The following is a 144,179-nucleotide window of genomic DNA, read 5'->3' as shown; positions in this document are numbered from 1 at the left end:
ACCAGAAGACTTTAGAATCATGGGAAGATTGTTAGAACAATAGCACTCTAAGGTCAGGGAGACTACTGCTATATTTCCCCTAGAAGCTATACTCTATCATCTCTTGTGCTTCTTTAAGGTTTATTTGTGGGTTTTCTTTTTTGTTAATGCATGTTTGTGGGGATAAGATATTTCCTGTGAAGACAGCTTTATCTGTGGTCTAGAAACGTTCATCATTACCAATTTTTTTCATCATTACCATTTTCTTTCATATAATTATTGCTTTCATGATTTTCCTTTGACTTGTTCATTATTTAGGATTTAATAGTTAAGTCTCCATTTAAGTCTTTCTTTTGTTTGTGATTCCTGAACCAATTACTATTTTTATTGTGTTATATTATATAAAGGATGTATTTACTATTTGTGTCTTAACATTTTTTGTGATATCTTTATGCCTTAATATAAGTAATTACAAAAAAAAACATTGTGTATGACACTGAGAAATAAATATATTCTTTTGTCATCCCATTTAGAAAATCTCATACATAGTTAATTTCTAATTTTTTACATATTGGTTCAGTTTTGTATTTCCCCTTTTCTATAACTTTTTCATAGACTTATTTAAAACAGAGAAGGAAATTGAAATCTTTAGTCAATATTAGGTTATTAAGTATTCTTATAGCTCAATTAAAATTTCCTATATGAATTTAAATTGTAAGATATTTAGATTGTTTCATACATTGTCTCTGGTTCCTTTAAGTATAATGTAGATTCCTTATTTTTCCCTTTGTTTTTGTTTTGTCAGACAGCATGATTGCAGCTCCTGATTTTCTGGATTCATTTTGATGTATAGTAGATTTTTCCAGTTCATTTCTATTCTGTACATGTGTTTGTATTTTCAATCCCTCTCTTTACGTCCTTACCCATTTTCCTATAGGTTCTCTTTATCCTGAGAAGCTACGGAAGTGATTTCCCTTTTGTTATTAGCCTTTGACTTGATTCAGGCACATTACATATTTCCTTCTATTTTCTTCCTTCCCTCCCTCTTTCATGCACCCTCCTATTTTGTAAGTTTTTGTTGCCCAGCCATTTTTTAGTCATGTCCAGCTCTTCATGACCCCATTTGGAGTTTTCTTGGCACAGACACTGGAGTGATTTGCTATCTCCTTCTCTAGCTCATTTTACAAATGAAGAAACTGAGGCAGGGTAAGCAACTTGCCCAAATCACACAGCTAGGGTCTGAGGCCCGAGCTGAACTCAGGAATTCCTGACTACAGGCCCAGCATAAACTCAGTCTACCACACCAAGTAACCACATCTTCCCTCCATTTTATAATTTAGTCCCACCAAAAAAAAAAACCCCAAAACAAAAAAACATTAATTCACTTGTAGATAGGGTATTATAAGTTTTAGTCCATGATGTTTGAGGTTTGTTTCTCCACCATCATTTCTATTTGACTTCTGCTTTCATCCTTGGCTCCTTACGTTTCAGAAACAAGCATCTTGATTGTCTTTCTGATTATTATGTTTTTGCTTTCTTTGCTGTGTTCGTTTACCTTCCAATATCTCAGTTGTCTGAGGTAGTTGAGAGGCAAATAATCTCTTCAAGTCTTTTTTTTTTTAAATATAAGAATGTTTTGAATGCCTCTTTATTATTGAATTTCCATCTTTTTTTATTTATGGTTATGCTCAGCTTGGCAGGGTAGATCACCCCAGGTTGTATCTTGAGCTCCATTATTCTTCAAAACACAGACCAGTCCCTCCAGTTTTCTGGTGAGCACAGAATAGTCTTGTATTATTCAAATTTCTTTTCCTTTTGTGTTTGAAGGTCTTTTTCCAGGTAGTTTGCAGAATTTGTTGTTCCTTAATGGAATTTTTAAAATGGAACCACTGTATGACTTGGAGTTTGTACGCTTGGGCTTTTTTTTTTTCCTGGAGATATTTAATGCTTAGGTTATCTCTAAATGCATTCTGTCTTTGTGATCAATATATTTTGTGTGCATGGAGAGTGTGCTTTAAAAATGTTGTTGCTTTTGGTTTCTCTTCTTTCAGATTCTCCTTCCATTCTTTATGCTTGCCTTTCCAATCAGTTGTTTGGACTCGCTTTTGTTTCTTTGGTAATATTTGCCACAATGGACTCAAATTTTTCTATTTTACCAATTATTTCTGCTATAAAGGCCATACATTCTATTCTTACAATTCTCCTTTTTCTTTTAGACTACTTAAGAACATTATGTTGTCATTCCATGTACTCTTCAGAATCCACAGGATTCTCTGCCTTATCAGTTGTTGAACCATTTCCCTTTGTTTTGCAGTACTTATCCATAGATGTCTGAACTCCTTTACTGGATCTGGAGGCCTTATTTCCTTCTGCTATTAACATCTTCCAGGTTGATTTATCTGTCTATATTCAAGATCTTTGTGTTTTCTTCCCCCTACTACCTTTGATAATTACAGCATTCCCCACCCCCTTATTTTCCCCTGTTGCCCACTTTCTGATGCCTCTTTGATGGTGGCTTCCTTGGGGCTAGATCTCAAAACATCTCAGCTTCTTCTTATGCTGAGCATTTGTTCAGCAGCCTAAAGGTATTTGCCTCCAGAGACTTCTTGGGAGTAGGGGACAGAATTGAATTTAGCTGGATACTGGACTTTTTCCCTCAGGCTTAGTGGAGTGAAACATAGCTCCCCATCCATAGTGTCCTGACCTCCCTCTCTTCTGTAGCCCAGTATCCAGAGTACTGTCATGTTCCTGTTATCACAGCCTGGGCAAAATGATGTCATCTGGAGTTTGGATCTTTATGGCACTTGGAGTAAAGAGGGGGTTCATGGTGTGGGGTTCTATTCTGTTGCAAGTATGTGGGTTGGGTCAGCTTGTGCAACCTCATTGCCAGGAACATGCTTGAAAAGGGTGATCTGAGTGAATGCAAGTTAAGTTTTCATTGGTGGAGTTTTTACCTTCTTGGTTTCTCGGTGTTGGGGTTCAAGGGAGGCCCCCAAAAGATTGGGGTTCCAGTCTGATGTTGCAAAATATCTCAAAAGAATTTGCAGGATCAGACCTATCTCCGATTCAAGGGCAAAGTTTATTATACTGTAACATCACTTGAAGTGGGCTAAATTCCAACAGAATTCGGCAAGAACGAGGAGCAAGAAGAAAAATTTATAGGAAAAAGAAAGGTCAATGGTATGCTAATTTTATGGCTAAGAGGTAGAATTGAGGAGTGGTCTTAGGGGTGGAGTTGAGGAGTATTGAATTCTATGGCTTAGATCCTCTCAGAAACTCTGGTATTACCGACCAACAGATTGTTATCTAATAGCCAGCAATGTTTGTGGAACTATGGTAGTCCCAAGGCCAGATGGCTACATCTTCCCTAGAAGCTATACTACATCACTGGCACCCTAGACTATTGAGACAACTGAGATTGTTCTATCTCCAGTGCATAATAACTTCTATCTGGAAGAGGCTGGGATGATCAGAGAACATGTTGAGTCGTCCGTCTTGTTGATCATGTGGCCAAGATCCAATAGTGATTCAAAGCTGATGAAGATGTTCATGGTATACTAGTCTTATAGTCAGGAGGCTGAAGTTTATGTCTGAAAACTTGTGCTTGGTAGCATGTGACATTGAGTCACATCACTGTCTCAGATTTTTCTTCTGGAATTTAAAAAAGGGGGGCATTATGACATATATACTTCATACAGCTTAAGCTATAATCTAAATTTTAATTGCTATTATTATTTTCATCATCACCTTATACTTCTTGTCTTTAACAAGAAGGTTCAGATAGAAATTGTTCCTGTTAAAGTTTTATGGATTAATATTATATTTGGGCAATTATAGCCTACAATTTGGCCTGTTGTGATTGTCTAATTCCAGAATAGTTTATTGGTTGATCTCTGTGTGAAATTTTGAGGTCTATCTTTGAAGTACTGAGATTTAGCTTCTGTCAGACCCTAAAAGGTTATATTATAACAGTTATAAAACTGTTATATTTAGTAGGTGCTAAGTTATGAAAGCTTTCATTCCATGAAAGCTCCATTTCCTTGCATTGTACACTGACCTAAGTCTATGCTCCTTATATGTTATGTGGCAGTAAAGACTTGGTCCTGAATTCTCATCATACCCTGCCCAACCCACCCACCCACCCTCCGCCATTTACACAGGCATTTACATGATGAAGCCATTTGCTTAATGCTTCTTTCAAATATTTTGCTAGCTGAGCTCATGAAGATATCACCCACCGAGGGCCTTTTGGTTCCATTCTTGAATCTTAGGTGTTTTAAAGACTCTATCCAACAATAATCCACTTTCAGTTACATTAAATAAGTCCAGTGATATATACCTGTTATTATATTTTATTATTGATTCATCAAATGATAGTCCCTTTCTCTAAAAGCATTTCAAAGGGTTTCGAGCTGTTCATCGTGTGTTCTAAGAATATCTTCTTCCGTTTTGGCGAAGTGTTAGCTATATTGTAGCTGCCTGAGGACGGTAGTTCCTATATTTTGTTGTTTCTGAGGTAGATTCTATTCCCAATCTCTTATGGTTAATTTTCAAGTTCTGAAAGTGTACATTAACTTTGGCATTGCAGGGGTCTTAATTGTTTTAAACATAGTTTGATTTCGGGGCCCCTTTATAAACTAAAAATTATCAAGGTACCCCAAAGAGATTTTATTTATGTAAGCTTTATGGATATTTATCAAACAAAAAAGTAAAATGCTTTAGTATTACTGTGAAAATATTTTTGACCTCATGGACCCTTGAAAGGGTCTTGGGGACCTCCAGAGGTCCCCAAACCACATTTTGAGAACAGGTACCTTAAGTTATTCAACCATAGCATAGAATTTATATTCAATATGTCTTGCCTGGAGGAGCTCAGAGTATCTGAAGGGATCATCATCTCTTTATTGTAATTTCTAGATATGAGCTTGAATCCTTATCAGTATTCTTTGAGATGAAAGTGTATTTAAAGGGTTTTTGGTGGAGCTATGTACTTTGATTAATAAGATATTTTGTTCCAACTTCCTCTTTAATTTACACACCATGCTTAGGTCTATTTAGGAGTGATGATAATGGATTAAAAGCTAGGCAGAACCATAATGAATTTAAATGGCCTCCCTGAAAAATGCCATGTTTTTGTATCAATTGTTCTTGACATTATTGGGTTGGTGGTATGTTTTAAATAGAGAACAGTTTTTCCATGTGTATATCAGAATCGCCAGCATTTTCACTATATAAGGATCTATGTTGTGTATTTGCAGTACATGAATAAGTCATGAGTGTAGAACTGAGTCAAAGGCTTTGTGACCATCAACAAAAGCAGTGTAAATGTTACAGTACTTTTGGGCAGTGTGTTTAATAATTACCAAATCGATAACAAGTTTGTTTGTTCAACTCTCGAGACTTTTTAGCATATGCTTTTTTCTCCTAAGCCAATATATTATTTTCTTGTGGTTAAAGGTGTATTTTTACAAGCTGTGAATATTTTGTATGAAGAGCATTAAGTACATAATTGGTCTGTTTTGAAGGGTCACTGGTGCTCTCAACTTTTAGGAGTAGATATGTGATACCATTTGCTTAAAAAGGTGGCTCTAGGTTTGTATTTGGAAGCAAGTTGTAAAGTGCATCACTATTTATTATGCCTCATTGTGAAGCATCTGAGGCAATAATTATGAATCTTGCCTGACCCCATCACTTTACAGATTTTAGACAGGAGCTAGAGTTTTCTGACTTTTCCATTGATATAACATTTGTTGGGGGTTTTTTGTTTTTGTTTTTGCTAAGGCAATTGGGGTTAAATGACTTGCCCAGGGTCACACAGCTAGGAAGTGTTAAGTGTCTAAGGCCAGATTTGAACTCGGATCCTCCTGACTTCAGGGCTGGTGCTCTATCCACTGCAATCATTCATTATGTGAATGGTGCTCAAACGTTGTTTCAAGGGTGACCCAACTTGTTTTTTCTTGTGTTGGATTTTTGTGATCATATGAGGTTTAGTTCCATGATTTCATTGATTTAGGTAATTTTCTGATGAGAAAACTTTCTCCAACAAGGCAGGTTGGCACTCTCTCACCGTCAGATTCTTAGGGTATTGCCTAGAGTCCCACACTCAGTATATGTTTGAGGTGGGACTTCAACCCAAGTCTTCCTGAATCTATCTACTCTGCTATGCTGCTTCAAATATTATAATATTTCACATTATGATTCTTTGAAAGTTGTCAAGCCTCAGGAATACTTCATATTATACATTTAACAGAATATGGTATAAACCTAATCTTTATATGCATCAGAAAACCCCAAAATTTGTGTGAGTCCCTTTCTTACACTTTTCGTTTTATGGCAGTGGTCTGTAACTAAACCCATGATATCTCTGAAGTACGCCTGCAATTGTTTTGGTTGATGGTGAATTATTTATTTTGTTCCTTGCATGGTCTTGCCTCCCTGTATCACCTTTATCTTTTGATTCTTGCTTTTGATTGCTGCTTAAAAGAATCCAGAATTTCTGTTATCCTTTTGTTTCTAGAGTCCTTTCTGTATGTTTCTTTTGTTGTTGCCTTTAATTGGATGATGGGTTGTTCAGGTTTTCTATCATATCTGCTAGCTAGAAATTGATGTAGCCTTTCTGTAGATCTCCCATGCTGCTTCTGCCATGGTGTTTGATGCCTATCCCTAAGGGCACTCGTTGATAGTGCCACCTTTCCTCTTGTCATTCCTACTGAGGCACTGGCTGCCACATGTACTACCATGTGCAGGTCCCGACTTTTTATATATTTTCTGTCAAATATCATGGAAGAATGTGTTTGTTCATGCTGGTTAGAGCAGATACCAGTTTTTAAAATGTATTTTGTTTTGGCATCATTGCTCTGCTAAGTTGGAGCTGTGCTGTCAAATTCAAACAGGGCTTTTTGGAAGTCTAGTCCATATCTATCTACTTTTCAAAATTATTTAAGATATTGAAATTGTTTTTGTTTTCTCTCGTCCATTTTATTGCTAGGTAGAATTTGCATTAAATGAAGATTTTCCAAGACCTCGGTGTCAACCTTTCTCTTTTCATTAACAACTCTTAGCTTCTGTCAAGACTGAGGACAAATCCTAACTTCTACAGGTAGCTCTTCCTAGTCCCACTGGATATCTGTGTCTTTCTTCTGAAATAGTCTTCCACTTATATTTTATATATCTTGTATATAGACAATTATTTGCATGTTGTCTCCTTCATTAGGATGTGTCCTCCCTGAGGGAAAGAATAGCTTTTGACCTCCTTTACATCTTTAGAACTTAGTACAGTTCCTGGTACATAGCCATTAAGAAATGCTTATTTCTATCAGCCTCTTTCAATTGCATCACTTATTTCATTTAATCCAGGGCTAGAGATGTGGTTATTCTTTCATGCTTGCCCTTTACTGGTTGGTGACAGAGTGTATTTATGATTTGGAGATAGGGTAAGCATTAGTACGAAGCAGTATGGAGTGTTTCCTATAACTGATATAATTTATTTCCCATTTTGTTATCCTATTGGTCCATAATGTGAGTATTTGTGCCATTAGACCCTTTTATGTGCACTCATGGTTTGCCTGCTTTCTTGGTCAACATTATCTGCCCTAAAGCATTCCCATGACATGGGGTATTGGTACTGGATTTATTTCAAGGTCTCTCTCCTTTTTGTGATAGTACTCCCTCTGCTGTCCTCCACGTCAAGCTGATCATTACAATGAGTTTGAGTCGGTCAAGGCTATGGTCTTATATCTCTTTTGTAGATGCAAAGGACCAGTTAGCACACTCAACTTATGGAATTGCCTGGTCCCAATTGTCCAGAGTCTCAAGGCTCTTGTCAGACCTTCCCAGCTCCCCTAGTGGTCTTAGGTCACCTTCTCCTTCATTGCCTCCACTTTACATGGAGGATGGGCTGGATATCAAAGATATTGTCCTCATTATCTGCCCTGCAGAATTGATGTCAAAGTCAAATAATAATTTATGGAACATCCCAGAACGAAAGAGAAAGGCCAGTCATGACTGAGAGTTTAGAAAGGCAGGAATAGGGGGGCAGCTAGGGGGCGCAGTGGATGGAACACCAGCCTTGAATTCAGGAGGACCGAGTTCAAATCTGGCCTCAGACACTTAACACTTCCTAGCTGTGTGACCCTGGGCAAGTCACTTAACCCCAGCCTCAGGGGGGGAAAAAAGGGCAGGAATGACGTGAAAGACACAGGTCAAAGCCAATCTTAGAATTCTGTCATTGTCCAAGGGCTATATCATCAAAGTTCTACAATCAGAATTTTAAAGTAGGGATGGGCATCATAACATTAGAATATAAAGTAGAAAATATCAGAACTCGAAGGGATTCTAGAGACCATCGAATTAGCCAATAGACAGTCTTTATTAAGTGTTTATTATATGGCAGGCATTGTGTCAAGTGCTGGGGATACAAATTCAAAATGGAAAAAAAATCCCCTCCATTCAAGGAACTGCATCTGAGCCCAGGAGGTTTCCTCTTTTAGGCAGCACCTCTGCAAAGAATTGGCAGAGAACAGTTCCCCCCCAATAGCAGTAAGCCAAGAATGGAGCTATGACTATTGCTTCCTTGTTTTTAGCAGAGGATATCAGGCCCCAGCTCATATTTAATATGAAGGTATGAGGCTGCTGACCTGTCGTTGCTTGCTGATCTGGCCATAAGTTTCATTCTCATGGGCCTGCAAGAGATTCGATAATGAGTTCCTCATGATCTATGAAGCACTACTTGCCTTGTGGTGCAGTCACTTTTCAGTCATGTCTCACTCTTTGTGACCCATTTGCTATTTTCTTGGCAAAGATACTGGACTGCCTTGCCATTTCCTTCTCTAGCCCATTTTACAAAGGAGGCAACCAGGATTCAATGTCTAAGGCCAAATTTGACCTCAGGAACATGAATCTTCTTGACTCTGGGCCAGGCAAACTATCCACTGTGTCACTAGCTGCTTAACTATTTGTCTAATATCTCATAAATGAACAAAACAAAATCCCTAGCCCCAGCTTTATGGCTTGGCTTTAGGACAAAGCTCTTCTCTCTATGCTGTGTGGAGTTCCCTGAACCAACTGGGGATGACAAAATGGAAAGCCTTAGCCTCTGATGGTAGCTCTCTGCTCTGCAGGACCGAAACCTATCAAGGCTAAGACAATAGCTGTTCAGGTTTTGGAAGAGAATGAAATATATGTATGAAATCAGGCTGCGGGTGCTCATAATCAGCAGCAGCTTCCAACTTACCCTTCTGGGCACGCCATGCAGCTGTCTATCATGACTACCATCAGAAGCAACTGTGTCTATTACTTTGTACTGCTCGCTCTCCTGGGCCACTGCGAGAGCTTCAGAGCCTTATCCTTAATGCCGCACATAAGCAGTCAACAAAACCACAATCTAGTAAAGCCTAATCCCACTCTGGCTAGTGACTGGTCCATTTTCAAAGTCAAGGCTATCTGTAATCTTTCTAATTTCCTCTGTATCCTTTGAGAATATTGGATTTTCTTCATTTCCAGGATTCCCCACTTGTATATATTTCTCTATAGAGGAGGGACATGGGAATGGCTTTTGGATGAAACAGTCTGACAGCGGGGCCTGTGATGCTGATAAGTAAGATGCTAGCCATTTTCCAGGTTCATGCATGAATTTTATGTTTCTGAGTCCGAATCTGCATCTACCATTGGAAGTGTTTCCCAGGTGTCTGTCCCTGGAAAACTGTTCCCAGTCAGCACAGCTTTTTACCACCAGTGTCTCACTTAAGACCTATGGACTTTAAAAAAAATGGCTATCCTGAGGTTAGAAGCGTGTACTGAACAGAATCAGCTATTTTCACCAGTATTTGGTTTCAGGGAAGGGAATGGAAGGGGATAGAGCTGTCCATGGTAGAGAGAATAGATTCCAGTCTGCAGACTAGATTGGGATGGGAAGGGCTGCTTTAGAAAGCAGGGCAATACTAAGCAGTGCCAGTAATGTGAAGTCCCAGTGATATGATGCTTGTCCCCTCTGGGCTATACTGCATTGCAATTTCCATACTATTCTCTAATACTTTCTGAAAACTAGCTTCCATTTCTTCCAGGCCAGGGCTAGAGAAAGTGGGAGATGATCCTTTTCTTAATAAGCATCAAAAATGAAGCAGTGCCCTCCTGGATCGAGTGCGGTTATATGAGCAGTTACAAGTCCCTATTGGACAGCTCGTCACCATCCCCAGGCTGACAGTTTCATGTAACTGGTTCAAGGAAGTTATTAAAAATCCGAGGATGGCAGGACACCTCTTCGAGGAGACAAACTGACACAGTAGGATTATTGCTTTGCTTGGGCTGTTTTCTGAGAGAAACTTTTGGAGAATTGGCCTAGGTTGCCCCCCGCCTTTATCTGCAAGGGTAGATCCAAGAAGTGAGGGGACAGAAACTCTACGGACCTTTCTGTATTTGAGACATAGCATGGTATAAAAGAAAAAAACACTGGACTCGGAACAGAAGAGTTAGAAGTAGCAACTGAGCCACTGGGAGATCTTGAGCTACCCAATTCACTTTTCTGGGCCTCAGTTTCCCCATCTGTTAAGGTAATGATGCTTATCAACACAATGCCTCTCTTATACAAACTGATTATTCTAATAACCTAAATTGTCTTTTTTTTTCCCTCTATACTTTCCCATCTCAATCATTCTTCCCACTGTTGTTTACATCATCTCCTAGAGGACTTTGTTGATGCTATTCTTCTACTCAAGAATCTTCTTTAGCTCTCCATTGCCTATGGAATAAAGCACTCAAGACCACTACAACCCATCTGACTCTAGTGTTTACCGCCTTATCTCCAACCACTCTGCTTCATACATTCTTTATCCCAATCAGGAAAAGCAGCACTCAACCACTATTCGGACCCTACACTTGGCTGCCATCCCCTAAACATAGAGTAGACTCTCTCTACTGCATCCTCTATTTCTGTCGGCTGAAGTCGCTCCCTTCCCTTGTGCCTAAACTGAAGTGCCGCCTCTTCCAGCAGGCCTCCCTCAAACCTTGAGAACAAAGCAGGTACCCAGTGATCCATCATTGTATACCAAGTGCTGATCACAGTGCCTTTCACCTGGGTAGGTTCCTAATAAATGCTTGTGGAATTCAATTAAATAAAACTGAATCAAATTGAAAGTGCTCTGTAACCATAAAACGCTGTACATATGTAAGGTCTTCTTGTTCCATCATTTTGCCCAGGCAGTTGAAAAGAGAAAGCTTAAGAGACTGTCTAGGGGAGAGATTACTCTCCTATCACCACCTCTAATGGGATGCAATTGCAATTCTCCCAGCCCCACTTCAGGACTTGCTACTTCCACTGCAATTTCGACTTTCAGCAAACAAATAAATAGCAAGGCGAACTGGGCTGTGCCCTCATGCAATATTTATCAATGCCTCACTAATAGTTTTCTGGTAAATACCTTCTAAGCTAAGGCACTTGACAACAGGGGACATCGGCATGTATATTCAATGGCTCGAGAAGCTTTGGAAATTTCGAACTAGAGTCGAGCTTTTTTTTGCCCGTTATTAATATTTTCCCTGTGTTTGTGAGTCTTTGTTGCAGAGGGAGGGCGTTTGGGGGATGGGTTTCCAAAAATCGATGCTTTAATAATCTGTAGGAGATATTTCCATTATTCAGTGCAAATATGAATAAACCATGACAATGAGGATAATAATGCTGATAGAAGAAAGCCCGAACCGATGGGAAGACAGTAGTTATTAGTGACTTAATAGTAAGAGGAAATTACTTGAATCCAAAAGCCCCAGCCTAGACTTAGAGATCCAAGTAATGTGGGGGAATTCCATAGTGTCCTTATCAGAGAATTGGAAAGAGAATATGCTCCATTTGCTGTAAATGTTAGTAAATTCTACTAATAATAACTCCCATCTCTCTAGTGCTTTATAGTTTACAAAGCACATTCATCCCTGTAAGGTAGGCAGTGTATGTATCAGTAGCCCCAAATTATGATAAAGAAACTGAAGCTCAGAAAAATGAAATGACTTGTCTAAGATCTCACAGAACCAGGATGTAAACTTGAGTGGTTTTTTTTTTTTAATTCTAAGTCCAATATTATTTTTACTAGGCCATACTGGTTCCCAAATAGGTGGACATTTCAATAGTTAGAAATGAGAAAAAGAATTTTTTCTGCTTTAGGGGAAGAATATATGCAAAGGGATGGGGACAGGAGAAGGCAGAATGAGGAAAGGGAATAGCAATGAATTTCATTGTTAGCTACATAGAAAAGATTATTATTTGGAGACAAGGTTCTAGAAGCCAATCATGACAAATTTTGGAAGGCCTGGAATGGCAGGAGCAGAATAAAGATTCCAAATATAGATGCCCTTTTCCGGAGAAAAGGACAGGCTTTGTGGTCAAGTCTTAGGAAAAGCTTTCTTGGAGGCTCCAAGAAAGAGTTGTTCCCTCCAATTGAGAGGAACAGCAGAACCCCCTAGATTCTCTGGGTGACCAGAATCCCACTGAGTTATTTGTAATAAGTTGATGAGCTGTGTTGCCAGCTAATTCTTTCAAATGCCTTCTTTTCCAAGATGTTTATTATCTTAGACTTGCAGAAATCGGCTTCTTGGGGAGATGAGGGAAGTTGAGGATTTTTCTCCTTTGTAATGGTGCCAAATACCAGAAATGCTGCTTGGGCCTTAGACACAGCTGGTGTCAGTCACTTTATCAGCTTCCTGTTTTGTGTCTAACTCCTCTCTCCTGTCAATAGGCTCCCACCACAGAAGGGCTTGCATATACCACTTTCATACAATTACCAGCTACTAGTGAGAGATAGACAGCTCTCCCCCCACACACACATCAAAATCTGTCAGTTCACTTATTTTAATCAAACTTAACCTTGGATTTTCCTGTAGTATAAAATCTGTCCTTCAAAACTGGACTCCTTTTTTGACCTTAAACTTGTAATCTATTTTTGACCTTGGAACTTGTAGTGGAAAACTAGTATTCCCTCTTGTGTGATACAGTGCTAACAATTCATAACCAATGTTTGCTGAATTGAATGATCAGATCCTTCCTCGACCTTAAAAGTTCAACATCTTCCTTCCCATCTATCAACATCCTACATCTCCCTCAGGCAGGCCAAATCTGGGAAATAAGCAGGGCCAGTGGGAGTAGGGGTAGACAATACATATCCAAAAAAGCAATAACTAGAATAACCAGTTATTATAGATAGAATGAGTTATGAGCCCCCCTCCCCAAGCAAAAAAAAAAAGTCTTCATATCTAACCTATGTGTCCAAACCTTAGAAAATAAATAAGGTACGTGATAGTCCAAATCAACCAATTAGGCTGGCAGCCAAGAGAATTGGACCAGATAGGAAGTTACCAATGGAAATGCTGAACAAATCCATAAGATACAAGGTGCATACTGGGTAGGCAGAGAACAAAGGCTTCATAGGGAACTCAAGAATGGCATATTCAAGTTGGTAAAGCTAAGGGAGTTTGCATATAGCACTGTGGCTTCTAGGGCAAGGTCTGTATTGGCCCTCTGGTCTGATTCGAAACATCCTTCTTATTGGGTGCTAGCACAGGGGCTAGGAAACACACTGAAATTAGTAGCAAATAAATTGTATAGCTAATAATTGCCCCACCATTATTAGAATAAAGAGATAGGGAGAAGAGCAATGACTGATAGCGGTGGACTTTTAGATGGGGTTTTCCTTTTGGACATAGTTGACTCTTTGCTGAATGAAGATCCAAGTAAGTCTTTGAGGTTCAGGAAGTGTATGGCGCATTCTATGCCTTTTCCAGGAAATTTCCCTAAGGTGACTGTGTGTTACGGTCCCCGAATATCAGTGTCATAGTAGGTCAGCTTTCTGATGACAACTGAGTCTGTGATAATAAGGATATTCAGCTATATCCCTGGCTGTCTCAGTGATCTAATCTCTCCAAGGCAATATAGGGGAAAGTGAAGGGAGGTGAAGATTGTTAGAAGGTATCTGGGATTGAAGATGATAGAGCAGACCTTAGTGCTAGCCTGAGTGAGCTTCCCAGAGGAAAAACTTCTCAAGGACTTATTGTCCATCATTTCACATCAGGTTCACAGGCAAAAACTTCTAGTGACCAAGTAACGAATCGAGTCGATAGTTCTGTCTCCCTTTGGTATCTATCCCAGATGCATAAGAAGGCCCTACAAGTTATGGAATTGCACTTTGTGGCCAAAATGTTGGAAATCTTTGAACTTGGGCAAAATGAGTTTGAGGGAGGATGTCCTAGAACAACTCTTTGGTCTCCTGTATTGTAGTCAGCTCCTTTCTTTTCTGCCTCCTTTTTTATTTAGTTACTTTACCTTTTTCAAACTCCTATGCAAAGCTTTGCTCCCTGGGAAGCCAAGTTCAAGAATGTAAAGGATCTTTGTTCTAAAACCCCTGGCACAAGTAGTTCACAGAAAACCTTTCTCTACATTGATATGGGTCTACCTCAAAATCTCACTGAGGTAGAGGGAATAGGCATTTATTAAGTGCCTAATATGAGCCAGGTACTTTATCGATATCATTTTATTTCATTTTTTGGATGATCCTGCGGGGTAGATATTATTATTATCCCTGGTTTACAGTTGAGGAAACTGAGGCAATCAAAAGTTAAGTGACTTACCCAGAGTTACACAAAAAGGTATTCTGGGAAATTGGGCTAGTTGGCAGCCTCTGAAAATGGGGAATAAAAATTCTCTTATAGTTACTAATATAAGTATCAAGTAACAATATAAATCCCTGTCTAGCATCATACGAAGCTTGGAATGGGGAAGGATGAAGTGGGCAGTTGTTTAACTTTTCTATAAGGAATGAAAATTGCTATTTTTTTGATCGTCTTTGCTTGGAGATACTAAGCTTGCCTCCCAACGCTCACCAATTGAAATGATTCCAAACCACCATCTTGCTTTATTTGTTTTCTATGATTTCAAGCTTTGTCCTTAACAGGTAGCTCTGTGGTGAGAGTAGAGGTCTGGAGTCACAAGACCTAAGTTTAAATCTAATCGCAGATGCTACCTGTGTAACTCTGGTAAAATAACCTGTTTGCCTCAGTTTCCTCAACTGTAAAATGGGAATAAGTAGCAGCTAGCACTTGATATACAAGGTTGTTGTGAGGATCAAAATAGATATTTATAAATTTTTAAAAATGCTTTATAAATACTTATTCCCTTCTTCTTTGGGGTTTTCTTTGAATTTCTCTTGAATTTCTACTGTTCCCTTAGAGGGGAGGGAGGTAGATCCTATTATTATCATCTCCATTTTACAGATGAGAAAACTGAGGTTGTGATTTTCCCAGGACCACACAGCTAGTGAGTATCTGAGGCTATATTTGAACTAGATCTTCCTGATTCCAGGTCCAGTGAACTACGCATTGCACTTCACTGTTTACCAGGAGCACACACACTGTCACGTAAAGTTATCTTCCTAAGGAACCCCGACATTTGTACTCTGCTCTTCCTTAAACACAAAGACTTACTTGGCTCTCATTTAGTAGATAGCCAAAGTATTGGACGAAGGCAATGATTAACTCTTCCCAACCTTGAGTGTTATCCTGGGGAGCTGTGGAAACACCATGTCTCCATGTTCAAAAGTCTAGTGCATTACACTGTTCTCCCATCTAGGTTAAAACCATGAAGGCCTGAGTCTTCTGTTGTATTTGTCTCATCTGCAAGCCCCAGCACAATTTAGACACACAGTAGATGCTAAAAGTAAACTGAGATGCCCAGTATATAAGCTCTATATTAAAGTCAAAGACACTTGTATGAAATGGGTATGAGACAACTTGGAATCATCATCAAACTCAGAGGATTCAGAGACATAAGAAATCTGGTCAATGAACTAGCCCTATCCTGTTTTCCATTGTCCCAAGGAGGAAACTGAGGCTCAAAGAGCATAAAATGTAACCATATTGAACCAGAATCTTGTTATAGTGAATCTACTGTCATTTCTCTTCACTATGCCGTCGAAAGTTGTTCATTTCTGAGGATTTTTTTCCTGGAAATTCTATCCCAGAGACATCCATCAGGGATGCGTTCTCCCTTCCAAAATGGTACAGAATACAAGAAATAGGTGTATTCTCTATCACTTTCATTAGCTGTGATCATCCTTTAGGATTATTGACTCAGTAGCAGCCTGGATGCTTTCACTCAAGCTTGATGCATCACACTTGGCCCCCTAATGCTCAAAGAAACTGAACTGAGATTCAGAATTGAAAATATCTGCTTTCATACAATTGTCTATAGCTGATGGGGTTCAAGAATGAAAATAACCATTTTCATTTAACTGTAATGGTTAAGAAATGGAGTCTTTGGAGGTCAATACTCTTGTTTAAAAAATGGTAGAACGGTGTGATTAAAAAAAAAAAACCCCGAAGCATTTCATCAAATCTGAACTCTACTTGTGTGACTCGGGGTATATATATCACTTTCCCTTTAGAGTCTCACATTTTCCACCTGTAAAATGAGGGATTTCAATGAAGCAACTTTCCAGCTCTAAATCATCTAAGTAGCTCCATATGCTACATTGTAGATCACCCCTATTCAAAGAATGAAAAAAAAATATTAAAACACTGAGGCAGCTAGGTGATAGAGTGAATAATGTCCTGGGCCTCAAGTCAAGAAGGTCTGAGTTCAAATCCAGCTTTAGACCTTTCTTACTTGAGTGACCCTGAGCAAATCATTTAACCTGTATGTGCCTCAGTTTCCTCAACTGTGAAATGGGGACAAATATAACACCTACTCCTTAGAGTTCTTAGCATCAAATGAGATATATTTGCATATCATTTACCTACTATAATGCCAGGCATAGTGCTATCAGTGGAATCCTTATTTCCTTCCTTCCTGAAACTTGTGTCCTTCCTTTGAAGAGTCAGAAGGCACTCTGAGATCTTGCAGGGCTATCGTTGTACAGTAGGTGAATAGAAATGATGTGATTAGTGTATTCCCATCAAGAAAAATGCTAAGTGACAGAGTGATTTTGTATTCCTTATTTTATTTATATAGATATAGATGCATGTGTACATATAAAATAAGGAATACAAAGTCACTCTGTCACTTATAGATATAGATCTATATAGATATATGTATATGTATACATATGTGTGTATGTATATATAGACAGATAAGTCTATATATACATCTATATATATATATATATATATGTGGTATATATATATAAATATATACATATTTACACACACATATATGTATAGATGTATATATACACATATACACACACATATACACTCCTTACATCTATCTGGGGCTGTTTAGCTCAGTGGGTTAGAGACTAGATTAGAGACTAGTTAGAGACTAGAGACTAGTGCTATCAAGGTGATAGCTTCCTGTCCTGTGGCTTCCCCCAGCCCATTTCAGAGAATTCATCCACTTCTGTCTTTTACCACAAGCTGAAGAAGATACATACATACATACATACATTCATACATACATACTTGAGCACATACACAGTCACATAAAGTTATCTTCCTAAGGAACCTCAACTGAGCTGAAGAAGATACACAATTGACAGCAGCCTGTTCCTACACTGGAGAAAAAACTCCAAGTGTAGACTCTACTGATGTAGAATTAGTTCTATTCCATCCCTCCCCAAAGGCCAACACAGACATTATTTTGACTCTCCTTTCTCCCAACAGCTCTTACTATATTTTCTCTTAAATTTAGCCTCTTAGTAAATATGTTTGGCCCAATCCCCAAACAGAGCTCATTACCACACAACCACATTCCCATTGGGAAGTCATTGATCCCAAACTGAAATGTGGAAAAACTAAAAAAAAAAAATCACGACAGACTTTGGTCATAGCCCTAAGTTTGATCACAGGAAGAGATCTAGAAAGCACTTTGTAAGCCAAAATTTTCATTTTACTGATGAGGAAACTGAGGTCAAGGTCAATGTCATACATATTAGAAGGAATCTTTGAGATCAAGTTAGAGCATCAGAACCAATAGGCAACTCTGAGGCCATCTACCCCAACCGCCTATTTTTACAAAGGAGAAAACTAAGGTTAAGTGACCAAAGACAATCCTACCGTTGGTGGATGGAAAGGATGTGGCAAAAGACGGAGGCCGACAAACGCGAATTCTACCTCCTTCACAACCGTTGTGATGGGCGTGTCTTCCCGGTCTCTGATACTGCTTGGGGTTCGCTTCATAGAGACTGGCATAGATAGCAGCTAATTCTTCATATGGAAGAGGAAAGGCATTAAGCCTCTGTCAAACCTAGAGAGTAGGAAACAGAGTCATCAGGCCAAAGATGAAGCAGGAACTTACATAAGGCATCCAGTGTTGGGATATGTTGTATTTATTGTTGTTCTTCCTTTGTTCTCCAAGAGGACCAATGACATCAGGAGGGTGATGGCTTGACGTGTAAGTGAATTGAATTTAAATGAGGCAAGGCTGTGTGGAGTCCAGTGATAAGATATAGGTCAGAATGCCTGGAGATGGGCCCTGGGTTGACATATAGGATCCAAAAGAAATAGGGTCAGGAAACTAGAATTTTTAGACACAACCCAGGGTTATAAATGTCAGAGCATGGCAAGAGCTATTCAAAGTCCCTAGGAGGATGCCAGTTTGCCACGTTCAGCCCTTGTTTCAATGGGACACACTTTGACAAACAAGTCACATACAAGTCACGCTACTTTTTTATGCCTTGAAGGGCTTCTCAAAAGCTCAGCTGTAGACAGTAATGCTGTTCTATCAATGTAACAGAAGATATGTGTGTGTGTGTGTATATATAAATATGTATATATATGTATATATATATATATATATATATATATATATATATATATATATATATATATATATATACAGATGTACATCTATAGATAAATGTATCTATCATCTTTCTATCTAAGCTCTTGGAAGGCCCTACAGGCAGGAATTGTGAACTATTTTAATGTCCTGGGCCCCTTTGGGTTCCTTTTGGGAGATGGACCCCTCTCAGAATCATGCTTATAAATACATAAATGTCATATTGAAATACAGTTATCAAAATACTTTTTTAAATGTTTACAGACCCCAGGTTAAGAAGTTGTGGCCTACATGGCCACAAACATAGTAAATCAAGACACAGATAGATTCATCCTAAGGGACAGAACAGGGATGATCACTACAGAATATGCTGCATGGCTATGTAGACTACATTTATATACTTCTGCCATATTACAAAAATAGATCTTGAGCTCCATTTCCAGGAAAATTGTAAAGGGCATGAATTCTGTGGCTACCATATGTAGATATTTTCCACTTAAGTGAGGATTCGGTACAGAACAACCACCCTAATATACCCATCCCTTTCCATAAGTAAAAAAAAAAAAAAAGCCATTCTGAGAAAACCAGTCATCAGATGAACTGATGATGAAGTCTATTTCTATTCATTCAAATAGGGAAAATTATTAACCATTATTAATTATTCCTTTCAAGTCAACCTTTTCCCCCACACAACAAACACCTAAATAACTGAGTAGTTAATAGCACTAACTAAAAAGAGAAAAAAGATGGCATGTGGGTGGTGAAGTGAATATATCTTGGTTAAGGAAGATATAAAGACAGAGAAGACTGTGGAAAACTACCCAGCTGGTGAACTTTCATAAAATCATGGAAGTAAAAACCAAACAAATAAAAATCAGAAGGCCTAAAGGAGACAGACCAGTGACTAGGCAGAAGGGGCACTTGGTAAATATGTCTTCCACTTAAGTTCTGTAGTATATTCCTTAGTGTTTGTGCTTGTTCTATGACTATTGTGCAAAGGCATCCCCAGCAGCAGAAAGTAGTCAGTCATGCAATGACAGGATGTGAGTTGAAAGGGCTTCCTCTAGTCCAACCTGAATCTGAATAGGAATCTCCATTCCAATATGCCCCAACAAGTGGTCCTCCAACAAGGGGGCATCTGATTATATCCTAGGGCAGTTTATCTCACTTATGGCTATGACAACTCTTTAAATACTTGGCCACAATTATTATCCCTCTGATCCTTCTCTAAGTTAAACAAGCTCATCTCCTCCATCATCCTACTTGCTGATCTCTGGACACTGGACAGGTTATCTATGGTCTGAGCAGAGGACAGTATTTGGATAACCTTTGTTCCTGGAAGCCTCTTCTTTCTTAATGTAGCTCCAAGGCATCATTAGTTTTTTTTTTTTGTTTTTTTTTGTTTTTTTTTTTTTTTTAATGCATATCCCACTTTGTTTTGTTGTTCAGTTGTCTGACTCTTCACTGACCCTTTAGGGGCTTTCTTGGCAAAGATACTGAAGTAGGTTGCCATTTCCTTCTCCAGTTCATTTTCCAAATGAGGAAACTAAAGCAAACAGGGTGAAGTGACTTGTCCAGGGTCACAAAGCTAGTAAGTATCTGAGGCTAGATTTGAACTCAGGAAGATGAGTCTTCCTGACTCTAGACACAGTGCTCTACCTACCGCAGTACCACCTAGCACCTAGCTGAATTCATAGGCTACCACAGGCACTAGTTTTTATTATTATATATTTTTTTCAAACAAATGTCTCCCTCTAATACTTCTGAAGTTGATTTTTTTTTAATCCAAGTGTTAAATTTTACATTTGTTCCAACTGAATCTTATCTTATTCCATTCCACCCTATAGTGGTTAAGCCTTTTCCCAGTATATCGAGATCTACTGGGGTTCTGATTTTGGTCCAGTGTGCTAGCTTTGCATCACTATTGAGCTTGCCCTCTATGCCTTTATCCAAGTTATTGGCAAAAATGAGAAATAGCACTCACTTCACTGGGCCCTCTCTTCTGGGTTACCACAGAACCCCTAGTCCCTCTTCTGATTCCAGCCATTCAACCAGTTCTGAATTCATCTAATTATATGATGGGCAAATTTACATTTCTCCACAAGAATAGTAAGACATCTTATTGAATGCTTTGCTCATCTGTAGGTAAACTGTATATATAGCATTTTCCTCACTTCCCAGTTTGCTTAACTGTCTCTACAGTTAAAATCAGGGATAAATCACTATTGTCTATTAAGGCAAAACCATGTAAAGGGGCACTGTGTATAGTGACAGATGAGTATACTACTATTAATAATAAGAGCTGCTATTTCTATAAAGCCCTAAGGTTTGCAAAGTGCTTTAGTGCCATTATCTCATTTGATCAAATGTAGAACTCCCTGAAGCTAAAAGTTCCTTTCTCCCTTCCCCCTCTCTTCTGCTTCCTTTTATCTTGTTTTTCTCTCAGTTTAACTTTACCAAGATGTGGTGAATTGAAAATGAAATCTAAGTTCCATCTCTCTGCCTCTGAGCACAGTTACAAGCCATTTTGTGCTTCTTCCTCCTGGGTTATGGGCTCAGAGGAGGGAGGCCCTGCAGCCCAGATATGCTGCAAGATGCACGGGCTGGAGGAATGGCCAGAAACAAGCTGCAGCCTGGTACCCTGAGGGAACAGACTCAGTCATGTGGAATATGCAGTGCTCTGGCCAGGGCCAACTCAGTTACCAAGGGGACAGGAAGTAGACCCAAGAGTCAGCTGTGGCACCAGATTCTAGCTATGGTGCAGAGGGAGGGAGAAAAGGGAGAAGAGGAGAACAGAGGAGAGAGAAGAAAGGAAAGGTATCTGGTTCCTTAGAGGCAGATGTCTAAAAGTCTTGATAAAAATTGGAAATTCTGATCCATCCTACAGATGTGTGATCCATACTAATAAATTCCCCAATTTTGCTGCCTACCAAACCCTTCTGCTCCTTATAGCATCCATCTTACCCTGTGTCACTTTACAGAGAGCTCCATCCTGAGAGGAAGGGGAAGAGTGATGCTCCTTCCCCCAGCAAGGGAGCTCAGAATTTGTGGATTCACACAAGGAACAAAAACACAAATATGGCATTGTGCTAGCCAATGTCCTATGGTGTGCAAATGGCCATTGAACATGGAGTTGGAGAACCTGGGTTTGGGATCTAGTTCTGCCATTTCCTAGCTGTGTGACCTTGGCCAACATTTTCTGAACCCCAGCTTCCTCATCTGTAAACACCCACTAGGATACTCTTGGTGAAGCTGTGAATTGATCCTGGAAAGCAGTTTGGAATGATGTCATTAGTGACTAAAACACTCATATTCTTCCACCCAGAAATTCTGCTGAGAGCCAAATCCCCCAAGGAGAGCAATGATAGTGAGGGAGGCCCTATAGATACTCTAAAATATTTGTAGGTGTGCTTTTTTTTTGTCATAGCAACGAATCAGAAATAAAGTAAACCCATTGATTGGAGGATAGCTAAGGAAGTTAGGGTACTGTGTTGTAGGGAAAAAAATGAATATGATGAATACAGAGAACCAGGGGAAAGACAAAGTAATCTGTAAAGAGTAAGGTAAGCAGAATGAGGAAGACTATATATATGTTCATATATATTATTTATGTATAAATATATACATATTTATATATCTATTTTTGTTTATATATAAATATATATCAAATATATAAATGCTTATATATATGTTTGTATAGATTATTTATATATAAATATGTACACATTGATATATATTTTGTTTATATATAAATATATATATCAAATATACAAATGCTTATATATATGTTCACATAGATTATTTATATATAAATATGTACATATTTATATATTTTTGTTTATGTATAAATATATATATCAAATATATAAATGCTTATATATATGTTTGTATAGATTATTTATATATAAATATGTACATATTTATATATATTTTTGTTTATGTGTAAATATATATATCAAATATATAAATGCTTATATATATGTTTGTATAGATTATTTATATATAAATATGTACATATTTATATATTTTTGTTTATGTATAAATATATATATCAAATATATAAATGCTTATATATATGTTTGTATAGATTATTTATATATAAATATGTACATATTTATATATTTTTGTTTATGTGTAAATATATATATCAAATATATAAATGCTTTTATTTATATATATATATATATATATATATATATATATATATATATATATATATATATATATATATATATATAAAATGCCTATAACAACTTAAGCACAAAGAACAATGACAAAAACACTCAGAGCTCTGTAATTATGGAATTAAAATGACCACAGTTTGGTCCCAAAGAAGAGATAGGGGAATATGAGTACAGAACAGTGTATATGCTGTCAGATCCAATTGATGGTTTGTTTTGTTTTGTGGAACAGTGTCTTCTTTCTGATTCTTTGGTACAGAGAATGGCTCTCTGGGGAAGGTGAGGGGTGGGACATATATGAAAATGAAAGTGATTGAAAAAGAAGAGCTCTCACTAACAATTTTTTTTTTTTTTTTAAAGAAACATAGCCAACACTTAGAATAATTCCATGCAAAAGGAGAATGGTCCAAAGAAAATCTGGTTCCTTGGAAGGCACCTGACTTGGAAGAATATATCAGACCTGTTCCCCAACTGAATCCATGATAACTCTAGAGGAAGATTCAAAGCTGGCTGGCCTTAAAGCAAATCCTTACCCCTATGGGCTTGGTCTCATCATCTATAAGGTGAAGGGGTTGGCTTGTCTTCTCTTTCTGACCCCTTCCAGTTCTCCCATTCTGTGTTCTAATTTCCCTTTCAGATGTCACATAGTCCAGGGGAAGGCCCCTCCAAATTCTGAGAAGGATCTGTTCATTACTCTGTGGTATCCTTCTTCAATAGTAGCACTCGAACACGAACCTGCTTGCATGGGACCCTCTCTAGACCAGGATCCCAAGGGCTGTAATCCAACAGCCCGTGGAGTTGCACCCCAACCCAATCCACTCTTCACTGCTGCAGATCGCTTGACCCAATTGAGTTCTCCCTGCTTTTCCTCAGCTCTAGTGTTATAGGACATGGCCAGGAAACAGTTCAGCAAAGAACTGAGCTAACTGGAACTTTCCCCATCCTTTGAATCTCACTTACAAGGATTAATGAGCAGGAGAGGGAAGCTTTTGTTGGAGGAATGCAGGAAGTCTTGGAGCCTTTATAACAACTATTTGTTGATTTAGTGGAAATTGTGTTCCACTAGCAGGGTCATTCATCAGCGGGAGGCAGTAGCAGTGCGGCATGTAGGAAAATCAATTTTGCAGACGACTCAGAGCTTACCAGAAATCTCATGCTTTGAAGCTGAAGATTTTGTTTGGTTGCTGAGGATTCGAAAGGAAGAACAAAACTGGGCAGCTGAGATCCATGCTCACGTCACTCATGAGTGCCAGAGCTATTTAATGGCCTCCAGCGGGGCCTGACAAGGTGCAAGGAGATGGGATTCTAGAGTGGCTGGAACACCCAGGACTTTCAGCTCCTAAAGATAAGGATTGATGACTATTTGCAGTAGCCATTCCTAATACCATCGTTATTTTTTGCTATTATTATTATTATTATTATTATTATTATTATTATTATTATTAGACCTAGATGGATGTAATCTCAAGATTGTGGTGGAGAAGAAAGGGTCTTTTCATTTCAGTTGGGTGTTTACTGAATTCTGTCTGTGGCCAGAACTTTTTTCATACCCATTTTCCAGAGTGAGTCCAAGGTTTAGATACTGCAGATAACCAGAACACAGCCATTGCAGTCCCAGGACTCCAACTGAAAAGTTTGAGGATTAATTCAGTGATAACATTATAGATAAAGGCCGTGGAGTTCCGGATTTATTGTGGGCATTCTGCATATCTTGGGAGCAGTACCTTTGCATTTATTGGGATGACAGAGATCCTAGATAGTAATAATAGGTATGGAATTTGATTTTACACATATATATGTTTGTGTGGATAGCTAACATTTAGTTTAAAGGTTTGAAAAACATTTTACAAAGATTACTGCATTTGATCCTCACAACAACCCTAGAAAAGCAGGAGTTATTAGCATTCCCATTTTATGCATGAGAAAACCAAGGTAAAGAGAGTTGAGTGAAGGCCTAGAGAATGAAGGAAAGGAGGGGAGAAAGTCCATTCCCATTTTATGTATGAGAAAACCAAGGTAAAGAGAGTTGAAGTGAAGGCCTAGGGAATGAAGGAAAGGAGGGGAGAAAGTCTAGTCCCATTTTATGCATGAGAAAGCCAAGGTAAAGAGAGTTGAAATGAAGGCCTAGAGAATGAAGGAAAGGAGGGGAGAAAGTCCATTCCCATTTTATGTATGAGAAAACCAAGGTAAAGAGAGTTGAAGTGAAGGCCTAGGGAATGAAGGAAAGGAGGGGAGAAAGTCTAGTCCCATTTTATGCATGAGAAAGCCAAGGTAAAGAGAGTTGAAATGAAGGCCTAGAGAATGAAGGAAAGGAGGGGAGAAAGTCCATTCCCATTTTATGCATGAGAAAACCAAGGTAAAGAGAGTTGAGTGAAGGCCTAGGGAATGAAGGAAAGGAGGGGAGAAAGTCCATTCCCATTTTATGTATGAGAAAACTAAGGTAAAGAGAGTTGAGTGAAAGCCTAGAGAATGAAGGAAAGGAGGGGAGAAAGTCCATTCCCATTTTATGCATGAGAAAACTAAGGTAAAGAGAGTTGAGTGAAGGCCTAGGGAATGAAGGAAAGGAGGGGAGAAAGTCCATTCCCATTTTATGTATGAGAAAACTAAGGTAAAGAGAGTTGAGTGAAAGCCTAGAGAATGAAGGAAAGGAGGGGAGAAAGTCCATTCCCATTTTATGCATGAGAAAACTAAGGTAAAGAGAGTTGAAGTGAAGGCCTAGAGAATGAAGGAAAGGAGGGGAGAAAGTCCATTCCCATTTTATGCATGAGAAAACTAAGGTAAAGAGAGTTGAAGTGAAGGCCTAGGGAATGAAGGAAAGGAGGGGAGAAAGTCCCTATTTAGTACCCTAAGGACAGCTAAGTCTCTATTTACTAATAGAGTACCAGGTCTGGACTCAAGAAGACCCGAGTTCAAATTTCACTTGACCTTGTTTGCCTCAGTTCCCTCACTTGTAAAATGAGGAAATGGCAAACCACTCTAGAATCTTTGTCAAGAAAACCCCAAATGGGGACACAAAGAATTCGACCTGACTGAACAACAGTATGCTAAATCCCTTTAGAAATATTATCTTATCTCATCCTCACAAGAACCCTAGGAGAATCTTATTATTTTTATTTTACAGTTGGAGAAACTGAGGCAAATAGCCATTAAATGGCTTGCCCATGGTGGCACAAACTAAGAAGTGGGAGAGTTGGAACTTGAGCCTAAGCAGGTCTTTTTCCTAATGTTAGTAAAGTTTTGCAGCAGTGAACACTTTCTGGGGGCATATGAGATGGAGGAAGCCAGGGGGGGGGGTCTTCGTTTGACTTTGGGGAGAAGAGAGAAGAGTCTGCTGCATCCATTTTACAGATGTAAGGATGTGTTACAAGACTCTTTTCAGGCCTTAGATGGCTTCATTTGCATATGAAAGGACCGGGAAAAGGCTGAGCAGATGGAGGAGACAAAGACCTTACTCCCAGGGCTGGGCATTGTCTCCACCAACTATTCCCCACCCACTCAACTACTTGAGAGAACCAGAGACAAAGGATTTTTTTTTTAAAGGAGAAAGTGAATGCTAGATTGGTTTGTTAGTGGTTGGACAAATAACCTTTCCCTGGTTTACCAATTGGTCTCCAGAGATTAAAATTGGGGGGAGGAGGAAGGTTGCTCATAGAATTTTTACCTTGAGCTAAAACAAGATTGCCCATGGAGATCCCAAAGCCTGGGACCTGGAAGGCTAATCCAAAGGAAAGTTTAAGCCCGAGGCACAAGCTAGCTTTCTCTTTGTTTTAAAGAGATTAGAGCCCCAGGCTGAGAACCCCCTGCCTAGGAGATGAGAGGCTTTGTAGCCAAGACAAGAGAACCCAAGGAATTTTCTATTATTTTTTTTTAATTCTTTGGTAAAAGTTTCTGCCTTTTTCTCCCCCCACAAACTGTTACAAGAAAACTACTGAAAACTTTAAGCTGAAAGAATATGGAAACAAACCTCTCTTCTCCAGGGACCCAGATAGACTGGGCAAACAACAAACAGCCAGTGGAGCTCCTATGAGCAGCATCCCATGCAGATTCAGGAGCATTTATTAAGCACCTACTATGTGTCAGAAATTGTGCTAAATGCTTTCTCTATTGCTGTTCCTTCCTTCTCAAAGAGGGGTAGTAATTACTTGTGAGTGGGGCTCATAGGTGAGTGATTACAAAGTAAGACAGTAATCACTTGGGAGTGATTTGGATTTGAGTGGGGCCCACACCCCACTCCCTGAGTTGAGAGGATCAAATAAGATAATGTACTTTACATATATTATCTCTTTTGATCCTGGCAAGCCTGGAAGGTAGGTGGTATTCTTTTGACCATTTCACACTTGAGGAAACTGAGGCAGAGCTTAAGTAACCTGAATAAGGTCACACAGTAAGTGATATTAGGATTCAGGTCTTGATTACAAGCTTTGGGTTCCATCCACTGCCCCATCTCACAAAGTAGCAAACGAGGAGATCAAGGGAAGAGGTATCTTGGGAGTTGTGTAATGGCATCACAGGAAGACATCAGGAGTCTTGCAATGTCAGGGGTTGCATCTTTATGACTTTGGGAGCAAATGCAAGATTCATAGGAGAAATGATGCTTTTCTTAATCTGTACAAAAATATGTTTTTGCTTTGAGTTGTATCTTCTGGTGGACTCTTAGTGATAAACACTTTATTGTGAGCTATGGTTTTAGGAAATGGGGGTGCTGGGAGTATGTTGAAGCTAAGTTTTTTTTTTTTTTTTTTAATCACTTGACTGGCCAGAAGCCAATCACTCAATTGGTATCTTCCTCAGTTTCCTCATTTATAAAATGGAGAGGGTAGGACTAGAAGGCTTCTGAAGTCCTTACCAACCAAGGGGGGCTGCTCTGTTAGTGGAGGAAGCTACATAGATGTGGCTTCTCAAATCTGGTTCCATGTCACATAAGCTAGTAGTGGTGAGATGATTTCGAGCTCCTATTGCAGTGTTCTTTTGGCTTATAGAATGTCTCTCACTCTTGGAATCTAATTTCTTCTTACCTTTGTCTCTCACTTGTGGTTCCAAGAAACTGTAGCATGTGCAGCAGCCACACTTGGGTAAAACCATCTTAGCAGAGCAGCTAAACCAAGTTGGAGGTAATCAACAGGCCTTCAGTTAGGGAGTATGTCTACTACCCCAAGCATGTAAAGACTTCCCCTAGTGAAATGGGCAGATGAGAACAATTTGTTCCAACGATCACGAAGGTGGCTGAAGGAAGCATTGTGGAAATCTTAGAGCTTGAGCCAGTTTCAAAGACCCCAAGATTATCTTCTGTATCCCAGGCCATTTCCAATCATCTTGACTTTTGTCTTGATTTTGATGACCTTGGAAGAGAAAGTGAGTCTAATGAATATAAACTCTGTTTCACTTAAGACCTCTTCAAAGTCAAGGCAAAAGTGAGTCTAATGACTATAAACTCTGTCTCACTTAAGACCTCTTCAAAGTCAAGGCAATATATTCCATGATGGCCCCGGTCACTTTAAAAATGAAGGACAAACACCATTTTGCCTCTCAGAATCTCCAGTTTCTTTTAAAACTCAATGCAGGTCTCATCTTCTAAATTCTCTAGCTCTTAGTGCCTTGTCCCTATCCCAACCCCCAATTCCCTTGAATTCTTTTGCACAATTTTATTCATAACTTCTCCTCTGATAGAATACAAACCCCTTGAGGGCAAAGGATATTTCTGTTTGAATTTCATATGGGAGCTTAATAAATAGATTGATTGATAGAGAATTGTAATATGGAGAATGAGAGTTTAAAACTTTGTTTCTTCACAACAAAATGTTTCACAAACTCAGAGTGATCTGGGAGCATTTCATAATTAGAAAATGCGTGTGATGCCATAATAAGATGAATCATTTACTCAAAGAAATGGGTGGGTTTTTTTGTTTGTTTTTTTTATAACAAAAAGTTTTTATGTTCAGTAGCAAAATATTCCCTGAGATATGATATGTTGGCTGCACAGGGGAAAAGAAAGGAAATGAAGATTGATTCTTATTTTCCTCAAATCCCTTTGAAAACACATTCCACTGGGGAAATAGCCATTCATTTTATGGAATTATGAGATATTTACACTTCATGATTTATTCAGAACCAAGCACAGAGATACAATAAGGAATGTGTGCTCATTTATGAAAAGGGGTCTTCGGGGGGCACTTTTCTATTCAACTTTCTTCTGTATGGATGTGGATACTTGTGTTCTGGCCAGAAAGATTTGCTAAAGCCTGCGATAACACATGGGACATGGCTTTCTTCAGTGAGGAAGAACTCACACCTTGATTAATTTCAATGGGATTGTTTAGATGTAGAGTCAAAACTATGAATCATCAAACAATCAGCTCAGAACAGGCAATGATTTTATGCCGTGGTATTTTGATTAAATTAACTTGGCACTGAGTGCAGCCAGACTAATCCACCCTCTCTATGTCTGTCTCAGAGCTGGTAAGGACTTCAGAAGCCATCTAGTCCTACCCCCTCTATTTTATAAATGAGGAAACTGAGGAAGATACCAATTGAGTGACTGGCTCCCGGCCAGTCAAGTGATTAAAAAAAGTGTCAAAGGTAGTATCTTCCAACTTCAAATTCCTCACTCAGTTCATCATCTTTTTCTTTTTTTTTTACACATGCACACAAATGGATCCCCTCTGAATGAGATTGTAACACACTCGGCAAAAGCAGAGTCAACTAGTGTTTACGTGTTGTCTCAGTCATTGTGGGATTCAAATTTTTAGTCCAGGTCACTACACAACAGAGGGAAAAATGTCCCCCACTTTTCCCCATCTATCTTTTAGCTCATTTGTCAATGATTTCTGAAACATGACATCCGTCCATGTTCAGGAACTATGCATGATTCCTCTGTCTGGCATTCAAAGCCCTTTATAATTTGGTCACCCCTGACTTTCCAGCTTCCATGTTACATAGTCAGTGAATTCCTTGGGACCATCTTTGACTGTCTCTGTAGCCACAGTGCCTGGCACTGAGTAGCTGCTTAATAAGTACTTTCTACCAGATTTTACTTGGTTATACCTGCTGCTAAGCAACTAAATGTAAAGGACATGTCATCACTGCCCAGATTTCTTCTCAGGATCCTGGCTATACAGACATGTCTATGTCACACTAGTTTCTAGCTGCCTTGGGTGGATTCACGATAGCCACAGCTATATGCAACAAAACACGGAGAACTCCGCATCGCCATAGAGACTTCCCTGCCACTCATCCCACAATTCTCTCTTATAGGACATTGGGAAATTACCAAAGGGTGGAGTCGGACAAAGGCAGACTTCTGAAATCAGTACAAATCTTATGTAACTAGCAAGAGCCCTTGAAGTTAATCTGAGTGAGACTCATGTCCCCAGCACTCTAAGCTGTACTCCAGGGGAACATTCCCACTGCTTCCCTACTTGGATTGCCGAAATATGGGCTACCAAGCCACTCCTCATTCAGAATCAAATTGGTGTTCAAATCTTATCTCAGACACTTCCTAGCTGTGTGAGCCTGGGCAAATTCTTTAATCCTGTTGGCCTCCATTTCCTCATCTGTAAAATGAGCTAGAAAGGGAAATGCCAACCATTCTAGTATCTTTGCCAAGAAAACACCAAATGAGGTCTCAGAGAGTCAGGCACAACTGAGATGACTGAACAACAACAAAAATGGGAATAATAATAACGCCTTCCTCACAAAGTTATTGTGAGGATCAAATGAAATGCAATTGTAAAGCACTTAGAACAGTGCCTGGACATACTAATACAAAGCGCTATTAAGTGTTGGCTGTTATTATCCAGTCTAAAATGCCCATTTACATAGTTGATGGAATTGAAGTCAAGAGAGCTTAGGGGATTTGCCCATGGTAAGGGTGATTTTCCAGGAAACTGACTCTGAGTTCTTCCAACTCAAAATCCAGAGCTATCCCCACTGACCTGCACAGCCTCTCTCATCCCCTCCTCCCAGAAATCAACTGAGGCTACTGTTGTGCTTGGCAGGAGGGGAAACGATCCCACTGAGACAGCACTTTCTCTGTTCCTTGTAAAATTTGCTTGAAATGCTTTGATGAGGGCCTTGGACAAAGTGACAGTGATGGGCCCTTCCAATGCTAATATTCTACCATCCCAGGCTCTGTTGTTTGTATGGGTCCCAGGTTATGTATGCAATGGCTTGCCTAGCTCCTGACAGTGCCCGCCTTGATAAAGAAAGTGATATACTTGACTCCCAGGCAGCCAATCCTAATGTAAACACTCCCTTTACATCATGTTGTCAATTCCTAAAGCAGATAAACTAGGACAGCAGATGGTGGACGATATCACCTTTGCAAACTAATCAGCCAAACGATGCTGTTGGGAAGCCCCCAGGAGAAGATCTTAGCTGCTACTTCCACCAGCAGCTCCAAATGATGTCCTATAAATAGAGACTTGTTCAGCCAGGGATAGAATTTGTGTCTGACAGACTTTCCGCTTCAGAGTCACTGAATTGCAGCAGCTTAGACTCAGAAGGTACCTCTGAGAACCAGTGATACAGCAGGCACCTGCACAAGCATCCCCTCTCCCACATAGCTGACATCTAGCCTTTCGCCGGAGACCCCCGATAAGAGGGAATCATCACCTAGTGAGGGAGTCTGCCTTACTTTGGGCTAGCTCTACTTGTTTTCAGCAAGCTTTAGTTGTCTAATACTTCTGCTTCATCCTTCAAATTCTGCCTCCTACAGCCAAGAAAAAAATCCAGTCTTTCTATATGTCATTTCAGATACTTGAAAGACAGACATCACGACTCCCCGAAGCCTTCTCTTCTCCAAACTGAAACATCTTTAGCTCTTTCAGCTGAATTTCGTATAGCATTAACTCAAATACCATCACCATTTGGGAGGGGGGTTCTCTAGTTCAGTGGTGACAAACTCCAATAAACCATATTTAGGGCCGGCTAGGTGGCACATTGGATAGAGTACATCTATCTGAGTTCAAATTTGGCCTCAGGTTCTTACTAGCTATGTGACCTTGGGCATGTTGCCTCAGTTTCCTCATCTGTAAAATGAGCTGGGGGATGGAAATAGCAAACTACTCCAGTATCTCTGCCAAGAAAACTCCAAATGAGGTCAGGAAGAGTCAGACATAACTGAAATAATTCAACAATAACAAAAACTTCACATAAGTATTCCTTTTGGCCACAAATTGACTTAGTTTTCAAATGGAATATGTAACCCATATTTTCTTTTCTTTTTCTTTTGCTAAATTGTTCCCAATTACATTTTAATTGTGTTTGGACTTAGCGCCTCTGCTCTAGTTTATCAATATCTCTTGTAAAAGTTGGGCTCTAGAACTGGAGAAAAATACTCCAGTTATGGTTTGACCATGGAAAACTATTCTTTGTCCTAGATGCATACTCCTCTCCTAAGATCATATTAGTTGTTGATTTCTATTGAACATGAAATATACTTAAATCCCCAAATCTTTTTTCAGACAAACTGCTACATCGTTATCTGCTCATCTCGTACATGTAAAATTGATTTTTGGAACCCAAGGGTAAAGCTTTACATTTATTCCTTTTAAATTTCACTTGGGGGATTTCTAAGAAATGAAGGACTTATTAAAACTCTACTAGAAAACAAGATATTTCAGATTAAGAAATAGATAGCATATAAGACCAAGTGCGGATCCTTCCTGGAATCAAAATTCTGCTTTGAAACAGCTTAATACGTAAATCCCTTACCACAAGGCATTTGTAGAACTTGCCATGGTCTGGATGGGAGAGAATAAATAGCTGTGAACAGGAACAGGATGTATCAGTGTTACCTTCTAGAGCAGGGAAGGTAAGAAGGTCTATCATAAGGGGATCATAGGAAATAAAACTTATTACCAAAACATGACTAATAATAGTACGAATTTTAAGGTTTGCAAAGAACTTTAAAGCATTATCTCCATTGTACAGATGAGGAAACTGTCAAGTAATTTGCCCAGGATCACAGAGCCAGTAGGTGTCTTAGGCTGGATTATAATTCTGTTCATTCTGAGTCCAGATCCACTGTTCTACCCACTGTACCACATAGCTGATCAAAATGGAAAAGAAGCCAGTACTATGACTATTATAGAGTGAAGGCACTAGACACAAGAGCATCCAAGGAATTGTTACAATAAATTCTACAAGGCTTCCAGGAATGATAATGGAGAACACACAGAATGGTTCATGAAACCAATACAAATATCAAAATAAGACATAGGGGTAGAAATTCAGAACACAGGATTCTCAAAAAGTAAATCAATATAATAAATACCCCCCAAAAGAAGATAGAACAAATGAAAGTGAAACCCTCTTAAACAACAGATTCTCTGAAAATGAGATCTATGGACTTCACAAAAATGAGGAGGCAGAAGAAAAATCAATAGGAAAAAAAAAAGAAAATAAGATTGTCATATTACCAAAGAGAGATTTTACAGAGTTAGACAAAATAATAACCAAATTCACTTGGAGGAACAAGATATCTAGAATATAAAGGCAAATATAAAGGGGGAATAGCACTTCCAGACCTCTATTAAAAAGCAGTAATCATCAAAACCATTTGGTACTGGTTATAAATAGAAAGGTAGGCCAAGGGAAAGTAGGTCAGAAAGGTAGGTGATGTAAAAAAAACAAAAGATATGAATCTTTTTTTTAAGACAATAAGATTGGAAAAACATGTGACAGCTCTATAGTCCAGGAAAAAGAACCTGAAATTTCCTCAAGGTGATGAGAAAAAAATTAAGAGTTATGGATCCCAGAAGAACATTAAAAAAAAAAAAAAAAAAAAAAACTTAAAACAATTCAAGAAAATTCTTCAGAAAATAATACAGGAAAACCCTTCAGAAGAATTGATAAGATAGAGCAATAGATGTTGACAAAGAGAAGTCCTACATATAACTCACCAAGAAATGGCACAACCAAATATCTGAATCTCCACACTAAAGAGCAAATATAGGAAAGCATAAGAAATCTCTTCCCTGTATTGAAAAAAAAAATCAGTCACTCAGGAATAATAATAATCGTTTGTGAGAAATCAAAGGAATAATTAGAATGTGGTATTCTGAAATGAGATGGAGATGGATTTGCATCCTGAAACAACAAATTATACCAAGCTGATAAATTTAGCAAAGGACATATTCAGTTTGTTTTCTTTTTTTTAAAGAAACCAAAAGAGATCATGCATTTGATAGGCAGACTTAAAGAAACACAAAAAAAGGTAAAATGTTGAGGTAAGGAATGAATGAAAAGGCAATTCAGGGAGCTAACATTCTATTTAGAAAGACAACATAGGGAGGTGGTAGTCAGAGTGTGGTGTACAGCAACTACTGGTGAAGTTTTCAGGGTGCTGAGAGAGCTATTGGGGAGCAGCTTGACACATTCTATCTAGGAGCTATGGCAGGAGTTGACTTGGTTCTGACTCAAGAAAGAAAGGCAGGAAAGGAAAGGAGACACACTAAAATCAATGTTTAATTCTTCTAATAATAAGGATTTTTTTTTAAATTCCCTGAAAACTTCAACATTATTTGAGAGCTACTGACAGAAGTTATGTGTGGACAAAGTGGAAGGGAATTAAAGGGGACCCAAAAGCAGGAAAAATAATTGAATTAATGTTTTCTGAATCATAGTGCCTCATTAGTAAATCAATATTTTGGGTAACAGACTAGAGAAGAAAGACTTTGGATGGCAGACACAAGGGCCTAGAAATGAGAATGTGTATTTTCTTTTTCTTTTTGATCTCCCATCCTGTCTTTTGTGCATCGCAACAGTGAGAGATAAATCCTTGGAAGTGGGTAATTCTAAAGAGAGAATACTTTGGGGTCAAAATGGCACATTCCTCCAAAGGGTAGGAATTGATGATAGAAACCTTGCAATGGGTACTGTTCCTAGGGAAAATGAAGGATCTGAATCACTTGGATTGTCCTGCTCCAAGAAAGGGCAGATGAGCTAGTGAAGGATCGGTCCAGAGAAAACATACCCTGACATCAATATTTCCAAAGAATAAACATTTGGGAGTTATGCACCTAGGACCCTGAAAGGAATTATACAAATACAATTAGAAAACATTCTTATAAAGAAATGAAAAATCCAAAATAAATTAATTCCTTACTCATAGGCTATACCAGGACACTTTTAAAAAATGATAATATTACCTAAATCAATTTCTAGATTTAGTGCTATGCTAACTAAGCTACCAGGAAGTTGCTTCATAGAAAAAATTATGAAAATTCATTTGCAGGAATGGGCCAATCAGTTCAAAGGAAATAATAAAAATAGGAATGAAGGAGATTTTAAATTTACCAGATTTCAAACTATAGTATAAAGTAGTAATTATAACCATTTGGGGGTTGAAAAATAGAAAAGTAGATCAGTGGAACGTATTAGATAAGTAAGACCTAGAAGCAAAGGAAGAGAGCCAACCAGCGTTAAATAAATCCAAGAATACAAACTACTGGAGGAAACAACTTCTTATTCAACTAGAACTAATGGGAAAACTATGAGGCATTGTGGCAGAAAGTAAGTTGAGACCCTAATTTACAGTAGATACTATGGTAAGTTCCAAAAATGAGTAAGAAATCTAAGTCTAGAAGAACACATTTGAAAACATAGAGGAGAATAAAAGAAGGCTTCTTTTCAGATCTATAGGTACAGGAAGAATTGAAAATTAGATAAAGGTTAGGGTTGATTTCAAAAGAATAAATAGGCAATTTTGATCATTTAAAACTAAAAAACTTTTTTTTATAAACAAAATCAATGCAGCTACAGTCGATTGACTAAGGAAGTTATTAGTAAGGAAAAAAAAATCTTTGTATTTAATATCACTGATTAACATTGAAATATCTAAGATACAAAAGGGAACTGTCCTAAATATATGACTAAACTATTCTTATTCATTGGCCATTGTCTGTTGTTAGGAACAAATAATTTTTTTAAAAGATGAAATCAATTAGCAACCTTATAAAATGCTCTATTAAGTGAAATGTGCAAATTCAAACAACTCCAAGGTCTGACCACACACACAATCAAATGATAAAGATGATAAAAGACTAATGGAGCAATATGTTGCAGGAGCTGGAAGAAGACAGGAACTCTAATTCTATTTTTTTTTTCTTTCTTTTTTTTTCTGAGGCTGGGGTTAAGTGACAGCTAGGATCTGAGACCCAGATTTGAACTCGGGTCCTCCTGAATTCAAGGCTGGTGGTCTATCCACTGCGCCACCTAGCTGCCCCGGAACTGTAATTCTAATGTAGCATCAGTAGAGCTGTAAAATGATCTGATTGTTTTGAAAGACAATAATTGTATGAGAAAAGTCATTGTAAAGCAGGTATAATGGGAGCTTGATGCATGCTCAGATCTCCTAACTTGGAAATAATCTCTTTCTGGGAGGAGGCATCCTATATCTTGCATGGGAGCATTACACTTATAATCAATTCGATTGTAAACTACTTGAGGCCAGGGACACCACTTTATCTACTTAGGTATCCCCAGCCCAATGTCTGGCACTTGTTGGATTTGAACTTTTGAACTTTTCTCCACTCCAGATCTGGTGCTCTGTTCACTGCACCACCTGGTTTTTGAGAATGACGGACAGATAACAACAACAAACCTAGCATCTAGTAGAGGTTTAAGAAATGTAGACTGACAGGAGGACCTGAGTTCAAATCTGATCTCAGACACTTAATACTTCCTGGGCAAGTCACTTAACCCCAATTGCCTCAGCCAAAATAAATGAAGATGGAGTAGCCTTAATTGATTAGCTGAACAGCTGGAAGCGATTGTGTCTATAAGATTGATAGATTAGGATTGTCACTCCTTTTCCTGCTGTGCCCAAAGGGTAAAGTTTATCTACAAGGTAGGTGCCATGAACTGATCTGATGAAAAGGAGACCTCATCCTCTTCTCTCCTTTTAAGCTTTACAGCTGTTTTATTTGTTTTTCTTCATTTCAGATGCAAGCAGTAATCTTCACTGAACTGGGAGTTCAAGCCATAGCAACCTTGAGGCTGAGATTGCATTTGGGCCGTTGAATCCGGCCAGCCAGCTGAGAAGCCCCGGAAATCCAGGGTGCCTGGGATTCAAGCCCAAGCGAGGTTTTGGACTCCGAACTTAAGACTTCACACTGAGCTAAAGGGGTAAGCTAATCCCCTCCATTTACCCAGGGACTGATCTGATTGAATATTTATTATTATACCTTTGAAGTAAATAGCCCTTTATAAAAACTCATTGGACTGGTGTTAGCAGTTAAACAGAACTGGTAAGAGACCAACCCTTCTGACCAGCTGTAAATGACTCTGCTATTCTCAGTAGGACAGTGATCCATGACTACTACTCCGAAGGACTTAGGAGGAAACATCTTACCCATACCCAGAGAAGGGACTGACTGTGTCGGAATATAGACTGAAGTATTTTCTCTTTTAAAAATGTGCCTTAAAATCGGAAAAATAGAGAGAGACACACGCACACAGAGACACAGAGACAGAGAGGCAGAGACAGAGACACACACAGAGACAGAGAGACCAAGAGAGACAGAGACAGAGAGAGAAAGACATACACACACAGACACAGAGAGATACCAGACACACACAGAGGCAGAGAGACATATACAGACACACACACACACACACACACACACACACACACACATACACAGACCAAGAGAGACAGACAGAGAGAGAGAGAGAGAGACAAAGACAGAGAGAGACACACACACACACAAACACGCAGAGAGACACACAAGAGAGACAGAGAGAGACATATACATAGGAAGACAGAGACACACACACACACCACCCGAGAGAAACAGAGAGACAGAGACAGAGAGAGACACACACACACACCTAGAAAGACAGAGACAGAGAGACAGAAAGAGACAGAGACACACACAGAGACACACAGACACACACAGAGACACAGAGAGAGACTGAGAGAGACAGAGACATACACACAGAGACACAGAGAGACATAAGACACACACAGGGACAGAGAGACACACACACACATACACACAGACACAGAGACACACACGCACACAGACACAGAGAGACAAGACACACACAAACACACACACACACACACACACACACACACACACACACAGATACAGAGAGAGCAGAGAGACACTGACACCCTCGTTCTTTGGGAAGCAGCTAATTGATTAGCTCAGTTTAGCCTGGAATTGAGAAGACCTGGATTCAAATCTGGTCTCAATTCCCAGCTGTATGGTCCTGGGAAAGTAGCTTAATTTGTTTGCCTTAATCTACTGGAGAAAGAAATGGCAAACCATCCCAGTATCCTTGCCAAGAAAACCCCATAGACAGTAAGGTCCAAGGGGTCACAAAGAGTCAGACATCATTGAACCACAAGTAACAAAAACTTAGACTTTAAGGAGGAACTGGATTTATTGACACCAGCCTAGATGCTCAAGATAGAGGATGAAATGCAACCTGCCTTTCTGAGTGTTGGGTAATTAGTGTTCCCCAAGTACAACCTTTGATTCAGCAATCCTACTAACTTGGCATATACTTGAAGGAAAATCAGAGACAGAAAGCAAGATCACACATATTCCAAAATTTTTCATAGCAGCCCTTTTGTGGCATCCTAAAAAAGGAAGCAAAGTAGGGGCCTAGTGGTTATGGCGTGATTAGGTAAATTGTGTCCCCTGCATAGCAATATCTGCCAGTCATCGCTGTATATCACATGGTAGGCTGTATTGAAAGGTCCTACGAAAATAAAAGACACTCTTCTTGTCCTCCAAGAGCTTATGGTCTACTAGGGAAGGAAGTTAGGAATACATGGTATCCTAGATCCAGTGCTGAAGAGGTGGTACAGATACTAGGTGTTAGAGCAATTCCCAGGCGGGAGTCGGCTGGGCTCGGTGATTTGGGCAAACTTCACGAAAGCTTGATTTGGAGCCCCTTTGAAGGATGGAGAAGACTCCGAGAGAAGCAGAGATGGCATTGGTCATTTGGGGAAACCGAACAAAGGTGAGTGCCGCCTCCAAGCCACGTGGCATGTTTCCGGGGCACTGGGTGAAGACGTCTGACTGAGGAAAGGGTCAGACTCTATGCAGAGGAACAGCTAGAGAGGAGGTGGAAAAACTAGGCTGGCAGGTGGTAGAACAAAACTAGATATATAAAGCTATTCTGCACAGCTCTCGAGGCTGGTATCCTCTGGTTAGCACAGCTAAGGAATTAGGACTTTATCCTGTAGCCAGTGGGGAGCTTTGCAGGTATCCTGCCTCTGAACAGCACCAGGTAGGCAATACATTTTGGAAACAGGGAACTTTGCTTTTATCAACTGTAGAGTAATTACTCTATTTAAAAGCTTATCTTCTTCCTAAATGTGTTTTACAAGCTTTGTCCTGGCGTAGCTTGGATTTGTAACTCTAGACTCTTTAACGGAAAACAGCATGTATTGGCGAGCAGGGGTATTTGCACTTGTGAGTGATAGTTGTTGAGGGATCATTTGGTGCAAATTAATCAGTAAATACTTAAGAGATAGATACTTGATGGAAGCAGGAGGCTGTCTACTTTCTCAAAGGCAAAATTGCTCCCTTCTGATTAGGAAAAAAAAAGGGCTGGGAATTCACATGAAGTGCAAGCACACGGTGTGGCCATTCTCAGCACCATCAATTCCACACCATTGTAACCAGCATTCCAAAACTGGATTAAACTGAATCTGGCATCTACCGAGCCCTAGGAAGAGGAAAAGCAGAGGGGTGCTGGCAATCCTAAGAGAATTCTCAAAAATAAAGAATTTCGTTCTGTACAAGTCTGGAAACTTTAACAGCAAATCAAATAGATCATTTCAGAGCGTTCGCCCCCAAGTACAAGAATACACGCGCTCTAATGTAACTGGATGAGAATCGGGGGGCTCTACCTATACTTAGAAGAAGACTAGGTATTTAAGCCAATTTTGCATTGTTTTTAATGGTGGTGTACCCTGATTGAATCGGAAAGTCATCTGAGAGTAACAAAAACAAAACACTTGGCTGGGGATTCTTTTCCTCCTGCCTCAAGTTCCGTACATGGTCCTAGTTGCTGACCCTTCGGAGAGGGCAATTGATCAAGAACTCATATGGTATATCTACGCCCCTAGAGTCCACATTTAAGTCTTGTGCTTCTTGAAAGTCAAAGAGATGACATAAAAATATGACATTTCTCCTCAGAGGCACAAATCTGATTTTTCAGTAGTAAGCTCGATTCCTACTTACGGTAAGAAAAAAAAAAAATGTCCAGTGGTGGACAGGCTCTGTCACTGGAAAAAAATAACAGAGATGATATCAACTTTTAAAAACTAAGAAACAAAACAGTAGGTAACTAGCTCTCTTGGATGTTAAGGAGAGTATTTATTGGCAAAGGGAAAAAATGCCTCTTGTAAGGGCTTTTGTTGTTGTCAAGCTGTCCTAATGTTCTGTATAAGCCCCTCCCCCAGAATGATATTAATAATAATAATAATAATAATAGCATTTAGATAAGATCTTAAGGTTTACAGAGAACTTGACAAATATTCTCTTATTACATCATAACAGACTTGAAAAGGCTGTAGATGAGAAACCTGAAATACAGTAAGAATGAGAGACTTGCCTAGATCACCCAACTAATAAGTGACTCATGTAGGATTCAAACTCGGACCCTGGTTTCAAATGAGGTGCTCTATCCCAGTGCATGAAGTCACTACCTCTAAGGTGACTCTTAAGTGAAACTGTCCAGGATAAATTCATTTTATCTGAGCCTAGGATCACAGACTCTACTGTTCTGGATCCCCTAGATATTTACTGCCCCCTAGATATTCTCTATATTTCTTCAAGAGTCTAGAAAGCTTTAAATGCATTGGCTCAGATAAATCTGCCTCAGGCCACAAAATGTGATCACTCCCTAAGGATCTACGCTAGGACCCAGATCTAGAACTCCCTCCTTGGAGACTTAACACAGAAGAGATCCCAAGGGCCCTTGCTGGAGGATGCCCAGATTGATGCCATCTAGACAAGAGTGCTTCTAGAGGTCACTAGCTCAAGGCGCTCTCTCTCTCTCTCTCTCTCTCTCTCTCTCTCTCTCTCTGTAGTAGTAGTAGTAGTAGTAGTAGTAGTAGTAGTAGTAGTAGTAGTAGTAGTAGTAGTAGTAGTAACAGAAATAATTGTTATACTAGTAATTGTAATGGTGCTTTTCATAGAAGAAAAAGTAGCAATAATAACAGTAAAAGGAAAAAGGAGGAGGAGATGGAGTTTAAAAAGAAGTCACTGCTAGGCTCTCGAATTAGTGTTACAATGATGGACACCTAACACTGCAAAGGTGGAAAATAAGCATTTAGTAAGCAGTAGTAGTAGTAGTAGTAGTAGTAGTAGTAGTAGTAGTAGTAGTAGTAGTAGTAGTAGTAGTAGTAGTAGTAGTAGTAATCACTGTGGCTACAAAGAAAACAAAAAGACTCACTCTCAAGGTACTTATGTTCTAACGGGGGAGGAAGCATCTAAATAACTAGTTCTTATGCAGAACAGATGTAAGGTAATCTCAGAAGGGTAGGCATTAGCAACTGGGAAGGCCTCACAGAAAGTGGTATCTTATAGGCAAAGGAGGAAAGTCTAGTCTTTCTTTTTTTTAAATTTTTTTTAAAATGTTATTTATAAAATTTTTTGACAGTATATATGCATGAGTAATTTTTTTATAACATTATCCCTTGTATTCATTTTTCCAAATTATCCCCTCCCTCCCTCTACTCCCTCCCCTTGATGACAGGCAATCCCATATGAAAGTACAGTCTTTCAAGATGATGGCCTTGGAAAGGACTGAGGATGGGAAGGAATGGAGAAACACAGTGAGAACAAAGAACAGGCTTAGGAGTCAGAGGATATAGGGGAGAGTGACATGATAAATCTAATGGAGTGTTTGAATTGAAGAACATTCAAATAAAACACTTGTATGTGACGGCAAGAAGAAAGTATGATTGCTAAGGGAGAGTGAACATTGGAATTAAATCAATTGATTAACTGAGGTAATTGAAAGGTATTTGAAGAAGCATTAGAATGGATGTTGAAATCTCCCTAGTGTGAAAGCAAGAGTTGAGATAGAAAAAGAATGAATGAGTCACTGGATCCATTGAAGAGGGAAGGAGAATTTCTTGGGCAGGGAAAATCAATGGATGATGGCCATTAGGATCCGGATTTTGTGATAACATTTCAAAAGAGGAGAGGTGGCTCAGTGAAGGTGGTAAAGGAAAAATCTGGAAATGGCAATGAGTCAGGAATATTCTGACTCCCATATCGTAATCAATGAGTCAAGAGTATGTTGCCAATACTGGATAGGGTGGCAAGTGGAAGTAGTGTCATCAGGAAGGAACCAGGTCTCAGTAAGTGTGCTATTAGAACATGGAAGAAAAAAGAAAGATATTAAAAAAAAAATCAAACAGTTGCTACATTTGCCATTGTGCAAGTCACTGTACTGTAGAAGCACAAAAATAAACATTATATATAAAACCACTGACTTGAAGAAAGTGACATGTTTTTTGAGAGGGGAGAGAAGAGGTACAAAATACACATGCAGAAAAAAAGCATGATATAAAAAGGTAGCAAAGGGGACAAAGGAGAGATCTAGACAAAGTTTCCTAGGAATAATTGATGAGGGAGAAAATATTAAAAATTCAGAGGATCAGGAAAGGCTATATATCAGAAATGGCACTTAAGCAGAATCTTAAAGACCAAAAAAAAAATGGAAGGATTAAATTATTTTATATTATTTAATTAAGAATCATGAACAAACACAAATATTCCAGTAAACAAAGAACAAAAAAGGGATTATATATGAAACCATAACCTTTTGTTGTGTATAGTTTTTTTTTAATTGATAAATTCAGTACAGCAGGAAGAAAACTGCCCTATTTATTGGTGCACATAACTTTTTTTTTGTTTGTTTTCCTATCTCTATTTTAATGTTCTGTTGATGCTCATTTCTTTCTTTTTCTTTTTACATCTCCAACAGCTTCCACCAACTCAGCCCTTCTCTTCTAACTAGATGACCTCCTACATAACAAATAAGTGTAATCAAGCCAGTCAAAACACCATACAAGATAATATTTTCCTTGTGATACAATTCCATCCCATCATCTCTTTGCCAAGAAGCAGGAGGGATGCTTCATATTCAGTCTTCTGAAGCCATGATTAGTTTAGGATTGTGAAACAGGAATGAATAGGGAGTACATTGCTGGAGTGGACGAAAACCCACGCAAAGGTACAGAGGGGAGAAATGGCATGTTGAGTTCCAGAGTCAGTTTAGCCAAAATAAAGGAAAATAACATGAAAAAAGGAAGGTCTATAAATGACAGCTTAAAAAATCTGTATTTGCTCTATGGACAAATAGGAGGGAAGTGACACGGACAGAAGATTATTATAGCAAACATGACTTGATTGGAGTGGAGAGAAAATGGAAGGAGCATAGTCAATTAGAATGTTGTCTAGGCAAGAAGTGATAAGAATCTGAACTAAACTAGTAGCAATATGAGTAGGAAGAAGAAAGTGGATATAAAAGGTATGAGAAGGTTGAATCCAAAAAATTTGACAACTGATTAGATGTAGCAAGAGGAAAATGAAATATGATTGGAAGATTTTAAACCTGGATGACTGAGAAATTGGTGATACCTCCAGAAAATTAAGAAAGTTTGGAGGAGTGTTTAATGGGAAAGATGAGTTTAATTTGTGATTTATACTAATGGAAGGACTACTCATGTCTGTCAAGTTTTCAATTCCTGAAGTACTGGATTAGTGAATTTTTAAAATAAATAGTTGGAATATTTTGTTTGTTTAGGGATGCCTTGGGCAAAAAAGCATCAAATCGAAAGCTCTGACTGGAACTTTCTTGGACAGAAGTCACAGTCTTTTGTGAGACTATACAGGTAACATTTCTGGCTTGGTAAGCACCGATTAGTTCTCCAATTTCATAATGCTGGAATTGCAAACTTGGGACATCTTTATGACAATGGAGCATTAGAATAACTATTTATAGAGTCCTTCTTGCTTTTCTACCGTGGTGGTAAAGTGGATGAAAAGTGAACAGAGGTTGCTAAAAGAATTACACAATTTCTATACCCTTTATAAACATTAATTTAACCATTAGAATGCTAAAAGGGAAATCCTTATCTGTCCGATGACCAGTGAGTTGAGAATGAAATGAAAATATTGACATTTAGAATAAAACCAGATGAAATAAGGAAATTGCAAGTAAATTGAGGCATACATTACATGTTCCTCTTGGAGAGATGTTTACATCCTCCTTTAGGAGTTATTTTGTTTTGTCTTCAAAGCCAATGTCATATCTTGGGACACTTGGTCCTCTTGCCTTTAAATGTTAAAGATTAAGGCAAAAATGTTCTACCAAGGAGATGATGGCAGCTTACACACCTATCAATAACAGATGATGAAAAAGTAGAAAAGTAAATAATCTAACTGGGTCCTCTAAACCACATGGGCAAATACTTTTTACACTTCTTTGTGTTTAAATCATTTCAGTTACCTCTGACTCTGTGACCCTATTTGGGGTTTTCTTGACAAAGACACTAGAAGGTTTGCCATTTCCTTCTCCCACTCATTTTATATATGAGGAAACTGAAGTCAACAGCGTTGAGTGAGTTGTCCAAGATCACACAATTTAGATAAGTGTCTGAGGCCACATTTGAACTCGGGAATATGAGTCTTCCTGATTCCAATGTATACGAGATGATTTTTATTCATAGGGCATCAGGGAGGATAAGGAAACCAGGTTGTAAAACATGGTTCAATATTAAGAAATGAAAGAACAAACAAACAAACAAAAAAAAAACTCACACCTGTCTATCTTAAGATACAGGAAAAGACTAAAGCAGCAACATGTGTGAAGAAGTCAGATCATTCAGTAATAATGAAAAAAAATTAAATCAACACTAAATCAGGAGAAAGGAAAAGGATCATGTTTTCAAGATTTTGCAACTTTACAATTGAATAGCTTCAATATGACCTATTCAGATCTATTTATGGTTTTCTCCACAAGGGAAAGAATAAATAAAAGGGTGCGAAATACAATTATCTTCATTTTTTACAGAAATATGAAAATGCATCAATAACCACATTGAAGAAGCTGAAATACATCATAAACTGTCTCAACAAGCACATGATGTCCTGGTCAAACAGAGAAACATGCCAGCCAAAGGTAACACTAGTTCAGAATATAACTGATTTGCAAAATGTTACAGAGTAGTTAACACCTCACTAAACAGCAGTGGTTGAAAATTAATCTGTAGAAAGATTAGCCTGAAATCTAATTTTTTTTTTCCTTTAAACTAGTAGCCTGTTTTTCTACATACTTCCCCGCCTATTTCTCCTCTTTTTTTAACAGTGTTAGATGTATAATTTAAAATCCTACTCCCATTTTCTGATTTTTGATTAAATCCTTTTCTGAGAAGTTTTTCTTTATTTTGTCCTTTTTTCCCTCTCATCTTCTAGTTTGTTCTTAATTTCTATTCTCACATTTATGAGGAGTTAACTTTCCATATCTTATTCCATTATCGGTTCTTTCTTAATTCTCTCTGAGTCCTTCAAGGAGGTAGACTTTTCTGAGTCCAAATTTTAGTTTTGGATTCCCTCTTCTCCCATTTTCATGATATTGAATTTGTATATCTGACCTAGTCTTCATTTCCCCGCCTCTTTGCCTCAGTCTTAGAAAGATCGATTCATGAAGAAAGTGTTGTTTAATGGTCACAATATCACTTGACAAGAATCATGGTCTAAGTCAAAAACATGGTCTTAAACCCTTCCTCAACTATGACTATTCACCATTTCTAAGGTCCTATCATCCAATCTCTATTTCTATGTGCTTTCTGTCACTGTAGATCTGGACCTCCCTTGGGGAAATCATATACCTCCATTTATAAGGCAGGACCGGGTTCTAGGACATAGAAACCTTTCTCATAGAAACTAGTCTCCTAATATGCAAATTCCTATCAACCCAGACAAAATCTTTTACAAATCTCCCATCTCTTAACCATAGGAATTTCTCCCATTCCATTATAATATCTATTAGTGGCAGCTTTTATTTTCCTCTTTAAGGAGCGAGACCAAATTTCTGTTATCTGTCTTCTTTCATTGCTATTTTTCTCTTCTCCCAAACCCACCGTTATGTTTGAGAAAATATCAAAATTATTATTTCTATTCTGTTCATTGTGGCACCAAGGCGCAGGGTACATCTCCAGTTCTTTCCTATCTGTGTATGTATTCATCCCCAAAAGATGTGGTTTCATTAATAAACCCATTACAGGATTTAATCCATAAAATATTACTTTAGCTTTTCCTCCTTTCTTCTTCAAGTCTTTACGTTCCCTTTAAAAATTTTAGCCCCTAAAATGCCCTCCTTAACCCTGAGATTCCAAAGCTAGACATAAATCCCAAGCTACTAGAAAAAGAAAAGCTCCATTTACACCAAATATTTATAGCAGCACTTTTTTTGTGATCACAAAGAACCCAAAAGTCCATGGAATGGCTAAACAATTATGGAATATGATGTAATACAATAAGAAATATAGTGCTATAAGAAATGATAAATATGATACAGAGTAGCATGAAAAGGCATACATAAACTAATGGAGAATGAAGTAATCAAAATCAGAAAAACAACCTAAACAATGACCACAGTAATGTAAATGGAAAGAACAATAATCACTAAACAAGTGAAGTGCATGTTGTGAAATTATATAAAATAAGTGTGGTTCCAAAGAAAAAAAATGCGATTAGAAAAACCATCTGCAAACATCTTTGTGAGATAAGCAGGTCCATGGATGTGGAGTGTGATATATAATGTCAATTTAAATATATATATATATGTATATGTATATGTATATGTATATATATATTGGTTGAACTGGATTTTCTTTCTTTTTTTTTTTCCCCCTGAGGCTGGGGTTAAGTGACTTGCCCAGGGTCACACAGCTAGGAAGTGTTAAGTGTCTGAGACCAGATTTGAACTCGGGTCCTCCTGAATTCAAGGCTGGTGCTCTGTCCACTGCGCCACCCAGCTACCCCAAACTGGATTTTTTTCAATCCTCTTTTTTCTTCTTTAAAAACATCTTTGTCACAAGGGATGATTTTCTGCATGGGAAAGATAGAAGAAAATCAAGGGAATTTAAAATAAAGATCTAACAAAAATCTATTTAAAAAATTTTTAGACCTACCTTTAGTCAAAGCAGTGGAAAAATACAAAAGATGAGAAAATAAAATCAATAAAATTACAAATGAACAAGGTGAAATTACAGCAGACTCCAAACTCAGAAAAGGTTATTTGAACTGTCTGTAAAGAAATTACTGAACCTGGGAAGAGGGGGAGAAGAGGGACTGAAGAGGCAAGGGAAAAATCTTAGCATTCTCCTGTTAATTTACAAATACTATCAATTAAAAAATAATTGATTTTTTTTTTTTTTTGCTTTTACATTGCTTAAATTTCTCTGTTTAGGGGAGAGAGACAAAGAATAATTTTTTAAATACAAATGAGGGAAAAGTATAGGAAAAGTATGAAAATTTGTCATGTTCCACATGTGCAGACCTCCCATCTCTGCCAAATGGAGGTAAGGAGAGAATCTTCTCATATCTCTTTTTTGGGGTCATGTTTGTTTTATATAATTCTGCAAAATTCACTTTTGGTTGTTTTTGTGCTTCTTGTTCTTTCTGTATATACCACTGCAGTCTTTGTGGATATTGCATGATCTGTTTTCTTTTGGTTTTCCTTATTCCACATTGCATCAATTCATCTAAGTTTTTCTGCTTCTTTGTATTCCTTATGTTCATGATTTCTTGTATATTCACGTACGATAACTTTGTTTCCAATGCTTTGCTATCATTATTTTAGTGTATAAAGGGACTCTCAGATAGATAGATGCCATTCTAGCATGTGCTAGTCTCCTTGCTCTGGCTCTTCCTACTTACAGGAACAGAGGAAATAGGCCATTCCACCATGCTCTCACTGCATAGCTTCTTCTCTGGTATCTACTGACAGAAACACCATTCTATTGTTCCCTGTACTAGTCCACTTATGGAGGCCTCTACCTAGAAATGATGAAAACTTGTCTGAATGCATTTCTACCAAGTCACCACCTTCTCGTGCTGATTCTTCTAAACCCGCAAATGCAATTATCTAAACTTTCTTTCCCCTACTGTCTGACTTTTAATTCCCATTCTTCTCAACCCAATTCCTCCAATGTCCCTCTCCAAAACTATCCATCCCCTACCATACTACCCTGTTCGATAGGTGACAACTTGCTTTTATCTTAAATTTTTTCTTCTCCACTTATTTCATCTTTCCGTGATAACTGGCACCCTTCTGATGGCACAGTCTTCCTGGCTGCCCTTTCCAACCCTGGCTGTACTTTGAGCCATACCCTCTGACTCACTGGTCAGTGTCAGAGTTGGGATATATCTTGTTTTCCATTGCTACTTCCAAGCTCTTTTCCTATCACTACTCAGTAGTCACTACTTAGTAACCTTTTCTCCTTAAAAGTTCACTTCCAGGCAGCTAGGTGGCGTAGTGGATAAAGCACTAGCCTTGAATTCAGGAGGACTTGAGTTCAAATGTGGTCTCAGACACTTAACACTTCCTAGCTGTGTGACCCTGGGCAAATCACTTAACCCCAGCCTCAAAAAAAAAAAAAAAAAAAAGTTCACTTCCTCTATTTCTACCATCCAATTAGAATTATGGTAGTTCTTTTCTGCTGACTTTTAGGATACTCCCCTTCTTTACTCAGTGACTCTAGTTCTTAGATCACAGCCTTTCCTCCTTTTGAGAGAATTCAACAGTTATAGTGATGAACTCTGAAACACTCTAACATTAGAGTTACTAACATAATAATAACACTTATAAAGTACTTACTATTTGCCAGACATTGCACTAAACACTTTATAGTTATCTCATTTGATCCTCACAACAAGTCTGGGAGATAACTGCTATTATCTCTATTTTTACAGATGGAGAAACTGAAGCAAATAGAGATTAAAAAAAAATAAGTGACTTGGCTAGGATCACACAGCTAATAAGAATCTGATGCTAAATTTGAACTTCATGACTCCTGGACTCCTGACTCATGCTACTTATTTGTGTCTTCTTAGCTTCCTTTGCTAGAATCTTCATCCATGTCATTCTTGTTAACTGTGGATAAGCCACAAGGTTCTATCCTGGATTCTCTTGTCTTCTTCCTCTATATTATTTTCCTTGGTGGTCTAAATAGCTCCCATGAACTTAATTATCTCTAGGCTGATAATTCTCAATTCTACTTATCCACTACTAATCTTTCTTCTGTCCCCCAGTCTCATATCACTAAATACATTGAACATCTTAAACTCAAATGTCCAAAGCTGAATTCATTAATTTCTCCCCCAAATCTCCTGTCTCATAAGTTTCCCTATCACTTTCTAGGATATCACAATCTTCCCACTCACCGAGGCTAACAATTTAGGAGTGAACACTACTTTGATTTCTCTTCATCCCGTAGTTAATCTTTCAACAAGTTGTGTTAATTTTACATTTTTAACATCTCTTGCATTTTTTATCTCCTTTCCTCAAACCCAGTTACCACTCAAGTGCAGGCCCTCAATAACTTTAGTTTTGGGTTTTTTTTTTAATAATAGTTTTTTTTATCTTCACAATATATGTAAAGATAGTCTTCAACACTCACCCCTAAAAATCTTGTGTCTCAAATTTTTTCTTCCTCTCTTCCCTCCAGTACCTTCCCCCCAGTTAGCAAGTGATCCAATATGTTAAACATGCACATTTCTTCTATACATATTTCCACATTTATCATGCTGCACAAGAAAAATCAGATCAATGAGAAAGAAAACAATAACAAAAGGGTGAAAATACAGTTCCCACAGTTCTCTTTCTGGATGCAGATGGCTCTTTCCATCACCAGTCTATTAGAATTGACCTGAATCATCTCAATGTTGAAAATTTATCGGATTTGATAATTGCATAATTTTGCTGTTGCTGTGTACAATATTCTCTTAGTTTTTACTCACTTAGCATCAGTTCCTGTAAGTCTATCCAGGCCTCTCTGAAATCACCCTCCTGATCGTTTCTTATAGAATAATAATATTCCATAACATTCATATACTATAACTTATTTGGCCATTCCCCATCTGATGGGCATCTCTCAATAGTTTCAATAGTTTCTAGTTCCTTGCCCCTTAGCTGCTATAAATATTTTTGCTCATAGGGGGTCCTTTTCCCTTCTTTATGATATCTTTGGGATACAGGCCCAGTAGAGACACTGCTGGATCAAAGGGTATGCACAGTTTGGCATAGTTACAAATTGCTCTCCAGAATGGCTGGATAAGTGGAGTAGTGAACTTGTAAGTCCACAACTTCACCAACAATGTATTAGTGTCCCAGTTTCTCACATCCCCTCCAACATTTATCATTATCTTTTCCTGTCCTCTTAGCTAATCTGAGAGGTATATAGTGGTACCTCAGAGTTGTCTTAATTTGTATTTCTCTGATCAATTGTGCTTTAGAGCATTTCTTCATATGAGTAGAAAAGGTTTTAATTTCATCTGAAAATTGTTCATATCCTTTGACCATTTATCAATTGGAGAATGGCTTTTCTTATAAATTAGAGTCAGTTCTCTATATATTTTAGAAACGAGGCCTTTATCAGAACCTTTGAATGTAAAAATTTCCCCTAGTTTTCTGCTTCCCTTCTCATCTTGTCTGCATTGTTTTTCTGTACAAAAGTGTTTTAACTTAAGATAATAAAATATATCCATTTTGCATTTCATAATGTGCACTAGTAGTTCTTTAGCCATAAATTCTTTCCTTCTCCACAGAGAAGTAGACTATTATTTGTTCTTCTAATTTGCTTATCGTATCACCCTTTATGTATAAATCATGAATTTCAATCACTTTATACTAAAAAATATAGCAGTAGCCTAGTTCGTCTCCCTGCTTCATCTTTCTGTGTTTTATTCCACCCTCCACTTAATTGTCCAATGATCTTCCTAAAGCCCAGGTTTGAACATGTCACTATCCCCTTCTCTGATTCAATAAACTCCAGCAGCTTCCTATCATAGGATCAAATCTACAAGCTTCTTTTTGGCATTCAAAGTTAGTAATAACCTGGCTCCTATTTTTCCCAGTCTTCTTCCATATTTTTCTACAATCCACTGATACTCCCAGTCTTCTTCCATATTTTTCTGCAATCCACTGATACTGGGTACCTCGCTATCCTTTGTAAAGGACACTTATCCCACCCCTGGGAATTTTAACTAACTGTTTCCCCATGCCTGAAATTCTTTTCCTTCTCTTCTTCCTGATTTCCTTCAAGTCTCAATTCAAATTTAATCTCCAACAGAAAGCCTTTCCCAGTTTCCCTTAATTTTAGTGCCTTCCCTGCATTGACTATTGCCAAATGATCCCTTATATGCTTTCTTTGGATATAGTCATTTCTCTCATTAGATATAAGCTCCTTGACAGGAATGTCTTTTGGTTTTCTTTATATCTCAGTAATTTAGCTCAGTGTCTGGCACATTTTAGGGACTAAAAAGATTATTCTTGACCTAGTAACTCCTTCACATCTATGTATCAAATTTTAAAAGAAATTTATTCTGAAAAATTTGTGAAGAAAAGCAGTCTACTAAATGCCTTTTATGAGATAAATATAGTCATAATCCTTACACTAGAGAATGATAAAGCAAAGGAGGCAATCTTTTTATACCTTGCTAATTAACTCACCACAATGGCTCTTCCTAACCTTTTCATCCCTCCTCAAACCTCCTATGTCTCCTAATCACTCCATCCTTTCATCTGACCAATATAAACCAGTATAATTAATGAATACTAATTCAAAAACTTTTAAACACAATCTTGTCGAGCAGTCTACAGAAATTCACCCAAGAAATTATTTATCATGATCAAGTTGGATTTAAGTAGGGTTCAAAATTTAAAAACAGACATAATCAATTTTATATATTAAAACCAGAAACATACACAATCATATTACTATCTTTAATGGATGAGGGGGAAAGCCTTTGACAAAGCATAACATTCATTTGTGCTAAAACCTTATAAAGTATAAGCAAAGAGGGAAATTTCAATATAAGCATCTAGGCAGCAAATTAGTGCAGTCAATAGAGTGCTGGGCTCAGAGTAAGAAAGACCTGAATTCAAATTTGATTTCAGGCACTTATTAACTGTGTGACCCTGGGCCAGTCACTTAATCTCTGCTTGCCTCAGTTCCCCCAATTATAAAAATAGTTATAATATTACTTCACAAGATTGTTGATATTATCAAATGAAATAGTATTTATGAAGTGCTTAGGGCAGTACATGGCACATAGTTAGCAGTATGTAAATTCTTATTCCCTTCCCTATCCAAAACTATCAAACATCATATGTAATTAGATATGATAGAGGTTTTTCCTAATCAAAACAGGAGGAAAGAAAGGATCCCTCTTCTCCCCACTATTGTTGTATATAACTCTAGAAATGCTAGAAACTTTAGTAAAAAGAGAGAAATTAAAGGCATAAAAATAATCATAAAGGAGACAAAACTATTTCTATTTACTTAGAAAATCCTAGGGAATCAGCAAAATAATTAACTGAGGCAATTAATGAATTCATCAAAATTGTAGATTACAAAATAATCCCACAAAATTAAAAGCATTTCTATATAATAACAAAATCCAAAATGCATAAAATATTTGGCAGCCAGCCTGGTAAAACCACTTTCAATATAGTTAATATTTATTTACAGGTCTCTAGGACACTCCTTTACTTTCTTTAACTAGTTCAATGACTGGCTCACAGTCTCTCTCCTCTTCATACCAAGAGGCTCAAATACCCTAACCTTACAGTTCCTCAAATTTTCCATTTCAGGAGATCTACTTATCCTCCACCCCCACCTTAGTCACAAAGATGGTCATATCCCCAATCTTTCCATCTCTAAAATTCCCTTATCTGATCAAACTCTATTGTCATTTCACTTCTCCCTTTGTGTTGCAACCCTTAACCTTGTTCTTCAATTTCATCAACTCTTGTCTCTTGAGCACTCTATTCTCCCCCAGGTCATCACTGCTACTAGTATGTACTAGCTATGCTCTCTTCCCTTCCAGACTTGACTGGAAACCAATCCAATTCTATGCTGTCCTCTTTTCTTGACTCCCTTGCTCCTAGCATATTGTTAATCTTGTCCTGCTAAGCCTCAACCTGGGATCACCAGACCATCTGCTGTCTTTGCTTGTACACATCTGCTACTGAATGAAGCGGGAGAACATAATGAAATCATGCAGATCAAATGTACTACAAATTTATATTACCTAACCTTGACTATATCTTCACTGCTTCAAGGTAATCTTTTTAAATCTTCCTAAGTAACGCACTAACCTATTCACTACAAGGACTCTTCCAAACCTTTTCATGCCTCCTCAAACCTCCTAGCTCTCCTCTTCATCCCCATCCTCTCAGCTGAGCACTTTTTACTGAACAATTTGGAATCATTAGCTGAGAGTTCCCTTCTTTTTATTCTTTATCTCTCGTTACTCAGATGCCATCTGTGACTATCTCCTCCTTCACTACTATCTTACCTGAAGAGGAAGCCAGGGCAAACATCTCTATATACCCATTTGTTTTTCTATCAGCCCAATTCTCTCATTTAGCGTCAGTCTTATTCCACTGGCTGCTTCCCTACATTCCTTGTTCACCATCAAAAAACTCACACGTTAGCCATCCATTCCCTCTAGCTATCATCTAATCTCTCTTCATGTTCCATAGATTCAATTATCATTTCCATCTTGATTATTCTCAAAATCTACTTATCAAACCCTAACCTCTCATCTCAAACCGTCTATTAGACATAGCAAAGCAGATCTTCTGTAAGCATTTTAATCCCAACATATCCGACACTAAACTCTTTCTATTTTGCCCCAAACCTTCCTGTCCTTAATGTCTCCATTATTGTCTCAGACTCCACTATCCTCCCAGTAACCTAAGCTTTCAACCTACATATCATCCTTGACTTCTCACTTACCACCACCCCTATACCCATCTACTGCCAGAGCCTATACTGATTTCACCTTTTTAACATCTCTTGCATCCTTTCCCTTCTCTCCTCTGACAGCGTCACAAATCTACTGCAGGTCCTCAACACCTCATACCTGGACAATTGCAATAGATAATAGTTGTTATGTGGCCGCACATTTCTTTTCATTCTTGTCTATCAAAGGCATAGATCTAGTCAACTCAGTTCCCTACACTGAGTTTAATTCCCAGAATTAAATATACAATCATCTGTTTGGCATTCAATGCTCTTTATAACTTGCCTCCCCATAAGACTGAAAAGTCTTATTACACATGACTCCCACCCCCAACATACAGAGATACATACAGTGTACATTCTAGTAACTCTGAACCACTTGCTTTTCTTCATACAAGACTCTCCCATCTCCCCATTCTAGATACTTTCACCAGCATGCAATTCACTTCTGCTTTCCCTCAAGTCCCAGGTAAAATTCTATCTTCTATAGAAGGCTTTTTCCTGACTGTCCTTAATTGTAGTGACTTTCCTCTTGATTATTTCCAATTTCTCCTGTATATAGCTTGTTTGCACCAACTTGTTTACATTTTGTTTCTTCCCATTAGACTGTAAGCTCCTTTAGAACAGGATCTTTTGCTTTTGCTTAGCATAGTGCCTGGTATATAGTAGAAGCTTACTAAGTTTCATTGCCTGACTTGTGATAACAAAATCGGTTTTGAAGATATTAAGAACAATTTCTGCAGCCAGAATAATAGTCAGTGCTCCTCAACAGGCCATGACAATATAATAAAGCTCACAATGCTGACAAAAATTAATTTAGAGATTTGATGGTATACCAATCAAACTATGAAAGGGATAATTTACAGAACTAGATCAAATAAAAATGAAATTTGTTTGAGGGCGAAAATCTAGATTATCAATGGGCATAATAAAGAAATGGAGGAAAGAAGAGGTAATAACACTTCCAGCCCTCCAACTACAGTGTAAAGTAGTAATCATCCAAACAATTTGGGACTGATTTTGCAAAAATAGAAGAAGTATATCAATGGAACAGACTATACTAGAGAAAAGCAGAAATAATATCACTCTACAACAATGCTCAATGAACCCCAAAATATAAATTACCTAACACAGAATTCCCTATTTGATGAGCTATAGGATTTCATGGCATGGAGGTAGGGTGGAAACAAATTTCAGGCATCTATTTAACTTAATTTTTTTTTCTTCCTTGTCAAGAAACCACGTACGATGCTGCAACAAATCAAACCAACCCAGCTTATCACTACTTTGATCACCAACTCCATTCACTTCCTGAGACAGACAGCCCTGGACCCTGAACTCAAGAGCCTTGGGAATAGCAATATTTCCCAAAGCACCAGATCTTCTTCCCGTCCAGGAATTATCATTGCGGAGAGAAGTCCCACCTTCACACACTAACAATAACTGTCCCACCTTCACACACTAACAATAACTAACAATAACCAATTGTCAAAGGCAGTGAAATAAGCAGAAAAGCCCTGGGGGTAGCAGCATCTCCCCAGCAACTGATCCTATTTCCAGCCCAATCCTCATCAAAATAATTCAAGAAAACAACTACTCTGGAGAAGGGGCCAGCCATCCAAACCACCTGCCACATACAGGCCAGGCAAACCAACCTAGTTAAAGCATCCTCTGAGGGGAGAGACAGGAAACAGCAAGTACCAGGCAAGGCAATCCACTATCACCTTGACATCTATCTCTGTGATGAAAACAGTTCTAGTTCAGGGGCCCTGAACCCAAGGGCTTGGAGAACAACAGTGTTTCTAGCCCACTGCCCTTGGCCATCATCCTGGGAAGTTACCTTTGTTAGATGCAGCCTAGCCTCTGACACTTCAGGTGCTACATTTATGGCTAAGAGACTCTGAAAAGAAAATTCTTACCATAAAATTCTTTGACCCTATCAAATCAGAAATTGATACTATTTTATCTAGTAGAAATTATATTAAAGAAGCATTAACATCTGCCTTGCTACCATACTCGAAGACCTTGGCACGTTTCCATATAACTGGCAACTTATACTTTACATATAGATTATTCCATGTTTTGTCCATAATGTTTACTAAAAGTTTTATTAATTTGTTCATTCATATGTTGGGAAAACTGGAGAGCCGTCTGGTAGAAATTAGTCTTAAACCAACATCTTATACTGTATGACTCAACTAAAAATGGATATAAGTATTGAATATTAAAGATCATATAAAAATAGAAGAAAAACACATTGTGTACTTTTCACAGTTATAAGTGTGGAATTAATTTTAGCCAAATAAGCAATGGAGATAAATACCAAAGATAAATAGGTAATTTTGAATATGTGGCATTAAAAACCTTTTGTACAAATTTAACACATCTAACATCAGAAGGGAAATAGGTAAAAGATAAAAATTGTCTATCTCAAATTATTTCATATAAATAACTTTGATGAAGATTTGACATCTAAGATATATAGAAATATGTAAGAATAAAGGCCATTTCCCAGGTAGCAAAAGTATTTTAACAGTTTTCAAAAAGAATTACAAACTATTGATAACATTTAAAAGAATGTTCTAAATCACCAAAAATAAAAAATATGCAGATCAAAACAACTATTAGGTTTTATACGCATACCTAGAAATTGGCAAAGATGGGAATAGTTAATGATGGAAGGGGTTGTGAAAATGATAGGGAAACTGATGCATTGTTGAAGTTGTGTGTTAGTACAACCATTTTGGAAAGCAATTTAGAATTATGCAAATAAAGTAGCTAAAATTTCCATACTCCGAGATTTCACTGCTAAGTATATACTCCAAAAAGCATCCTAGTATCCCAAAATATTTATAGCAGGACTTTCTGCCATAGCAAAGAACTAGAAATAACATAGATAAACATAGATTGGTGAATGGCTAAACAAATTGTGGTACACAAATGCAATGGAATACTACTATGATAAAGGAAATGTTAAATATAATGCATACATTGAAGTATAGAAAGACCTTCATATTCCAATCAAGAGTGAAGCAAGCAGAACCAAGAAAACAATATATACAAAACCACAAGAATATCAATTAAAAGAACAACCACAAAGTAATTGAAATGATTGTTGTAAAACTATAAATAACAAGTTTGGCCCCAAAGAAGATATCTTCCCCCGATCCTTGCATGTATGGTGGTGGGAGTGGAAGAGGAAGATTGGTTCTTGTATGCAAAAGACTGCATATTACTGAGGAAAGAATAAGTTTAATGATAACAAATATGAATTCACCATCATAAAGGGAAAAAAATAGCATTTTGCCAAATGTTTTCTACTAGGCAAATTAGGTCCCAATACTCATACCAGGGATATGAAAAGTAGAGAAAGAAAATTACAAAGCATTATCATGAAAAATATTGTTTTGAATATATTTTAAAGGTTAGTAGGATATATTCAAAAATTATTTATTCTTACCATGTATTATTTATGTGAAGAATAGGAAAAATAAACATAACTACATTTTTTTATTTTTATTTTTTTTAAACATAACTACATTAATAAAAACAATGAAAGTAACAATTATATCACTTAATGTAGAAAACATCTTGACAAAATATATGTAAAAAGTTTCATAGGAAAATTTCCCCCAATATGATCAAAAGTATCTATGTAAAACAACAGTATTTGAAATGTGTTTATCTCAATACTTTTTAATTAAGATAAATGTTAATCAAAAATGACTACTGTCTCTACAATGATTTGGCAGCACTAGAGATGCCAGTTATATCAATACAACAAGAAAAATAAAGTGAGGAATTAAGAATAACTAGAGAATAGGCAAAGTTATCTCTATCTGTAGATGATCTAAGGCTTTATTTATAGTATCTATGGAGAATCAACACAATTAACTGAGGCAGTTAATAATTTTAGATGCTGAGAGCATAAAATAGAGGATGGAGAGTTAGTCATAGTTAGGAAGACTTAGGCTCAATTCCTTCCTTTGACAATTATTATTGGTATTAGCCTGTATCACTTAGCCACTCTGTGAACTGGGAAACTCTCATTATAGAAGTCAAATAATATTTGTTGGTCTGGGACAGGGAGTTTCTTTACTTATAATTTCCAACATAAACAAAATTCCCAACAAATTGAAATCTTCAAACTATATCTACCACTCCCCTCCTCACCATCTCTCAAAAATTGGCTTAGTAAAGTAGTAGGACCAGAAAATAAAGCCACAAAATCATCCTTTTTTCCTGTAGATTACTAATAAAACCCAAGAGTAAGAAAAATCCTACTAAATATAACAATAAAAAGAGATTAAATATCTGGGAATTAATTTAGCAAGCTCATATAAAACTTCTATTAATATAGCTACAAAACAATGTTTACATAAAAAGGATATATAATTAGAGGGAGAAGTAATGTTCATTCAAACGTGCCATTGTAATAAAAAGGATACTATTGAAATTACTTTACAGATTTTTGTTTCATGTCAATAGAATTACCACAGAGATGCTTTATAGAATTAGGCAAAATAATAATAAAATTAATTTGGAGAAATTGAAGTTCAAAAATATCGAGGGATATAATAAAAAAGTAGGAAGGGAGGGAAAGATGGCACTATTAGACCTAAGACTCTACTACAAAGCAATAATAATCAAAACTAAATGGTACTGGATAGAACCCCCCCAAATACATTAGCAAAATAGCCTAGATAAATAATACCTCATTTTTAAGAGCCCAAGATTCCATGCTATTGTGGAAGGGATTCTATTCAATGAGAACTCCTAGGAAGGAGGGATTGAAAAGTATTTTTAGGGAAAACATCATTTTAAGTTAGCATATTGTGAGACTTCCAGGAGCCAAGATGGCAGAGTAAGCGGTAAATCACCATAATTCTCCCATATTCACCTCCAAACAACCATAAAATAGTGTCCCCACACAGATCCTGGAACAGTAGAGCCAGCAAAAGGATGGGGTTGACAATCTTTGAGACCAAGACACTTAGAATATCAGCAGGAAAGATCTGCTTCACTTAGGTAAAGGGGGAGCTCAGTCAATCCAGGACAGAAAGCATCCTAGCAAACCAACAGCAAGGCTCACCTCAATAAACCAGAGGGAGACTCTGAGCCCCAATGTGGTAGAGCAGGCAAGCACCAATACCAGGATCCCCAATATGCCTCAGCATAGCCAACAGAATAGGCACTCTCCAGCTCTGAGAACTGCCACATGTTTCATTCAGCACAGACCTGAACGAACAGGGAACTTTTAGTAGACAGATTGCCACATGCTTCCAGTATCCCCAGGAAAGGGCAGAAAAGCCAATGGGCCTCAGCACATGCCAGTCACTACTACTAAGATCCCCAGTTCAGCACTAGGTAAGCTACCAGATCCCTATAGCTTCCAGAAGCACCAGCCATTCCTCCACACTACACCTTCAGCACAGAACCAGACATGAGGATTCCCCATGGCCCTTAGGGCAGCATCATATCAACACCAAGTAAGCAGTCAAGGTCTATAGTTGTCAGCTTAAGAAGCTTGAGACAGTATTCTTTCTACCCTGGGAGCATAGTTCAAATTTATAAGAAAGGACAAAAGCAAAAAAAAGTTGGGGGGATGAGCAAAAAACAGGGGAAAGGAATTTGACTATAGAAATTTATTATGGTGACAGGAATAACAAAGACACAAACTAGGAATAGGATAACAATGTCAAAACACCTATTTGCAAAACCTCAAAGAAAAATAGGAAATGGTCTTGAGCCCCAAAAGAACTCATGGAAGACCTCAAAAATGAGAGAAAAAAAATCATATATATATATATATATATATATATATATATGAGAGAGATAGAGAGAAATTAGAGAAAGAAAGGAGAGTGATGCAAGAGAATTATGAAAAAAAAATCAATAGCTAGGAAAAGTGCCTAATAAGTAGAATTGGCCCAATGGAAAAAGAAATACAAAAATCCACTGAAGGAAACAACTCCTTAAAGAGTACAGTTGGACAAATAGAAAAGAAAGTACAAAAGCTAGAATTGAGCAAGTGGAAGCTAATGAATCTCTGAGACATCAAAAATCAATTAAGCAAATTCAAAAGAATGAAATAAATGGAAGAAAATGTAAAATACTTCATGAGAAAAGTAACTGACCTAGAAAATAGATCCAGGAGAAACATCAGTATCATTAGAGTACCTAAAATTCATTATCAAAAGGAGGACATGGACAGCATCTTTCAAGAAATTGTCAAGAAAACCTCCCTGATATCCTGGAACCAGAGAGCAAATTAGGGATTGAAAGAATCCACCTATGACCTCAGGAAAAAGATCCTAAAATAAAAGCTCCAAGGGAAATTATAGCCAAATTTCAGAACTATCAGGTCAAGAAAAATATACTACAAGTGGACAGAAAGAAACTACGCAAATATCAGGGAGTCACGATCAGGATTATACATAACTTTGGCAGCTGAAAAATTAAAGGACCAGAGGTCAGATAACATCATATTTAAGAAGATAAAGAAGCTAAAACTATAACCAAGAATCACATATGTGACAAAATTAAGCATAATATATCAAGGGGGAAAATGGTCATTCAACAAAAGAAATGACTTAAACTTTCATAAAGGGAAGACCAGAATTAAACAAACAAAAAAATGACATTCAATACCAAAACCTAAGAAAAACAGAAGAAAAGAGAAAAAGGGGAAATAAATCAAGGGAGTATTCAATAGAGTAAACTGTTTACTTTTGTATATGACAAGATACTTGTAATTCTTTTGTTTTTGATACTTACAATTCTTAAAAATTGTAACACTCAGTTGGTGGGTTTAGAAAAACATGGAAAGTCCGAATACAATTCTTCCTTTGCAACAACAACAACAAAATTCGGTTCTGCAATATATATATTGTACCTAGGATATACTATAAGATATTTAATATATATGGGAATGCCTACCATCTAGGGGAGGGGGTGGAGGGAAGGAGGGGAAAAATTTGGAACAGAAGGGAGTACAAGGGATAATGTTGTAAAAAAAATAATTACCTATGCATATGTACTGTCAAAAAATGTTATAATTATAAAAATTAATAAAAAAAGAAAAATATGGAAAGATGTTATCTACCTTCAGAGAAACAGAGGAAAAACGTGCATAATCTTGCATAGATGTATATGAATATATGTAAACATAAATGTATCATAGATATCTATGTCTATGTGTATGTATGTATATATGAATATATGTACTTTTATAAGTATATGAATGTGCATATGTGTGTATGTATCTGTGCTTAATTGAAGCATTCTTGGGAAGGGGAAAGGAAGAAAGGAAGAAAAAAAGAATAAAGTAAAAAGTACACAGCAGAGAACAAAAGAAAACTTACAAGGAAGCAAAGAAAAGGTGGACAGCATTAAACACAATATGTAATATTTATTATACAGACTCTTTAAAAAATACCTTTTTGTTTTCAAAATATGTGCAGAGATAGTTGTCAGTGTTTACCCCCTGCAGGATCCTTGTGTTCCAAATTTCTTTTCTCTCCCCAGAACAGCAGGCAGTCTAATATATACTAAACATGTGCAATTCCTTATAGACTTAAAATAGAAATTTATAACTTTATATTTTGAATTCTTTTATGTTCTTCTGTGCACTTTTTTTCTTTTCCTATTTTGTATTTAAGTTTAAAATATGTAATTAAAAACAAAAAAACTTCTATCACTAACAGTACAGCTAGAAGGAATACACATAGATAAAGTGTATGGCTATAAAGTGAATTTGAAGCAATGACATAAAAAAAATCCTAAGAGATGAGAAAGAAAGTGGGTGCAGAAAGAAAGAAGTAGAATGGTGTAAATTATTTCACATGAAGAGACATGAGTGATCTATTTCAGTAGAGGGAATGATGGGAAGTTAAATAATGAACCTTACTCTCATCAGTATTGGCTCAAAGAGGAAATAATGTACATAATCAGTTGAAATCTATATTACCCAACAGGGAAGTAGAAGGGGAGATCTAGTAAAGGGGTCTGACAGAAGGGAGGGCAGATCACAGGAGGTAGTAGACTAAAGCAAAACACCAATGAGGAGGGAACGGATGAAAGGAGAGAGAGGACAAATAGGAGGAGAAATAGAAGAGACAGATGCAGGCAGTAATCAAAACTATGAATGCAAATGGGAGGAACTATCCCATAGAAGAGTAGATAAAAGCCCAGAATCCTACAATATGTTGTTTACAATAAATGCACTTTAAGCAAAGAGATACACAGGTAAAGGGATAGAGTAGAATCCAGGGTTAGAAACCTAAAAGAATTAGAAACAGGCTCTATTTCAGTTGAAGTAAAAAAAAAAAAAAAAAAAAAAAAAAAAAAGTAAACTGGGTTTACTAACCCTGATCTCACACAAAATAAAAGCAAGCATAGATCTAATTAAAAGAGATAAGGAAGAAAAAAACCATATCTTGTTAAAAGGTATCAGACAATGAAGCAATATCAATACTCAACATATGCACCAAATGGTATAGCATTCAAATTCTTAAAAAAGTTAAGTGAGTTACAGAAAGAAATAGACAGCAAAATTATACCAGTGGGGATTGAGAGGGGACAGTTTCCTTGGAACTGCTGAAGAGAAACAGGTCCATCATAGATGATCATCGAATAATCTTGCTGTTGATGTGTACAATGCTTTTTATATGGTGTTACTTGTTTCACTCAGCATTAAGTCACGTAAATATTTCTAGGCCTTTTAAAAAATCACCCTGTTCATCATTTTTATAGAACAATAGTATTCAATTACTTTCATATACCAGACCTTATTCAGCCATTCCCCAATTGATGGGCATCTACTCATTTTTTAATTCTTTGACACCACAAAAAGAGCTGCTACAATATTTTTGCACATATGGGTCCTTTCCTTCCATTAAAATTAAAAAGCTCTCTGTAGGTATATGAAGAAGTGCTCTAAATCACTTTTGATTAGAGAAATGCAGATTAAAACAAGTCTGACATATTAACTCATACCTCTCAGACTGACTAATATGGCAAAAAAGAAAGTGATAAATGTTGGAGAGGATGTGGGAAAATTGGAATACGAATGCATTGTTGGTAGAGTTGTGAGCTGATCCAACCATTCTGGAGAGCAATTTGGAATTATGGCAGAAACAGGTACATCAACCTGGTTCAGCAATATTACTAGTAGGTCTGTATCCCAAAGAGATCGTAAAACAAAAATATTTATAGCAGCCCTTTTCATGGTGGCAAAATATTAGAAACTGAGAGAATTCTCATAAATGGAAAATTGACTAAAGAAGCCGTGGTATATGAATGCTGTGTGATGAACAGGCAGACTTCAGAAAAACCTGGAAAGATATGTATACACTGATGCAAGGTGAAATGAGCCAAAGCAGGAAAACATTGTACAAAATATCAGCAAAACTCTGTTATGATCAACTATGAATGATTCAGATATTCTCTGGGACAAAATAATCCAAGGCATGTACAAAGGACTCATGAATGAAATACTATCCACTTACAGATAAAAAAAACAAAAAACTGATGGACCAAATGCAGATGGAATATACTTTTTTACTTCATCCTTTTCATAGTCTTCTTTCTCTTTTGATCTGTTTCTTCTTTCACAACTGTGACTAATATGGAGATGTTTCACATGATAGCACATGTATAACCTATATCAAATTGCCTACCATTTTATGAAGAAGACAGACAAGAGAGAAGGGAGAGAGATAATTTTGGAACTCAGTCTTGTAAAATTGAATGCTAAAAGTTGTCTTTACATGTAATTGGGAGGAAATACTATTTTCAAAAGATATCACAACATAGTCTATATTACAATAAATTAAAAATGGATTAATGACTCCTTCCCATTCACAACTTAGATTACTATTTCCTCTCCATCCCATTTTCTTCTGTTTCTTCTCTTTTTATATTGTCTCTCCTCAATTCTATTTTGCTTCTAACCACTACCTCCTATAATCTGTCCTCCCTTCAATCACCCTTCCCTTTTTATCCCTTTCCCTTCTTAGTATTCTATTTTATAGGTTATATTTCTATACACAAACTGATTTTTGTGCTGCTTTTTTTATAACTAATTTTGGGGACTGCAAATTTTCAGTGCTTACAAAGTGGTGTTATCCCAGGAGTAGTCACTGTTCTCCTTGTCTACACTCTAATCCTTACCCAGAAAGTGCCCCTGTTCCCCTGCAGTTGTAAGTCTAGTACTCCTCTTGGTCCTAGAAATGTGACTAGGGCCCCTGCTCTCTTGTGACCAATCACGAGTGCTCTCTCCACTGGAACAGTGACCTAGAACTGCTTATGGGCAATAGAGCCCATGTGAGCACCAGTTGTGCCTAGTTCTAGCAAAGGGTCCCCTACAATCTCTTCTGACTAGTTGTCTAACCCTCTTACTTTCTCTGGGTTGAAAGCTCTCAACGCAGCTATTTCTAGTATTGCTGCTGCTGTCACAGCTTTCTCCAAGGCCTGCCACTGTTCTCTCACCCTACTTTAGGCCTGCCCCCATCCCAGTGTTCAGAGTTCTCCTGTGGACCTCCTAAATTGTCTTAGTTTGGATAAATGCCTCCCTCTAACATTTTGTTGGTTCTGCCACTCAAAAATTTCATTTGAGGCATAATTTTAAAATTGTTTGGAAGGTGATATTAGGAGAATTCAGCCAAGTCCCAGAGAAGAATTATAAACTATCCACAACCATCTGAAAAATGTTTGGTATCAATGATAATCAGAGAAAGGCAAATGTACCCAAATTGTATTACAGTGAGCTTCTTTGAGCAATAAGAGATCATGGCATGTTAAAATTGGGAGAGACATGAAGGCATAGAATGTCAGAGCAGGGAAAAGTCTCGGAAGAGAAAAGATCTTAGAACACAGAATATCAGATTGGGAGGGATCATATAATAAAGACCATTAGGACTTGGAGGAACCTTAGAACATAAACTGTTAGAGCTAAGTGGGAATTTTAGAACATAGAATGTCAGAGCTTAGAGAGAACTTAGAATAGAGAATGTCAGAACTCTAAAAAACGTCACCACAGCAGAGATTGGCAAATGGTACTTGGAGCAGAAAGAAAGGGCCTGGAAAGAGAAGAGCTAGAATGTCAGAGCAAAGAGAGACCCTAAAACAGGCTTGATCATGTCTGAGCTTGGAAAGGCCTTAGATTAGAACACAGAGCAGGACATGTTAGATCTAGAAGGGATTTCAGAACTAAGAATGTTGAAGCTTGAAGAGAATTTAGGGATTCTATTATAGTAATACCCTTATTTTTCAGATGAGAAAACAGACTTGGAATAGAGAATAGGTCTATACAAGTGTCAAAACCTTGGACTTTCATTTTGTGTTCCATTTCAGACAGTGTCCTGGTTGGTGGGAGTTGCCATGAAAGTGTGCACCTTCTAAGACCCCTTGCCCTTAACTAATCTCAAATATATATATATATATATATATATATATATATATATATATATATATATATATATATATATATATATATATATATATATATATATATATATATATATATATTTTTTACCGCCTTTCCCCTTTTTTCTCTCATACTTGATATGACCTTTACCTCTTAGCATCCTTTGCTTTCCCTTGTCTACTCGTTTGGCCCTAATGCTTCAATTACCCTTTCCCCAGTGCTTTAGAAACTCAGTTTGACCCATCCATGATGCCTCTAGCTCATATAACAGACCATAAGACTTCATATTGGCCTTGGCCACTGCAGCTGGGTGATTGATCCTCAACTCATTCCCCCAATTTTGAGGGTGAATATCAAGGTTGCAAATGGAGCTTGGTTGGTACTGCTGTGAAGCTCAGATCCTCTGGAAGCCTGCTCCTTTCTGTACACAGAAGGGCATGCTTTGCCCTTGGATATTTGCCCAACAAAAGGCCAAGGAGAGAAACATTCATTATAAGCTACAGTGTGTACCCTGTTTGGAAGGATGGGTTCCAGTTTTTGTCACCCTTAGCTTCTCCAAATTGCACCCACTCTGGCATTTTTGGTAGAATAAGATGTTTTTTTTCTCCCCTCTACCAAAGTCTCTGTATATATTTTTGGAGTAGTGGCATCTATTACTCATCACATAGTTGCTATTATTATTATGCTGAAACACAGAAACGTTCCCCCTGGTGATGTTCTGCCACCCAAGTTCTGCATGGGGCGGCATCCTATTCACATATAGTCAGGATTTATTACAGAAAAGGAAACTGAGACTTGGAAAGAAGGGAACTTGCCCAGGGTCACAGAGTAAATGATCATGGTCATAATCAGAGGCTAGGCTGTCCGATTCCTAGGGCATATATGCCAAACCGATTTAAATGTCAGCTCTCTTTCTCGTGGCACCTTTGATGTTGGATAAATTGAAGAAACCAAACAGTGTAACCTTTAGAAAATAAATAGACCTGTTTCTCCATGGAGATGATCCTGTTCATCTTGGCATAGTAATGCACTTAAGCTTGTTGAATGACTGAAGCAGCAGCTTGAACACAACTTTTTTATATACAGCCCTTCCTGATATCCCCCAATTGCTCATGTGCTCTCTCCCTGACTATTTTGTATTTAACTACTTTGTATTTATTTCTGATTTTTCATAGGAAAATAGAGACTGGAATTTATCTTAGTGGTCGTATAATTCAACCCTCTTATATTATACGAGATAAAGAGATAAAATTACTTGCTCAGGGTCACACAGGGAGGAAGATAGAGACAGATTGGAGTCCAGTTCCAAAGTCAGGATTTTTGCTTTCCATACAATATTTCTCACATAAGTATTTAGGCACTTATTGTCTCTACCATTAGATTGTAAGTTCTCGAGTAAAGGATTATTTCATCCTTTGCATCCACAGGACCTAGGACTGTTTGACACATAGAAGAAACCTAATCCTGTTGGCTGATTGATCTATCAATAATCAGTATAGGTATTTAACTGCATAGCCTTCACAAATAATGAAGTCAAGTCTGTTAGAGCTGGTTAGCTCTAGTGACTGGTGATAATTGTCACAGCAAAAAACCTTTTCTAAACCAGACCCAACATCACTGATCTAAATGAAAAACTAGGATTTAGTGAGACTAGAAAATTGAATTATTCAGCACAGAGACATCCCAAAATGGCCCCCTCATAAAAAATGTCACCTTCCATAAATCTCAGTGATTCCCTAATTTGTGTAGGCGGGTCTGTGTTCAGGAAATGGCAGCTGCAGTCACGTTTGTCCTTCCCCATGGGATTCTAGATGGTAAAATTAAATACTTCCTCAGCTTAGTCCATTACTCATTTGGAAACTGTTCAGCATTCCAGTATTCATTTTGTTTATGGCTAGAATCACACAAGGTCTTCTATAATGGCCTCAGGTTGAGATCCTGTATTTGAAGGCATACACAACATCTTTGAGTTGTCACTTGGGACAGCTGAATGGCATGTCTCATTTTGAGAGGAAAATACAAAAGAAGTCTACTTTCTCATTCAAATTGAGTAAACCTCTTGGAATAAGTACAGATGAGGAGGCTTGCATATTCAAATAACTTACCATGATTCCATCCTAAGCCCATTATCCTGAAACATTTTTCAAGCTTTATTTGAAGCATGAAGTTGGCTCTGCAATAAATATTATTCATCATTTGGAATTGAATTACCGATTTACATCTTTAAAAATTGGGAAGATACAGGCATTAGGGTGTAGTTCATAATGAATTAGTAAAGCAAAAAGTTAGGGGGGGGGAAAGTTAGGCTGTTTCCTTCTTGGAGAGGAAAAACAAAACAAAACACATACCTTAATTATTGATAAATGTCAGATCAAAGCTCCCACTGACCATTTGGGAGGGGAAAGCACACCCACCATTCCTTACTGTGTCATTATCTTTGTGGTAGAGAATAGTATTTATTATCTAAGCAGCTATTTACGGGATAGATGTGGGAACAGAGCCAGCTACCATTGATAAGTTGCTGTCCAATGTTCTGAAAGCTGCCCACTATAAATCCTTTTGTTAGAACCACTGAATTACCGAATTTCCAAGTTGGAAAGGATTTCACAGACCATCTAGTTCATCCTCTACACAAAAAGATCCCGCAATAACATGCTCAACAAGTGGTTGTTCAATTTCTGCTTGAAGATCTCTAAGAAGGAAGAACCTATCTTCTCCTGAGGCACCTCATTCCACATTTGGACTGCTTAAATCGTTAGGAAGATTCTCATGACAATGAAACCTAGATATGGCTCTGCAACTTCCACTCATTACTCCTACTTCTTTCCTCTGGGACCAAACAGAACAAATTTAATTCTGACATGACATCCATTCAAATATTTAAAGACAATGAGCATGTTCCCTTTGAATCTTCTCTTCTCCAAGCTAAACATGCATAATTCTTTCAATTGATTTTCACATATAATGAATTGAATGCCTTTCATCATCCTATTTGTCCTCTTCTTGACATACACTAGGGTCCTTCTTAATGTCCTTAAGAATATCCTTCTTAAACTATGATGTCCATAATTGAACACAATCCTCCAGATAAGATCAGACAAAAGCAAAATAAGTGATACTACACAGCCCAAGATTACATTAGATTTTTTTCCTGCCACATTACACTGCTGATTCATATAGAGCTTACAGTCCACTAAAACCACCCAGACCCTTTCCAGAACAACTGCTATCTATCCATAACTTCACCTTCTTTTATTTGTGAAATCAGGGGTTTTGTACCAAAATTCAATACTTTACATTTTGCCCTCTTGAATTTCAATTTATTAATTTTGGCCTAATGCTTTATTTAGTCCAATATTCTTTTAGAATCCATTATCCAGTATGTTGGGTATCCATCCTAGCAAATTTTATGAGCATGCCATCTACTTCTTTATCCAAGTTATTGACAAAAAAAAAAAAAAAAAAAAGCTAAACCATGTGGGACAAAGCAAATTTTCTGAGGCACTCCACTACAGACCTCTTGCATATTGATTTTGAATCAGTTATTAACAACTAATTTTTCATTCAACTAGTTATGAATCCTTACTGAATTATCATCTAATCCACATTTCTTTATCTTCTACACAAGAATAGTGAGAGGTACTTTATCAAAAGCTTTACTAAAATCCAGGTAAACTATATCCACAGCATTTTCCTTATCTACTCTTTTGTTAATCCTGTTAAAAGAAGAAATAAGATTAGTCCCACATGATTTGTTCTTGATGAAGCCTTGCTGCTTCTTTGTAATTACTTCTTCCCTTTCTGAATGTTTTCCAGCTATCTCTTTAATAACTCCTTCTAGAATTTTTCCAACAAATTGATGTCAAGTTTTCTGGCCTATAGCTTATACACTCCATTCTCTTCCCCTTTATTTTTTTTTTAAATAAAAGCTTTTTTATTTTCAAAATATGTGCAAAGCACCAGCTCTGAAGTCAGGAGGATCTGAGTTCAAATGTGATCTCACAAATCACTATTGATCAGAGAAATGCAAATTAAGACAACTCTGAGATATCATTACACACCTGTCAGATTGGCTAAGATGACAGGAACAAATAACAATGAATGTTGGAAGGGCTGTGGGAAAACTGGGACACTGATGCATTGTTGGTGGAGTTGTGAAAGAATCCAACCATTCTGGAGAGCAATCTGGAATTATGCCCAAAAAGTTTTCAAACTATGCATACCCTTTCACTCAGCCAATATCCCAAGCTTATATCCCAAGAAAATACTAAAAAAGGGAAAGGGACCTGTATGTGTCAAAATGTTTGTGGCAGCCCTTTTCATAGTGGCTAGAAAGTGGAAAATGAATGGATATCCATCAATTGGAGAATGGTTGGGTAACCTATGGTATATGAATGTTATGGAATATTATTGTTCTGTAAGAAATGACCAACAGAAGGAATACAGAGAGACTTACATCAACTGATGCTGAGTGAAACGAGCAGAACTAGGGGATCATTATACACTTCAACAATGATACTCTATGAGGATGTATTCTGATGGAAGTGGATATCTTCAACATAGAGAAGAGCTAATCCATTTCCAATTGATCAATAATTGACAGAATCAGCTACATCCAGAAAAGGAACACTGGGAAATGAGTGTAAACAGTGAGCATTGTTTTTTTTTTTTGTTTGTTTGTTTTGTTTTGTTTCTCTTCCCAGATTATTTTTATCTTCCAAATACAATCCTTCCTTTGCAACAACAACAACAACAACAACAACAAAATTTGGTTCTGCACATATATATTGTACCTAGGATATACTATAAGATATTTAATATGTATGGGAATGCCTGCCATCTAGGGGAGGGGGTGGAGGGAAGGAGGGGAAAAACTTAGAACAGAAGGGAGTACAAGGGATAATGTTGTAAAAAAATTTTTTTTTACCTATGCATAGGTACTGTCAAATAAAATGTTATAATTATAAAAATTAATTAAAAAAAAATAAAAATAAATAAACAAAGGGGAAAAAATCTGATCTCAGACACTTAACACTTCCTAGCTGTGGGAAGCAAGTCACTTAACATGCCTCAGGAAAATATATACATACACACACACACATACACATATATACACATATGTATATGCAAAGGTTATTTTCAACATTCCCTTGTAAAACTTTGTGCTCCAAATTTTTCTCCCTCACTTCTCCCACTCCTTCCCCTAGACAGCAAGTAATCCATGTTAAACATGTGCAATTCTTCTCTACATATTAACATCTGTTGTGCTGCCCAAGAAAAAATAAGATCAAAATGGAAAAAATGAGAAGGAAAAAACAAGCAAGCAAACAACAAAACAAGTGAAAATGTTGAGATCCAATGCCTTCACCAAGGCCTCCTCATGCTTCTCTTATCAGGAATCAAAATTGACAAGAGATTATTTCAGTCCCCAGAGTCCTCTTTCTTCACCTTTATGAAAATTGAGACAATATTTGCCCTTTTCCAATCTTATGAGTAGCTTAGAAAACACAATTGCTAGCTCTTTTAGGACTTGAGTATGTAGTTCATCTGGACCAAGTAACTTGAATTCATCAATGGTAACTAAGCGTTCCATTATTTTTCCTTACTTGGCTTGGATATTAATTCCCTGTTGATCATTTTTCATCCTGTAATTTCAAGTACAAAGATCATTTTCCTTTGTATAGAAGGGAGAAACAAAATAAAAATCAAGCAGTTCTGCCATCTTCTTGTTTTCAGTTAGTATTGTCCCATCCATCTCAAGGAAAGATCTTAAACCTTCTTTTTTATTTTTCTCCCAAGAATACTAAAATAAACCACTTTGTTGTCCATTAGTTTTCCTTGTCAACATCTTATTCTGAAATTTAGCATTTCTAATACTATTTTGCTGGGTGGTATTGTGCTCTTACATTCATCTTTTGTTACCTTACCTTACTTCCATCTTATGTTCATTTTTCTTAAAAATCTAAGTTGTTTGAGTTCCTTGTGCCTCTATATTGGTCTCTATAGATAGATCCATTTCTTCCATTCACTGAAATTTTTTTCAGTGAATGTATTCTCAGAATTTGATTCATCTCCTATCCCTCCTGAGACAACTATCTAGTGTATTTTAGTCCATCACATCATATCTCTCTTTCCTCTGCACCTAGTGAAATCTCCTTTCCTGAAATCTAAAGTACATATCAAATTATATCCAAATTTTCTCTCCTTCTCTAAAATAAACACTAAAACACTTCCCCCCAAGATTCTCATAGGTTCTACACTAGGACCCAGTTCCCAACTCTTTGGAAGAGTCAGATCTATAATAGAATTTGCTCTTGTTGATTCCTCTGAAATTATCACTAAGGTATGTCAAGAGATTCCACAAAGGCATCCCATGAAATCTAAAACACAATTAAATGGTGAAATAAGGAGAATCACCTATACACTTTCTCACCCATCACCAGTACTGCAGGGACACTAAGATAGACAAATATGTTGAGTAAGTTGAAAGTATAGTATGAAATATTCTCTGGACAACTGGAGCATTTCAGCATGAATTGGAATTCAATGGTGCTACCTTTCCCACTGAACCTAGTGGCAGTAGAAGGGCTCTGGGCATGAATCATTTAAGGCCAACCCTGAAGAGACAGCATAACCTCTGAATCCCCTTGATGTGACCAGCATTCAGCAACCACATCAGCCTCAGCACCTAGAATCAGGGGAAAGCCTTAGGCAAAGCTTAATGACAGTTGGGTTGGTGGCCCAGGAGTTCTGTGGCAAGAGAAAAGCCTAGATAGAAACCAAATTCAGAATCCCTTAAAGGAGGGTCTAATATTCACCATGATACTCAAGATGAGAGACCATTCCATTCAAAACTTCAAGAAATGAGCCCAACTCAAACATAGCTCATTCATCCCAGATAATCAGCCTATTGTGAGAAAGGAAAAGAAAACAAGAAAATACCATGAAGAAAGTGACTCCACAAGTTTTATTAAAAACTCAGAGAAAATAATCCTGGATACGAAGAGTACAAGAGAACTTGGAATAGAGGAAATAGAATACATAGTGAAAAAGCTAGTAAGGGGAAAATAGCAAAGAAATGTCACTTATGTTATATAGATTGTGGAAAATTTCACTCAAGAAATGAATGCCCTGAAAATTAGAATTGGTCAAACAGAACATGACTCAATTAGAAAGTGCTATGTAAATATTAGCTATTATTATTAATTGGGAAATGTAACACATTAATGGGAGTTGAAAATCAAGTTGAGGGAGAGAGAAGGTACTTATTTAGGAACACAGTGGCAAAGTCTGGAGAAACAGAAACAGAGCTATTACTTTCTCAAAATGAGGTTGTAGAAGGAATTCACCAATTATAGAACTGGGAAGTAGGGTGGGGGTATTTTCTAGATTGAAAAGGGAACCAGGACAATCGTAAAGAGAGTCAGTAAGAATGTTAAGGATTGTAGGTCTGGATCCTTCCTCCAAAAGGAAGCTTCAAGATATTATAAATGTACATCATTAAGAATTCTTAGAAGTAGAGGACCAAGTAAAAATAGAATCTATTAGTCAAATCCTGCAAGAAATCCTCAAATTCAAACTCCCAGGAACATCATAGGGAAATTCAGAGTTCCTTTATTAAAGGAAAAAACTACAAACAGCCAAAAAGAAAGAGTTCAAATGAAAAGAGACACAGTAAAATTCACACAAGATTTGAGATCTGCCAAGTAAAGGAGAGGAGAGCTTGGAAATATATTCCAAAAAGCAATAGATCAAGATTTGTAAACAAGAAAAAATGGGAAAATTGACCTTAAAAAAAAGGTTTCTAAATATTCCTAATGAAAAGACAAAAACTGGATAGACATTATGAAACAGAAATGTAGGGCCCCCCACAAAATAAAGAAAAGTATACATCTTTGTTTGAGTTAAAGTGCAGATGAATATGGAGATATTGTTTACATTGCTAATTTGTTTACATGCTAATGGTGAGACAATGATATAGGAAATAAATGTATTATAACCCTAATATTGTTAAGAGTCATAAAAACATGACAGAGGACTCTGTGGGTCTATTGAAGATTGGGTAAACAACTTGTAGTTGGTAAATAAAATGTAATTTTATTATGAGGTATGAAACAATGAAGTGTACAACTACAGAAGATATTGGGAAGATTTCTACAATCTGATGCAGAATTATGTGAACTGAAATAGGACAATTTACACAATGCCAATGAAATAGAGAGCAATAATCATGAAAGACTTTAGAATCCTAAAGCACAATTCTGAAAAATTAATTAGCCCATAGGACTGAAAACGAATCACATCACCCATCTGAGACTTAAAAGCCATAATAAGACCAGCATTGACAATGCAAGAATTTATTTTGCTGGATTGTGTTTATTTATTGTTAGAGTTTTCTTGGAGAGGGGGAGGTTCAAGAGGAGACACAGAGAGAGAGAAAATAAAGGCCTATAAAAATAAATTTTAATAAAAATTTTAAAATAAAATTTTACAAAGTTATTCACTGCTTTGATTTTGACAGAGAACACTAGATATGAAAAAATCTTTAGTAGTTCTTTCTGCTCAGGTGGTCTGAATTATATTTCAATGACAAAATCATTTCTATTTATCTCTACTTGACTTTTACAAAAACCAAATGTACTTTATAATGCTTCCTCCATCTGGTTTCTGAATTTCCTCAAAGGATTGTACCTTCTTAATATACAATGTCACTTCTCCCCCTTTTAACTATACTGTCTTTTGAGTAATTATACTCATTCAGAGCCTTGAACCAATCATATTTCATCTCACCAAGTGAGAGAGACATCTATATGGTCAGTTTGCCCTTTGTGTTAGGACTTAATTCTTCTTATGTGTTGTTTAAACTTTGGGGAATTTTTACATTTAGTCAAAAGACATGAGATCATGTATTTTATTACTAGGGTTTTTTCCTTGAATTTTGTTTCTTATAAGTTTCTAGATGATTTATCCAGGTACAATAATGGCGTACCTAACTATTCTATTCCAGCACAATTTCCCCACATTCATTTCTATTCTGCTGGGACTCATTTAATCTGTAATAATTCACCCAGCTAATTTAAATTAAATGCTCAGTTAAAACATTCACAAAAGAAAATTGAATTTATTAGAACAATTATGGGGGCAACATTTATTTGTACCATAATATTACAAATAAGGTAATCAGACCTTTAACAATGATATTATTTTTGATATCCATGACCTGAACTTATGAAAATTTCAAGACTTTTTTTTCAGTTATTCTTTCTCAACAAACAGTACTGATCAAATAATAAACAAAATGCAAAGTGAATACCACCTGTCTAATCCATTTTGTTGTGTTTTTCCCCCATTTATCCCTAATTAGATGAGTGACCTCAAGAAAACCAAATTTATTCTCTAGGCCCTAGTTTCCCTATGTGCATTACAAGAAACTGGACTGCATAAGAATCTTCCCAGCCACAATATTATACAAATCTATGATTTGTGAGCTTTAATTCAATTTAATCAACATTTATTGACCATGTTCCCTGTCAAGGTGCCATACTAGATGCTGGGAGCTTATATATTAGAGGAAAGATTCAACATATACACATAATTAAATACAAAGTAATATCAGAAATGAGTGAACACTAATACCTTGGAACTGGTAAGTTGAGGCTTTGGGTGCAAAATTGCTTTACATAGGATGTGATATCTGAGATGAGCCTTAAACAAAACTTAAAATATAGGTGCAGGGATTCTAGGAAGTGGAAGGGATTTAATGCATTACAGACACGGGGATGGTCAATGGAAAGGTATGGAGGTATGTAATGAAATGTCAGTTCAGGGAACAGCCAGTAATCCATTTTGGTTGGAACTTATGTAAAAGAGTAATGTGAAATAATTTTGGAAAAATAACCAGGAATTATATTTTAAAGGGTTTTAAATTCCAAGCTGAGAAAGGCAGCTAGAGAAGGTTTTTGAGAAGGTTAGTTATAAGCCCAGTTATATGGTTTAGAACAATTATTTTGGCTCCTTTACAAAAGATTAATTGAATTTCAGAGAGAACAGAAGTAGAACCAGGGCTGGGACAAAACCCTCTTAGATCAAATGATGGCAATGCCATTATGGCTTCCAGTTCCTTAATTTTGGTGAATCCTATGAATGACCACACTCCCTTTGCATTATATGTTTCCAGTATGGAAAATGTGGATTATCTCCAAGGATGGAACCTACTAGAAAAGACGCTTTTAATAAGAACAAGGAAGAAATAGTGCTTACAAAATATGGGGTTCTTGTTGCCGTCCTACCCTTTACTAGCTTGACTATATCACTATCACTCCCCTTTTACTGCCCTTAGAATTTTTTGTCAGTTAAAAATGGGGTTAGACTAGATAATTGGTTTCTTAGAAATTCATATTGCCATTTTTGTTTGTTTTATGTCACCTGAATGTCCCAAATATCTTACTTATTCCTCCCCTAATCAGAAAGCCATCTCTCAAAATTCCTCCTACTACCAAAAATGATACTGATAGGAAAAAGAGGACGACGAAGAAAAATACAAATCAGCTCAGGAAAACTAACTATATATCATCGACTGTGGCAGAAATGAAAAAATTTAAAATAACTCCTTAAACAACAGAATTTATGAAATGTGGCTGACTTTATATGCAGAGAAGGGAAGAAAGCGTCTTTTCTCATCTCTTATATTGATCATCATAATCATCTAGCCTTAGGTTTCTGGTTTTTCTTCTTTCCACTTATCTTATTGTAATCATTGTGTGTTTTATTTTCCTAGTTCTAATTAGGATAATAGAATTATAGATTTAGATTTAGGGTGGAGTTTAGATGTCATCTGGCTCAAACCTTTCTTTTTACAGGTAAGGAAACTGATACAAAGAGGTAACGTGATTAAGGTGTGATATGAACCCAAATTCTCATATTCCAAATCCACCGCTCTTCCCACTGCACTACAGATATCTTCCAAACATCTCTTTATTCTTTGTATTTGTATTTCTTAAAGAGCTGTATTGTTCAATTTTATTTATATTTTGTGCAATCATTTCAAAATGAATAGAAATCTTTGTTTTTAGTTTATTTTTGTTACAAAAAAATAAGCAGCAAGAAGTATTTTGGTATGTATGGACATTTCTTTGTCTCTTTGACTGAGTCAAAGGGGACAGACATTAAGTAACTTTCTTAGCATAACTTCAAATTGCTTTCCAGAACTGCTGGACAAATTCTCGGTTTCACTGACACTTTATTAGTATGCCTTTCCACAACCCCTCCATTTGCCGACTATTCCTATTATTTATCATCTTTGCCAGTTTTCTGGATGTGAGTAGAAATCTCAAGGGTGTTTTGATTTCTATTTTTCTTATTACTGATTTGAAGCAATCTTTTCTCTGCTTGTTAGTTGCTGGTAATTCTTTTGAAAACTGTTTGCTTATGGCCTTTGACCACATCCACTAGGGAATAGTTCTTGCTCCTACAAATCTGTATTCATTTTCTATAAATTTTGAAAATCAGGTCCTTATCTGAAATATTTGATATAAAGATTATTTTGTCTAAAATCAATCATTTTTGCACCAGATCAGTTTAAAATGGATTTTCTAGGCTGGAAATTCAATGATTTTATTAGACAGGTTTAACACTTAAGCTTTGTGATAAGAGCTTAGAGAAGATCATTCCCTTCCTTACGCTCCAAGAGATTACACATCATTCTCCAAATACATTGGATCTGGGATCTCATAGATTGTGCCCTCTTGACAGCATGCAAAGAGCAATCCTTCTGTATTTTCTCATCTTGAGTGGATCTTGTCTCTGTCTTATCATAAAAGCTATAGAGAAAGTTTATTAAACAAAACATATTCCTCTACCTCTTTTCTCATTAGATGGGTACTAGTATAGTACTCAACTAACCCACAATGTTCTAAACACACTTCATTTTTGGTCACACTTTTTTCCGTACATGATATCCTTTCACATCATGTCTTTCAAGCTATCTCTAGTGATGTGCTGTGATTTCTTAATGCTAAAAAAAAGAACCATTTTCATCATACTTTGGAGGCTGTGGTGTTTGGTCAATCAATCAAGAAACACTAATAAAGTACTTAATATATGCCCGGCACTAAGTTCACAAAGACAGGCAAAAATAGTCTTTACCCTCAAGGATCTTAACTTGAAAGAGACAACATGAACATAAATAAATATGTACATGATACATCCAGAAGAAAGAGAGAAAGTAGTAGAGAAAAAGGTTAGGGGAGCTGGAAAACATCTCCTACAGAAGATGGCATGTAAGAGGAATCTTTGAAAAAGCCAAGGATTCTCAAAGGAAGTAAGGAGGGAGTTCATTCCAGGCATGGGAGACAGACCTTACAAAGGCATGGTGATGGAGTATTATCTAAGAGGGAGGAAAAATATGCTAGGACGTCTGGATCATATAATAAATACCAGGAAGTAGAATATAAGAAGAGTGAAAAGCAAAGAATTTTACATTTCATCCTGGAGATAATAGGAAGTCATCAGAGATTACTGAATCAGGGAAACAGCATGATCAGATTTATGGTTAGAAAAAATGCTTTGGCCGCTGATTGGAAGATAGATTGTAGTGTGGAGAGACAGGAAACAAACAAAAACTCTTTTATATTAATCCAGACATGAGGTAATGGGGACCTACATCATAGTGATAACCAAGTGAGTGAAGAGGAGACATAGAGAGATAGCTATGTCCATAAATATGTCCTATTTATACATGTATAATGTATCCATATGTATATGTATATATGTAAATGTATACAGATACATTTATACATGTATAAAATTTCTATATACATATTTATTGACAGGAAAATGAATGTCAAGAGGCCCATGTTTCTCATCACCCTCAGCAACAACTACTAACAAACTACCATCAATAGTTCCCTGGAAATGCCAGTAACCCATTCCCAGATCAATATTTATGTTTCCAGCTCAGCCTTCATATCCATTCCTACCCCAGTACCAACCAAGTGCCACACACAGGGAAGCCAAAGCAACATATGTAAAAGAATAAAATACCCTAAAAAAGATATAGGGTGGAGCACGTACGAGGCACGTCAAAACACCCCTACTGCTTTGATCGCTATTGCCCTTGGACCCTGGCAGGGGTAACTGAGGGCTCTAAAGCCAAGAGTCTTGGGAATAAGTAATGTTTCCAAAAGACTGCCCTCAGACATCAGTCTGGCAATCATCCTCTGTGGAAATTCATTATTGCAGTTTCTCTACAGCCACACTTACCAAGGAAAGACCTCAAAAAGAAAGTTATTGAAAGTTGCTGCCATCAAAATCTTTGACACTGTCAAATGGTTCAACAGCCAAAAACCAATATGATTTTATCTGAGGAAATGACACTAAATAAAAGGAATTAACATCCTCTTTGCCACTGGACCCAAAGAACCATGCAGCTGAGACCTGTAATAAGTATTACCCCACCCATTAGAATGTAAACTTCATGAGAGCAGACACTATTATATTTATATCTACTGTGCTTAGCACAGTGCTTTACCCAGAGCAGGTACTTAATAAATGATTCATTAAAGATAGAAATTATAAGACTTGTTGCTTACAGATTGGTCATGTGAGATGAGTGAAATAGAGTCAAAGATGACCCTAACAATGCAAACCTAGGTGACTGGATGTATGTTGTACCCTAGAAAGTAAGAGGGAAATTGCTAGAAAGGAGGGGTTTGAGGTACAAGATAATGAGTTCTTTTTTGGTACATGTTAAGTTTGTGATGCTTATATCTAGTCTGAAATGTCCAATAGATAGTTGATGAGGTAGGACTAGAGCCCAGGAAAGAGAATAGGGATGGATTTATAGATCAGGAAATCATCTGTATATAGATCCAATTGAATCCATGGAAACTGATGAGCTCAACAAGTGAGGTAGTAAAGGAGGAAAGAAGAGGAACAAAGACAGAACTTTAAGGAACAATTATGATGAGAAGGTAAGAGCTAGCAAAAGTGACTGTGAAAAAGCAGGCAACATCAGATAGGAGAATCAGGAGAGAGTAATTACTTGAAAACCTAGAGAGGACAGATTATCTAAAAGGAGAGGGTAATGGTGTCAATGGCTGAAGAGATTTTTTTAAAATGAAGATGGAGGAAGGGATGCTGGATTTTACAGCTAAGATATCTTTGATTTTGGTAAAAATTCAGTTCTCATTGAATGATTCTCAGAAGGCAAGTTGCAGAGAATTTTGAGGAACATGAGAAAAGAAAAAGAAAAAGCACTTAACATAGGTAGTTTTCTCAGGGAGTTAAAAAGAAAATGGACAGAACAGACGATTTTCAGATGAAGAAATTGAAACCATCTCTGGTCATATGAAAATATACTCTAAACCATTATTGATCAGAGAAATGCAAATTAAGACAACTCTCAGATACCACTGCACACCTCTCAGATTGGCTAAAATGACAGGAAAAGATAATGAGGAATGTTGGAGGGGATTGAGGAAACTGGAACACTAATACATTGTTGATGGAATTGTGAATGGATACAACCATTCTAGAGAGCAAGTTGAAATTATGAGAAAAAGGGCTATCAAACTGTGAATACCCTTTGACCCAGCAGTGTTTCTACTGGGCTTATATCCCAAAGAGATCTTAAAAGAGTGGAAGGAACCCACACGTGCAAAAATGTTGATGACAGCCCTTTTTTTGTAGTGGCAAGAAACTGGAAACTGAGTAGATGCCCATCAGTTGGAGAATGGTTGAATAAGTTATGGTATATGGATGCTATTGAATATTATTGTTCTAGAAGAAATGACCAGCAGGATGATTTCACAGAGGCTTGGAGAGACTTACATGAACTAATGCTGAATGAAATGAGCAGAACCAGGAGATCATTGTACATGACAACAACAAGATTATATGATGGTCAATTCTGATGGACGTGGCTCTCTTCAACAATGAGATGATTCAGGCCAGTTCCAATGGTCTTGGAGCCATCTACACCCAGAGAGAGGACTGTGGGAACTGAGTGTGGTTCACAGCACAGCATTTTCACACTTTTTCTTGTTTGTTTTTTTTTTTTTTCATTTTATTTTCTTCATCATTTTCTCTTTTGATTTGATTTGATTTTTCTTGTATAGAAAAATAATTGTATAAATATATGCATATATTAGACTTAACATCTATTTCTACCATGTTTAACATACATTGAACTACTTGAAATCTAGGAAAGGGGTTGGGAGAAGGGGTGGGAAACTGGAACACAAAGTTTTGCAAGGGCTAATGTTGCACAATTATCTATGCATATGTTTTGAAAACTCAAAAGCTTTAATAAGAAAAAGAAAATGAATACATGCAACAACATAGCTATCGGGGTCTAATAAAGACTTTTAAGGAGGGGTAAGTCAGTATATTTGTAGGTAACAAGGAAAGAGCAATTAGATAGTGAGAGATTGAAGATTCGCTAGAGAGTGGAACTGATAGAGGAAGCAGTCTACTAGATTAAAAAGCTGGGGGTTGGAATCAAGGTGTACATGGAAGAATAGGCTTTAGCAAGGAAAAAGGCTACTACTTCATTAGAGAATGGAATGGGAGAGAGAGTGGAGCAAGGGGAGAGAGGATAAGGTGAGAGAGATGTAAGATGAGATGGACTGAACTGGGAATAGTCTTGGCAAATGGCCTGAATCATTCAGTGAAGCATGAAGCAAAGCCTTCATCTGGGTAAAGGAAAGGGTATTGTAGAAGGCTTAAAGAAGGGAAAGATTTAGAAAAAAAAACAAAAAACAAAAACAAAAAAAACTACTTGGTCAGTAGGATAGAGAAGAATAAGAAGAATAACAGGATTGCCTTGGGGCTGGTTTCATGCTTTTCTCCAACTTTGTTCAGCAACATATGAATGGAAAGAAGCAAAGGAACTAGATGGCACAAGCAATTCAAGGCTGTGGTTTGTTGAGGGATAATAAGTGATATGACAAAAGAGTGAAGGATTTGAGAGTATGTGATAGTGGAAAGTTGAGCTAGTATGGGGATAAGGAAGAGAAAAAAATGTAACCCATGCATTACTAAAGATTTTTAGAAAATATGGGGAGATTGGAAGTCTCAGGAAGACAAAAAACAAAGAAAAAACAGATAGGGAATCGTAAGACATAGAGAAAAATGATAAAATACTGTGATTGTACCATGATGCATGCATTGTTAAGAAATTATTGATAGTTTTTGTTTCCAGAAATAGGTTTAAAAAAATTTAAGGGCCATACAATTACATGAATTCTACTCAGTATACTCCCTTTCATCTACTCAATTCTGGTTCCAACTCATTACCAAACTATTATGTCTGATCGAGACGTATGTGCTGAGGTTGCCTATCATGAGTATTTTTATCTTTAAAAAACTGTGTGAATTGTTAGGTTAAGCCCTCTTTTGGGCTCAATGAAAGTTAGCAAGTCCAAGGCCTGAACCATCCCTGAAATAAGTCAATAACACAGAACTCTATATCTGGAAAAGACAGCAGTGAGAACCTAGATAATACAAGTTGTGACCAAACAAAATTCCAGCACCCCTTCAGAAATAATGGCCCTAATAATGACGTTTGACTCAGAAAGTAAACCTGAAAGAACTAGTAAACAAAAAAGATTCTCAGGATTAAAAAGTATTACAATGCCAAGGATTTCCAAGACACAACCACAGCAGAAGAGAAAAACAGCATAATATCTATAAGCAAAACTTCAAAGATAAATACAACTTATGCTCAAGGCAAATTAAAATTTCTGGAATGAAGCAAGGTTTATTTTAAAGATTTTTGTAATATCATAGATTAAATTATAAGTGATTAATAAAATGTTAAATAATTTAAATTAAATAGATTTCATAGCGAAAATCTAGTTTGTCATCTAGTCACAAATTATTATTATTATTATTATTATTTTTGAGGCTGGGGTTAAATGACTTGCCCAGGGTCACACAGCTAGGAAGTGTTAAGTGTCTGAGACCCAGATTTGAACTCGGGTCCTCCTGAATTCAAGGCTGGTGCTCTATCCACTGCGCCACCTAGCTGCCCCCGCAAATTAATTTTTAATCATTATATTGGTGTTTACTAATATATACATGTTAAGTTTGTGATATGTGTATATATACACACACATTACACATATGTGCATTATGATAAGACTGTGTCTAATATTATTGTTCTGTGAGAAATGACCAGTAGGATGAATACAGAGAGGTTTGGAGAGACTTACATGGACTGTTGCTGAGTAAAATGAGCAGAACCAGGAGATCATTATATACTTCAACAACAGTACTATATAAGGATGTATTCTGATGGAAGTGGATATCTTCAACAAAGAAAAGAACTAATTCAGTTCCAATTGATCAATAATGGACAGAATCAGCTAGACACAGAGAAGGAACACTGGGAAATGAGTGTAAACTGCATTTTTTTTTTCATCCCAGGTTATCTTTACCTTCTGAATCCAATTCTTCCTGTGCAACATGAAATTCGGTTCTGCACACATATATTGTATCTATAACATATTTAACATGTGTGGGATTGCCTGCCATCTAGGGGAGGGGATGGAGGGAAGGAGCGGAAAATTCGGAACAGAAGTGAGTGCAAGGGATAATGTTGTAAAAAATTACCCATGCATATGTACTATCAAAAAAACAATTATAATTATAAAATTAATTAAAAAAATAAAATAAAGTAAAAAGAAATGCTAGCTTCAACAATAAGAGTTGAGAAAGAGATTAAAGGAATTAGAGTAGGTAATGAGGAAACCAAATTATCACTCTTTTCAGATGATATGATGGTATACTTAGAGAACCCCAGAGAGTCTACTAAAAAGCTATTAGAAATAATCTACAATATATGAATATTATGGAATATTATTGTTCTGTAAGAAATGACCAGCAGGATGATTTCAGAGAAGCTTGGGGAGACTTACAGGAACTGATGCTGAGTGAAATGAGCAGGACCAGGAGATCATTATATACTTCAACAAAAATACTATATGATGATCAGTTCTGAAGGACAAGGTCCTCTCCAGCAATGAGATGAACCAAATAAGTTCCAATAGAGCAGGGATGAACTGAACCAGCTACACCCAGAGAAAGAACTCTGGGAGATGACTATGAACCACACATAGAATTCCCAATCCCTCTAATTTTGTTTGCATGCATTTTTTATTTCCTTCACAGGCTAATTGTACACTATTTCTTTTTTTTTTTTATTATATATATATATATTTTATAATATTATCCCTTGTATTCATTTTTCCAATTTACCCCCCCTCCCTCTATTCCCTCCCCCCGACGACAGGCAATACCATACATTTTACATGTGTTACAATATAGTCTAGGTACAATACATGTGTGTGAATATCATTTTCTTGTTGCACAATAAACATTAGATTCCGAAGGTACATGCAACCTGGGCAGACAGATATTAGTGCTAACAATTTTCATTCCCCTCCCAGTGTTTCTTCTCTGGGTGTAGCTACCTCTGTCCATCATTGATCAACTGGAAGTGAGTTGGATCTTCTTTATGTTGAAGATTTCCACTTCCATCAGAATACATCCCCATACAGTATTGTTGTTGAAGTGTACAGTGATCTTCTGGTTCTGCTCATTTCACTCAGCATCAGTTGATTTAAGTCTCTCCAGGCCTCTCTATATTCCTCCTGCTGGTCATTTCTTACCGAGCAATAATATTCCATAACCTTCATATACCACAATTTACCCAACCATTCTCCAACTGATGGACATCCATTCATCTTCCAGTTTCTAGCTACAACAAAAAGAGCTGCCACAAACATTTTGGCACATATATGTCTCTTTCCGCTCTTTAGTATTTCTTTGGGATATAATCCCAGTAGTAGCGCTGCTGGGTCAAAGGGTATGCACAGTTTGATAACTTTTTGGGCATAATTCCAGATTGCTCTCCAGAATGGCTGGATTCTTTCACAACTCCACCAGCAATGTATTAGTGTCCCTAATTGTACACTATTTCAATGTCCGATTCTTTTTGTACAGCAAAATAACTGTTTAGACATATATACATATATTATATTTAACACGTATTGGTCAACCTGCCATCTGGGGGAAGGTGTGGGAGGAAGGAGGGGAAAAGATGGGACAAAAGGTTTTGCAATTGTCAATGCTGAAAAATTACCTATGCATATATCTTGTAAATATATAGCTATAATAAAAAAAGAAAGAAAGAATCCACAAGCAAAATCCTTTAGCAAAGTTGCAGGATACAAAATAAATCCACATAAATCCTCAGCATTTTTATACATCAGCAACAAAATGCAACAGCAAGAGATACAAAAAGAAATTCCATTTAAAATAACTGTTGATAGCAGAAACTATTGTAAATAAAAAGCTATAATAAAAAAAGAAATTCTTGACCTTTTGTTCTTCCATATGAATTTTGTTGTTATTTTTTTTGGTCATTAAAATAGCTTCTTGGGAGTCTGATTGGTATAGCGCTAAATAAATATATTAGTTTAGGGAGTATTGTCATCTTTATTATATTCACTCGGCCTATCCAAGAGCACTTAATATTTTTCCAATTGTTTAGATCTGATTTTATTTGTGTGGAGAAATTTGTAATTTTGCTCATATAGTTCCTGACTTTCCTTTGACAGATAGATTTCCAAATATTTTATGCATGAGTAATTTTACAGTATTGACAATTGCCAAGCAACAGGTCAAGAATTTCAAGGGAACTAATGAAAAAAAAATCAAATGAAGGTGGCCTAGCTGTACCTGATCTAAAACTATATTATAAAGTAGCGGTCACCAAAACCATTTGGCATTGGCTAAGAAATAGACTAATTGATCAGTGAAATAGATTAGGTTCACAGGACAAAATAGTCAATAACTATAGTAATCTGGTGTTTGACAAACCCAAAGATCCCAACTTTTGGGATAAGAATTCACTATTTGACAAAAACTGCTGGGAAAACTGGAAATTAGTATGGCAGAAACTAGGCGTGGACCCACACTTAACACCGTACACCAAGATAAGATCAAAATGATTTAGGCATAAAGAACGAAATTATAAATAAATTAGAAGAACATAGGCTAGTTTACTTCTCATACTTGTGAAGCAGGAAGGAATTTGTGACCAAAGAAGAACTAGAGATCATTATTGATCACAAAATAAAAAAATGTTGATTATATCAAGTTAAAAAGTTTTGTACAAATAAAACTAATGTAGACAAGATTAGAAGAGAAGCAATAGATTGGGAAAACATTTTTACAGTTAAAAGTTCTGATAAAGACCTCATTTCCAAAATATATAGAGAATTGACTCTAATTTACAAGAAATCAAACCATTCTCCAATTGATAAATGGTCAAAAGATATGAACAGACAATTTTCAGATAATGAAATTGAAACTATTTTTACTCATATGAAAAGGTGATCTATTGATCACAGAAATGCAAATTAAGACAACTCTGAGATTCCAGTACACACCTGTCAGAATGGCTAAGATGACAGGAAAAGATAATGACCAATGTTGGAGGGGATGCAGGAAAACTGGGATACTGATGCATTGTTGCTAGAGTTGTGAATGGATCCAACCATTCTGGAGAGCAATTTGGAACTAGACTCAAAAAGTTATCAAACCGTGTATACCCTTTGATCCAGCAGCGTTACTACTGGGCTTATATCCCAAAGAGATCTTAAAGAAGGGAAAGGGACCTGTATGTGCAAAAATGTTTATGGCAGCCCTCTTTGTGGTGGCTAGAAGCTGGAAATTGAATGGATGCCCATCAATTGGAGAATGTCTGGGTAAATTGTGGTATATGAATATTATGGAATATTATTGCTCTGTAAAAAATGACCAGCAGGATGAATACAGAGAGGTTTGGAGAGACTTACATTAACTGATGCTGAGTGAACTGAGCAGAACCAGGAGATCATTATGTACTTCAACAACAATACTATAGGATCAATCCTGATGGAAGTAGATATCTTTGGGAATGAGAAGATCCAACTCAGTTCCAATTGATCAGTGATGAACAGAACCAGTATACCCAACGAAAGAACACTGAGAAATGAATGCGGCCTGCTTGCATTTTTGTTTTTCTTCCCAGTTTATTTTTACCTTTCTAAATCCGATTTTTCTTGTGCAACAAGAGAATTGTATAAATATGTACATATATATTGTATTTAAGAAATATTTTAACATGTTAACATGTATGATACTACCTGCCATCTAGGGGAGGGGTTGGAGAGAAGGAAGGGAAACATTGGAATAGAAGTGATTGCAAGGGAAAATGTTGAAAAGCTATAAAAAAAGACAATAAGGGAGAACCAATGAAGTGTTTCTTTTTGTTTTTTGTTTTATTTTTGTTTTTTTTAAGTTCAGGCAATGTGCTTTAAGGTTATATTGTTAACTATGTCAGACACATATGACTAGGTCTCACACTGAGATCCATGCCCCAAAGCATCTGCCCAGCTCCCTTATCTATGCCAGGGTCTACCCTCTCCTAGATCTCTTATGGACCAGATGAATAGAGGGGGGATGGGGGTGTCAGCAAAGGCCACAAGCTACCATTGATAATCTTAATTAAAGTTTGTGTTCACAGATAAAATAAATAAAATGTACAATGAAGCAAATAAAAGATGGACAGCTCTGAGCATAATGTGTAGTATTTATTATATAGTCTTTCTTGAAATGGAAATTTACTGTCTATTTTGAATTCTTTCATCTTCTTCTATGCACATGGCAATTTTTTTCCTGTGTTTTTCTATTTCTATGTTGTATTTAAGTTTTAAATAAATAATTTAAAAAAGATAATGGCAACAATGAGCTAACATAGAACTTATACAATATAGTCAAAGCAATATTGGAGGAAATTGTATTTTTACCTCTAAACATTTCAACAACAAAAGAGAAAAGAAGCAAATCAATAAAGAAAAACTAAAAATAAAACAGAAGTCAACAAATCTTCTAAAAAACAGTTAAACATTAAATTAGAAATTTTGCAAATCAAGGAAGAGGTTAACAAAATTCAAACAAAAATTTAGTTAATACAACTAGAAGCCTTTTTTAGGGGGGAAGGTATGCCATTACCTAATTAAATTTTTTTTAATAAAGAGGGAAATCAAATTGCCGGAAGAGAAGGAAGTAAGAAAGGAGAGAGGGAGGAAGAAATAGAAAAGAAAAAAGAAGAATTCACAACAAATGAAGAAGGAATAAAAATTTATTAGAAATTTGCTTTAATTTTAAATATATTCATTTGCCACATTTTCCATGTCTTTTCTGGATCTCATTGAGATCTGAATCCCTTCTGATGACAGTCATCCTAGCAGCCCTTTCCAAAACTAGTTGCATTTAAATCCATTCCCTTAATCAACTGGTAGAGGTTGAGAAATTGGAATACTTCTTCTTTTCACTGCCATTTCCAAGTTCTCCTTCTACTTCTCTGACCTTGAGGTTCACTCAATTCATATCTATCATCCAATCAAAATTCTGGTAGCTGTTGTCTATTGAATTCCAGGACACTTCTTTCCTCAGCAACTGACTCATTGATTTTCTCTCAACTCTTGAAGACTTCAATATAACACTGAAACTCTCTCAAATACTACTATCTTAATTCCTCAAGTTCCTTGTTTATGACCTTATTCCATCTCAGCTACACAAAATTAATCATAACCCTAATCTTGCTCACAGATGCACTTCCATGTTTGTGAATTCTGACATTTCTTTTTCTTATTATGTCATTTTCCATATCTCTCTCTCTCTCTCTCTCTCTCTCTCTCTCTCTCTCTCTCTCTCTCTCTCTCTCTCTCTCTCTTTTTCTCTCCCCCCCCCAAGACCCTCTATTTTTTTGTCTACAACATGACATCCAATCCCTTGACCCTCAGTTCTTTCTCAAACTGTCACCAATGGACTAGTTATGCTCCATTTTTCCTCACATTGAAACACAAGTGAATCAGTTCAAATCTACACTTTTTCCTTTTCTTTTTCTCTTGAGTTTTTTTCCTATATAATATCTCTGGCCTTTCCCTGATCAGCCTAGGCTTGGATCACTCCAATACCTTCTACTTTCATTCCTATATTCTTGCTGCATCATAAAGATGGGAAAAGAAATACATGAAAATGTGCTGATTGGATACATTACAAATTTATGCTATATAATGTCAACTGAGCCCTCACTGCTGCTAGGCAATCTTTCTGCATCTTCCGATTTAACTCACTATCTCTTTTTCCACAGTGCCTCATCTGAATCTTTTCATCCTTCCTTAAATCTCCAATGACTTCCCCTTCCCCAATTCTCTCAGCTGAGAAATTTTCTTATATTTACCCCTAAAAAACCAATGTTAAGGGCATTTGAACAGTGCTCCCTCTTCTCATCTGACATCATTAAGATGCTTTCTGCCACTTTCTCCTTTCTCAACCCTAATTCATATGGAGAAGCAGACCTTTTTTCAACAAGGCAAACCCTTCTACTTGCACAAGTGATGCCATTGCATCCAATCTTCTCTAGTAGACATTCCCACTCTCTCTTTTATCTTCATGCTCTCCCTGCTTACCAGATGCTTCCCTAATGTCTAAAAATAAACATGCCTATGTCTCTCTATTAAAAAAAACTTTATTTGATCTATCCATCCATGCAAATTTTTCATCCCATATCTTTCCTCCTTTTTATGAGCAAACTCTTTGATAAGGTCATCTATGATAGGTATCTTCAATTCCTTTCCTTTTATTCTATTAACTCTCTAAAGAGTATCTTCTGACCTCATCATTCAAATGGAACTGCTCTTTCTTTCCAAAGTTATAAATGACCTTTAATCTAATGACCTTTTTTCAAGCCTCATTTTTCTTGACCTCTGTGTACCCTTTGACACTGTTGATCAACCTCTTCTCCTTGACACTGTCCTGGGTAGATTTTCATAATACCGCTCTCTTCTGGTTCTATTCCTACTTAATTGACTGCTCCTTCTCAGTCTCCTTTCCTGAATCTTCATCCAAATCATTCCTGTTAACAGGAAGGATCTCTCAGAGCTTTTCCTAGATCCTCTTTTCTTCTCCTTCTAAATTATTTCACTTGATGTTCTCATCACCAGCCATGGATTTAATTAAAATCCTTATGCTGATGATTCTTACATTTAGTTATCTAGACCTAATGTTTCTCCTGATTTCTAATCTCCCATCTCCAACTACCTATTAGATGTATAAAAAAGGATATCCCATAGTTAGCTTAAACTCAGAATATCCAAAGCTAAACTCATTATCTCTTCCCTTTTCCATTCCAAATTTCCTATTACTGTCAAGGGTATCACTATCTTCCCAGTCATGCAGCCTTGAAATCTACATGTTATCCTTGACCCTTCACTCTCTTTGCCTGTACTTCTTCAAATTCAAACTGTTTCTAAGACCTACTGCTTTCGCCAGTGTAACCTTTCCTATATGCCTCCTTCCTTCCTCTAACATTACTAAAACATTTATGCAGGTCCTCATCGCCTCATGAGTGGACTATTGCAAAAGTCTGCTAATTGGTCTCCCTGCCACAATATGCCTCTTTTCCACTCCAGTCCATCCTACTCAGCTCAGCTCATAGTGATCTCCCTAAAGCACAAGTCTAATCACGTCACCCCTCTCTCAAGACTAGGACCAAATATAAAATCTTCCATTTGACATGACCTGCTTCCTCCTATCTTTCCAGTCTTCTTATACTCTGCTTCCCTCTTTCCCCATATACCCCTCAATCTGGTAACATTTGTCTCCTTGCTGTTCTTCCCACAAGACACTCCAATTCTTGACTATACATTTTCATTGGCAATCTACTGTGCCTGGATTGTTGTCTCTTTATCTCTGTCTCCTTGGTTTGCTTTACTTCCTTCAAGTCCTAGCTAACATTTCACCTTCTAAGTGAAGCTTTCCCCAATTCTTCTTAATTCTAGTGCCTTTCATTTGTTGGTTTTTCCAATCGGTTCTATGTATAGCTTTTTACAACATGCATGATTATGTATTGTATTCCTATTAGACTCTGAGGTACTTGAAAACAGGGAGGTCTTTCATTTCTCTGAGTCTCTAGAACTTAACACAGTGCTTCCTACACAATGGATGTTTCATAAATGTTTATTGACTGATTGAAAAACTATTTCTCCAGTCACATGCCAATAAAGCTGACAAATTAAATGAAATTAACATTTGCAAAAATATAAAATGCCCAGAATAAGAGAACAAGAAATAAAGATTTTAAATATCCCAATCTCAGAAAAAGAAATCAAATAAGCCATAAATGAACTCCAGAAGGAATAAAAAAAAAAGACTAGAGGATTTACAAGCAAATTCTATCAATTATTCAAAAGACAATTAATTCCAAGCTATTTCTCAAAGAAAGAATCCTATCAACTTCTTGCTATGACACAAATATTGTCAAAACAGAGAAAAAAAGATCAACTAATATCTCTAATACTGCTGTGAAAATGTTAAAGAAAACATTGACAAAGTAGTTACAGTAACATATTAAAAGATTATAACCAGGTTGGATTTTTGATAGGAATAGAGAGTTGCTTCAATATTAGGGAAACTATCGCCATAATAGACCACATCAATAAAAACAAAAAGCTTCATGCTTATATCAATAGATGCAGAAAAGCTTTTGGCAACACATAACACCCATTGCTTATAGCAATATCAGAAAACAAGGAATAAATTGACTTTTACTTAATATGGTAAGTAGTACCATCACAAAGGAGAGAACAAAAAAAGAAGAAGAAATTACCTTTCAGATGAATTGATCAAGGAAAGAATTCAGAACTAAAAAAGGGAGAGAAGGGATAAAATAAAATAAACAATTATAATGACCTGAAAATTAAAATTTTTTCACAAACAAAACCAATACAGTTAGGATTAAATACAGTTTAAACAATTGAAAACAATACAGTTAGGATTAAATGGGAAACAGATAAGCAGGAAAAACAATAGTATTTGTAACAAGTTACAAGGGTAGAAATCCACACTATAAATCACCATATGAAAAAGTGCTCCAAATCACTAATAATTTCATAAATGCAAATTACAACAATTCTGATATTGTGCTTCATACTCATGAGATTGATCGAGTTGGCAAAAAGGAAAATTACAAAAGTTGTAGGGGCTATGGGAAAATAGGCCCATTAATATACCATTGGTAGATCTGTGAATTGTTACAGCCTTTCCATAAAGTAATTTGGAACTATGCCACAAAGCTTACTTAGCTGTTCATGGTCTTTGTCCTAGCAAGTTTAGGCCCATATCCCAAAGAGAGCAACGCACAACAAAAAAAGGTCTCTATATCAATAAGATATTAAAAAAGAACTCTTTTTTTTTTGTGGTGACAAAGAAATGAGAACTAAGAATGCATGTCCACCAGAGTGTGGCTGAAAGTATGAAATGTGAATACTAATTTGCTATAATAAATGATGAAAGAGACAGATTTGGAGAAACCTGGGAAGAGCTTCCCATGAGTGAAATGAACAGAACCTGGAAGACAATATATCCCAAAATAACAACATTTTAAATATAAGCAACTTTGAAGGACTTAATGACTCCAATTAAGGTAATGACCAACCATAATTCTAGAGGACATATGATGAAGAATGCTACCTCTCTTCCGACAAAGAAATGATGAATTAAATATGTAGGAGGCACACAATTATGGATATTATCAAAGTGAGAATTTGCATTGCTTAACTATGCATATTAGTTAAAAGGTTTTTGCTTTTTAATGGCAGGAAAGAAAAAAAATAAATGCTTATTAATTGAAAAGGAAATAAAACAAACTCTGGTAGACTAATTCTAATTTTAATCTGTTTTGCTCCTTCTAGATTCATCTTTAAATATTCTTGCAGCAAGTTGGATAACACTAACTTTTTTCCTGACTTGATTTCCTATTACCATTCTTGATTGTTTTTTGAAATGATATTAACTACTCATAATTTCCACCATCCTGCTCTATAAAATCTTGCAAAACAGTTTATATCCTAACTAGTGTAGATTTTGGCAGTTATGTCCCTCTGCTTGGTATAGAATGTTTGCTGATTTAAATGATTTCTGGGTTCTTTCCACCTCTTCATTGTAGTGATAGCTTTATATCAGTTAAACTTTCCTGGGAAATAGTGTTAATCCATGCTGATGCCCTTTTTGTGTTATCTAGTCATCTTTACTTTTGGAATCAATGGGTAACACAAATAAAGTCAGTTTGCAAATATTTAATTTCATGATTTATCTTCTAATCTTTTTTTTTTAATATTTGCACTTACAAGTTAATGGAATGGCAACACAGAGATAAATGACTCAGAAATTACTTCCACCTTGGTAATGGTTTTTGCTGTCATTATCTGTTAAGTTATAGTACACTTTAATTTTTTTATTTTGTTTGTCCTTTGTCATGCCCATAGTCTTCTGACTTTTAAACATAGAATTTCTAAGTTTTCTACTAACATTTGGCACATTTTTACCTTATTCCTGAACCATATAATTCCCATCTTCCCCTGAGCTTACTTTTTTTTAAAAGTTGCTGAGTATGATGATATATGTTGACTTAGTTCAGAGGATCTTATCAAGTTATTCATAGAATTTCTCTACCTCTTCATCCTCTGCTACACACACTAGCGTAAGGTGACCAAGTATCCCGTGAAATGATGTTTCCTATTGCTTCAGTATGTAGAAATGCTGAATATGAAAACAGATCCTTATCCTTTCTGTGCAAATAGTTGTCTTGGACAGTAAGCCGTTAGGGAAGAAGCAGAAAAAGGAACAAGAGAGAATCTGAAAACCTTCGACTTTGGAAGCATCTTGAGAGGTACATCACATTATCATGAGGCAAATGAAATATTTAAAACAAATAAGACATTCCAAGGTTCTTCAAAGTTCAAGACCTTACAGAGATCCTATACTGTCCTTTGATTTCCAGTTCTAGTAGTCAAAAAGTTGAACAATATAAAGTTCTTTGTTTTGTCTACATTTCTCTTATTTTGATTTAAGCCCATTCCTTTATCTTACAGCCTAAGGGGACCAATCACAGGGTGATGTCTTGACTTGTGCATGAATTGGAGTTGCACAAAGTCATCAGCCTCACTCTTACTCCCAGAGTGATCAAAGTCCTGTGGCAGGACCAAAGTTAAGATGACTAGCAATAACTTGAGATACAGGGGATGGTCTGGGAAACTTTGATGTTTGACTAAGCTCTAAGCATTCCATAGCCCCTGCTTCAGACACCTCCATGGTCATTGGAACAAATCGTTCTCATCCACCTTCTGTACCAGGGGAAATTTTCACATGCTTGGGATAGATATCCCCCTAACTCACTGATAGGTTTGAGACCTGGTACCCTCAACCTTTTTAGCCTGGCTGCTGAAATGGTTTAGTATGTGACCACTGCACATACTACAAATACCTCAAGTGAGAGTTGGGTGAGAAATAGACACCAAATATGGATGAGAAGCTCTAAAAAAGACTCAGCAAATCTCCGCATCAGGGGTGTTAATTCTTCCAAAATACCCCATATACCCTTCTAGGAACAGGACTGTTAAAAATTATTAATCTCAGTGCTACATATGAGTTAGATCTAAAAAGGCAAGCAGTGGGGAAGGAATAGTACACAGCTGGCAACATGACAGGAAGATGGCCATTTTGCAGCATGGGTCAGGGAGAAATGATGAACTCACAAATAGGATACTTGAAATCCCAGATCTTTTATTTTTCTATTATTCTCTAAGATACCCAGCCTCCCCATGAAGCAAGCACTACATGGTCACCAGAGTTCATGGTGACTGTCCATTTGGAGAGCCAATAATAAGTAACCTAGCAGATTCCCTTCTAAGCTGAACACATGGATCAATATCAGGAAATGAGGTCAAGGTGTGGGACCATGATACTGAACTGAATTTTGGTTGCTCCAAATGCCATACAACTTCTCTGCTCAAAAATTGCTCCCTATTGCCTGACATTCCAAGGTTCCATCATCTGGAACCAATGGACCTTTCCAATTTTCTCAAATATTATTGACCTTCATGTAGTAAATGATCCAGTTAAACTATATAATTTTCTGCCACCCCCTATCATATCTCTACCCTCTCTTTCCAAATAGGTCCTAAATCTTTTACCTCTGTGCTTCTGCTACTCTGTTCAGTATCGCTAGAATGACCCAACCTCCCCCAGTCCTATACCTCATCACTTCTACTCCAACCATTAAATTCATTTTTCCCCCAAACTCATTTTTTAATCTAACAATCAATAATATGCCAGGACAGTTTCTAAAAGCCTTGCATATGATTCTACTGTTGTTAACTTTATTTCAATGTCAAATCCTCTCATTCCCCCCAATTTACCTTCTGTTCATTGAGAAGGCAAGAAATACAAAACCCATGACAAATATAAAAATGTCTATGTTAGCCATGTTCTCATTTTTTCTTTAATGAAAAAAGAAAGAAAAAATATACTGCATTTTGTAGTGTAAGCCCATAAGGGGTGGATGGCATTTTTTTCATTATGAGTCCTTTGGAACTATGATAGGTAGTTATCTTGATCAGAGTTACTAAGTCTTTCATAGTTGATTATCTTTATAATCCTGCTGTTACTGTATACATTGTTTTCCTGGTTCTGCTCACTTCACTTTGCATCAGTTCATACAAATCTTCCCCAATCTTTATGGAAGAATCTCCTTTAGAATTGCTTATAGCACAATAGCATTCCATCACATTCATATGCTATAACTTGTTCAGCCATTCCCCAGTTCATGAACATTTCCTTGTTTTCTTATTCTTTGTCACCATAAAAAAAGAGTTGCCATTGATATGTTTGTCCAATAGATCTTTTTTTCTTTGTATTTGATCTCTTTGGGATAGAAATCAAGTTGTAGTGTTGTGGGGTCAAAATATATGCACAGTTTAATTATATTTTGGGCAAAGTACCCACATATGGTATTCTTTACCAATTCCTTAGTAATTAGCTCTAATCACTATTCCTACTTGCTGATTTCTCTTATCGCCCTGACTGGTAACATCTTTTCCCTGAGCCTCCCCATATAGTGCTTTGTAACTGTTGAATGAATTTATATATCTACTATTTATTATATGCTAGATACTAGAGATTCAAGGACAAATGGTACATACAGCACAAAGTAAATCCAAAGGAACCTTGAAGGGAAGGTACCAACAGCTGATGGTAGAACGGAGAAAGACCAGAAAAGACCTCTTATCAATGGCAGCACTTGAGCTGAATCTTAAAAGAAAACCAGAGCTTCCAAGAGGCAGAGGTTAGGGGAGAGAGTAATCTGGGTATAGGGGACAGGTACAATGCATAATACAGTTGTCTATGATTGTACCTTATTTCCACACATGGCAACACAATTACCTCCTTTTGCTTCATCTCATCTCCCAATTATTTTTTTAAATGTGAAAATGTGACTCTTAAGTCAGGATTTATGGGAATCATAATTTCCTTCACTGATTCTCAAATATATATATATATATATATATATATATATATATGGAAGGATCATGGACTGGAACTAGGCAACCTCAACTTGACATTTTGAACATGACTAAAATTTGGAAAGCCAACTCCACCAGTTCAACTTGAATGTTTGGAATAAAGTTCTAAAGCCTCATGAGATTAGAAAATTGGGCAAAATTCAAACTCTGTTAGCTCACGTTTATACCTGCCATCCTTGGGTCTATGAGGCTGAGAAATGCTCAAGGTCATGTAAAATTCTTATCACTCTCTAGTACTTAGCACAGTTTCCTGCACAAGGTAGGCACTTAATGCATATTTGTTGAATGAAGTATTTGGTAAATCTGGTAATCTGCTTATAATTTAAATGGTTTTCAAATGAAGACTTTTTTTTTAAAAGTCATATAATAGAAAGACAGCACCAAATAGTACATAGGGCGCTCTGGACTTGAGGTCAGGAAGACTTGAATGCAAATTCTGATGACATATATCAGCTGTGTGACCATAGGTAAGTCTCTTAACCCTTTTGTTTCAAGCAATATAGCTTAGGCTATAACTTAAAACTGGATTATGCTCTGCTTTTATAGCAGAAATTCTCACAACACAGTGACTTAAGCTGCAATGTTTTCTCCTGTTGGCCCAAGAAATTGTTATGGAAGAGGAAAAAATGAATATATAAAGAGGCCTTAATTTAGAGGCCCTCTTCACCATGGTCCTGGATTTTGGTATGAAGTTGCTTTTCATTTGAGACTTAGTTGAAGTCTATCATTCTTGACCCACAGGGAAGTTAGGAATAAAAAATTAGCTAATATATGATTTAAATTTTCTCTGACCTTTTACTCCCGTGAACCTTTCAACTTTGGCTCCAATATTAAACTACTATGGGTGGGGCTAGTTTTCTACAATTCATGTGTTGTTTTTTTTAAATAATGAACCAAGTTTGCTGATTTCCAGTCCATCATATATCTACCTGGAATCGAGCCAATGAAGGTAATGATTCACAAAGGTCCAAAGACATTTTTGTTTCTTTTGGCTGGTTGGGCTTAAAAAGTAAATAATTCATGGATTTCTGGATGAGGGAAAGGACATAATTTTGTACTTGGGTAATACTTTGGCTTTTGGCCTTGGATGAGCCTATGTGACAAAAAGCAAATGTGTAGAAGTGGAATTCCCTGGTGGACACAGGTGGTGGGGAGGTGGAGAGGTGCTTAACGATGGAATGGATTCTGGCCTATATACTATTTTGTCAGGATTTTTGAAGCCAAACATGTGTCCCTAGGGTGGGAAGGAGAGGTCTGGGGGAAAGTCTTCTGATTGGCTGTTAGTGAGTCACTCCCCAGGCAGCCCCATCTTTGCTTTAATCCTCTCCCTCACTCCCCATAGACACCATAGAGAAAGCATCTGAAGGCAAACAATGGGATACAGCTGAGAATGCTGATCTCATATACACATACATATCTTTCCAGATGTTTTGCTGAACAGTACATTTCGTAAAGCATAATTAAGATAAACTCTGGATTTTGTCAGCCATCAAATATAATAATGAATGTATAGCTTCAAGTTCACCTCCTCACTGAAGGCTTCATTCTTTACCCAATTGTTCCCGGTACAAGTCTTCTACATTCTATGGAAAGATATATGTATTCAGTGCTTGTGTGTCCATAACATCAGACCATGTCACAAATGGAAGCATCTTCAGAGCTCATTTGGTCCCACCTCCTCATATGATAAGAAGAGAAAACCAAGACACAGATTTGGGGAGGGATTTTTCCAAAGGTATACAAGTAGCTGGAAAATAAAAACTGAATGCCCCCTAATTGTGTATGCTGTAGCAAAGATTCTTTTTCAATTGTGGGTTGGTCTAAGCCACTGAAGTCTCTCCTAACGCTAACATTTAATTATTCTATGAAATAGCTAAGCTAGAATTTGACCCCAAATCATCTCACCTTCAGGCCTAAGTTTTCCCACCAGTCTCTGCATGTACTTTAGTGCATCATGTCAATTCTTTGGTTTACAGATACGTCTACTTGACTAGTAATTCAATTAAGTCAAATGGTCAATTATAGCAAACAACTAATTTGGTTAATGTTTTCCCAGAATTAGGGAAAAATCAACTGGTCATTTTATTGTGTGCAAATCTAGCATGGGTCCTCTTTTTAACAGCTCAGGATCTGTCTTCACTTTTTAATTATAAGATACTGCAGGATAGCCAACCAAAACTACATTTACTGGAACTGAAACAAGGGCTGGACTGGATGACTTAGGTCAGTTACTTACAACCTTAAGGTTCTTGAATTCTCTGGTATATTGCTGAATGTGGAAAGGGGGAAGAAATACAATGAGCCAAAAAACATCATCACCCTGAGCTATCTTGAGAGAATTTCCATTATCAAATACCCCAAAGAGCGCATGTCGAATAGATTTTTCTAGATATTCTGCCTGTTTCTTTAAATATATGAATTGCCCTTTGGAGAAGTAAGATACCCAATCTATTACAGAAACATTTAATAAAATGAATGCCAAAAAAGTTATATGGAAGTTATTTATCATCTCAAGACACATTGTAAAGGTAGAGCAGAGTTGAACATTTTTTCTCTTTAGATAAATAATGGACTATCAGATTAGAAAGATCTGTTAGACTAAAATATAGTATATGTTCCATGACATTTAATCTCTTGCCTGTGTACTGTGGGCTCAAAAATACATCTTCCATGGAAATTCATCCGTTGGTTCATAAAACGGAACCCTACAAAAACCCAAGTTGGCATCAAGAATTAACTGAGACATCATTTGGATAATGTATTCATTCACACAGAAAACGAAGACAGAGAGAAGATGAATGACCTGTCTCCCAACTCAATTCATTATCCCCACTGATTTGGCAATGAGATGACAATGGACAGAGACATTCACTTTTCCCTGAAGTTATTCATATAGGAATGGGAAAGTGCTACCTCAATCTACGGGATGATTTGTTATTGAGAAGAGGGCAAAAGATAAAAAGCTTGGCTCAGATAGATTAGGGAAGATAGGGAATGCAAGGAAAACAGGACTGTTAGCACATGATGGAAAGCAGGGCAGCTGAGCTGTGGGAATAAGAAGGCATGAGGTATAGTCGATAACAAGGGATAATACCAGTTTCTCTCCAACTGTGGGACTGCCTGCAGTCAGCAATTTAAAGAAAAGAGAAATGGGGTTTTTGCTACTGATATTTGAGGTGAGCTTAAAGACACTGGCACAGAACATTATGTGTTGGTGTAAGATAACAGAGAAACAGTCAGAGGGGACCTGGGCTCAGTGGAGCAGCAGCTTCAGGAATTGCATGTTCCTGGTTAATGTTTGTTGTACGTCTGTGGGCGCGTTCACCTTGTGTTCTATATATGCTTTGGGAGAAAATTTTGTGTACAAAGCAGCACTGCCAGAGATTTGGGGTATAGAGAAACACTGAAGTCTCAGCCAGAATAAATCCATGTCACAATGTCAGCAAAGAATCTATACTTGATAGGAGAACTTTTTGAATTTTTCTAGCTCGCCTAGAGAATGTCAACCTCTGAAGTCAGGAGACCTCATATTCAGCTGCCATGATTCCTCACAAAGCTCTTCGTGGAAGGGTCATTATAAAATTTCATAGCTACAAATAACAGACAATCTCGTACAAATCCCTCATTTTGCAGGGGAAGAAGCCAAGACCCAAAATGGGAGGAAAGTTGCCCATGGAATACTTTCAGAGTGGAACCATAAGACTAAATGAGGGATGCAAACCATATGCTTAATATTTATTGGACATAGTATAATAAACAGGTAGAGCCTATGTGTCATTGATAGACCAGTATTGTTTGGCAATAGCATTGTTGATGACTAATAAGAAAACCCTGTTACAATGCATTTGGGGTATTTTTTTTCCAGTTGCTCTTTTTATCAACAATCTTCCTATGAAACTGCCCCCTGTAAGGTGGTTTTGCCCACCGAAATGTCTAGTGGAACAAATTAGCGATGCTAGGAGGGGTTTGGCTATGCAGCCAGGATCAACTTGGTTGCATAATAAAATACTTTTCTTACTTCCTAATATTCCCCTCTGGAATAATTATGGAAGATCTGCAGGATGAATTATGTCAGTTGAAAGTCACAGCAGACCTCCAAAGTAAGGCTGATATGAGTAGATTAAAAAAAGGACACGTGCATGCAGAGGAGGTAGCTGAGGAGTTAGAATCGAGAGGGCTCTCCTACTTAGCCCACATCACTTTGAGCAAGTCTCTTCTATGGCCCTCAGTTTTCCCAGCTGAAAAAAGAGAGTTATCATACCAGTTCTACTTGTTCACAGAAATTATATGTAGAAAAGCCTAGTAAAATATTATGTCATCTTGACCCGTTATCATTATTATGGAGAATGACAATCCACGGGGGTGTGGGTGGGGGTGGGAAATCTATCTTTTATTCAAAGGATTTTCTGGCAATAAAAACAGTCTGGGAGCATTTTCATTATTCGATTATTTTCTGGTCTTAGGAGATTCCCCTGTCTTCACCTCTGAGCCTCTTTCCCTATTGAAACTATACGCAGATACCTTTGTAAATGAATTAAAAAAGGAAGACTTCTCTCTGGACTTCATTAGTTCTTCTTTCCCCTTACTCTGTAAGGCTAAATTTCCTTATAGACAGTTTGGATGAATAGCATGGATCATTGTCCCTAACTCCATCAGCCTGTGGTGGAACGGACCCTGGACATTGACTCGGAAGACCCAGAATGCATTCCAGTTTCTGCCACTTACAAGCTGTGCAGTCTTGGAGAAATATCTTTGTTTCTCTGAGCCTACATTTCCTTATCTATAAAATATGGATGACCGAATCTGCATTTGTTAACTGCTTACTATTACCAGACACTGTGTAAACCCATTCACATGATGAAGGCAGAGAAATGAATGAATGACATCTCCTAAGCCAGTTAGTTCATTATCACCGCTGATGTGAGAAATGGAAAATCGATGGAAAGTGACAGTTGCTTTCGCCCGGATGTGCCTAAACATGGAAATGGGGGTACAATGGTTACAAAGACAAAAACACAACAGTCCTTGCTCTCGAGGAACTTACATTATATCAAGGGAAATAATATATGGATTTTCATAAATTGGGTGATGATTTTGGAGTGCATTTGTCTGAGGAAAGAAAACTAATTCTCTGTCTCTCTACCTGTCTCTCTGTCTCTCCTTGTTTCCCCGTTCTCCATCCTCTTTCCTTCTCCTCTGCCCCCCACCTCTGAAAAGGGGAAGGGGGGTGAAGTGTGACTTTCTCTTTAGTCAATTAACTCACTCTACCCCCTGGGAGGGATAGGATTCTTTAAATGAGCTAGGGGAGAAAAACTGGGAGGAAAATATTCTATCTCTGACAGTGCTTATTTCCCCAATCACTTACGAAACTTCCTACCACCAGAAAGATTACTTGGGACAGTCAGGATTTATTTATTCACCTATGTTTGGGGAGGATTATAATAATATGCATAAATAGAATCTCCTTTCTTCAGATTGAGCTCCTAATGAGTATTCCCAGTGATTAAATTGAGATCCTATACCTCTCTCTTTCTGTGTGCATGTGGCCTACTCTAGCCTTCATCTCACCTGCATTTTATCCCTCAGGGACTCATACACAAAATGAACTATATCTTAGAGCAACCATTTTCTTTTTGCAATCACATGCCAAATACACGAAGAGAACATACACTTAAAATAGAAGTGGGGGATCTATAATCTCAGTATGCAAACTGTAGTAAGATAAGGGATGGGGAATGAGAAGAATCACCAGTTTTCTTTTTCATAAATAGGGATAGCTATCTGCATGCTTTGTGCAGTTTCCAGTATTTTTCTCAACATCTCCCTCCCTGTCAGGAGATGGTGCTGGGCAGTCTGTCTTCCATTCTATCTCCTTTAGACAAAGTTGCCTGCCGATGCTTGGGCTTGGCCATTGGGACTTCTTCCTATCTCGGTTGCTATGCAGAAGATGTCACATATTCCCCCGGAGTGTAGCCTGCTCACTCTTTGCTGTAAGATTTCAGTTCTCCCTTCTCCTTCAGGGAAGATGCTCCCTTCAAGACACAATCCTAACTTGAAAATCCTTAGGTCAGAATACACAGAGGATTTCTGATCTCATTTGCATTCTCATTCCTGGAGTCAAAGGGTATATGGAAGTATATGCAAAAGAATAACTTGGGAGAAGAGTACTAGAAGTTACAGGGAAAAGCCTTATGGGAAAAGTGGCACATGAGCTCAACTTTAAATGGAGTCAGGTAAATAGGCATGGGGAAAAGGCACTGAGAATGGGCACAGAAAGGCCAAAGTGAGCAGGTGGTATTTGTTCTCAAAGCCTATTAGGAGTCACTGGAGTTTCTTGAATATGGCGAGATCTGCATGTCACCTTGGTTACTGGGTGCAGGATGGATTGAACAGCAGACAGAGGTTGAGTCAGGAAAAGCAAAGAGACGGCTATCCTAAGAGTCTAGCAAAAGAAGCAATGAGGGTCAAAATGAGGGTGGCAGCCATATAAAAGGAGAAAAAAGGGATGAATCTGTGAGGTGTTGTGGAGGAAGAATCACTAATCCTTATCCACTGAATATATTGAGGTGGGGAGGCAGGGCAGTGGCTGGGGAGAGGGAAAAGTCTAGGATGATTTCAAAGTTGTGAACTTGGGTGACTAGAAAAATACTAATTTTGCCTTCACCAAAAATAGGGAAATCCGGAAAAGAGTGGGCTTAAGGGGTAGAAATGGAACTTCTTTTGGATACAGTGAGTTTGAGATGTTGACAGGCCATCTGGTGGGCTATGGCTAATAGGCAGTGAGTGATATGGAAGAAAGACTATGGCTGGATAGAGAGATATGGGAGTGATCTGCATAAAGAGGATATTTGAACCCAGAAAAAACAATGGTATCACTGAGATAATGTGGGGAGAGGAAAGAAAAGGATCTAGGATATATAGTATGGTATTCCGTTTTCTAACTGTCTTTTTTCACTTGATTCTAGTTATTTATCAACACCCCTTCTAAAATGTAGCACTCACCACTGGATCCAGTAGTCTAGGTGTGATAGGTCTGCAACATGGGCTATCATTGTCCTACTCCTGCACTATTGGGCCCCTCTTAAATCCAAACCAAGTTTGTATTCTCTTGACTGCCATATCCCACTAAGTCAGTGGGATTTGCAGTCCTCTAAAACCCCAGATTAATTTCATATGAACCACTGTCTAATCATGTCTTCCTGCTCATCCTGAATTTGTGAAGTGATTTTTTTTTATCCCAGAGGTAAGACTATACTTAATCTTCATTTCAATACTTTAAGGGTTATAGTAGGTTTTTTGCTGTGATTCTACAAGTCACAGGAATGTACCACCTCATTCATTCCCCTCTTGAATAACTATATAATTATTATCAAAAGCAAGTTCCTAGGGAAAGTGTGTGTGTGTGTGTGTGTGTGTGTGTGTGTTCATCATTGAGGAGAATATAATGGTTCCTCAGGATGATGTAGTTAGTCCCCTCCTCTGATGCTTGATGAAATGTATATTAAACTAAAAGTTAGGAATATAATAATAACCTAGAATCCCCAGTTAGGAAATCACTACCATTTGGGTGGTTCTCTGCCTTGTTTAAATCTACCTAATCCCTGCCCCATCATTATGGCTGTGGAAAAGATAAAAAAAAACACAGCAAAGTTTAATTAAAGAACTAAGGAGAGTATGTTACAATGTCTGTTAATAAAGGAGAACAAGGAGGGGAAGTTAAGGAAAGAACAGATCTTTTCCTTAAAAAGGTAAGTACAAATGGTAACTTCAACTTAAATTCTCTTTTCTCAGGTTTCTGGAGGATTCAGTGGTCGTCCCTCTTCTCAAAGCAGAAAGCTGGGGCAAAAATTTACAGCCAGGGTTTCTGATAAGTCTTATTTCCAAAATATATAGAGACATTGACTCAAATGTATAAGAATTCAAGCCACTCCCCAAGTGATAAATGGTCAAAGCATATGAACAATTTTCAGATGAAGAAATTAAAGCCATTTCTAGTCATATAAAAATGCTCTATATCACTGCTGATTAGAGACACACAAATTAAGACAACTCTAAGGTACCACTTCATACTTCTCAGATTAGTTAAGATGACAAGAAAAAATAATGAATGACACATGTTGAAGAGGATATGGAAAAACTGGGACACTAATGCATGGAGTTGTGAAATGATCCAACCATTCTGGAAAGCAATCTGTAATTATGCTCCAAGTGTTATAAAACTGTGTATTACCCTTTGATCCAACAGTGTCTCTACTGGGCCTGTATCCCAAAGAGATCTTAAAGGGGGGAAAGAGACTCAACGTGAGCAAAAATGTTCATGGCAGCCCTTTGTATAGTGGCAAGGAACTGGAAGTTGAATGGATGCCCATCAGTTGGGGAATGGCTGAGTAAGTTATGGTATATGAATGTCATGGAATATTTTTGTTCTACAAGAAATGCTGAGCAGGCTGGTTTCAGAGAGGCCTGAAAAGACTTACATGAACTGATGCTGAGTGAAATGAGCAGAACCAAGAGAACATTAAACATAGTAACAAGATTATGTGCTGACCTACTGTGATGGCTCTTCTCAACTATGAGGTGATTCAAGGCAATTCCAATAGTCTTGGGCTGAAAATGCTATCTGCATCCAGAGAGAGAGAACTATGGAGACTGAATATGGATTGAAGCATACATAATATTTTCATCTTTTTATTGTTTATGTTGTTTGTTTCCTTGTTTTGTTTTGTTTTCATTTGTCATGATTTTTTTCCCTTTTGGTCTGATTTTTCTTGTGCAACATGACAAAAATGGAAATGTTTTTAGAAGGATTGTACATGTCTAACCTATTTCAATCTTGGGGAAGGGAAAGTAAGGGAAAGAGGGAGAAAAAATTGTCACACAAAGTTTAACAAAAATGAATGTTGAAAACTATCTTTACATGAATTTGGAAAAATAAAATACTATTGAGAAAATACCAACCCCCTTTTCTGCCAGAATTCAGCTTTCCCTTTACTTTCTCCTCTCCTCTATTGCCCTTGTGCCATAGATCCTCTCTGACTCATCTCCTTCAGGGACTGGGAAGGATGACCTCTTGCTGCTGCTGAGTTCTTCAGGCCCCTGCTACTTCCTCTTCATTTCTCTCACAGATGGTATACATCCCTTCACAAACTCCTGAACATGACTCAAGTCAGCTTCCCGGCTCAAAGATCAGACAAGTTGATAGCAGCAGCACATCTCTCTCATAGCTTAGAGGGAATGTTTGTCTCTGGACCCCAGACTCCACAACTCCAGCCAGTTCTCAAAGCTATCACACTAACATATGCAGAACACTCAGACTTTTATCAAAATGGTGGCTTTCACACCCATTAAGTATCATGAAATCATAAACTCTTTGAGGTTAGAAATGGTTTCATTTTGGGTTTTGTATCCCTGGCATTAGCACAGGACCTGGCATATAATAAGTGTATAACAAATGCTTGCTAACTGATGGAAAAGTAATTGTAAGAAGTACCTGGTAATAACAATGGGAGTAATGAGCAATTTTCTTATGAGTAATGAAAGGATTGGATTAGAGGAGATCTGTCTTCTCCCCATTTTGCCTTCCCATGCTGTGTTCTAAGGCTCCCTCCAGCTCTGACAGCTTATGTCCCATGATGACTCTATGGTTTAAGGTTCCTCCTAACTCTGACATCCCATGTTATCTATACTAAGATCCTTTCCAGATCTAACATGTTTAGTTCTATGTGTGAAGACCTGTCCCAGCCTTTAGCATTTATTTTCCAAGGTCCTTTTCAGCTCTAAAATTCCATGTTCTATGCTCTAAGCTCTCAATTTAAGTATATCAGTAAGTACTAGTAATCCTTGGCACTGAGTCCATGCATGAAATCAAAGAAAACAAAATGTACTATAGAAGAGAAGTGGAAATAAGCAATTTAAAACAAAAGAGAAAAATATAAACCCAAGAAAATCCATCTTTATTAATGCCAAAAAGCAATCTCCTCCCTTCCCCCTGCCTCTAACACCACACACACACACACACACACACACACACACACACACACATACACACTCTCTCTCTCTCTCTCTCTCTCACACACACACACACACACACACACACACACACACACTCTCTCTCTCTCTCTCTCTCTCTCTCTCTCTCTCTCTCACACACACACACACACACACACACACACACACACATACACACTCTCTCTCTCTCTCTCTCTCACACACACACACACACACACACACACACACACATACACACTCTCTCTCTCTCTCTCTCTCACACACACACACACACACACACACACACACACACACTTTTAGATCTTATGCACAGGGCAAATGACATGTCTCTTCAAATAGCTACATTAAAATATTCTTTTCACGGCTTGCTTGTTGAACAGCTTTGCACAAAAGCTTTAGATGAACAATGAAATGCTGAGCTACTGCCCAAATCCCACTAGGGAGATTTATGAAAATGTGAAGAATATTTCTGCTTTGTAGGGACCCAAAAGCCTCAAGTGATTTTGTCTCTTGCCATTTGCCAATAGGCGTGTCTCTAACCATGACGGCTCCTATTGAGTTTGTGGTTCACTAAACCCTTAGGTCTTTTTTTGTATGACTGTGAACTCTTACCTATTCATGCTCCCACCAGCCTATATTTATGCAGCTGATTTGCATTTTATCCTGTGTGTGCAAATTGACATTTCTTTCAATATTTCAATGGCTCTTCAGCTGGCATATATTATAACTTGTGTTCCCTTTCTTATGCTGGTCAATTCTCATTCTTGCCTTTTCATACATGTCTAATACAATGCAGACCTTCTTATAGTTCTTTTAGCACTTCCCAGAAGCCAGTGTATAACATGCGTTGTCTAGTTCTTGCCATGTGATCAACTCACTCTCCTATCTTATCAAAGATGTCTTTTATATTATTTTTATTATCTTTATTTAATTTTATTATTATTATTATTATTATTATTATTATTATTATTATTATCTTTTATATCATTTCTTATAGATGTTATCATTGGCAACAAACTACAATTTACTTGCATCCACTTTCTGCTTTCTGTTGCTGTGGAGGTCACATGAAATTGTCATTCTTAGAAGACCAGAGTGTTTCATGATTCATCGTCATGTAGCATCACTAAGGGAATGGCCTTTGGCATTGATGAGCAACTTCAAGATATTAAAACACTGCCAAAAACAATCTAATTCCGTTTTCTGCCCAGATCACCGTCTCAAAGGTCTGCCCAATATATAGGTATAACTGTAGCAACATAACTGATGATTCACTCAATTACATATTGCAGCATAGGTAAATCTACACTTGTGATCCCCTTTGCTTTTGCCACTGGGAATGATTACGTCAATCTCTTAAATGGCAGCATATCTCAAAGTCCCGTAGGATTCTTGGGCCCAATGTAATTACAAGTTGGAGTACCTGAAGAGCTTTTTCATCATAGAGCATATATCTTTTTTTTGGGGGGGAAGCAATTGGGGTTTAAGTGACTTGACCAGGGTCACACATCTAGTATCTGAATTTGAATTCAGATCCTCCTGACTCTAGGGCCAGTGCTCTAACCAACTTACTACCTAGCAGCCCTTGAGTGCTGCTCTTCTAATGGCCAACAGATGTGTTGGGGGTACATGTTTAGAGAAGATCAACTAAAATTGTTTATTTTCTTCTATTCAAATGTTCTTTTGTAATCAGTAAATGCTAGATCTAATAGTATCTTTTACTGACTATACCTCTTAATCTATTGTGTAATTAACTGCAAAGATGTGGTCTGCTAGAGAAACCCATTTATTAAAGCCTGCCTGTTTTCTACTTTTGATTTCCTCAAGGATACTCTTGTACTTAACCCATTTTCATAAGCATTATATAAACATGGGAATATCAGCCTATGGGTAGAATGCTGTAGAAATCATATTGATCAGCATTTTGGTGATCTTTTCCATTCTTTAATAACCTCACCTGATTTAAATTGACTCTCTTGAAAACCAATCCACGTGTCTTTAAAATTATGTCATCTTTACCATAGATTTCTTTTTTTTTTAAGTATTCGGCCAGTGAAGGGTTATACTGTTGGGATTTAAAAGGGAGCTTCAGTAAAGGATTAGATTAGCTAGTTAACCCTCAGAACAATAAGTCTTGTTCCTTAGAACATTTAAGGGAAGGCCATGTGACTTAATTGATGGCACCAAATGGAGCACTGACATGGAAATAAAAACAAGAAGGAAAAGTAGTACAATAATGTCCATGTCTTAGATACAATTGCTGCTAATACCTTCACCAAAGTGGATTAGGGAAGGAATAGGAAGGGCTGTAAGCATGAATGTTGCCAAAAAGGTTCAGATATAATAGTTTGGGGACCAACAACAGGAAGTTCCTGAAGGTCCTGCTAGAGACAAGATCCCATAATATGGCTTCATCTCTCATTACACAAAGCTTTTACCAGGGCAAAGTATAGGACCTTGAGGGCCAGTATCACTCCATACAATAGGAAATACTCAGAAAAGCTCACCAGCTCCTTTGGATTCAACTATCATCTCTATGCAGATGACTCCCAAATCTACATATAGACACTCCTGCACTCTAGGAGTGTTATCAACAGCCTGCTAAATAGTTCCACCTGGATGTCCCCTAAGCATCTCAAATTCAAACATTTCAAAAACAGAACTCATTTCTCTTTCCCTAAACTCTCCCCTCTTTCCAAACTCCCTCTTTCTGCTAAGGCTACAACCTTCTTTACAGTCACCATATTTGCAACCTCAGAATCATCCATGATTCTACTCTTTCCCTCATCACCAATATTGAGACAGTTGCCATGTACTGTATATTCCACATTTAGGAGCCACTTTTCCTTCTCCCCACTCGTACCACAGCTACCTCCATTCAGGTCCTCAGCACTTCTCACTGGGCCTACTCCACTAATTGGTCCCTCTGCTTCCATTCTACCATCCACATAGCTGCCAAATTGATCCTCCTAAAGTCATAAAGCATCCCCACTCAAGCATAGCATCAATGTCTCCCTGACTCAAGAATCAAATGAAAAATCCTGTATTTGGCATTGAAATCCTCACAATTCAGATCCACTTTCTTCCTCCAAATTATTACATATTATCTTCCTTCACGTACCTGTTCCAGCCAAACCTATCCGCTTGCTGTTCCCTGTATATGATATTCTATCTCACATCTCCATGCCTTTGCACGGGGTTGTTGTCCACAACTGGCAACCTCTCCCTTCTCATTCCCCAATCTTGAAATCCCAGTTCTGTTCAAGATTCAGCCCAAGTGCTCCTTCCTAACAAAAGCATTGACAGATCATTCCTCACTCTTGTTATTGCAGACCCCTGTTCTCAAACTTAAGCTGCATTTACCATGTCCATAATTTGCACTTATTAATCTATGTACATGTAGAATATAAACTCTTTAAGAGCAGAGACTATTCATTATTTTTCCTCTGTAGTCTCACCATTTGTTAATCAACCACATGTTTCTTAAGTACCTACTGTGTTGAGGGCCCCATACAGAGAACAATTCATCTATGCTCTCCCAAAGCCTGTAAAAGAACAATAAAAGAGGGAGCACAATATACATTTGTACTATAGGTAGTTTTCTGAAATGAAAGGACATTGTGAAAGTAGCTGAAAAAGGTCTTTCAAAACCCAATTCAAGAAAATCATCTACAATTTCAATGGAAGAATAGTTAAATGAGTCAGATTTTTCTCCACGAGGAAATGTGACCATTTTATCCGACAAATATATATGTTCCTCACTACATATAAACTAGGAGTTCATGCATTAGCATACAATTCACTAGAATCTGTCAGAGTCAACACAAATGCTTCCTCTCCTGAAGACATCTTCCCATTTATATTTGAACATTCTGTTTTTGCCTGGCAACACTCCTCCTTACCCATACCTTTTGATTAGAATTTCACCTCGTGACTGAACTAATTTATATTTCTAAAGTTCTTCACTTTAGCGCAATTAGCAAAGCATCGTCTCATCTACTACGTCAAAAGATATATGCGTGAATTGCGCCACTGTCAAGAAAAATATCCTATATCAAGGTCAAACTAAAGAAGCAACTTCTATCAATGGCAAAGCCATTCAAAACTGTCATTATGATTATTGCATTGAGCCTCAAAGTACTACAAAGCCCTTTTGGTTAAATGCATAGCAATGTGAGCTAACCATCAAAAGTGGAAAAACAAAGTGGATGAAAAACGCATATTGCTCTAATGGCAGCACGTAATTAACCCTTCAGCATACTTATTTTGGACAGGAGCTGTAGATTGACATATCTGAAGTGAGTTCAAAAATGAGGGGAAGGAAAGCAAACTAATCTCATTTGGGAGATTATTCACTACTTTCAATGATCAACTTTATTCATTGCTGCAAAGACCCATCACTTTAACACCAATATCCTCCTAGTAATGTTGTGAATCATGGAACACCATGATCTTAGAGGAATCAAAATTATAAATATCCCAAAGGGCAAAAGAAAGATGTGTGGTGGGCGTAAGCAAGCTGCAGCATTTAATCAACAAGGACTTAAACACATAAAGTAGCATAGAAGATATTATCAAAGATACGTCTGACTGCAAAATTAAGGGACTTAATCCCATAGTGAAAAATGAGAGAAAACAGATAGCCCAAGTGGTACATTAGTAGCCTTGATGCCTCAATACTAAAAGAGCTAGAATGAGGACTCAAGTGTTGATAGATCCTATATATCTCAAACTGGGAGAGACTTCAGAGGACAATCTCCTCATACTTACGACTCCTCATTCTTACAGAGGAGGAAACTGAGGTCCAGTGAGGGGAAACACTTTGTCCAAAGTCACACAAAGTAGCACAGATTTAGAACTGTAATCAACATTGAAACCTCTGTAGTCAGTCTAACCCCTTCATTTTACATAAGGGGAAAGTGAGGGTCAAGGTCAAGGTCACATAGGTAGAGATAGGATTCCAACTCTGGTCCTCTAACTTTATGCTCTTTTCACTATACTATACTGCCTCTCCATGATTCCCCCAAAGAGGATTTCTGGGAAATATACATATACATGCACACATATATATTAATTAAAATATTTAATGATATATATTTGAATATCATTTGAATAATATAATCTGAAAGAGATCACAGACCCAAGGCTCGAAGGAAGCTGAGAGAGCATCTAGTCCCACTCCCAGTCTTCTTCAAGAACTAAAGATAAACAACAATCTCTGTGAGTCCAACACCCTCTATTCACAGATGAGAAAAATAACATGAAGAATCTGTAATCCTTTGTAGTTTTTTTTTTGGGGGGGGGGAGAACTCCAGGATCTACTCCAAAAGGGTTCATGGGACTATCAAAGCACATATTCCATTTGAATTTCATGACAATCTTGGGAAGCAGGTCAGGAATATATTCTTTATCCAGGTTTTACCGATAGCTCTGACACTCAGAGAGTTTAAATGACTTGACTAATGTTACCAAGGAACAGAGCTCAGATTTTGAGTTCATGCATTTTCCTCCATACCTCTCTCAATTGATGCGAGTTGCTGCTGAGTCATGTTGCTACCAGCACACTGAGGCTGCTTTTCTAAGTCAGTTTCTGGTTAACCCTATCCACCAAACAGAAATTCACTTTGGGGATCCATTTCTGAGCTAGCCTTTTCCCCAGGAACCTGGGTACATACAGCTCCTAATTCTACTGCCTTGACCATTCAGCATTTTTAAAAATCAAGAGTTTTCTATTCTATGGTATAGGGCATTACCTTGACCTTTACAGCGTTCCATAATTAGATTGGCTGTGATTCTACTTTTTCTCCTGTTTACAGCATGAGTGGCCTCTGGGAAAGGGGCAGAATGGCCAACTGCTCACAGTCACAAATATTTTAAAGGTCAAAGAAATAGAACATTAGAAGTATAGGCTCCGCTGACTAAGTTGCCTTCTTTCAGAGAAGACAAAAGGAACCAGGGCTATGCATTCTCTGCAAGATCATAATGGGACCTTGTTCTTGGATGAAATACCATATGTCACTTCAGGAAATACTCTGCCGAATGAGGGAATCGCTCAGCCCCTTAGTCAATTTGAAAAAAAAGTGTTTCTCAAATTTCACAAAAGATTTCATATTATTTGTTCCCCAAACCTATTCTTGCTTATTGTTATAAGAACTGGAAAACCCACCAGAATAGGAAAGAATGCAAATTCTACTTTTTTATGACACATTAATCTAGTAATGCCTTTTTTAAAAAATTAATTTAGGCATATATATATATATATATATATATATACTGAATATATATTATTCTATACATCACTTCTAGTGATGGGGAGTTTTCCAGCTCTTTAAGAAGCTCATTTAAATTTAGGGGGCAGATTTATTAAGAGGCTGAACCAAAATCTACTACTCTATAAACTCCATACACTGGTTCTACCCTTTGGGGCCTTATGGCTTGTATTCTTCATAAAACCCAAGAGAAAAGTTTCAAGATAAGCAGCTTGCTTGATTTGATTAATGGAATATTAGAATTTATCGATTACCCAGAACATCCTTAGTGTTTTGCCCCTTATTAAAGAAAAACATCTCTCTAGAATAAATCCTTTTTTTTTCTAACTTGGTAAAATTTGGACTTACTGGATGTTTAAGGATTCAAATAGTCATTCAAAAATTAGGGATCACTGTCTAAAATTAGAGCTAGAGATAAAAGTGAAGTAGATATATGCTAACTAAATATATATTGACTCCAGATTATCAAAAGTTATGTTTGTTTGTTTTTAAACAAATCAAGCATATTTTTATATCGTCTGTTTCTTCCATTTTGAGTACCATTTGAAAGCTCAGATGGGAAGAAAAAACCATAGGCCCCATTTGTATTTGGAATTTGCTGAACATTCAATCAGCCCTGGCAGTGAGGAGCAAATAGCTTCTATATGGTATGGAAAACAGAGAACAAGGTTAGTTATGACCACTGAATATTTAGAGCAATGCTGAATAAATAAAGGGACTTGAGTGAAAGTTTAAGTATTGCCAAATGAGGTTCTGAAGAGTTTCAGTATACTCCAAGGAGAGGGAATAGGTCACAGACCTATGAATGAGCTAAAAATGGTATTAAAACTGTTCATATGCACTAAATTATTTATAGAAGTGATTTTTAAGTGTTGCTACAAACGGTGGTTGTTCAGTCATGTCTAATTCCTTGGGACCCCATTCAGAGTGGTTTACCATTTCCTTCTCCATTTCATTCATAGATAAGGAAACCGAGGCAAACAAGGCTAGATGACTTGCTCAGGGTCACACAACTTATAAGTGTCTGAGGCTACATTTGGTCAGGTTTCCCTGATTCCGGGTTTAGCACTCTATCTACAATATCACCTAGCTGATGAATATCTTAATATTCAGGTATAAAAATAGATATTCAGCATTTAAATACCAGATTGTCCACATGGCTGAAACAAAACCTCTTTAAGGGGAAAGAAATATCTAAGTATACACTGAGAAACTGTAATGATTATAGGCTATTCCCAGATTTTATACAGATTAGACATGTGAATAATTACAACCTATATTTTCACCAATATGGAATCTATACTCACATATTTATTTTGAAACTTCAGTGAATATGCAATTAAGTTTCACTCAATGGAGACTGTCCATTTCTTCTTTTCCCGTGTGATTTTGTCATGATCCTTACATTATTATTTTAATAAAGAGATTATTTTGGTAGAAAAATCTTCATGTAGAATCTTATGTTTTTACATTAATTTGAGGTGATTTATGCCAGTGTCTAATCAATTATCTTTCATTCTATAACTCAAAGAATTACCCACATGATGGCACCTATTTGAATTGCAAGTATCTTGCCTTGGAAAATGGCCCGTCTTTAGGTCGTATATCTGTCTTTAGATTATATACCGTGCATTTTCACCTCTTGGCCAGAACCAAACAACAAACACAAGAGATGGGATAAACCAAATAAGTTATGTTAGTCTATGTTATTCTAGAAACATAATGGCAAAATCCAACATCCAACAACAACCGTTGTATTTGTGTGGCAAGGAAGGAAGGTACCAATGAGTAATGGCCAATTTTCAGTTAAGCTCATTTAGGAAAAAAACAACAACAAATCTTGAGCCTCTTAAATAAAGACCCATAATGGAAGTTCCATACCCTTTTATGTTATTAAGGCACTGCCATTCACTGAAGTCACCTTTCCATAAACCTGATTCAACTGATGGCTATAATTCATGCAGCATTTCAGACAGTGGAATGATTGCCTTTTGGTACTTGGAATGTGTTTGTGGTGGACAATTATAATGCTTTAAAAGCTATTTGTTTTAGGGAAATCTATTTCACTGTATTTGCAGTGAAAGAACCTTCATTCATCAGCACAAATGTAGCCCAGAGGGGGGAAAAGAACTCTTGGAAAGCATTTAACTATCATAAATTGCCCACCCAGCCCAAATGGTACAGTATTTCACTTGGCACTCTTTGATGGGCATATATTATAAACTAAGAATGCCGCAGAGCTATGATTTATAAAGGCTTGCTTAGAACATTACCAAGGAAGAGCAGTGATTGCATTTAGATATCTCAATATGCATACACTAATGGTAAATAACAAATGCATCAAGGCAGTAATAAAGCAATAGTAAGAGCAATCAACTTGTTCCCGGAGAAAAGGAAGGCTGTCTCTTTTCTGGAAGATTTACCCCCCCAAAAAAAAACAAAAAACAAAAAAAAAAAACCTCTGGGTGACAAGTTTCTAAAATATCAGGGGATAGGGGGGAACTCTCAGCTCTTTTGATTCTTCAAAACTTTGGAGCCCATAAAATAGGAACAGAATCTGTGATTTCATTAACAGAGATGTTCTTGGTGAGGAAACTCATCCTGCCATTATAGGTTGCTACCTTCTATGCAACTTAACAAGAATCATACTGAGAGGTTAAGAGCCTTGCCTAGGTTCAGCTCTTCCTGATTACAAGCTCAGCTATTCACTCTGCCATGCTGTTTCTTAGAATCTTGATTCCTGGAGGAGATGGAATGGGGTGAGGATGCTAAAGTGGTGATAAGGTTGAAATAGACCAGAAGAAAGGAGATATGGGACTAGCATACAAGGGCAGGAGCGAACAATTCTCTCCTTCCCCAACTCTCTCAAAGGAGGTATTAGCCAATATTTCTCTTGGGGGGGGGGGAAGGTCAGAGGAGATGGAGAAGACTTGTGATTTCATCTCCCATTAAGGATACCATCTCAATCTGCACAGAAAAATGTGCATTATATAGTCTGAGAGTTGTCTAATTGTTGTCTACTAATTAATTAATAGTGTCTATTAAAAGAGTAGAATTAATCAATGCTACTTTTTTTTTTCTTTTTGGAAGGGGACTCTGGATTGAATTACTTTTTCTGACAAGTGGGTTTTTAACTTCTATTTAAATACCATCAGTGATGGAGAATATAAGAAATTTGACTCCATGAAGAAGATTTAAACAAAAAAGTTTGAACAGATCAACAAGATCATGTGTAATAACAAGTCCAGAAGAAAGGGTGATGGATTTGGGGTCAAAAGACCTGGGTTCAAATCCTAGATCTGCTACTTAACCACTTGTGGGACCTTGGACAAGTCACTTCTTTCTGGGCACCATTTCCTCCTTTGTAAAGGAGGAGGCTAGACTGGATGGCCTCTGAGGCCTTGGTCTTGGCTCCTTGTGACCTCCATACAGGATCTAAGCTAGCCCTACTGCTGATAGCAATATGTCCCCTTTAGAATCCTAAGGAGCATCAGTTGGGAGCAATTTCCTCATAGCTGTATTGTTCATCATGAGCTGGGAGAAAAAGCAGCCAAAATCAGCTATAGAACAAGAAAGGAAGAAGGCTAGGGCCATCAGGAATTAGTGACTGTCACAGGGCTGATGTTCAATTGTGTCCAACTCTCTGCGATCCCATTTGGGGTTTTCTTGGCAAAGACACTGGAGTGGTCTGCCATTTCCTTCTCCAGCTCATTTTACAGATGAGGAAACTGAGGCAAACCAGGTAAAATGACTCGCCCAGGGTTATACAGCCTGTAAGTTTTTGAGGCTAGATTTGAATTCAGGAAGATGAGTCTTCCAGACCCCAAGCCTGTTTCTCTATCCACAGCAGTGCCACCTAGCTGCTCCCAGGGCTAGTGAATCTTAGTATGTCAATGTGACATATACATCTCTGCCCTACAGCAACACCTCTCCCCTCTCACATACATATGCATTTGATTGGACTCTGATTTTCCCTGCAGGGGCTAAATCCACCCCATTTTAAATACAAGATACTATCTGAGATCTGGTAGATACTGAACAATCTCCTGATGGGATCAAGGCACCTATAAACTGGAAGATTTCCAACCTTTAATTTATAAGGGGAAATTCATAGCCACAGCAAAAGAGAATAAGAAGGACCTAAAAAAGACCTAAAAAGGAAAGGAGAAAAGAGAACGAGAGAGGAAAGACAGAGGCACAGAGAGGAACGGGAGAAAAAGAGGGAGGGAAAGAAGGAGGGGGATGAAAGGAGAGAGGGAGGGAGACAGGGAGAGAAGAAAAGAAGCAGGGATAGGCTCAGCACACTAAATCTTCATTGGCTTTGTCAAGAAACTCAGTGTGATCTGGAACAAATCCCTTTCCCTCTCTGGCCCTCAGTTTCCTCTTTTTTTAAAAAAATGAGCTCTAAAGCCCTCCCAGATATGAAGTTCTCTGCTTTGGTTTCGCCCAGGCAAAGCCAATAATTCCTGTTACAATCTTCATCCAAAGCCTTTTTCCTTCTCCGCACCATTTTCCATATCCTGGCTCAGATAGGAGAAGGGAATTGCTAACCTTGCCATATTGATTCTCTCATTGTGTTTTGAGGCCATGTTCCATTGTGATAGATCAAAATTCACAGAGAAATATGCTCTGCATCTTTTCAAACTCTCAGCCTTTGTGGTGTTTCCATATTTGATTTTGCAACGTTTCAAGAATATTCTTGCTATTTCAAAAACTAAAAAAGGAAAAAAAAATCAGCAGATTTTGGGTAACAGATGTCAGAAATCATTAAGGCCATTAGAAAGTAATTATTTACCAAAACATTATCTTAAGAATATTTCAATTCAGGAATAATCAAGGCTCTCTGTATTACTCACTGGTGCCATTAGGAATTTCTTTGAGGCCCATCCGCTAGCAAGTTTCCCAGAAGCCTCGCCTGGCCCACTCTACAGTACAATGACTGCCAGCTGCATGGGAGAAGTGACCTGAGGGACTCAGCTGCTCTCCATTCTCCTAAGCTCTGCCAGAGCCTTGGAGAGCACTTTCAGCATGGGTGAGGGAAATGAAATCAGATAGATGATCATCAAAGAGCACTTTTTCCCCTCCAAATGTGGAGAGATTTACCTAAATACCTTGCTCTTGGTTCTGTCTTCCAACAAAAAAAAAAATCAGGCCTCCATGGAAAGTCCTAGCTTGGTAGTCAACCAAGGTTTCATCCTGACTTTGCTGTTAGCTCCTTTTGTCCCCTTTCACAAGCCCCCTCCCCATCTCTGGGCCTAAGTTTCCACCAATTGAAAGGGTTGAATGAGTTGTTCTTGAGAAGATTCCTTCCAATGGGGAAGTTCTCTCTGCCTCTCCCCATGGACAGATCATTCAGAATGTCTAAGTACCCAATGGTAGAGAGAAGGATTGGTCAGCCATTATTTTATTTATCAGATCTATAATTTCACTGGTCTAATAAACTCTCAATGAGGGGACTTAAATGTGCCAGTATAGGTCGGCACCTATCCTGAAACTGATCATCTTCCCAAGATTCCTGGCACTCATAAGTTGAATAACTTGTCCAAGGCCATCTACTCAGTATGTGCATCAGAGGCAAGTTCGAACCCAGGACTTCCTGAGACTGAAGTTAGTTTTCCGTTCCAGTGTGTGTGACTCCGGGCAAGTCATTTAACCCTGTTTGCCAACATTTCCTCATTTCTAAAATGAGCTGGAGAAGGAAATGGCAAATCACTCCAGTATCTTTTACCCCCCCCCAAAAAAAAAAAAAACACAAGGGGATCATGAAGTGTAGGACACAACTGAAAATGATTGAATAACAAGAAAGAAAAAATGAAATGAGGAATTTTCCATTTTCAACCAGTTATTTTACTTTTGTCTAGATTTGGACATCTTTAAAAAAGCAGCAACCATCAAGATAACCTCTTCCTGGCAGAGAGCACCTGCACTGAACAGATATCTACAACACCACGTAAAAAAATAGAAAGCATTTGTACCCTCTGGGAAGGGAAACACCCCCAGACCTGGGTAGCCTCTGAAATAGGGCTGACACTGTTATGGAAAACATGGAGCCGGCCCCATAGAAACTCCCCCACACTAGTGTAAAGCTGTCCTATGAAGGGTGAGTGCCTCTATGGACCAGTTACACCAGTTAAGGGGCACCAGTTTGCCAGAAATAAGTCCTCTTTCAGACTTACTCTACACAGTTCTGAAAAAGTCAAATGCCAGTGGGGGGCAGAAAAGGGACTGGGTCACAGCAGCTGTCACAAGTAACAGCTCTGAAAGGCCTCAAAGAAGAGGGACAGAGCCTTAACCTTGTTTGTGTTTTGGACCTCTTTATCTGCTTTGGATGGGCCTCTTAGAATCATGTTTTTAAAACACATAAAATAAATTACAATAGGATTACAAAAGAAAGCAAAGATTAATGAAAATAAAACCTTTTTTTTTTCCCTTACCCAAGTTCACAGAACCCCTGCAATCTATCCCCAGGAAATCAGGTTAAGATACAGAAAGATCATTCATGGAAGTTTGGCTCAGTTCTATCAGTCAAGTATTTATTAAGCACTCTTTATAAGACAGACATTGTGCTAGATGTAGGGAACATAAAGCCAAAAGTCCAGCAGTCTTTCCTTTCAAGGAACTTGCATTCTATTGGATGGTTTCTGAGCCAGCCACCGAATTTCTACACAATTCCTTGCACTTTAAAAGACCATCACCCATATCTAGCTAATTAGACTCACTGAGGCTTCCCCCTTGTGATAGGGGTGGGGTTGTGACCCACACTTGGCTAATTAAACTTCTCTTTTTGATTCTTTCTCCCAGATGATAGCAGGTCATGGGATGCAGAGCTGGAGCTGAAAAGGACCTCACATCCCCTAATCCAATCCCTTCGATTTTCAGATGCCCAGAAAAGTGAAGTGACTGCTCCAGTCACAAATAGGATAATAAAGCTTGACCTGGAAGGGCCCTCAGAGGCCCTTCAGTCCAACCCTTTCATTTGACAAAGAAGAAAAGGCCTAGAGAAAGGAAAGGGACCTGTTTGAGGTCACATGTAGGATTCTGGGTCTAGAGCTGGAAGGGATCTCAGAGTCCAACTTTTCATTTTACAGAGGAGGAAACTGAGGTATGGGGAGGGGAAGGAATGGAGATCGACACATAGCAAGTGACAGAAGTGCCACTGAATTCCTATTGAGGGTGGGGAGTGTTGGAAAGGGGTGAATCCTGATGAAACAGAATGTCAAGACTTTGGATCCTAATTGGACCCTAGTTTGAGTAAATGGTTTAAAAGAATGAGGAAAACAAGGGTATAAAACAAGGTGACAAAAAAGATTTGCCCTTGATCGGTCTGCACCAAATTCACTCACTTCACCCTTCCTTCACCTATTTGTCCATTCAGAATCTGAGAAATGCCTCTTGTCCTCTCCTTTTCCTTAGAACCTTCAGATCCTGACTCTAACCTACAATTCAGAAACTCACCGCCGACCCATTTCCTTCCAGCTGGGTGATGTTCCTTGGAATCACTGATTTTCTGGGCCTGACATTTTGCAAAAATTGCACAGCGTAATTGGTCATACCTGCTGGCCTAACAACTACCAGTCCTGGCTTCTGCTTGCCAGCTACATCTCATATTCACCTCCCCCCCACCAACAACAACAATGGACAACATCAGCTGACTTTTTGGCTTCCCAATCCCTGATTTGCTTTTTTTTTTTTCTTTTTTTTTCTTTTTTTTTCCCCCCTGATTTGCTTTTGACTTCTTGTTACCTGCCCTGACTTTCCCTCATCACAAGACACTCAGCCTCTGCCTGATCTCTTCTCCTACCCTGACTATTGTCAGCTCTCCTCTTCCCAATGCTTTTTGTATCCATCCCTTTCTAGCTACTATCTATCCCATCATTCACTGGCTCTCCCATTTGAGAACCCTGGAATAGAGCTTTGATTCTTCTCACCCTTCGTCCCCCATCCTCACACCCAAACTTTGTCCTGTTCAGCGAATTCCATCTTGACAATTCATTTGGGCCCTCTACTCCACTCTAATTATCATTGCCCTGGCCCCTTGTTGTTGCCTCCAAACTGATCTTTTTTCTTCTCGTGTCTTGGGCCTTATTCCCCTCAATCCCCCTGTCTTCAACCTTGCTGCTCTCCATCCTGCCATCTCAGACCTTACTGTTTTCAATCACTCTCTTAGTTCAAAGTCCACTTGCAAGTGCTTTTTCCCCTCAAAATAGGAGGCAGGGGTCTCTCTTGGCCTGGCCAGAGACTACTAAGGTCTTTCAACTGTGCCACATTCACATACATCACATTTGCCAGGGCTCTTTCATCACTGTCCCCAACAACTGGAACCACTCCATGGGGAGAGTATGAGGATATTCCATCTCACTAGCTAGCCCAGGCCGGGACCTTGATCCCAGGCTTGGGGTAATGCAAAACATCTGGGACCTCAGGCTTGCTCCCATGCAGCTGGAAGGGAGTGTCTGGCTGCCTCCTCTTCCCACACTCCCTAAGTCAAGGTTCACTGCAGGGGGCAAACTTAAATCTCCAGGAATCCACAGCTGGCCTTTGTCTTGCTCACTTCCATGCGATTATACGAATCTTGTTCATTCCAGTCTCTTTCTGGTTATCCATTTGTACCCTCTCTCCTCTGTAAAAAAGTAAGGACTTCATACTCATTTCTGGGACCCCGGGGGTGGGGTGGGGTGGTTCTCTAGTCAAAGCTATTCCCTGGATTGAGAATATTAGGGAAAATCCATAACTATGGCAGCTGAAAACATGATTTAGCTGGATGCTTATGTGCTGAGGCAAGAGATCCCGGGAGACATTCACCTAGGGATAGATACTGGGAATGCTGAACACTTGATCCGTTTCCCTGAAATTTCCCCTGCTTTCTGCCTTTTGATTTGAATCTACACGTCCGAGGGATTGGTCTGGGGAAAATGAAATGGAAATGGGCACTCAAGTTGTGAGATTGAATAGACAATGGAGCCTGAAGGAGTCATGAGCTTGGAGTAATGAAAAAGGCTGCAACTTAATATTGACACTCACTCTCTTCAAGGAGAAGAAAGTGCCCTGCAAACCGTTAAAGCCTGGAAGCATTCATGGTCAAAATAAGCAATAAAGACGAGATAGCAAGGTCGTGTATTTGTTGAATTGAATAAAACATCTCTATTTTTCAAAGTCTTCACGAATGCCACATTTCTCTCCTTACTCCAACCAAGGTTTCCATGATCATTTCCCTCTTCCCTGCTGAGACCTCTTCGTCTTAGAAAACATGGGATGGGGTGGATTTGGATTCTTGTTTTTAATTAAGAGTTTGATACGTGACACCTAAAAGACCAGTTTTCCCTACCCTAAGGGAACAGCCATCTGCAAATATTTGGTTTTTGCTATGAAAGGCAGTCTCTGAATGTGTTAACTTACAACTGAGACTCCAACCACAGAAAGAAATTAGGGGAGGAAAAATCTTAGTTTTTTCCCTTTTAATATCCAGGGCACATCAGTGCAAGAATAGGGGTCCAGATACTAGGGTGTCTATTACAGTTATGGGAGAATACAACCTGGTTTTGGTCCTAGGGATTTTAACTTTGTTATTTTCTTAATATTGTGGAAGTCTTTCCCTCCTCCCAAATGGTTGAATAGATTATTGAAAAATCATTTTTATCCGTATGGAAAGTACACAGAGATTTAGAGGTGGGATAGAATCATATCAGTGCAAGTCAATAGTGTTATATAATAGCTCCAAAAACATAGGCTACTTTAGAGGCACAGTATATAAAACGAAAGCTTTGACAATTCCATTGTTCTCTGTTCTAGTCAGACTGGAGTCTTGTGCTCAATTCTGGGTACAAAAATTTAGAGAGGGCATTATTAGCAAGTTGCAATATATGCAGGAGATGGGGCAGGATGATGAAGAGACTGGAGATCATATCATACAAGGACTAGTTGTAAAACTGGGAAAGGGTGTGTGTGTGTCTGTGTACGCGAGCGTGTGTGTTGTGTGTGTGTGTGTGTGAGAGAGAGAGAGAGACAGAGAGAGAGAGAGAGAGAGAGAGAGAGAGAGAGAGAGAGAGAGAGAGAGAGAGAGAGAGAGAGAGAGAGAGACGGACAAAGACAGAGAGACAGAGATAGACAGAGAGACAGAGGCTGGCTATGGATGTGATTGTGGGTGTGGAAGCTAAACATGACTTTCATAAATACTTGAAAAGCTGGAAGAGGTATTAGATATTTTCTTCCAAGTATTGTACTAAACAAGCTGAAATGAAGAAAATTTGGGTGCCAAAGTAAAAACTTCTGAACAATTTGAGTTGTCAATATTGTAATGAATTTTGTGGTAGGTAGCAAGTTACTGGAAATGTGAAAATGGAAGCTGGATGGCTACTTGTCAGAGATATTGCAAAGGGTATATTTATTCTTGCACAGGTATGGGTTGGACCTCTGAGACCTCGTCTAATTATAAGGAACTAAATTTATGATACTCCCAGATTGCTTTGTCCTGACAACTGGTATATTTCTGTCATCTTCAGTCTTCTATCCTCATCCCATCAGCCTACCATCAGTATATCTCAGGGAATTCAAAATCATGTTAATGGCTGTGTAAACAAAACATAATTAGGGAGGTTCATATCTTGCAAATAAGTCATACCATGCATTCAAAACCCAAAGGAAATGATTAAATCATTTTCACATTTTCTGTAATTGTGGAATATCACTTGTCATTGGATCATAGGATTTTGGAAATACTGATTTAATCCAACCCCCCTCATTTTACAAAGGAAGAATCATAGATTTGAAGGGCGGTAGGAGAGGTCACAGCAGTAAAGAACAAAGACTAGATTTGAACTTGTGTCCTCTGGCTCCAAATCCAGATCTCTACTTCCTTGGAGTTTGGTTCCAGTGATGTGTTGTAAATGGCCATAGTGTGTTGACAGCAGTGAACCAGCCTCAAAAGAACACATTAAGGTTCCTAACTCAATAAGGTTCCTAAGCTAAGAGTCTCTGCTGCTTTTGCCTGTGTCTAGGATCCTCCCTGACTTGCTAAAGTGTATGTATATTACTATCACCACCATCTTTAGGCAGCTAGCTGGCTCAGTGGATGCAGAGCTGCGCCTGGAGTCAGGAAGACCTGAATTCGAATCTTGCCTCAGACACTTATTAGCTATGTAGCCCTAGGGCAAGTCATTTAACCTATATATCTTAGTTTCTCATCTATAAAATGAGGTTAATAATACCACCTACCTTTCAAGGTCATGAAAATATGTATAAAAAACACATTACAGTAGCTGGCACATGGTAGATATTATTTAAAAGCTAGTTATTTTCACCTGACTTTGTTTTTTCTAATAAAGACATTTGGTCTGCCTATCTCTGAGGTCTATACTTTTCTAATATATCTTGCACAAACTGTCAGACAATTCTTCTCTTATCATTACATTTATTGTAACTTTCCACTCAGAAACCTTCAGTTGCTCACTATTTTCTACTGCATCAAGTGTAAAATCCTCTAAATAGCTTTAAAGACCCTTCATAGTATGGCTTCATCAACCACTTTTTCCTGAAGCATTCCATACAGTCCATTTGGGCTGATTTCCTTTTGGTCTCCTATAAACCCTACATACATTCCCAGTTTTGTGTCATCACTCACATTTTTCCTTTTTTCTCTCTTTTCTCTATCAAAGTCCTGTTGCTTAAGGTCTAGCCAAATGCCTTTTCTACCATAAACCTTTCCCTGACTATTTCAGTCAGTGTCAGGACTCTAGTCTTCAAATTTCTAATTTAGTATTTTTCCCATTATGCCTGTCCCCTTTGAGGACTACTTGTGTCCACTGATTACTTATCCAATGAAAAATGGCTCTTGGCATAATACTTTTGTTAGTATTTGTGTTAATTCCCTATGAATCTTGAATATCAGACTAAACTCCTAGCTGCATTGATTTTGTTTTTGCAAAAGCATTTCAATTATATGGAGCTTCAATGACTTGTTTTTATCTTTTATCACTTCCTCTATCTCTTCTTTGGTTAAGAATTTTCCCACCAGCCCTAGCTGTGAAAGATGCTTGATGAGGTTCTCTCCTAATTATTGTATTATGGTACACCTTTTAAATTTATATCTTATATCCATTTTGACTTTATTGTTGCATTTGTTGGTAGATGTTGATCTTTTAGACCAGAAGTTTCAAACTTAAATAGAAATAAGGGCCACTAAACTATATATGAGGATCCCTGCAGATTGTATATTGCCTTAGAAAACCATAAATGCTTACACACACACACACACACACACATATATATATATATATAAGATATATATAATACATTAATCATATATATGAATATACAGAAACAGTTAATATATTAACACATTAAAAATTAAAATCAGATAGAAATAACATTTTAATTTTATTCAGGCCATACTTGGGAATGTTGTAGCCTATGTGTTTGATACCTCTATTTTAAACCTAATTATTATGAAATTACTTTCCATGCAGATCTTATCAAAAAGGAAGTTAGTTCCCAAACAATTTATGACTAACACTGGGATACTGAGTTTGATTGGTTCTCAATCAACAAATATTTATTAAATGCCTATTATGTTGCAGGTATTATGTTAAACATTGAGAATAGAAGGACAATAATGAGACAGCTCTGCCCCTTAAGGATCTTATGGTCTAGATAAGGAGAAAACAGTAAGAGATGAATTTTTCCATGTGCAGTAGGAGTAACATCCACTCTGTCAGCTTTCTCATAGGAAAGAGGTAGGAAATGGGTGGTAGAGGGGAGGACATCCAGTAGACAAAATCTATTTATACATTTGGAAGTTTTTTATTTTTAATGTGTTTGATTTGCAAGCCAAGTGCTACTACTGTGCCCCCATTCTCTTCAGTTCAAGGGCATAGTATCCTGGCAGGCAGCTGTCATGTCAGCAATATGCACTCAAAGCACCATTCTTTATTGATTAGTACTTGCTCATTTAGTCATGAATAGATAATTTTCCAAAGAAGAAATAGACATTGCTAATAATCATTTGGAAAAAAAATTTTCAACCTCATTAATAACTTAAAGATGCAAAATAAAACAGTTTTGAACATACAACAAATTGGCAAAATCGACTAAAAGTAATGAAATTCAATGCTGGCAGGGTTGCAAGTAAGCAGGTTCATTCATGAAATGCAAACAGAATTTTTTTGAAGAGCAACCTTGCAGTATACAGCAACATTAACAAATAATCACATATTTTAACCAAATAATTCTATTATTAAAAAATACTTTGAATGTGATAGCAAAAATAATAAAAAATAATTCTCTCTTTAATAAATAGCCATACAATGATTGAGGAATGGTTAAATAAATTGTGGTATATGATTTTAATGAAATATTGTAATTAAGACTGACAAGTATGAGTAATACAGAAGAATTTGGAAAGACTTTTACAAAATAATCCAAAAAGGGAAAAAGTGGTACCCTAGAATTTAGTCTATATTAACTGTAAACAAAGATATGAATGAAACAAAGATAAAGAATTCTGAAGACTTAGAAGTGACTGAAAAAATTGTTATTATGCTCATGGAAATTAGTTTTCACAAACACACATGATAATCAAATTTAGTTGGCTATATTGATATTAAATGTTTTAGCAAAATATTTAAGTAGAGCAAAATGAAAGGTCTGGTGCAGGAGTTCTCAAACTACTGCCCACAGGCCAGATGCTGCAGGCTGAGGACGTTATGCGGCCCCGGGTTATGGCAAATGGGCTGAGGGGCAGAGACAGAGCTTGAGCTTTTGTTTTTACTATAGTCCGGCCTTCCAACAGTCTGAGGGACAGGGAACTGGCCCCATATTTTTAAAAGTTTGAGGACCACTGGTAATATAATAGGTGATACTTGAAGTATGTTCCAAAGAAAGCTATGGAGTCTGTAAGGCAGAAGTGAGAAAAAAAAGTGCATCATAGGCAGAGGGTACTACTTGTGCAAAGACACAGAAGCTGGAACTATAATTTTATATATGAGGAACAGCTAGTAGCTGACAAGAATGGAGATTGTGAAAGAGGGAGTATTATGGAGTGACTGGAAATACAAGCAGGAACCATCGTATGGATGCTTTTAAAAGCCAGACTAAAGAGCCAGACTGAAGATGGTCAGTTTTATGGAGGATGGATTGGAGAAGGGAGAGTGTGGAGGTAGGGAAGCCATTTAGGAGGTGATTGTAATAGGTTAAAAAATAAGTAATGAGAGCCTGAGCTAGGGCAGGGGTGATATGAATAAAGGGAAGGGGATGGATGCAAGAAACACAATGGAAACCTAGGAGTGACATGATTTGGTACCTAATTGAATTGAATTTGGGTTGGTTTGAAGGAGAAATAATAGTGAAAGTTGACTCCTAAATTGGGTGACTGGAAGGATTGTGGGATCCATGAACAGAAAGAGAGAAGTTTTTTTAGAGAAATAGATTTGAAGAGAATTATAATGAGTTCCCCTTGGGACACATAGAGTTTGAGATGTCTATAGTGAATCCAGTTGAAACTGCATAGCAAGGAGTTTTGTAACGGACACCTGAGTTCAGAAGAGAGGACATGTTATCAGTGAATCTTCCATATAGGGATGACAACTGAAACATGAGAGCTGAAGTGATCACCAAGACAGAAAATATAGAGAAAATAGAATATCCGAGCAAGAAGTGACCTTAGAATACAAAATGGCAGAGCTGGAAGTAATCTCAGATTGTGAAATATTAGAGAGGGAGAGAGAGAGAAGGCCTTAGAATGTAGAATGTCAGGGCTAGAAAGGACCTTAAAAACAGAATATCAGACCTTGGATAACTATCTTAGATCATAGTACAAAGAACATCTGTGTTGGAAAGGTCCTTAAAACATGGTAGACTTAGAAAAGACTTTTGAACATAGGAAACCATTTCAGAGCTAGAAGAGACCTTAAACATGGGAAATAAATTGTTAGAATCAGAACACACAATATGAAATGAACCTTGGAACAAGTTTCAGAGATGGGTGGAGCCTGAGAACACAAAATTTTTAAGTTAAAAAAAAAAGACCTCAGAGAGCCCTCTATTCCCACTCCCATCATTTTTCAAATGAGTAAATTGAGGCCCAGAGAGGGAGAATGATGCTTATATTTGGCTAAGCCAGAAACATTCCAGCTAAATTTGCTAGTAAATGTTTCCATCTGTGTGTCACATTTAACTACTCAGTATCAATTTCTGTTCATTTCGTACTTGTAGATTATTTAGAGTGGGTGATTCAAAATCAAATCCAAGTTGGAAGGTTTGTAATCAGGTCAGATCCTTGTAGCACATTTTAACACACATGAAAATTCTGGATTTTTGAAAAGAACTAACGCTTTTATTATTTTGGAGAAACACACTTAATTTTTAAATGCAAAGAGTGTGACATTGTTGATTTTCCCCAATTTTATATTATTCTAAACTTGACAAACATCAACAGAGATGAACATTTCCATCCATAAAGAAAAAAAGAAAGAGAATTGTATCTCTTTTAAACATAATTCTTTTTAAAAATAAGTATGTGTTAAATTTAACACGATAATTACAATATTGCTCTAATTATTTATAATGTTACTATTGCATGAAATTTAGATTAGTATTCTCATTTTGAAGAAGAGGAAACTGAGTTTCCAGAGAGGGAGAAGGATTTATCTAAGGTCACTTTAATTGTAGCCCATTCTCATTGCTCCTCTTTGACTTCCATGTCCCAAGTGGCTTCAACCTACTCTCTGAATGGTCTAGGCCCCCCATACTATGGTGCCTTAGCCTTCCTTATTCCTCTGCTCCAGAGTTTTCCTATTTCTACATCTTCATTGTCCTAGCTTCTCTTTGTTTCTATTGCTGTAATCATGATTTCAATCAAATAAATAATTTTTGAAAATTTGTTAACTAGATATTAATTACCCTCTTACAGATCAGTTAATGTCTTATCTTAACCCAGTAAAACATTGGAGACAACATAGTATAGTGGAAAGTGTCTTGGTAGAACTCAGGATTACCAAATCTAAAAGAATACCATAAAACAGTAATCATTAAAACAATTTGGTAACAGTTAAAATAAAATCAGTAGATCCTTGGAATAGATAATATAAGCAAAATCCAGAAGCAATATTGAAACAAGCAGTCTAGTGCTTGATACACTTAAGAACACAAATCCTGGAGGAAAGTGTCCATATGGACAAGATCCACCAAGAAAACACAGAAAGTTTGGCAGAAAATATAGACTAATATCTTATACCGTATATCACAATCACTTCTAAATGGTTACCTGACATGAATTTTAAAAATTACATCATTTAAAAAATTAAAGGAGAATGAAAGTAGACAGCATTCAGTTCTATGGCTATGGGAATAATCACTCGCTGAACAAGGGATAGAGGTAACAAAAACATAATGAAGTAGAGAATTTTAATTGCACAAAAGTAAAAACTTTTGCACAACAAAATCACTACAGCTATAATAAAAACTAAAGTTGAATGGGGGAAAATCTTTGCATCAAATATTTCTAATAAAATTCTGATATCCAGTATATATAGGTAATTGATGCAAATATAGAAAATCAAAAGATATACCAAAATACATAAGTACTCAAAGAATGCAAACAATTTTTAGAAGAAAACATGTAAATTATCAACGACTATATAAAAGAATGCTCTAAGTCACTCCTAATAAGAGGAACTAAAGTTAAAATTTCTCCCTAATTGATAATAAGCTTGAATTTCAAAGTTCATAGCTTTGTAATGCATTTGTGTACTATTTTGTATCATATTTACATCAATATGTATCCTATGTCCCTACTAGAACATGAGCTCCATGAGGGCTAAAAATGCGTCTTCATTAAACATTTTATCTCCTTTAGCATATGGCAAATATTTTGAAGTGAATGTTTGTCAAATAAATGACATTTGATCCCCAACATTGTTATCCAACATAAAGCCAAGGAATAGGGAAGTGATTGTGCTAATTACTCATGTCTATATGGTGCCCAAAGAACTGGTCAATTTAGTGAAAGGAAAACAAAACAATCTAACCAGTTACTTGGGTTCCTGGAAATTAAATGTTCCCAGTTGATTGCCTTCCTGACCAGGCATACTGGCATTCTGCAGAAACACTCCAAGTCAGTGCACTTATCCTCTACTTTGTTAGAATTCATCTGCCCTGAGCAGAGCAAACATTCTGGACTACTGCTTTCAGCTTGGATGTGCCTGACTGAAGAACACTTGAACAGCGCTTCCTTCCATGACTATAGCTCCACACTACTCATTTCCAAAATTACAGGCTGTTTGGTTTCCTGAAATGTGAAGGAGATTTCCAGTAAATGGGGAAAGTGGTCAAAGTCAAGAACCATTATGATGTAGGAGAGAGACTCTGCGAATCAGTACAGACTGTGCAATTCATGGAAATGAGACTTAAACCAACTTTGAACCACCAAGAAGAGAAGGAAGAGTTTTCCCTTACCCTTGCTTAACTTTAGATTATGTCAGCAACTTGCAAGCACAGAGTATTCAATTTCAATTAACAATGTCAGCTCCATGCTAGGTCCTTGGCTATGGGCTAAAGATAGATATCGATACTTTCCTTAGATTGATAACCTCAGGAAAGTAGGTACATTCTCTGCTATTCCAAACCGCAACCCAACTTCATCCTGTGAAATTCTTGTGCATGTCTTTCTGTAGATTCCCTGTAGAGAATCTATTCAGAATTCTGGAGGTCTCTATCTGATTCTTTTAACATATCATGGCTGCTAGGCCAGTATGCTATCTACTTCATGATTCCAACTTCTTTTTAGATCTATGTGTGCTTGTGATAAATGTTACATTAATTCTTGTGCATCAACCATTATAGACAAAATGCTATGGTCTAGTGATATTCATCATGGACCCTTCCTTTGCCCTTTGCTTCCCTTGCAATCCTGACTCTTCCTTCATCAGAAAGTTTCATGATTCTGGAGAACAACAGTGAAAGAGATGGGATTTTTAGATAGAAAATAGCTTGGGCCTGGGGATAAAGATATGGCGTGACAATAATGAGGTCCTCCAATTATGAATGATTATGTAAAGATGCTTCTTATTGAACCAAACAAGAGATGAAAGAGATAAATGATGAATTCTCTGCCTGGGAGTCCCAAGTATCTATGGATAGATTTCAAGGGGTTCATGAACTTGACTGGGAAAAAATACATCTTTATTTTCACTATGCTTTGCCTTCCTTTGTTACCTATATATTTTTGTCTCCTTTGCTGAATCTTACCCAAGTGATGTTTGCTAACCATGGGCATCCTACAGGGCAATCAATATCCTGATCCCTTTTCTCTTCTCCCTCTATCTTATTTCACTTAGTGATCTCATCATCTCCCATGGATTTGGTCATCATCCCTGTGCTGATGATTCTCAAATCTTCTTATCTAGCTCTGACCTCTCTGCTAACCTTCAGTATCACATCTTCAATTCCTATTGGTGATCTCGAACTGCATGTTCAATATATTATTTTCCCTGTAAACCATCATTTCTTCCAAACTTTCTTATTACTGTGGACTATACCCATATATCCTTTAAGTTAGTGGTGTCAAACTCAAATAGAAACAGGACCATTAATCTATACCTAAAGTGAGGGGCAACACCACAAGAACACGCATAAACATGTATTTAAAATAACCTATATTGAGGGACAGAATATCAGTTCTTTCTCTGGAGGAGGATAGTATGCTTCATCTTTAATCCTCTGGAATTCTCTTGGATCATCGTATTGCTAAGAATAATTAAGTCATTCATAATTCTCAATCAAACAATATCACTGTTACTGTTGTACAATATTCTGGTTCTTTTCATTTCAATATGCATCAGTTCATGTAAATTTTTCTAGGTTTTTCTAAAATCATTCTACTTGTAATTTCTTATCACATAATAATATTTCTTTATATGAACATATAATTGTAATGTACCACAACTTGTTTAGCCATCCCCCAAGTGATGGCCCATCCCTTAGATTTCCAATTCTTAGCCATCACAAAAAGAGCTGCTTTAATATTTTGTAGAAAATGGTCCCTTTCCTCCATTTTAGGATGTCTTTAACCTTAGTTTTTACATTGATAGCTATACCCGTGGCATGGCTTTACCTGGAAAATAACCTCCTCATGATTGTGTTTACTTGTTGCAAATTGCCTAGGTGCCAGGAGAGAGGACGAATGCCAGTAATGTACCATTGATAGTAGCGTTCCATAAGGAAGGATCTTCCTTAAATCTGTACTTGAAATTTCTAATATCCTCTTCTGGGATAAGGCACTTTTCCCCTGTCAAAACACATGTGAACTGGAAGGTTGGTTTCAAGGTCTATTGTGAAGATATCTCCTCCTGTTCAGGTGCACTATGGGCCCTGACTCATCAAAAGTACAAACCCAGCCATGTTCTACACACACACACACACACACACACACACACACACACACACCGGGAAAACAGACAGTCTAAGTAGACTCCTGACTGAATGGCCACTCCAAATGTAGAGTAGCCAAGGAAACAGATAAACTCAAGAAAGACAAGAGGGAAAAACTCACTACAGCTGAGTCAGGCAACTTCTTGGAGCCTTGCCTGTCAGCCACTTCTTCCCTCTGTCATACTCCATGCAGACTCTCTCCTAAGGACAGTGTGATTTGCCCCAAGTTTGTTGTTCAGTCATTCTTAAGTTCTGTCCAACTCTTTGTGTCCTCATTGGAGTTTTCTAGGCAAAGATACTGAAGTGGTTTGCTATTTTCTTTTCTAGCTAATTTTACAATGAGGAAATTGAGGCAAACAGGGTGAAGTAAATTGCCCAAGGTCACACAGCTAGATTTGAATTTACAAAGAAGAGTCTTTCAGACTCCAGGCTCAACATTCTATCCACTGAAGTGTTACCTAGTTGCCCTCTGCCTAGGGTATGGCACCTTAAATGCCTACTGGAGCTTGGGAGAGTAACTAATCTTCATCTCCAGGTGACCTCCTCAGTGCATTGTTGTGTCATTGTTGACAGTGCAATATTCCACTGGCACCCATTGTGGCACAAAGTAGAAGTAGTCCCTGGAGAAAGCAGTGTCGGAAGGTATAGAGTGCCACAGACAGTGGGGAAACTCTGGGTAAGATATAAGAGCCTTCAGCCCTGAGGGAACCTGCTGACAATGTCTGGTTCGCCTCCCCATCTCCCCTAAGGCTCTTGGCCTTCTTGAGAAGTCAGGGGATGGTGACAACCAGTGTTGAGATTGAAACAGAGTGATAGCAGGTGGAAGAGTGATACCAGCTGGCAAACTACATACAACAGCAAGTTGTTTGCGGTCCCACGTGCACAGGGCTATTGTTGTTAAATAAATGGACTCCATTTTCCCACCATCCTTGGGAGTCTCACCTCATCATTTCTCCACTAGGAAGGGATATTTTAATCACCCAGTATGGAGGCTCTAGCAAGCAATAGTACATTTTGTCACCCCAACTTGGGGGCCCTAGAAAGCAGGATATTTTAATCACCCTGGTGTGGGGGCTCTAGAAAGCAATGGTACATTTTGCCACCCCAACTTGAGGGCCCTAGAAAGCAAGACACCACAATAAGGTCACAGAATCATAGTTATATAGCTAAAACAAAATTTGCCAGACTTTCTAATTCAACCTTTTTAATTTGCTAAAATAAGGAAAGAGAGCCCTGAAGGGATTAAGTTATTTATCCAAAGTCACAGTGTTAGTAGGTAGCCGAGTCAGGAATTGAATTCAGTTTCTTTAAATCCAAATCCAGTATTCTTTCCAAATCCACAACTCTCATCACTGTGCTACACAACCTCATATTGATAACTTTAGATGAGAGTAGGAAAAAGTCCAAAAGCTGGGCTATTATCAGTGTGGGCAAGCCCAGGTTACAGTAAAGCAGTTAGGATGGGGGCAGTAAAATGATCTAAGAAATATAACACAAACATGAAAACCTGGGAGAAAGGCTGACAGGTAGATCCAACAGAAAGAGAGGTACTTGAAAAGAAAAATAAAGGACTACCTGAGGCAAGTATTGGCCATAGTACAATAAAGCACAGACCCTGGATTTCTCCAAAGTCTTTCCTTTATTTTATACATAGAGAAGCAGCCTCAGTATGGCAATCCACAATGAATAACTCTTAAGCTCTTAATTGGGACAGGAAAGAAAGTTCAGATGACCACATGAAGTTATTAATAAGTAAAACAATAAACACCCCGAGGAGATCTTGTAAGCAAGCAAAGAGTGAACCCAAGGTGCTGCCTTGGAAAAACAAATACATGACAGTGCTTACTGGGCTTCACAGCCTTTTTGGCTTCATCTTCTCCAAGAAAAAACATTGAAATTGCCTGTTTCTAGGAAGTACAATTACTCAAATGGAGAGCCAAACCTCAACCAGACTCAGAAGTGAATTTCTCCATTGAGTTTACTTTGGTTTTATTGTTCATTTAATTCTACAAGCATTTATTCAGCACCCATCCTCTACAAATAACTATGCTAGGAGCATGCTGAAGAACACAGACCATACTATGGGGGAGCTTATTCTTTCCCCTAGTTGTAGGGATTGGAAGGAGGGGTACACCACATTCAAGCTAACCCTACTTGTTTGCTCAGGTTAGGAACAATAGGATCCACTTATTGGCCCTGACTAGATCAGATACGGTGCCTCTCCTGTGTTTTGATGGTCAAAAATAAATTTTTATCGCAAATAAATTTATTGCAAATTGTGTTCATATTACCTACCTATTCTAATATATTCCTCCCTCCTCACCTTTCCAGAATAACTTCCCTTTCAGGAGAAATTAGAAAAGGGGGGAAACAGTTTAGAAACGCTAAAAACTAACCAGCATGCCAAAATAATCTGACATTCATAAGCTGGATTCAACACCCATAGTCCTCCAACTCTGTGAAGAAGTAGGGAGAAGGGTCCAAGAAAAAAAATAGCTTTCCTTTGGAGCCAAGTTTGGTTATTATAATTTTGAAGCATTCAGTTTCCATTATTTTATTGTTACTTTTTCATTGTCTTCATTCTTAAATTCACGTTGTTATCTTGTGCCACATTTTCACTAAGAAAGTAATATCTTTGAAGATGAACATTTATGTAGCCCTATCTTCAAGCTAATTAATTTGTCCCCTAGGTGTGGACATTTGAGACACTCAGCAGGTCTGGGAACTGTTGAGAAAATTTGTGGTTTTATTAAGTATTTGAAATATAATAATTTCTTGTAGGATGGTGTTAAATGGTTATTCTGATAAATCTTTACAAATTTCCATGTGGAAATTGATTTATTCATATGTGGATATGAAATACAAGGGGAAAAAGCATTTCTACACTTAGTACTCTATACGAAAACATACCTTACAATCACAAAATCAACAGAAATGTTAAAAAAAAATACAACATCCCACTGTTTCTGTGGTTTGTTCATTGGATTGTTTTTTGTTTTGTTTGAATTTGATTCTGTAGAAAAAAGGATGATTTTAAAGTCTATCCATCAACAAAGTATGTCCCAAGCATGTATCAAAATCACACAAGTTTCCTTGAAAGATGTAATAACACAGATGTCTGTTTGTCAGCTCTATGATTATTTATATCAAGTGAGACATATGACACACAGAGATATGTGCCTGCCATATTTGTTTACCTACATGAAGGAGGTTATCCAGCTTAGAGTACAAATAGAAGAGGACCTTCAGATGCTCGTTTGCAAATGGCATTTTGCTAATTGCATCAATCTCTGGGACATTCCCTGATCCCCTTAATGAGATCTAAAATGATTCAGAAGAGGTATTCTTAATCATTCACACAGGAAATACCAAGAGGATGAAGAGTTATCTTGATTTTGATATGGATTAGTGTGTTATTGACACCCAACAAGCAAATCTTCATAGAGGGAAAAATAGGTATGTGAAGTGTATATTACAGCTAACATTTTTCTCAATGTTTATTTTGGTGATATCTATCTATCTATCTATCTATAGATATAGATATATATATCTATATATATATAGATAGATAGATATCTATATAGATAGATAGATATAGATATAGATATAGATAAATAGATAGATCTATAGATATATTAGATATCTACATATGTAAGAATTGACTAAGTTCAGGAAAAAGCAAGTTTAACCATCTAATTAATACAGAACCTCCTATATAGCATTTCCATTAAAATGTCTTAAAATACATGAATTGTCCATAGAAAGGGTTCATTTATTTCTAAGCTGGATGTGAGTTAAAACACCATGGCTACAAAGATAAAATAAAATAGTCCCTGACCTCAAGGACCTAATATCCTAATGAGAAAGACAACATTCACATGAGGACATACATCATTCACCTAAATCTGAAGCTTAATTTCTTTGGCCACTTAAGGAGAAGACAGAACTGATGGGGAAAGACCCTGCTATTGGGAAATATTGAAGGCAAAAGAAGGGAACGGCAGAGGATGAGATGAATACGCAATGTCATGGAAGCAACAAATATGAGCTTGGAGAGACTTTGGGAGATGGAGGAAGATAGAAGGGTCTGGTGTGCTATGGTCCATGAGATCACGGAGTCAAAAGTGACTGAATGACCAAACGATAAAAATAAATACAAAATACATGCCAAGTAAATGCAAAGTAAATTGGAAGGGAAGTACCTAGCTTCCAGTGGAAAGTAATATTTAATCTGAGTCTTAGAGGGAGCCAGGAGTTTTAAGAGGCAGCAGTAAGGAGGGAACATTCTAGTCATCTACAAAGACACAGAGGTGGAAGATGGAGTATAATGTTTCGAAATTGGCAAGTAAGACTATATTGGCAAACCATGGAGCACAATATATGAAAACCAGTAATGTATAAAAGCCTGGAGAGATGGGAAGAGGCCAGATTGTGAAGAGCTTTAAATGCCAAACAGGAGAGTTTGTTTGATCTGAGTGGCAATTTAGAATTCCTAGAGTTTATTGAATAGGAGGATGAAATTGACAGACAAAAATCATTTTGGCTATTGCGTGTAGGATGGTCTGGAGTGGATAGACTTGAGGCAGGAAAACTAATTAGGATTCTACACAATTATCCAAGAGAAAGGTCTGTACCAGGATAGTGGATCTATACGTAGAGAGAAGACATAGATAAGAGATGTTGTGAAACTGAAGTGAGGAGTTTGGGCAATGGTTTAGAAATGTGGGTGAGTGTAAGCAATAGGCGATTGCCAGTCTCAGTGACTAGAAGGATAGCAGTGCCCTCGGTGGTAATCGAGAAATTCACAAGAGGAATGGGTATAATAAAAAAGATGAGTTCTATTTTGGACACATTGAGATTGAAATGTATTGGGGTTCTTTCACAGATCTATCAAAGTAAGTATGCATGTAATTTGTTAACTGCCTAATAGTTATTATATGTGTGTATATAGATACCTCTGTTTTTCTATTTCTATTATCTCATCTTTCTGTGTGATTCTGAATAAGTCATTTAACCTGTAAAATTACAGGGTCATCTGTAAAATGGTGATAAACTTGCACTATCTACTATCTACTAACCTCAAGGGTTGAGAATAATTTCACTCGCACACTTGGAAAGCTTTGCAGGATCCAAGTAGCCTACTTGCTGACAATCTTAAGATATAAGAGTCATTATTATTTAACTATACCACAGAGAGCCCAACTCCATTGGGCTGGCCTCATTGTTTAAATACCCAATGTTCACTTGCTAAAAAGACTATTTTATGGAGAACTCACACAGGGCAAGTGCTCACAGGGCAGTCAGAAAAAGTGATACAGGGACACTGGCACGGGACTGCCCTGCATGGCGTACCCTTATCAGGAAAGGTGCTGTGCTCTATGAGCCAAGAATTGAATTAACTCAGAAAAAATGCAAGACGTGCAAAGTTAGAGAGTCCACCCCAAATATTTATAGGGACTGTTTGTTCCCAACCCATGGCAGAGCATTCTGAGCTCATATTGATCTGATCAGCCACAGTCAGACATACTGTAATTCAACTCTAACACCGTGATGTCTTTTTGGTCTTCATCGAGAACAATGGATGAATCAACCAACCAACCAACTAACTGTACTTCATATTTGCCTGTCTTTTTGATTGTACAGAATCTAATTTAGCATTTTAAGAAACAGATTTCATTTGTTTGTTCTTGCAAGGCAATTGGTGTTAGTGACTTACCCAGGGTCACACAGCTAAGAAGTGTTAAGTGTCTGGGGTTAGATTTGAATTCAAGTCCTCCTGACTACAGGGTTGGCACTCTATCCACTGCAGAGCCATGTAGCTGCCCCATAGCCAGGATTTTGTGAATCTATAACAGAGTACTGTAGTAGTACTTTCTTATGGGATAGTTTTTCAATGTGGGATCAAATCCCATCTCTGTCACTTACTACCTATATGACTTTAATCAAGTTACTTCCTCTCCCTGGGCCTCAGTTTCTTCTTCTGTAAAATAAAAGAGTTCAACTAAAAATAGATCTAGGAGCAATTTTGTTTTGACCTATTCTTTCTGTCTTTTAAAAAAATATATGTTTTCTACTTATTCCCCCATTGTCAATATTCACTTCTTCCTACTATCAGTTTCCCTGCCTCTAAGGGGTCTCTTTGTATTGTTCTTCTAATCTTCTGTGGACTGGGGAAATAGCTGGCCTAGTTTGCAATTATAGATATAACTAATAAAAAGTCTCAGAGTCAGGACCTGAAGGCCTCTTCTCTCTGAAAAAGAAAATTGTATACAAACTTGATGGCTGCTATTTTGACTGCTCAGGGATTTTTTTGTTTCCTTTAATTCTCAGTCATCTTCTATCCAGGGGAGTTCTAGATAGATGACCCCTCCCAAGGAACTGAGCTATTATTTTAAATTTATATATTTTCAGTGCATTTATTTCATCGGTGACTTTGTACATTGTTGGGATTGAAATGCTCAAAGAAAGGATGCACATGGAGTGAGTGGTAGTGACTTAAAAAGCATCTTGCCAACCAGAGTAAGAAAAGGCAGAGAAGGCAAAGTGAGTACCTCTAAGTCAAAGTGGGCCTCTTGCACTTCTCCCAGTTGCATTTAAGTAAAGCATTTCTCCAGTGCTTGGCTAGACTCCTTGAACTTGTGAGAGCAGCCTCACCTGCTAAAGAAAAGAACAACACTCCAGCCAGATGTTGCCTCATCTATTTCTGCATGTATTGGCCAGCCACTATAAAAAAGAATTGAGTTTTCCAAGTCTGCCGCCAATAGAATGATTGTTCTGAGAGATACTAAGCATAGAAGTCAACCTCTGGCCTATTTCAATTTTCTTATACAATAGCACTTCAAGAACCATTTAGATTTCTCTTTTGATGAATAATTTCACTCGCATACTTGGAAAGCTTTGCAGGATCCAAGTAACCTATTTGCTTTGTCAGTGGTGGGAAAGTTAATGAAGGAATGCATATAGTCTTTGTAAATATGACGTTTTCCCTTTTTGGCGTGCATTCTCTTTCACTAATAATCTTCTGCCCTTTCCCATGAGGTCTAGCTTCCCACGTCACCACGATGTCACCCAAAGTTCAATGGTGATTAGGTTTCAATTTTGTTATCGTTGTGGCATTTGATCCAACCCACCCTTAGCCAGAGTGGGTGAAGGCAGGGCTCCCTTCTCCCAGGTTAAGTGGTCATTCTATTCCTAGGAAAACTGCATTAAGTCTTTCAGGACTCCATGTGGATGTTTATATAACCAAAGCATGGTGTCATCCCTCTTGCTTGAGAATTAGAATGACAAAAATCACAAAACCGGATGGTTGGAAGGGACCTCTGTGGCCATTTAGTTCAATCAGGAAACCACTACACCATACCCAACAAGTGGTCACTCAGCCTCTTACTCTAAGATTCAAAAGAGGGAGAACATCCCACTTCCTGAGATGGCCCATTCCATTTTGGAATTCTGAGTGTTAGGACCTATTTCATAGCATAGGAGCTTCAATTTCTCAAATATTCACAAATATTATTTCATTTGATTCTCACAATGCAGAGAGGTCAATGCCATTATTATCTCCATTTTGGAGTTGAGGAAACTGAGGCAAACAGAGATTGAGTGACTTGCCCAGAGTCACAAACAAGTGAGTATGTGAGGTCAGATTTGAACCAGATCTTCCTAACTTCAGGCCCTATCCGCTGAGCTATCTCACTTAGCTAAATCATAGAATTTCTGATGGAAGTGGATATCTTCAACATAGAGAAGAGCTAATCCAATTCCAATTGATCAACGATGGACAGAATCAGCTACACCCAGAGAAGGAACACTGGGAAATGAGTGTAAACTGTGAGCATTTTTTTTTGTTTTTCTTCCCAGATTATTTTTTCCATTTTGAATACAATTCTTCCTTTGAAACAACAACAACAACAAAATTCGGTTCTGCACAGATATATTGTACCTAGGATATACTATAACATATTTAACATGTATGGGAATGCCTGCCATCTGGGGAGGGGATGGAGGGAAGGAGGGGAAAAATTCGGAACAGAAGGGAGTGCAAGGGATAATGTTGTAAAAAATTACCTATGCATATGTACTGTCAAAAAAAAATAAATCATAGAATTTGCAGCCAGAAAGGATAGCAGAAACCTAGTTCGAGATCCTTTCCCCCTATTTTATAGATGAAACAATTTAAGATTAAGAGGAGTGATTTGCCAAAAGTCTCAAAGCTGGAATTTGAAGCCAGGTTCTTTGATTCTAAATCCAGGGCTCTTCTCTCTGTACCAAAATGTTTCCCATAAGAAAGTTATTCCCAAAATGTCCATTATTTCTAATGTCTCCTAGAAGTTGACTAGGGGAAAAAGATCAATGGGACAATGGAAAAGGTGAGAAATACATGAAGACATTTCCACTGCCCTTTGCCTTGAAAAGTCTTCCCATTTTCTATACCTTGAGCCATTTTTGCCATGCCCTATAGAATGGACAGCCACCCACCTCCACTAATGGTGCTTGTTGCCTTTTCTTGCTGGCTGTCACTGTTGCTGAAGCCTTTACTTAGTGCAAAGAAAGAGAAACTGATGTAGTTGCAAGGGTAAAGACAGAGACCCAGGACAGAGCTGGGATCTGGAGGAGCATGGGAGCAGTAGATGGTCAAAGGCACAGAAACTGTAAGTGCTGGTGAGATCAGACTGGGAAAGCACTGCAGATCTCCAGAATCTCCCCCCTTTTTTCTCTGTCTGTTAGCACAGCCGCCAATGTGAGGGAGTTCATGACGATAATCTTGCCTTCATTCATTCTCCCACATCTCAACTGGGAGGAAATTTGGAGTGAGGCGAACACTTGGATGAAGAATGTCTTTTTTTTTTTTTTTTTAACAGTTTTACTGTGTGGCAGTTTGTTTATAATTTTATAGTCATTCACTTGTCTACATTTTATTTGCTCTTGAGGGGCAGAGATAAGACCTGGGTCTTCTTTTGTGCAGGGATCTCCTAGTGGGGAGTCTTTTTTTCTATAAATGCAAGTCACACCCTCTGCTTCTTTGAGAGCCGGAATTCAAAACTGAGGTCCTTTGATTCCAAGTTCAAAGCTCTTACCACTAAAGAACACTGACTGTCATAAGAAAGTTATTCCCAATGAATTTTTTGAGAGTTACCTAAGGCACTGAGATGCTAAATTACTCGTCTAGAGTCATATAGTCTGAACGTGTTGGTAAATTGGTTGGTGTCCTTCATTCTCAAAGAGGGCCAAAATGTCATCACTATGTTGGAGTCAAGTTAGTGTGTCCGACTGTGGCTGATCAGACCAATCCGAGCTTGGAATGCTCTGCCAAAGGTCACACACAAATAGTTCCCATGAACATTTGGGGTTAGGGTTCTCTAACTTTGCTTTACTCACAGAGCATGGCACCTTCTCTGATGAGGGCACATCATGCTAGTGGACCTGTGCCAGTGTCTCCCGAGTCATAAACCAATTCTCAAGTTCTCAAGAGAGACCTTGAAAGTGTCCTAGTATCACTTTTTCTGACCTCCTTGTCACTTACCCTAGGTGTATTTTCCATAAAATAGTCTCTGGCAAGCATACATTTGGCATTTGAAACAATGTGGCCAGCCCACTCTCTGAAGTAAAGTTTGAATGCTTTGGCTGTTTAGTTCAAGAAAGGAACTCGAGGTCTGGTATCTTATCCTGGGAGGTGATCTTCAGAATCTTCCTAAGATAATTCAAAGGAAAGCAATTCAGTTTCCTAGCATGGGACTGGTAGACTGACCATCTTTCAAAGGCATACAACAATGAGTTCAGCACAATGGCTCTGTAGTCCTTGAGTTTGACAGTCAATTTATTACCTCTTCTCCCCTACATTTTCCTTCAGAGTTTCCTAAACATTGAACTATCCCTGGAAATCTGTGGATCAACTTCATTACCAATATGTACGTTCCTAGAAAGTGTACTGCTGAGATAAGTGAACTTATCCACAGCATTGAAAACTGTACCATTTGCTGTAACTTCTGGTTCCACATATGGATGGTGCTGGCTGATGGAGTACCTGTGTTTTCTTCGTGTTAATTGTTAGGCCAAAATTAGCACAAGCAGCAGAGAATCAATCCATACTTTGTTGCATCTGAGCCTCAGAGGCTACATGGTAAGCACAATCATCTGCAAACAAAAATTCATGCACCATCACTCCCTCCACTTTAGTTTTGGCTTGTAGCCTTTTCAAGTTGAAGAATTTACCATTAGTGCGGTAGCTAATTTTGATGCCATGTTTATTCTCATTGAAGGCATTGACAACATGATTAAGGAAAAGATAATGATGAATGTTAGAGGGGATGTGGGAAAACTGGGACGCTAATGCATTGTTGGTGGAGTTGTGAACTGATTCAACCATTCTGGAGAGCAAAGGGTTATAAAACTGTGCATACCCTTTGACCCAGCAGTGCCACTACTGGGTCTTATGAAATCATAAGGGAGAGGAAAGGACCCACATGAGCAAAAACGTTTATAGCAGCTCTTTTTTTTAGTAGTAAAGAATTGGAAAAAGAGTGGATGCCCATCAATTGGGGAATGGCTAAAAAAGTTGTAGCACATGAAGGTAATGGATTATTATCATTCTATAAAAATGATGAACAAGCTGATTTTCAAAAGGTTTGGAAAGATTTATGCAAACTGATGCTGAGCAAAATGAGCAGAACCAGGAATACACTGTACACAGTAACATCAAGAATGTATGATGATCAGCTATGAAAGACTTGGTTCTTCTCAGTGATTCAATGGTTTAAAGCAATCCCCATAGACTATGGGTAGAAAACACCATCTGCTTCCAGAAAAAGAACTATGAAAACTGAATGTAAATCAACACATGCTAGGTTCACTTTTTTTCTGTTTTTATTTTTCTCTTTCTTGTGTTTTTCCCCTTTTATTCTGATTTTTCTCTCCCAACATGATTCACAAGGCAATGTGTATGAAAAATTAATTAATTAGGAAAAATTAAGCTAGTCTTCATATGCCAACCATGTTTCACTGAGGGCTGCTATGTGGATGCAATAGCTGTTCAGTTCTCTCTCAATAAAGAGCTGTTCACTTTTCAGGTCTACTGGATTTTGTGCTGTCCATAAGTACGCACATGGCCCATGTGCTAATGGTGAATAGTATTGAGTTTGCACAAGTTTTTGTACATTTTTAGTGAACACACATATCCCCTATATGTGTTGGAGGTGAGAATTGGTATCCTGACCTCTGACACTAATGTCAGCTCTCTATTCACTGCCGCCTTGCTTAATATTACTTTGCCTATATTTTGTCATGGCCTAATTGTGTATATGCTATTTTCCCCTAATAAGATACAGTGGCAGAGACTGTTTTTTTGCTTTTTATCTCCAGTATTTAGAATGTTGCCTGGTTCACAGATGCTTAATAAATGCTAAATTAATGAATGCATGAAACATAAGTTGTATACAAATTATGGAGGACTTAAAATGTCAGGCTTTAAATATTTTCTTTTCTTTGTTCTTTTTTTTTCCTGAGGCAATTGGGGTTAAGTGACTCACCCAAGATCACACACCTGGGAAGTGTTAAGTGTCTGAGGCCACATTTGAACTCAGGTCCTCTTGACTTCAGAGCTGATGCTCTATCCACTGCACCACCTTAGCTGCCCCCAGATATTTTCTGATAGTCAACAGCAGGTGACCAAAGATTGTCGAACAAGGGAATGAAATGGTTAGAATTGTGCAGTATGTAATATTTGGGTGTGACAGATGATACAGGTTAGATGTACACTGGTTAGCATCCCAGATGCTGCAATAACAATAGCAATATCTGGCTCATTTCCTGTGTTGTATAATCTACTGAAAATCAGGCAATTATCATTTGGCTACTATGTAGCAGTACCTTTAAGCCATCAGCCACATGATTTTGTCAAGGAGCATCTAGCTCAAAGTATAAGTACTTTCCCAGGGGCCATAGTATTTTCATTGTTCATCCAAGAACATTCAATTGCAAACTTTTAGACTCTTCTATCTTATTATTCTGAATCTGAAAAAGTCAACATATGATGTTAGCCGGATTAAAAATGTTTTGCTGAGGGGAAACAAAATGAAATATATTTCTGAAATACAAGAATTATAAAAATGTTAATCTGGCTTTATATGGACTGGTTCCTACTTTGCTTTTGAAAGTTATTGTTTTGATCAACCAATTTATTCTAAAGCCCAGGCAATTTTATCTGCTTAGTGGCCTGGTGATTTACTAAATCATATTGACATAAATATTGCATAAAAGATGAAATAAACTTGGAGGTATTTAAAGAGTCCAAAAGTTGAGATGAGATGGGAATGAATTTCAAGTATGTAAAGGTATGGAAATGGGAGAGGGAATGTTATATATAGGAAACACCAAGCAGGAATAATGTTCAATAAGCCTCGAAAGGAAGAACGAAGGGATTAAAATGTGAAGTAGGGGAGTTTTAACCTCAAGCCACTGGAGCTTCTTGAGTGAAAAAGTTACATGCTCACACCTGAAATTTAGGAGTATAAACCTTGACATCTGAGTAGAGGAAGGATTTGAGAGGAGAAAGAATTGTAAGAAAAACAATTACATGGTTGTTGCAGTAGACCAGGCAAGAAGTAATAAAGGCCTGAGTCAGAGAGGTGGCTATGTAAGTAGAGAGAAGGGAATGATAG

Source organism: Sminthopsis crassicaudata, chromosome X, assembly GCF_048593235.1.
Source record: "Sminthopsis crassicaudata isolate SCR6 chromosome X, ASM4859323v1, whole genome shotgun sequence".
In the NCBI taxonomy this organism is placed as follows: Eukaryota; Metazoa; Chordata; class Mammalia; order Dasyuromorphia; family Dasyuridae; genus Sminthopsis; species Sminthopsis crassicaudata.
Note: the sequence above shows the minus strand (reverse complement) of the source record.